At 42.3% G+C, this 144,179-nt stretch overlaps 2 protein-coding genes, 1 non-coding gene and 1 pseudogene across 3 annotated transcripts; 1 reads left to right on the forward strand and 3 right to left on the reverse strand.

Moving 5' to 3' along the window:
* Nucleotides 1-5,515: 5,515 nt before the first annotated feature.
* Nucleotides 5,516-8,625, reverse strand: Tmco2 (transmembrane and coiled-coil domains 2). Its single transcript, XM_036177590.1, has 2 exons — nt 8,322-8,625; nt 5,516-5,911 (listed from the first exon to the last, which is right to left on the reverse strand). Exons 1-2 carry the CDS (start codon nt 8,562-8,564, stop codon nt 5,597-5,599), a joined length of 558 nt encoding a protein of 185 aa, XP_036033483.1. The 5' UTR covers nt 8,565-8,625; the 3' UTR covers nt 5,516-5,596.
* A 7,567-nt stretch (nt 8,626-16,192) lies between these two features.
* Nucleotides 16,193-19,361, forward strand: LOC118577991 (annotated as a pseudogene).
* A 7,004-nt stretch (nt 19,362-26,365) lies between these two features.
* On the reverse strand, nt 26,366-95,242 carry Rlf (RLF zinc finger). The gene is made up of 8 exons (XM_036179114.1): nt 94,963-95,242; nt 70,322-70,476; nt 67,994-68,075; nt 62,365-62,497; nt 56,034-56,236; nt 44,329-44,465; nt 35,838-35,979; nt 26,366-31,516 (listed from the first exon to the last, which is right to left on the reverse strand). Exons 1-8 carry the CDS (start codon nt 95,203-95,205, stop codon nt 26,834-26,836), a joined length of 5,778 nt encoding a protein of 1,925 aa, XP_036035007.1. The 5' UTR covers nt 95,206-95,242; the 3' UTR covers nt 26,366-26,833.
* Nucleotides 95,243-132,536: 37,294 nt separating this feature from the next.
* Nucleotides 132,537-132,603, reverse strand: Trnaa-agc. The gene has a single exon. It is a non-coding gene; the product is annotated as a tRNA-Ala (tRNA).
* Nucleotides 132,604-144,179: the final 11,576 nt, after the last annotated feature.

Raw genomic sequence — 144,179 nt, forward strand, 5'->3', positions numbered from 1 at the left:
ATGTCTGTATCCTCTTAGGCTGGAGCTATAAGAGGTTTGTCAGCTGCCATATGGATGTTAGGAATTGAATCCTGGTGGTGCTCTTAACCCCAGAACTATTGCTCCAGCACCCCATTCTTATCTATTATTTATTTATTTATTTTTGATTTTTCGAGACAGCGTTTCTCTGTGTAGCTTTGCGCCCTTCCTGGAACTCACTCTGTAGCCCAGGCTGGCCTCAGATTCTTGGTGATCCGCCTGCCTCTGCCTCCTGAGTGCTGGGATTAAAGGCGTGCGCCACCACCGCCTGGCTGCTTCTTTTTTTCTCTCTCTTTCTTATTTATTTATTTATTTTTAATTATTAGCTTGATACAGTATATGGCTTCTTATCTACTTATTATAGTTCTTCAGGCTGGAGAGATGGCTCAGCGGCTAAGAACACTGGCTGCACTTCCAGAGGATCCAGGATCAATTCCCAGCACCCACATGGCAGTCCACAACTGTCTGTAATCCAGGAAATCTAACACTTTCACACAGATCTACATACAGGCAAAACACCAATGCCCATAAAATAATAAAACCGTTCTTAGCACTTACAAAACAAGCATTGAAAGTGAACTGACCCTGTCGGTTTAGCAGTACGAAATGCAAGAATATGAATTGATGGGAAAATCCCTGCTACCTGACACACAAGTGAAAACCAGGAACTGAGTCTTTGTGTTCTGTGGTGGAAGCTAGCAATCTGAAGAGTGGTACAACACCTAAAGCTCTCACACCCTCTCCCCCAACCCCTTATTTTCAGCCAGCAGATTACATCTGGGAGGAAAACAAGCAGTCAGTCACTTCAGTCAGTCTTGGCCCTCCGGTCAGGTGGTCCATTTTGTCTCTGAGATTCATCACGTTGGAGCCTTCCTCCTCATTTCCATTCTCTGTGTAGCAGGTAAGGTTCACATACACCAGTGCCACTGAATGTGTGTTGCCCTTGAACTCTCTAGACTGCCAGCTAACTTAGAATAAGCCAGTAGCAGCATGTAATACAGAGTTCCTCCATTATAATGAAACACAGGTACACGTGTCCAGTTCCCAATAGAGTTCTTGTTCCCCTCTGAAACCTCAGGAGCTTGGCCTCCACTGATTGCATTTGCACTGACGACCTGGTCTTCCAAACTCCTGTCAGAATATAGGTTCTGCTATAGCACTCCAGAAGCTCTCTAGCACACAGCTTGAAACTCGTCCACATTCCTCTCATGAACCAGTTAGGAAGGCTTATGATCCAATGGTCGGTTTATCACAACAAAGATTATACACTTCCTGGCTGATTTTCTGTATAAGTTACTTTGACAAAATACCAGAAGCAGCAACTGGTGATCTCTTCTGGTTTTGAGAAGGTACAGTCCACTGTGGTGGGGAAGACATGGCATCTGAAGTAGCTGGTTCTGTGGTAGCAGGAGCATTAGGCTGCATGCTCACACCTCAGTGGACCAGGAAATAAAGGACTCAGGCCAGAACAGGAGCTGACATAAGATAAGGCTCTAGCAACCTATTTCCTCCAGTAAAGGCCCACATACATCCTTAAGATCCCACATTCTCCCAAAACAGTGTCTGGGGATGAAACACATGAACCTATGGGAAATATTTCCTATCTAAGCCATACCAAATAACCACCCTTGTCCATTAGAAAATACTCTGAGATTTTTTAAGATTGTTTCTCTCTCTCTCTCTCTCTCTCTCTCTCTCTCTCGCTTTTCGAGACAGGGTTTCTCTGTGTAGCTTTGTGCCTTTCCTGGAACTCGCTTTGGAGACCAGGCTGGCCTCGAACTCACAAAGATCTGCCTGCCTCTGCCTCCCAAGTGCTGGGATTAAAGGTGTGTGTAACCAACGCCCGGCAGATTGTTCTCTTTTTAAACAGGGAGGAAATGATTTGTTCCCATCTCCAAGTCTGTTTTTAGCCCCTCATCTCTAGCTTTCTGGGGGGAGGGTTTTGAGACAGGGTTTCTTTGAAACAGCCTTGGCTGTCCTGGAACTCAATTTGTAGACCAGGCTGGCCTTGATCTCACAGAGATCTGCTTGCTTCTGCCTCCTGAGTACTGGGATTAAAGGCATGTGCCACTACACCTGGCTCATTGATAGTTTAAAAAAAGTGTGTATACAGGTCCTGGCATGGTAACACACACTTTAATCTCAGCACTTGGGAGGCAGAGGCAGGAGCATCTCTTGGAGTTGGAGGACAGCCTGGTTTACATAGTGAGCTCCAGGACAACCAGGGCTACAGGGCAGCCAGAGCTACATAGAGAGACCATGTCTCAAAAATAAAATAAAATAATAAATAAAATAAAATAATATGTATACAATTATATCAGGGTATTGTAGTTGGTTAATTTTTACTCTTAGGGGACCTGTCAACCAGCTCCCAAATAAATACTTAAGAATGCCTGGCCTTAGATTGGCTTGTTTCTAGCCAGCTTTTCTAACTTAAATTATGTTATCCTGTTTCTTCTTTTACTTTTTTAGATTTATTTATCATGTATACAGTGTTCTGCCTGCATGCCAGAAAAGGGCACCAGATCTCATTACAGATGGTTGTGAGCTACCATGTGGTTGCTGGGAATTGAACTCAGGACCTTTGGAAGAGCAGCCAGTGCTCTTAACTGCTAAGCCATCTCTCCAGCCCTATCTTGTTTCTTTTTAACTATGTTTTGCCTCTGGGCTTTTTTTTTTTTTTTTTTTTTTTTTTTTTAATATACAGCTTTCTTTCCTTCTTACTCCATGGCTGGCTGTGTGACTGTGTGGCTAGCCCCTGGTGTCCTCCTCTCCTTCTCCTTTTCTGGCCTGTCCCTTTCTCCTGCCTTGCTATTGGGCGTTCAGCTCTTTATTAGACCATCAGGCATTTTAGACAGACAAAGTAACACAGCTTTACAGAGTTAAAAAAAAAATGCAACATAAAAGAATGCAACACATCTTTGCATCATTAAACAAATATTCCACAGCATAAACAACTAAAACACATCTTAAACTAATATTCCACAACAGGGTAAGTGGCACAGGCCTTTAATCCCAGCACTCAGGAGGCAGAAGCAGGCAGATCTCTGTGTTTGAGGTCAGCCTACAGTTGTAATATTATGTACACCTCTACATAATGAGTTCCAGGACAGCCAGAGCTACATAGTGAGATACTGGTAGTCTTTGCTGGCCTTAAACTCAGAGATCCATGGACCCCTGACTCTAGACTGCTGGAATTAAAGGCCCATGTCACTAGGGTCTGATTCCTCTTCCTTTTGAAACTCACTGAGTCCAATTGCCTGTATGTGGGTGAGTGTGGGGCCATGTACCCAGGCACCCTACCGGTGGCCACACTTCCAAAGGAAAATGATTCTCTGTTCCATGGCAGCCATTAAGTGCCAATAACTCCTCAGCGAAGAGGGAGGCCTGGTGACTCACCTTCATTCCTATTAGAATGTTGACAGTATTAGTCTTGTATAGGTGATTGCAGCGGCTGTGAGTTCGAGTTCACGAGTGCAATGGGCATGCCAGGTCTGCAGAAAGCATTCTGTAACACTCTGCTACCTCTGGCTCTCTTCTTCAATGCTCCCTGAATCTCAAGGGCAGGGTGGTGACAGATGTGTCCTATTTAGAGCTGAGCACTCATAGGAACTTACTTTCAGTACTTTGACCAATCAGAAGTCTCTGTATTAATGGATGCCAACTGAAAGAAACAGAAGTTTCTCTGGGGCTGGAGAGAGGGCTCAGAGGTTAAGAGCACTGACTGCTCTACCAAAGGTCCTGAGTTCAATTCCCAGCACCCACATGGTGGCTCACAGCCATCTCTAATGGGATCCGATGCCCTCTTCTAGCATGTAGATGTACATGTAGACAGAGCACTCATAGACATGAAATATATAAATCTGAAAAAGGAAGAAAAGGAGGAGGAGGAAGAGGGAAAAGGAGGAGGAAGCCGCAGCAGCTTCAATGACCAAGGTTAAGAGCAACATAGATGGGGCCTCAACATTGTTCTTATTGCCATACATATTAACAGATTCTACTTTCCTAGAGCGTTCAAATGTGATATTTTTCTATTTTTAAAACCTCTCAGCTGGGCAGTGGTGGCACATGCTTTTAATCCCAGCGCTTGAGAGGCAGAAGCAGATGGATATCTGAATTCAAGGCCAGCCTGGTCTACAGAGCAAGTTCCAGGACAGGCTCCAGAGCTACACAGAGAACCCCTGTCTTGGAGGAAAAAAAACAAACAAAAGAAATGCCTCTCTGTGCAGAAAAAAAAATGTTTATTGTAAAGTGTACATTACGTTTACATGAAAACATACATTGTAAAAAAAAAAATATAAACTTTTTTTGAGACTGAGTCTCACTTTATAGCCCCAACTGACCTGGAACTTGCTGTGTAGACCAGGTTGGCCTCGCATCTGTAACTGTAGCACTTGAGAAGCAAAGACAGGAGATAGCAAACTTGAGGCCAGTCTAGACTGCATAGCAAAGACCTTAAACTTTTTCTTTTTTAATTATGTCCTTTTTTTTTTTCTCAGAGCTGAGGACCGAACCCAGCACCTTGCACTAGCTAGGCAAGCGCTCTACCACTGAGCTAAATCCCCAACGGCAAAGACCTTATCTTAAAAAAAAAAAATCCCTGTAAACTAGAAACTCTGTTAGAATTCTTCTGAACCACCATTAAAATTATTTTTTTTCTATAGCTAATCAAAATGAGACCTTTAGTCTCAGCACTCAGGGAGGCAGAGGCAGATGGATCTCTGTGAATTCAAGGCCAGCCTGGTCTGCAAAGCAAGTTCCAGAACAGCCAGGACTGTACAGAGAAACTTTATCTTGAAAACAAACAAACTAACAAATTAGAATTCTTTTGATTGTCATTACAATTTTTATAAATAGCTGATCAAAATAAAACAATTATACATTTTTATAATGTGTAAACATAAATGGTAAAATTCTATCATCGACCTGCTAATGAAATAGATGGGCTGAGGCAAATCATAGCTTTTTTTTTTTTTTTAAAGATTTATTTATTTATTATGTATACAGAAGAGGGCACCAGATCTCATTACAGATGGTTGTGAGCCACCATGTGGGTGCTGGGAATTGAACTCGGGACCTCTGGAAGAGCAGTTAGTGCTCTTAACCTCTGAGCCATCTCTCCAGCCCCGCAAATCATAGTTTATAAAATGAAGAGCACACTTGGGGATGGAGGGGCTCAGCAGTTAAGAGCACTTGTTGCTCTTGCAGAGGACCCGGGTTTGATTTCTAGTGCCCACTCGCACCCCCCCCCCCCCCCCCCCCCCCACCCCCCCCTGACTCTAGCTCTGGGCTATCTCATGGCTATCTTTCCTCACTAGAAGCTCCCCAGCCTGCTGGGTCAGCACCACACCTGTCCGTGCCAGGCAAATGACTTACCAGCAAGCCACAGTCCCCAGGCTCAGAGACATTTTCAACTATAATCACCCCACACTATCCACCACACACCAAGAAGATGCTGGGCCCTCCTGAAGAGGGAGTCAGATCTCTGCAGGGTAAATTCAATATAGTTCTCTATTTTATTGATACACCACTGCACACACGAGGGAAGCAGTGCTTTTCTGGAAAAGACTGGAGCCCATCACATTTCAGACGTGGAAGTAAACCCTGAGGTGGGTAAGGGGCTCTGGCAGTCAGAGCAGCTGCAGTAGGGCTCCGAGGAGCAGTCTCGCTTAACGGCAGGCTTCTGGGCGACAATCATGCCCTCCAGGTCTCTCACTTTGTTTTCCACCAGCTGAAGCTTTTTCAAAATTTTCTCTTGCAGACCCAACGACAGGAAGATATTATTGTCTTGAATCTGGCGACCACTTCCTTCTGGGTTAGCTAGCAAAGCCTGAAAAAAATCTGAGCCTTTCTTGTAAAGTTGGTAGAGTGTGATCACAAACACCACTATTTTCTAAAATGAAACAAGACAAGTGTTACTTGGTTGTGTGAATAAAAAGTCACAGGCAGCTAAACATCCAAAATAGAACTAAAATCTTCTAGTAACAATTCCTCACTCCTAAGCTAAGCTTTCCCTTTAACAAAACATTTCACACCTACTTTTTTTAAGATTCATTTTTTTTTATTATGTATACAGTGTTCTGTCTGCATATATGTCTGCAGGCCAGAAGAGGGCACCAGATCTTACTACAGATGGTTGTGAGCCACCATGTGGTTACTGGGAATTGAACTCAGGTCCTCTGGATCAGCAGCCAGTGCTCTTAACCTCTGAGCCATCTCCCCAGCCCCTTCATACCTACTTTTAATCTTTGAAAAGACATTTTAAAGTCATATTTTATTTTATGTGTATGAGTGCTTTGCTTGCATGTATATAGATATACCACTTACATGCAGGTTTCCACCATGGCCTCTGCATCAGCTCCTGCCTGCAGGTTCCTGTCCTGCATGAGTTCCTGTCCTGACTTCCTTCCATGATGAACAGTGATGTGGAAGCATAAGTCAAATAAACCCTTTCCTCCCAGGTTGCTTTGGTCATGGTGTTTCATCACAGCTAACAGTCCCCCAAACTAAGACATTGGTCATGGAAAAATTGCTTTAACATGTTAGAATAGATTCCTGGTAGGATAAAAACAAACCCATAAATTTCTTTCCTTATAACAATTGACACTGCTTATTGAATACACATGGATTAAGCTTGGTACACACTCTCTCTCCTTCAAAACTCAGGACCTGTGGAAGAACAGCCAGTACTCTTAACCTTTGAGCCTTCTCTCCAGCCCACTATTAAATTTCTACTCACCCTACCTCAGCTTCCAAACGATAGAATTACAGTCATGCATCGCCACATCTGGTTTCTGTTTTGTGGTTTTTGCCTCAAGTGCCCAAGAGTCTGAAAGCTCATCTCTCTGATTGCACTAAACTGTGTATGATCTTATCTTACACTCTAGTATGACATAACTGAAATGTGTTTGTGTGCACATACACACACAATCTTGTACTGATGACTTATGTTATTTGTTGGATTCTATTATATGATTTTTTGAACAAGAACTAAATTTGAAATCCTGAAAATTGTGTTCTAACACCAGCTTTCCCAGCTCTAACAAAACCATATGACCTTGGGCAGGAACTAAGTTACTCCACTTCCAAAGTGGCCATGATAATCCCTGGCCTGCCTATTATGCAGTGCTTTCTGAAGTTAAACTTGAATGTGTATTCAACCATGATTCCTAAATGGAAAAGCTATACAATTATCCAGTCATAGCTTCTCTGTACACTTATCAAAAAGCCCTCTAAGAAAGCCCTCTTGCTCATGACTGTAACTCAAACATTGGAGAGGTCCAATGAGAAAGATAAGGTCCAGTGTTAGCTTTCACTATCTAGTGAATCTGAGGTTAGCTAAGCTCCAGGGCTGCTTCTTAACCAAACCAAACAAAAGCTATCTCCTTAAATTTATCTCCTTAAATTTCCATTTAGTCTTTGTGCACCTCACTTTCCTCACTTCTCATGTGAAAATAAACTCCATTTCATGGAGTTATTAAGATTTCCCCAAACACAGAGAATCATGCTATAAATGAGTTATTTTTATATTATTAATTATTGTGGTTTTTCAAGACAGGGTTTCTCTGTGTAGCCTGGCTGTCCTGGAACTCACTCTGTAGACCAAGCAGGCCTAGAACTCAGAGATCGACCTGCTGGAATTAAAGGCATGTGCCTCTACTGCCTGGTGAGCTATTATTATTACTGAAGGTTAGACAAAATTACACAAATTCCCAATGTTCCTTATAATCCCATCCTGTTAAATTTCTATTCCACCAAAAAGGCCCTGTATGTGTCTGGGGCTTAGCCTGGTTGTCCCACACTGCTTATTCTTTGAACATGGTAGGCTCTCAGACAACTGATAATTAAGTTTGGACTTGGATGACTTTCTCAAGTGATGAACTTGTCTAAATCTATTTTATAATAAAGACAAGTCAAATACCATTATGAGAAAGTGTTTTTATGCTCACAACCTAATCAGTAGAGGTTTTCAAGGATAGCATACTTTCAACCAACTCAAGAGGCAGAGAGAATGACTAACCTCCCTCCTTCCCTGATCCTTTACATGGACTTACAAAACCGAGTAACTGCAATATGAAAGAGAAGTAACCAATATTGACTTTTAGTCGGAAATGGTGGTGTGTGTCAGACTTCAGGGTGAGAGCTTGGGGTGAGGATTAATGAAGCAGGAGGACCACAGATTTGAAGCTAACCTTCTTCTACAGTGAGTTTAAGGCCAGCCTAAACTACCACCTGTCTTAGAACTACAAAAAACCAACAACTCACCCCCCACCAAGACTTAAATTTCTCTATACGAATACAACCTGAATTGATCGAACGCTTCGTTTCCATAAGGCAAATAATCCAATTGCCAACAAAACCAAAAAGGAAATCCCTAGGATGACTTGCACAGCTGGCGCGAGATTATCTAGTATCCCCAAATTTGTTGGTGGAGGGACACTAGTCTCTCCCACAAAAGTTGCTTGTAACCAATTCCATATTGAGCTGCGAGCAAGAGCATTTAAGAGGTTGTCCCAGGAAGAAGTTGCCGTTGGAGATGTTGGCATTTTTAAAACGGCAGCTGTAGGAACTACATGTGCAGAGGCTTCAAGAATCTAGACATGAATTAGGGAAAGCACTCAGGGAGTGCAGGTGTTCTGGACCCATTGTGAGCAGTGCTTTGTGATGTCACCACTCCGAAGGCTCAGCTTCCTTCCACTCACCAATGACACTTCTTACTCAAGAGCAAGCAGGCACTGGCCTGTGTCTTCAGTTCATTCATACGCTTTGCTCCGGTCTTTAGCTAGTGTTGGTTCTGACTGCAGAAACAGGCCATGGTAGCTGTCCTCATTTGGTTTCTATTGCTGTGATAAAGGACATGAGCAAGGGGTTGGGGATTTAGCTCAGTGGTCGAGTGCTTGCCTAGCAAGCGCAAGGCCCTGGGTTCGATCTTCAGCTCCAAAAAAAAAAAAGAGAACATGAGCAAAAGCAAGTGGAGGTGGGAAGGGTTATTTCACCCAGCAGATTATAGTCATGGAGTGAAGTCAGGGCAGGAACTTAAAGAACTGAAGTGGTGGCCATGAAGGAATGCTGCTTTTGAGCTTGCTTGCTCAGCCTATTTGTTTGTTTGTTTGTTTTTAAAGTGTATGGGTGTTTTACCTGCATGTATGTCTGTGCACCATGTGCCTGCATAGGCCAAAAGAAGGCACTGGATCCCCTGGGGCTGGAGTTACAGACATGTAAGCCACTGTGTAGGTACTGGGAATCCAATCCAAGTCCTTTAAACAAGGAGTGTTCTTAATGGCCACATCAGTACTTCTTAGCCCATAGAGAACATTTTCAGTACTCCCACACAGGTAGCAGTGTAGTTAGAGTTTTCCTGCCTGGCCCAGTCAGTACAAATCTCTCTTACCCACCAGTCCCACAGTCGCTCAGACCCAAACAAGTAAGCACACAGAGACTTATATTGCTTACAAGCTGTATTGCTGTGGCAGGCTTCTTGTTATCTACTTCTTCTATCTTAAATTAACCCATTTCTGTTAGTCTATACTTTGCCACATGGCTTGTAGCTTACCAGTGTCTTTACATGTTGCTTCTCATGGCAGCGGCTGGCAGTGTCTGTCCCCAGCCTTCCTGTTCCCAGCCTCCTCTTCTTCCTTGTCCCGCCTACCCTATCCTTCCTGCCTGGCTGCTGGCCAATTAGCACTTTATTTATACAGAGTGATATCCACAGCATAGCAGTTACTTTTCTTCTGAACAAGTACATTAAGGCTGAGAGAAACTTGAAAGCAATAACATTTAGAAAGGGCTTTTTTGTTTGCTTGTTTGTTTTTTGAGACAGACAGTGTTTCTCTGTGTAACAGGTCTGTCTGTCTTGGAACTCACTTTGTAGACTGTAGGCCAACCTGGTCTACAGGGTAAGCTCCAGGATAGCCAAGACTACACAGAAAAACCTTGTCTTGAAAAACAAAACAAAACAAAAAAATCTTCCTCCATGGAACTGTTACACTTTGATATTGTTCACAATTTTTTTCATTTACAATATCATTTGAATAGGTGCTTTCATGCTTGCATAGAAAAATAAAATTGTTTTGCAGGGCAGGGTTTTCTATGATTATTTCTCAGGTACTTCTAAATATTCTGTTACCTAGTAAAAAGGTATTCTTTAGCTCATAACCAAAATTGTCCTAAAATTTAAAGATACTGAATCTTAAAAGCCTTAAGTTTAAATCTTTAGAAGTTAAAGACCACTGTCAACTGCATGAATTTTGTTTGTTTCCTAGTTTTATGCTTTCCCTTGGTCTGGTAAAAGATCAGACTGTGGCAAGAGAGGAAGTTAAGGAGCCTCACGAGAGCCTGTCCTGTATCAAAGACAAGTTTTACACAGAATTCTAAACTCCCAATGCATCATTACTAAGTAATGATGGACAGCTGAAAATACGGCTGTCGTGTCTTGGAATTCTCTGCTGTCAGATACGCCAAGATCTACACTTAAAGTGCACTACAGGCCTGCACCGAGTCCATCTCTAACTAGTCAGCTACACAGCACAGCCCCAGGATGGCATGGGGCCCTGGAAACACCAGTGAAATACCATTGTCTCATATCAGAAACTTAACTTTGTCGAATAGCTCTTTATCCATTTCCTTTCTAGGACCTAGTACAACTAAAAAAATGATAATGGTCCTGTGGTGGCTTGGATGTAATTGGCCCCCATAATCTCATAGGGGGTGGCACCAGTGGGGGTGTGGCCTTGTTGGAGGAGGTGTGTCAGTGTGGAGGTAGGCTTTGAGGTGTCATATATACTCAAGATACCACCAAGTGGCTCAGTTCACTTCCTGTTGCCTGCAAGGTGTAGGACTCTGAGCTACTTCTCCAGCACCATATCTGCCTGCATGCCACCATGTCCCACCATGATGACAATAGACTGAACCTCTGAACTATAAGTGAGCCACCCCAATTAAATATTTTCCTTTATAAGCGTTGCCATGGTCATGGTGTCTCTTCACAGAAACAGAAACCCTAAGACAGGTCTTTCTCATACTAACAAATGATTTGAGAAATTTTAATATTAATCATGTTACTAAAATCCCTTACTACCCACAGGGTCAAGCTATTATGGAATGACATCATCAGATACTTAATCGGCAAACTAAAAATAAATAAATAAATAAATAAATAAATAAATAAATAAATAAATAAAAGGGGGTATTTACAATCACCTAAATCCTCACATACTATTTAGCTATGCTAACTTTATTATTTTTTTTTCATTTTTAAAGGATAATGATTTTTCTGTTCCTCCAAAGCATTTGCCCTAAAGGAGACACACCTAAAGTCTATGCTAAATAAAAAAGAAAGAGATGGGCATTCTAACACTGGGGTGAGCTTATGCTTATGTCTTTTCAGAAAATAAACAAAGTCCCAGATGGCTCCTGATTTGATGCATCTGCCCAGGACATCCAGAGAGCACAGAACAATGGAACATCTGAAGGCTGATGACAAATCCATCAAGAGGTGATGTCCCGAGAGGGAGAGTAAACCGAGAAGTTGGGGAGACATCAGAACTTTAACTCAACAAGCTGAGACTTTGGGGAAATAACAAGGACTGGCCCCCAAATGATGCTGCTATGGTAATGATCGTAGTGCAGGTTAACTCTTGTCAATGCGGAATCCAAGTGCCTTTTGTCAGGGGCAGTAAAAGACGCACCTATGACAGAAGACAGTGTGACATTGTTTTGCCATGCTAAGGACCGTTCATAAACCTTTATGTGGAATAGGCCATATGACACCCATTTGGTTTACAGCAAAAATATTAGCAGGAATTAATCGAGATGTTGAACTGATGATGTTCCCTTTCCCCAGTGGTCTGTTAGCTTTTATTATAATTTGCTTATGCTTGCCTGTGTTAATTAGAATAGCTATAGAGGCGATGCATTTAACTCTGTCCTCTATTACAGACACTATTTTTTCTTTAAAAATATTAGAAGAGAGGAGATGTTAGGAGCATGGAGGTCCTTGTACTCACAGAGAAACATTAAGAAAAACCAGGAATGTTAAACACATAGGGACCTCTTCTTTTTGGTTTTCTGAGACAGGGTTTCTCTGTGTAGTTTTGGTGCCTTTCCTAGATCTCGCTCTGTAGACTAGACTGGCCTCAAACTCACAGAGATCCACCTGGCTCTGCCTCCCAAGTGCTGGGATTAAAGGCGTGCGCCACTGCCCAGCTTTTTTTTTTTCCCCCCTGGGGGGGGGACTCTTCTTAATGGAGGATATAAGATACCCATTTTCCTTCCCAGAAGGCTGGGAGTGGGTTTTGTTAACAACCTGGTGACTTTTTTGATATCTATAGAGGCAGACCTCACCCACCTTTTACTGTAGAGACAGATCTTACCCTATTTTTCCCAGAATGAGTTTTTCCAGACTCTCCCCTCCCCAGAACATTACCCATCCTTAGGGAAGATGTCCCAGGTACTTCATGGCCTGCTGACCTCTATACTGTGGGTCACAGACTACAGTAGATTCTAAGCCCTTTTAGATATAGAACCCACACTCATGGGGTAGCCATTCCTTAAGCGTTGTTGTGCACCTAGAATTGGACTGATGGTTGCCTGGAGACCTTTCCCCAAACTGCACTGTCTTTCAAATCTGCTGACAGGGAATTGCCTGACAGTGGTTGACGAAGTCAGTCTGCACAGGGCTTTCATGCTTCTCTCTTTTTGAGGCTCCTCTCCCTGCCTGACACCTGCAGGGGCCCCTTCAGGCTTTCTTGATAAGTACAGAAAATAGTTACTTTTAAGTCATTTTGTAAAATCCCTTTCTTTTTCGGGTTTCCTTTAGAAAGTTTTTTATTAGCATATATTAATTATTCATGATAATGGGCTTTACTTCCTGTCACTGTTTCAATGTTTGATCATACATTTGTGCCTCATTTGCTCATGTGTCTACAGAAAGGGACTCCACCTCCTTCACAAGATTTGTATTAAGAACAAGTAAAAGTTCTCTACAGCATTCACACACACACACACACACACACACACACACACACACACACACACACACAATTAAAATTAAAATAAAATATTTACTATTTTCACCCAAATAAAGTTAACATATTAAAAAAGAAAGGTTATGACAAGTATTATTGGTAAAAGATATTGTCTGACATACAAGTAGAGGCACAGACATGGTAGGCTCTCTGATTTATCCATTCTAGTTGACAGAGACAGAGAGCAGGAATAGAGAGGCCTGGTGGCTGAGGAAGAAAGGATATACAGCCTCTGCTGCAGGGTGAGAAGGGATGGTAAGGTTCTTGAATTGCCAAGGGCACATGAGGGTCAGTGCTGCTGCTGCTGCTGCAGATGGAGTCTATTTCAGAGTAAAATGACTGAAGGATTTGTAACAGGCCCTCAGACCTCAACACAACTGACTCCATGATGGAAGTACCACCAGTCAGTCTGTAAACCTCAGCATGTAGACAGCATCACCACCTGCCAAAACTAAAACGAAGGCTTGATCCATCAAAGTCCACAGTTCTGGGAAAGTCTCTAAGTGTACTAACCTTCGTTTTTAACTTCTGTAGTTCTGCTTCGGGCTAACTGTTCTTGTTTACTGAAATAGGTCAACTCAGGACATGGTTTTTGTGCTTAAAAACTCCCCCTGAGGGGGCTCGAGAAATAGCTCAGTGGTTAAGAATCCTGGCTGCTCTTCCAGAGGACCTGGGTTCATTTCTCAGCACCCATGTGGCAGCTCACAACTGTCTGTAACTCCAGTTCCAGGAGACCTGGTACCTTCACACAGACATACATGTAAGCAAAATACCAGTGCACACAAAAAGAAATAAATCTTAAAAAAAAAAAAAAAACAAAGCTCACCTTGAGAAAGGCTTGGGGCTACACCAGGATCCCAAACACCCCGTGTAGTCACTGGCTGACCAATAACAACTTTCTATTGGCTTAAACCCCCATCAGAGCAGTTTCCTCTGGTGAACACCCCACAACAGGAGGTAAAGAGACGGATGTGTTAACTCTCTGTCTACAAGTGACTGACCACAGAATCCATTCTAGCAAGGAGTAACCCAGATAAGACCTTCGATGTGACTATAACGGTCAAGCACAGGCCTGAAAGCGTTAAAGAATGGCAGCTGGGGGCTGGGGAGATGATGGCTCAGCAGGTGAGGGCACTGGCTGTGCAGGTCTGGCGACCTGAGTTTGTTCCCCATAACCACATAAATGTAGAAAAGAAGCTGGGCATGGTGGCACACGCCTTTAACCCCAACACTCAGGAGGCAGAGGCAGGCATATCTCTAGTTGAAGGCCAGTCTGGTCTACAGAGTGACTTCTAGGACAGTCAGCACTACACAGAGAAAACCTTTCTTGAAAAACCAAAAAACAAACAAACAAACTAAAAACAAAAAAACAGGCGAGCAGGGATGAGCTGCTGGCAATTCCAGCTGAACAGAAGGAGAGAAACTGACTCCACAAAGTTGTCTTTTGGCCTCCTCATATGCTGTGGCTCATGTGTTCCCCCACAATCATTGTAATTGTCGTCGTCGTCATCATCATCATCATCATCATCATCTTTTTCCTTTTTTTTGTAAAATAATCATGCCAGCACACCTGTAACTTCAGCACTTGGGAGGGTGAGACAGGGAGAGCACAGCCTACACTATACATCAAGGCTATTTCTTTCTTTTTCTTTCTTTCCTTCCTTTCTTTTTTTTTTTTTTTTTTTTTAGCTGAGGACCGAACCCAGGGCCTTGCGCTTGCTAGGCAAACGCTCTACCACTGAGCTAAATCCCCAACCCCATCAAGGCTATTTCAAGGCAAAGGATTTCCAGATCCCTTGCTGCCTCAGTTTCTCATTGTGGTTCCTAGCAATAGACTAGTGGAGAACTAAGTGTGGTGGTATTGTGTTCCCCCAAATATTGTGTACCCTAATAAACTTATCTGGGGTTAGAGAATGGAACAGCCACTAGATACAGAGGCTAGAAAATGGTGGCACTCACGCCTTTAATCCTAGCATTCCAGAGGCAGAAATCCCTCTGGATCTCTGTGAGTTCAAGGTCACATTGGAAACAGCCAGGCGTGGTGACTCACGCCTTTAATCCCAGGGAGTGATGGCAGAAAGCAGAAAGATTTATAAGGCATGAAGACTAGAAACTAGAAGCTTTTGGCTGGTTAAGCTTTTAGGCTTTTAGCAATAGTTCAGCTGAGATTCATTCTGGATAAGGACTCAGAGGCTTCCAGTCTGAGGAAATAGGATCAGCTGAGGAATTGGCAAGGTGTGGCTGTTCTGTCTCTCTGATCTTCCAGTATTTACCCCAATACCTGGCTTCCAGGTTTGATTTTACTAATAAGAACTTTTAAGATTCCTGCTACAACTAAGCAAGAATGTCTGAACATATTCAGGTAGCAGAAGATGGGAATGATGAGCCCATTAAATACCATAAGATGATGAGACAGGTTTGGGTTTTTGTTTGTGTTTTGGTTTTTCGAGACAGGTTTCCTCTGTGTAACAGCTCTGGGATGTCCTGGAACTCACATTGTAGACCAGGCTGGCCTCAAACTCACAGAAATCCACCTGCCTCTGCCTCCTGAGTACTGGGATTAAAGGTGTGTGCCACCACAGCCCGACTTTTTGTTATTTAAACAAGGTATCACTACGTAGCTCTTGCTGCCCTGAAACTTGCTAAACTAGACTGGCTTAAACTTAGAGGTCCTTGGACTTCTGCCTTTCAAGTGATGGGATTAAAGGCATGTGCCACCACACCTAGCTATTACAGGACAGGTCTTCTGTCTATGGTTACAGCCAGTTTCCAGGGGAATGTGGCCTTTGCTACTGAAATCAAGTGCCTCAGTGTCAGAGGCTGTCCAGCTGGCAGTTCTGCATGCCCCTGATGCTCACTGGGGAACTCAGTCTATGTTGTCATCTGCCTCGAAGACACCAAGGAAAATGGAGAGAGAGATGCCTTTTTTTTTTTTTTTTTTTTTTTTGGCTTTTCGAGACAGGGTTTCTCTGTAGCTTTGGAGCCTGTCCTGGACTCGCTCTGTAGACCAGGCTGGCCCCAAACTTACAGAGATCCACCTGCCTCTGCCTCCTGAATGCTGCGCCACCACTGCCCGGCAGAGATGCCTCTCTGAAGTTAAAGTGGATAGAGCAGGCCAGAAACATCTGACTTCAGGGTGTTGAGATGCCATGGACACAACAACTGAACAGGATCTTGTTTTTGGTACTTTTGGAGTTCTCATGGTACAGATCAAGAAAGATCTTAAAACAAATCAATCAAAGGGGTTTGACATTATTTAGCTTATGGATTATGAACCCATGTGGAAGTAATGTTCTAGTGATGTGTGATGGATGTACAGTGGTGTGACTGCAAACTTCCAATCTCCAAGCAAAGCCCAGCCAGACAAGCCTTTGTAGGACACATATTTGTCAGGTGTTATTTAGCGGACACCACTGTGGAAGGGCTCAGTACCGTCAGCACAGAGAAGTGGTGGATGTCTTCATTCCCAAATCATCCAGGGCCTTTGTCACATCTGCAGGTGATACGGCCATGAAGTCCTTGTGGAGAGGACTTGATAAAGGAAGGAATCCATGGGCATACATGCAACCTGAGCCTAAACCCAACAACAGTAAACAGAAGGAAGTGGACGATCTGGTGGTAACTCAGGTGGCTTTGGGGGTCAGGGTGGGCTTGGTAGGAGTTGAGGGGCTGGAGTTGGCTTGGGAAATAACTGGGGTGGTGATACAGGGTGAAGGGGTGAACCTTGGAGCCTTCAGCATCAAGACAGCAGTGATGGGCTATGTTGGGTGTAGGATGGGCATGTTGGCCAGTTGAGAAGCAGTCTGGCTCGTTAGGTAGTAACCAAAACCAGGGCAGCATGCAGAGGGAGCCAAATCAACCTTTGGTTCTGTAAATAGTTCTTACAGTGGTGCTAAATCTGGTGCCTGTCTTGGTTAGGGGCTGGCATCAAATGCAGAGTCAGGCAGTGGCTTTGTCTCTGAGGAGGCTTTGGCTCAAATGCAGAGTCTATCTTCTGGCTTCAGAATGTCACCAGAGACTGCTGTGGGATGTCTTTTTCTATACTGTGAATATGTGTTGCTCCCATTGGCTAATAAATAAAGCTACACTGGCCCATGGCAGGGCAGAACAGAGCCCTGTGGGAAAATCCAAGAGACAGTGAGAGGAGAAAGGCAGTGAGGAGGACGCCAGCCTGCCATCCAAGGAGTAACATGTAATGGGACACAGGTAAAGCCATGAAACACATGGCAATACATAGATTAACAGAAATGGGTTGGATTAAGCTATAAAAAGCTAGTTAATAATGAACCTGAGCCATAGGCCATACAGTTTGTAATTAAAATAAGCCTCTGTGTGTTTACTTGGGACCAAGCAGCTGCAGGGGTTAGTATAGAATGGTGGAAATTCAAAATTTTCTAAATTCACAGAAAGCTCTTTGTAAAAACATATGTAGTAATTAAAAAAATTTGTTTGCTTAGTGTGGAGTATACTCAGCAGTACTTTTGACAAGTTTTCTTTGGAAAAAGAGGAAGAGATCAAGGAATCCTGTGTTGTTACATAAAGGGTCAAGATACTTAGTGGCTGAAAGTAAGGTGCTGTGTGTCTGGTTGGTAAACCAACACACTACCATCTGCCTTAGAGTGTGGCAGAAACTTGATGTCACTTGATCCTACAGCTTTTGTGAGAGTGTGTAGACAGCAATGACAGGGAAGAACTTAAAATCAAACCAAAGGACAACCACCTCTGTTGGAACCCTGTTCTTGGAAAACCCACGTCACTTGAATGTGTTAAGTGAAACGGTACTTGTACCCCACCACTCCACCTGGGGCAAATGCTGTGGATGCTGTATGCTGTGTGTCCTGTGACTGATCTGAAAGTGTAAACTGAAGCTGGTGGGTTAAGAACATGGGTGGGTCTTGTGGTGTGACACTTTGATGAGAATTGGAAGCAGGGTTCACCAGCATGCTCAGGTGTCTCCAAGTTGTCAGGTGTCTCACAAGCTTTAGCTACTCACAAGAATGCTGCTTGCTGGTGTGTGTGTGTGTGTGTGTGTGTGTGTGTGTGTGTGTGTGTGTGTGTGTGTGCGCGCGCCCTTCCTGTGCTTGGATGCTTTGTGTAAGAGTTATCACTGTTAGAAATTCTTAAATAAAACCGATTTAAGTAAAAAGTAAAGAACTTCTCCCACACAGGTAGGTGAGGGTGATTATTAATAGTGACATCCAATGGTGAAGGTGTAATTGCTATGAGGCATTTCAGCTCCTCAGTGCCAGCCTCCTAGTTACCAACCAGACAGACTTGTCATCTTCCACCTTCCATTGTAGTACTTTTGCAAGCAACGTATGCTTTTCGAGCCTTCAAAGAAAACCCTCACGCAGACATGGAACATAGCCAGTCATAGTACTTGCCCCTATTACTTACCCAACCTTCCCCTCTTCCCCATTTATCTTTTCCAAACTCTGTCCACATCACTGATAAAGCTCCTGCATCACTGAATATCACATGTACTCGGATTGTCCTCTCTCTGCCTGGCTAACCTCTGACTCAGGTTTGTCTCAATATCACCTGCACATTGTAACACTTTTTGGATCCCACATCATGTTTTAAAAATAATTTATTTTGTGGTGGTGGCGGATCCCTTTAATTGCAGCACTCAGGAGCAGAGGCAGGCAGATCTCTGTGAGGCCAGTCTGAGCTACAGAGTGAGTTCCAGGAAAGGAGCCAAAGCTACACAGAGAAACCCTGTCTCAAAAACCAAAAAATTTTATGTGCATGGGTGTTTTTCTTGTATGTATGTCTGTGTGAGGATGCCAGATCCCCTAGAACTGGAGTTATAGACAGTTGTGAGCTGCCATGTAGGTACTAGGGATTGAACCTGGGTCCTCTGGAAGAGCAGCCGGTGCTCTTAACCACTGGGTCATCTCTCCAGCCCTCCCATGTCATTTCTTGTGCAACTTTCCCTTCCATCCATGTTGTTCTGTCTCATGTGAGTCTATCAGGCTCACTAGCAGGATGCTAGAAAATAAAAACATCTCATTCAACGCCACCTTACCCAGAGGTCGACTGAGCATATATACAGACACACACATAGTAAATACTTGGCATTTTAAATTTTAGAAAACTTTCTCAGATCTATGATTTTTTTCTTCTAGACTGAATCTGATTTTGGTTTGCTTGTTTGAGACAAGGTCATTACATAGCCCTGGCCTAGACTGAAAATGGCTACGTAGACCAGGCTGGCCTCTGGCTCTCAAGTGCTGGGGTTGATGGAGTGTGCTACCGTGACTGGCTCAGACTAAATCTGACAAATATGTTTTGCTTTTAGACTGTGCTGAGGATTGAGCTTACTTGGCAAGTACACTACCACTGAGCTATACCCTCAGCTCCATTTACAGGTTTTTAAACTCTTCTTATTCTGCTTAGTTAATTTGAAGGGGTTTCAGACATCCAAATACAATCTACCATTCTTGAGGTTTAGTCTAGGCAGGCCGAGTAGAGTAGGCTAGACTTCCTAGGACAGCTATACAGGGCATAGAGCAGTAGTGTGCCAAGAAGCACCATAGTCCGTGGAGAGGTGTGAACTAAAGAGGAGCAACTGCTGTGACTCTTGAGTGCAGGAAGGAGAGCTGTGGGCCATCCTGAGCTATATAGTAAGAGCCTGTCCCCAAATACCAAACAGAAAGAGAAAAATAGCAGGAAATCAACAAATGGAATTGTATCAGAGTGAAGCAACAGAATGGGGAAGAAAACTTCACCAGCTATTCATCCAATAGGGGAATAAATAACCGGCATACACAAAGAACTTAAAAAACTGACCCTGCGGGCTGGAGAGATGGCTTAGTGGCTAAGATCACTGGCTGCTCTTCCAAAGGACCCAAGTTCAATTCCCAGCACCCACATGGCAGTTCACAACTGTCTGCAACTCCAGTTCCAGGAGACCTGACATCCATGGCAAAACACCAATGCACATTAAATAAAAATAATAAAATTAAAAAATAAAAACCAAGAGTATAAATCCATAATTAAAAAAAAATTACCTGGCAGTGGTGTCACATACTATTTCTCAAATATTAAGGATCAGTCTTAAAAATTTCTTGCCAGGGGCCCAGAAGAGAAACTACAAGTGATGAGAATTATTTTCAGGAAAAGAACCTAAGTACACCAAGCTCTTTTGTCTATCTGCTTTATTCCTTTGGGATAAAATCCACTCTACACAGCTTCAGTCCTGCTCTCATGCCCAGCTCCTTTCTTGCTGATTTTTTCTTTACCTTTATCTGCTGTCTCCTCAAAGTTCTATCTTGATTCTCTCATCTTAGTTCTGCCCCATCCTTGTCTTTCTCCTCTCGTTCTTCCCCACCTGGCTCTTCCTCATCTTCCATCTCATTCTTCTAGTTCTCCAGTCAAAATCCTCTCTAGTCAAAAATCCTTTAAATCCTCCTTAAGTCTCTGAGGTTTACAGTTATACACCCATGCAATAGCAGTGCTCTAGCTAAGGCAAGGTTGCCAGGTTTGAGTTCTTACAGGGTCATAAAGGCAGATAAGAGTTTTCCTCTGGCAGTGACCATCAGGCTTTCTTTTACAACCCAATAGGGGAGAGGTAAAGGAGGAGGTCAACTAAGAGCTAAAATCAGTTAATATATCAGAAAAAGGGAATTTATGTGGTCAAACTAACATTCCTAGAGGTGGTGAGGTAAATGGGAGTCTATAATGTTAATATAAATACCATTAAGACTGTATAAGAAAGGAGAGTCTGAGCTTAATTTACCTTAATTCAGGAGATCATTTGGCCTTGGCTGCTTGATAGATATTTCAGATAAAATATACTGTTATGAGTCCTTAGAAGTGCACATAGCATACAAGGAAATCATCACAGGAATCGGCTAATATATATACAAAAGCTAAAATATCACCAAGACTTCTTAAGCCATGGCTTGACCTTTGGAGAAGTCCTTGACTTTTCCAAGTAGTAGCTTTTGTGACAGTAGCTGAATTCCATTACATTTTCCTGCAGCTTGCAGCAGTCTTTAACCCCAGCACTCGGGAGGTAGAGACAGGTGGATCCCTGTGAGTTCCAGGCTACACAAAGAAACCGTCTTGAACATCCCTCCCCAAAGAACTCAAAATACTAAACATTAAAGGATGATTCAACCAATAAATGGCAACCGAACTTAACAATTCTCAAAAGTACAAGACCAGTAATTAAAAAAAAAAAAAATTCCAGTGTCTTTAGCCACTGGGAAAATGCAAATCAAAACTACATGGAGATTCCATCTCACCTCAGTCAGAAAGGCAATGATCAAAAATAAAAAGCAGTAACAACAACAACAAAGCAAGTGCTGGTGAAGAGGCTGGCTAAGATGAACCCTTATATATTGCTGGTGGGCATGTAAGTTAGTTCAGCCACTGTGGAGATCCATGTTCTGATTTCTCAAAATTAAACAAATAAAACTAAGAATAGCCACAAGGAGTGGCACATGTTTTCTTGTTAGCTTTCACCTTTAATCCCAGCAACCAAGAGGCAGAGGCATGAAATCTCTCTGAGTTCCAGGCCAGCCTGGTCTAGGAATTTCAGACCAGCTAGAGCTAGTCTCAAAAGAAACCAAGAGCTAGGCATGTCAGTATGTTATGTAATTTCAGATTTGGGGTTTTAAATTTTGAGGACAGCTGGGCTACATAGTTAAAATCCATCTCAAAACCCTAAAGCCATGAAGGGTGAGGTGCTATTGGCAGTTGATGGCTACAAGGGGAGGCTCTTTTTCCTTTGGGGATATAGTTACTAGTAGGGTGCCTATGCTCCAGTAGATTGCCCCATACCCACCTGCATAAAAGTAGTACTAACTGGACTTAAAAGGATATAGGGGAAAAAAAGAGGACATGAAAACAGAAAGAGGATGTGTTGGATGATTTGAGGGAAGCTAGAGAAGGGAGTAGGCGGTGGTTATAAAATACATAGTATACCTGTACTAAATTATATACATAAGTTGTGGGATGACTCAGTCCTAACAGACCTGAGGGCCAACTGGCCCAAAACAGTAAAGAGAGCCAACCTAGGTCTGCCTAAGGGCCTTAGCTACAGCAAAGATATTGAGATGACCTGGACCAATGAGAGGCAGCCACATCACACCAGCAGATGTATTCACTAGACCTTCCCCTGAGGTAGAGTGATGGTTATATATAAGGCTTGCTTCTTTCTGAATAAACTTAGCTTGTTTCAACATCCTCCAAGAGTCTGTGTCCTTGACTCTGTGCCTACTTGCCCCCTTGGGGACAGCACAGGACCCTGCCACAATAAACAAAACAGGCAAAAACAAACAACTGATTACCAAAGGCTCCAGTTTAGCACACATGGCTGTGAATCAAACTCAATATATACTAGGGATCTCTGTTCACCCTTGTTATTGTAACACTATTCACAACAGCCAAACTATGGAATCAATCTAAAGACCCACCCATGGACAAATGGATAATGGACACGTGGCATATACACCCATTGGTGTAGTTTAAAATCACCCATTTGGGACAGTAGTATCAGGACATAATATCATGAATGTAATAAATCAATACAACTAATGTAATTAATGAATATCATAAATAGTTAAGTGAATACTGCGAATGTAATCAATACCACAAATGTAATTAGTGTAATTAATGAACATCATGAATGTAATTAATATCTTGAATGTAATTCATGCCACTGAATTGTGAACTTACAATTGCAAATACTATGTTCATTTAAAAAAATAAGGTGGAATGTAATTACCATACATTAAAAAAAAATTAGAAACATACATAGATGCTTGTTCCACAGCAGGCAGTGCTGTTTGGGGAGGTTGTAGAACCTTTAGGAAGTGGGACCTAGCTAGTAAAAGTAGGTCCCTAGTAGTGGTCTTTAAAGGTTGTATCCCCACCCCTGGTTCCAGCCCTATGCTTTTCCAGCCATGACATCCTGCTAAAATGCTGGAGGTCAAGTAACCATGAACTCAACTCTCTGAAATTTCGAATCAAAAGAAATAATATTGCTCTTAATTTGTTTTCATCAGAAATTACAGTAACTTTTAAGGTAAAAAAGTACCTTGGCCTAAGTACTGCCATTTTGCCTTCAGACTTCATTTTACCTGTAGGGTGAAATAAAGTTCAGATTCCTGAACACTTGAGGGAGCTGAGAACTTTCCAATGGCTGATCAACCTCCTCCTCCTTAAACCATAGAAATAGTCATTACACATCTTTAGTTCTCTAGAAACATTATGGCTGTTCCTTGTAGATGTAACCAGCTTGTTAAATAAGAAACACAGAACCGATTGCAGAGTTAAAAACCACGAGGTCAGAGCAAAAGCGGAAAACCTTACCCTTCACTGCTTCTGCGGTTCCTCCTCTCCACCAGAGACCTACTTCTGTGCGTCCTGTCTATTTAAAGACTTTCTGTTGTTTTCTCATTGGTTGTAAACCCAGCCACATGACCTACTTGTCACTGCCTGTTTGTACAGACCTCCAGGTCGGCTATGGTTGGTATTAAAGGCGTGTGTCTGCCATGCTGGCTGTGTCTTTGAACACACAGAGATCCGACTAGCTCTGCCTCCCAAGTGCTGGGATTAAAGGCGTGCCCCACTACTGCTCAGCTTCTGCTCTGGCTTGCTCTGACCTCAAGGCAACTTTATTGACATACAAATAAAATCACATTTCAATACAAATAAAATATCACTATAGTTCCTAACAACAGAAAAAAAAAAAAAACAGATGAATCTGATTGGTTGGATTGAAAGACTTGCATTGTCTGTCACTTGACAATGATGGAACACACAAGGAAAGTCCCTAATCTTTGATTACCGATTGGAACTGTAATTTAGCAAAAATGTTTGTGGTTTTGTGCTTATAAGCCCTGCTTCTGCCCATGTTCGGGGTTACCAGGAGAAATAAGGGTCCCAAGTCCTTGTTCTTCAGCCCTTGATGGATCAGTGAGTGTGGTAGCACATGCCTTTAATCTTAGCACTTAGAAGGCAGAGGTAAATGATTCTGAGTTCCAGGGCAGCAGTGAGACCTTGTAAAAAAGGAAGGGGTTAAAAAAAAAAAAAAGGCACCGGTTGTAATCTAGATGTCTGTAATTCTAGTGTACTTAGGATGTGGGAGAGGATAGGGATTCAAAGTCATTCCCAACTAAAGGAGTTAGGGAGTTAGAGGCCAGGGTACATGAAACCATTAAAAAAAATCAGAACAAACATTAGCTAGGCATGGTGGCACATGACTGTAATCCTGGTGCTTGGGAGGATAAGGATGGAAGAAGTCAAATCCAAGGCCAACCTGGACTTCACAGTAAGGTCATTTCAAAATAAAAACACGCCCCTTTATCTTCTAATACACACAAAAGCTAGAATTACAGGCACGTCAAGGTTGAGATCCACGGAAGTTCTTATCCTCAGACCACAGGCCTCCCATGATGAATACCTCATTGAGGAAGCTGATGCCCAGTTAGACTGCAAGGTACCAGCAGGGGCCTCCCCTTTTAAATTGTCTCACTGACAGAGAAAGTGACACTACTGCATTTGTAAAGCACCCAACACAAAGTTGGGCATAACAGGGTCTACCTATACTTACAGCTTCAGGAAGGCTGAGGCTAGCTTGGGTTACAATAGAACTAGTCTTAGAACTAAAAGCCCGTATGAACAGCCTCTGGAATCTGTACCAAGAAAGGACTTGGGCTTGTGGGGAGTGCTTTTGGAGTGCATAATGAGTTGTCCAAAATGGCTGGTTTCAGAACAGGAAGGTGTTTAGAAGTAACCCCAAGGAAGAAAAGAGGATATACCTACGCTTTTCATTGCTTGCTAATGAAAGTGGCTGAAAATGTCCCGAGGACAGAGTAACAAGAAGAATTTCATACTAAGCTGGGCATCATGGGATGCACTTGTTATTAGTTTTAGGAAGGGCTAAGGCAGGAGGATTTGAGGACAGCTTGGGCTACAGAGCCTGTCTAAAACTAAAACCTAAACAGCTGGAAATGTAGTCTGTTGGTACAGTGTTTGCCAAGGATGTAGGGAACAGGACTGCATAAACTTGCTCTAGAACAAGTCTGTAATCAGCACTCAGGAGGTGGAGGCAGGGGGATCACAGCTCAAGGCTATTCAATTTAAACAGTGAGTTGACCTGGAGGCCAGGCTGGGAGATACCGGTTCAAAAACCCAAAAGCTGTGTTGTGAATTTAATTCTCACTCAGGTCCAGGCAGGAAAGTCTAGTTTGAAGCTGCAGAATAGATACTAGAACAAAATACCCCACAAACCCAACCCAACCCCATATTGCCTTGTCGCCAGACCTAGATGTCCTATTCACTGCAAACACATACAAAACCAGACTTACCTTGAATCGAGCTTCTTCCCAAATACCCACTCCCTTTTGTATTTCCACCTAAGTTGGCTGTATCTATTTTTCTCGAACATTTTTCTTGTTCTAAGTCCCAAAAGTCCAGTGTTGTTACATACCTTAATGAGGATTAAAAATTATTTACGTGCGTATTCCATGATGAATGCACTGTCGTCAGGACAACCTGCAGGAGTCGGTCCTGTTTTACCAGGTAGGTCACAGGGATCAAATCCAGTTTGTCTCTTTACCCACTGAGCCATCTCTCTGGTTCCTCTTTATGAATCCTGACTTTGTCTATTTTCTATACTGCAATTGCGAGCACAGACCATCACCAAGTTTGCCTCAACTATTTAAAGACTTATTTTTTTTGCCAGCATACACATATATGTGCACCACATTTATGTCTCGTGGCAGCAGAAGCCAGAAAAGGGTGCCAGATACTGAGAACTGAACCCAGGACCTCTGCAAGATTAGCAAGTGTTATTGACTGCCGAGTCCCCATTATTTATCTCCTAATGAGTCTCAGATATTCAGATCTCACTCCATAATACATCTGTCAGTAAATCTGAATATGCTGCATTGTTCACTGTCCTGAGGTTCTCAGTGATGTATAAAGTATAGCTCCTTAGTTCTCAGCTTCCTAAGATTCTTGTTTCTTACTGCCAACATGATATATTTACTGTAGTTTGCTGAGAATCTGCCTCTGAATCTGCCACATTCTTTATGTTCAGCCTGGAATACCCACTCCTGTATATACAGCCAACTTCTGTCCTTCCTTGTCTGGGAGCTATCTTGAATATTAAGGCAAGTAACTTAAACCTCAGGATTTTCTTTCCACAAAAACTTTAAGACAAGGATCATCCAAAAAGGAATCATGATCTGAATGGTTTAGTTAGCAGAAAATCACTGGAGTAAAATATGAGACACACTCCAGAAAATACAAGTGCAACTGCAGTTTGCACATGGCATGAAAACTCATTATGAGTAAACAAGAAGTGGGTGAAAAATTGTAATTTATTGAAACTCAACTCAAAAAATATAAGATGCTGTAGTGTACAATATATTACACAAAGCACCCTTGGGTGCACATTCAAGTCAAGTAAGAACTTCCTACCGTTTCCCTAGCCCTCCCACCCTGGGACCTTAATATATGTTCCATATACAATCATGCACACTTAATTGGAAAAAGGAAGCCCCAGTATATTTTGATGTATTAAATAGCACCAAACAAGAGTACAGTTCCATTTTTTTTAATAAACAAACAAACAAAAATCCCAATCAAAAAACCAACTGGAGAGCTACTGGACGCCGCCAATACTGCTGACATAGATATTGTACATTCATGTAAATACACAGCCTATTCTACCCTAAGCCAGTGTGGCTGGTCCCCAGCCTTTGTTCACGTTGGCAAGTGTCCCCTCGCTGCAGTGCTGGAGCTAGGTGCTTCAAAAATAAAACAGTGATTTAGGAACTTCCCACACACAGCTCATCTGTCTTCTTAGTTGGAAACAGGTCTAATATTGGTGTGGAGAACTTAGATCTTTCAAGAACAACCACGGGCCGGAGATAATGAAGCTGCTTTAAGGCAAGCTCTCCACAGTCTGTTAATGCTTTGTCCAGTACGACCCTCAGGTTTTCCAAGGAAGGGACTGCCGCTGCTTCAGCGACTACTAATGGTGTGATTGCAGTCAGGTCCTCCGCAACTGGAGGGTCACTGGAAGAATGAGGTATGTCAACGGGAGGGTCGTTGTCATTCACTACGGTATTTGCCGCATTCCCTGTCAAGTCATTAGCAGGCTGAGAGGAGTTATTCAATGGTAAGTGCTCTGAAGGCTCCCAGTCATCAAAATCATCATCTTTCTCTTCACTTTCCTGAATAAATTTCAGAAAGGAAGATTCAAATCCCATAGGTTTGTAAGTCTTCAGATCAAATGACCTGGGCTGAGAATGCTTCCTAATGTTCTCTTTTGGGACCTGGGCTGCATTCTTGACAGTGTTCTCTTGCCCTGAACTATGATGCCCAGGTTCTTCTTTGATCCTTGATAAAGGCAGCTGAAAGTCTGTGAAGTATGTACCACTTTCTGTCCCACTGGGATTGGGTATGGGGCTTTCTATTTTACAGGGAGGAGACTTAACTATATCACACTGCTCCAAAGAAGTGGTTTCTGAAGTATGGTTGCATTTCAAAGTTCCCCTGTAGAGCAGAGTGTCTGCATCAAGAAGCGGGTTTCTTTCTGTACACTCTTTCTGACCATCCTGTTCAGGTAGGCAATTGGAATCAGTGTTCTGGAGGGGCATGCTGCTGTCCCCTGGGGAATGGCGCTCTGTGTGTACCAACTCACCACTACTATTTTCCTCTTTCTTTACACAGGGCTCTACTTCAGAAGGGGGCTCCTCCTTAATTTTGGTACCATACTTAACACAAACCACAAGGTTCTCCAGCTGCTGCTCTAAATAGGCACTATTCATCTGATGGGTGCGTTTGTAATGCCTCACAATGCTGCTCTCCAGCTTCACCACAGACAAGCATCCCTGAACCATGCATGGGTATTGGGTGTGCTCAGAATGCTCAACACACATATGGATAGCTTCTGCTCTAGTTTTAAAGCTAATTGGAGCTTTCTTATCTTTGAGTAAGCCACATTTTTTAGCTTTAGTATTAAATGGCCTTTTGGCAGTCTGCTGCTCCTGCCCCTGTGTCTGTTCCTGTGTCTGTTCCTGTGTCTGTCCCTGCGTCTGTACCTGCGCCTGCGCCTCAGGAGTCTGACACACTTTTTCACCTCTTAGGAGCCGCTCATTCGCTACTTTCTGGCTGCTGAATAGGCTGTCATAACTGTCCTTATGTCGGTAGTAGACATGCTGGAAGTAGTTACTTCGGTGGCTGAAAATCTGGCCACAGCCATTCAGAGTACAATGGATTTCATAATCCGAATGGATTTCTCCTTCAATATTATGCTGTTCTAACAGGTGGTGTTTCAACTTACTGAATGAATAAAAAACAGCAGGGCACTGAGGCTGGTTACAGGAAAACCTGGCTGCAGACTCAGTCTCCGAAAGCACTTTAGACTCTTCAATGTGGTCTAGGTTATGAGAGTCACTGCAGTGCTTAGCCAGGGCCTTGGAGCACAGGAAGCGCTTGTTACAGTCCTTATATTTGCAAGCAAAGAGCTTTTTACATTTTACAAGTTCCCTTTTGGTTCTTGCTTTGTCCTTCTCTAAGCACAACTGCTCTTTGTTGTACTGGTGCACAGTTCTGTAGTGGCGAATCAGACCTTTTAGATTGGTAAATGAAGAGTTGCAAGTTTTGTGGATACAATGGAATGGTTTGTGGTACTTATTCAAAATATAGCACAGATTTCCTTTAGCAACGGTCCGCCTGCTTCCTCTCCCCTCTCTCCCTTCCCCCTCTTCTCTGTGGCTGCCTATCGGTGATGAAATACCAGATACCTTACTTTCTGTTTCCTCACAAGAGGACTCCAAGTCTGTTTCTGAGCTGCATTCATCCTTTTTAGAACGACACTGGGACGTCTCTGAGTTACTGTTGGGACCAAGTTCTGCAGAGCAGTCACCTTTCAGTCTGTCTACTGAGCACGGCCCTTCATGATCACATTTCTCACTGTCTAACAGTCTGTGGGTTGCCCTGTCACTGCCAATCTGATGTTTGTTTTTATAATGAATCCTAAGGTGTGTTTTTCTTGTAAATGACCTTTGGCAGATGTGACACCGGAATGGAGAATACCGGTGCTGAAACATGGATAATTGAAGGACCTTCTCTTTAGAATAATTATGCTTCTTAAGATAATGCATTAGTAAAGCCTCTCTGGTCACAAATTCGTATTTGCATCCTTGAAGCTCACAGAAGAAAGGCTTAGCTGCCAACTGTGCAAGGTATTGACTTGGCATATTTTCATCCTGATTCTGAAGGTTAAGGTCTGAAATGGAAGATGGGACTGACTGAAGAGACTTAGCACTACTAGATGGGCACCCCTGCAATGACCCTGAGAAAGAGCCATGTGCTATGGAGTTCTTCAAGCTTAGATGTTTCAAACGTAACAGGAGTTCCAACATGGTGTCCTCTGTACACGGCCTTTTAGAAGAACAAATGGAAGGTTCGGGGGAATAGCCTCGATGGTCCCGCTTGCATTTGCCGTGAACACTGTGCTCTGGACCTTCATCTGGGGAGTCACTATTTGTATCAGAGCTGGGTTTAGGCTCTGCATCAAACTTGTCAGCCTGATTATGTTTATCACTCAAGCAGGTAAAGAGGTCTTTTGTCTTCACCCTTCTTGACTTGCAGTGATAGGGATGCACCTTCCGCAGATGTTTCTGCATCCCTCTTGCGTTTTTGTAGGTGGATCCACAGCCGTCAAAACCACAGGTGAATTTAGTTCCGTCAAAACAAATGGCTACATTGGAGCACTTCTCTTTTAAACTGGAGGGTACAAAGACTTTCTCATGAGATAGTAATAGGTCCTGCATGGTTTCAGAGTGATCTAGTGTGTCAATTAATTCCTCATTTATTGAAGTAGAAGAGCTGTGACTTAACAGATCACTAGAATTGCTGTCACTGTTGTCTTTCAGGTTTTCTGCAGTGTCTATGTGAGCACTAGCTGATCCTGCACAGAAAAGAAGATCTTCAGGAGAATGGGACTTATCAGTTTGGTCAAGTAGATGAGGCTGGTCCATACAATCTTGCTTCCCACCTGCTGCAGGTTCCTCGAGTTTCACTGATTTCTTTAATTCTTCATCTGGGCTTTCAACATTATGCATTGAGAGGTGGTTTTGATATTCAATTTTGGAATAATAGAACTTTTTACAGCCAAGGACATTACATGTGTAGGATGCATCCCTAAAGTGTTGTGCTTCATGGTGGTAAAGCTGACCCAAGTCACTGAACACAATATTACAGCCATTCAATTCACATTTATAACGAAGGTCATCATGCTTTTGTTTGTGGTTAAGGAGTTCATTCACTGATCCAAACCTTGCATAGCAATCTATAGAAACACACATATAAGGTTGCGGACCACAATGCACCTGCTCATGCTCTCGTAGGTGAAAAGCAGACATGAAATGCCTTCGGCAATAAGTACACTTCTCTCTTCTATTTTTCATATCCAAGTAGTGCTTGGCATTTTCATCATTATTTTGGTGTTCAGCTTTAAGATGCACACTTAGGTACTTAAACTGTTTGAACACACGGGAACAGTCTGTACCAGGGCATGGGTACAAGTCTCTGTCTTGCAGGCGGCAGTCTTCTAACTTACTAAATGTGACATATTCATGAGACTCTCCTTTGGCTTGTTCACTCAATGACTGATTTGGTTCTAGACTTCCAGTAGGACTCTTGGGATAAATACCCCTTTGAGAGCCTTTCAACAGTAATTTCTTTCTAGAGCGGTCTCTTCGGCTTGGTGGCATTTTAACATGTTCCATTACATGAGGAACAAATAGTTCTTTTCTCTTAAATTTTTTAATACAAACTGGACAGGTGTATATACCATCTTCCATGTGCATCTTGGAATGATGAAGAATCCTAGCCTCTATGCATTCCCGTTTACACAACAAACAGAAGAACTTGTACTGCAGCCACCTCTGGTACCTCTCAGAGGAACCGATGGGCTTTTTATCTCTTTTCTCCTTATTCTGATCGGCCAGATTTCTTCTATATTGTTTATCTTCTTTACCTTCATCATAGTCACTGAGAAATGACTCTAGGACATCTGTATCATTAATAGACATTTCATAGCCACTTAAGTCATCATCAGAATCTGAGGCTTCTTGTCCCAAGAGTTGGTGGCAGTGTCGTTTCAAAGTTTTCCAGTCCCAAAATTCAGGATCGAAGGGCCAGTGGGCTTTTAAAGCTAGTAAGAGCTCACATCGGAGAGAATTTGGAACTGGTGCATTTTCTTCATCAAATTTTTGATCTGGCTGCAAATACAGTTCTTCCAGCATATTGAATCCATCCAAACTTGGTTCAATTAAAAATTCTGTAAGCTGACAGGCTCGTCTAACTTCCAAATCTTCTGGTAAAAGACAGGAGATTGTTTTACAGACTGAAGCTTTCATCTCTTCATCTTCACTTGATCTAAGCTGAAGAGCTCTAACACACAGTAAAACTGAGACCCCAATACCAGCATCTTGTGCCTGTAAGTAAAAGAAGAAGTCAAGGTCAGTCTTGTCACACACAAAAAATTACATTCACTTCTGCGGCTAAGATATTTTAACTTCTCAAAACCTTCAGAGTTCATGGCATGTGTCTATAATACCAGTATTTGGGAGGTTGAGACAGGAGGATTATTAGTGACCAGTTAGGGTGAAGCAGAGTTGGAGGTTGGCCTGAACTATCTTAGTAAAAACATGTTTTGCCAGGTGGTGGTGACGCATGCCTTTAATCCCAGCACACAGGAGGCAGAGACAGGCGGATCACTGTGAGTTCGAGGACAGTCTGGGCTACAGAGCGAGCTCCAGGAAAGGCTTCAAAGCTACAGAGAAACCCTGTCTCGAAAAACCAACCAACCAACCAAACAAACAAACAAAAAACATGTTTCAAAAATAAACAGGGCCAGTGAGATAGCCCAGCAGATAAAGGCATTTTATCTATAAAGACAATAGTATAAGTTATATTATTATATTATATTCTTCAGTATGTTTTTCTGTTTATTGTATAGTGGGAATGCAGAGTCCAGGATTCTTCATTCTAAGATGCACATGGAAGATAGAATATATGCCTTTATACATATAAAATTTAAGAAAAAAGAACTTTTTGCTCTGTAAGTAATGGAACATGTTAAAACGCCACCAAACAAAAAAGTCCACCCTAAAAAAAAATTTTTTTTTAACCACTTAACCAACAACTAAAAACATAGTACCATCAACAAAAGATTTTAATTCTTGATTTTTTTATTTTTTTTATTTTTTGAGACAGGGTTTCTCTGTGTTGATGTTGCTGTCCTGGAACTCTGTAGGCTGGCCTCAAACTCAGAGATCTGCCTGCTTCTGCCTCCCAAGTGCTGGGGTTAAAGTCACATTTATATCCTTTTTGTCATAATATGCAAAGGACTGAATTAGATGCTGTAATTATGCAACAAAGTATATTTACAGTTACACAGCATGGTATACTGGCTTACCACCAGGCACTGCTGCTGATGGTACTGTATACTGAAGCAGTCCTTACCCTTTGATGAAATTCCCCACGAGCCAAATATAAAAACAATAAATGCACATGAGTTCAAAGGATTTTGGGGTAAATGAGCTCAACGAAAGATTAAAAAAAAAAAAAAAAGAATGGTGTTATGCTGGCCAAAATGGACAGTTTAGACCTAGGTATTTAGCAGATACCTGTAACTCTAGCACTGAAATAACTGATCAAACAAAAACAGAGGGCGTAAGTAATAGGTAAGGAGGAAACACGGTATACAAGTAATTATAAAGTTGAATTTAAGGAACTCTTTGTATGAAAAACACCTGGTTTTTCAGAGCCCTAATACTAAATCCTTCTCCAATTTCTCCTTAAAGAATTTTTGGGGGTTGGGGATTTAGCTCAGTGGTAGCAAGCGCAAGGCCCTGGGTTTGGTCCTCAGCTCAGGAAAAAAAAAAAAAAAAGAAGAATTTTTTTGTACATTTCAGTCAAAGATGTAATCAAATCTCAGTCTTCTATGGAGTAGGAGATAGAGTAACAACTCCTCAGAAAGTAGTTCAAACTCACAAAAAAGATATGGTCACAAAAATAAAAAATTACTGTATATTTGTCTTTATCAGACTGAAATGGAAGACACAGAGTGAGTGAGGAGAGGGACGTGTGGCAGGGGGTTTAATATGCAGTGGCTGACAGCAAAGACTAGCGTCAACTCCAAGCCTCAGCTTCTTTATTGGTAAAATGGTAATAGTACTAGGCAGTATTCCATTTTCCTTATGGTTATTATATCAATGAAATAAGAGAACATAAGATGACTGCCACAATATATAGTGAGCATTCAAGAGTTTGAGAAACAATATGATAGGTAATTTTTCTGTGTTGGGCATCATTCATAATTATAGAACATAGGACTGGAGAAATGACTCAGTGGTTGAGAGCAGTGGACCTGGGTTTGGTTCCCAGCACCCACACAACATCTCATAACCATCTGTAACACCATTCTAAGGGATCTGACAACCCCATCTAATCTCCATGGGTACCAGGCATGGCAACAGTACATCGACATGAAAGCAAAATACTCATACACATAAAAATTTTAAAATCTGAAAAAAAAACCCCTGTAAATAAAAGGAAATAATTGTATGAATTTGCAGAGTTTTAACATAGCCTAGTTATTCTGGATAAAATTTCCTGAATTTATTAAAAAACAATTTAAAAAAGGCTCAGGAGATTCAACTGTTCAAACTTCAAGCAATCTATCTCCAGAGTCTAGGGTATTAACAGTTTCACACTTTACAATCTCTTCTCACTCTTTGTTTTGTTTTGAGCTGGGGAAGAGAGCATGCTTGCCACAGCAATCATGTGCTAGTCAGAGGACAACCTTGGGCCATGTCATTAATACAAGCACTATAATGACAGAGCCTTGCAAATTCTAGGCCAGTCCACCACAAAGCTATAATCCCAGTCCTTAGTCAGTTGAGCAGAATTTGCTATAGTATAGCTCACTTTGGACTTGAACTTGTGATTCTTCTATTTTGCTTTGCAAGTACTGGGATTGTAAACGGTTATGCACCACTTGATTTTTTAAGTAGTTACAAAGTCACCAGTAACAATGAAATATATCCTAGCCTCTCCTGCAGCTGGATGGTGCACATGCATGTGCAAAATATCTTGGTTAGGATGGTGTGTCACGGTATAATCTGCCCTTCTACCTTTTCCTTCCTGCTCTATAAAATATCATGTCAGGATTGGAATAGTTAGGTCATATAGCCTAAGGCTTAAAACTAGTATGGAAGATATGTGTGCTTTCTATATGCATAGTCTATAAAGCAACCTAGATTACATTTCTATATGAAAAAGAAAGATTTCTGTGTAGCCCCCATTAATGGACTTGAGTTAAGAATCTCATAAAGAGAGCCCATACCTAGTTCCTCCTTCCCTTCATTTCTCTTTTCTCCTTCCAATGAACATCATGTGAAGATGAGGCAAGGATAGCCCACACCCATACCCAGAGTTCTGGTGCTACAGGTGCACTGAAATTCCCTACCCAAAAACTACTTTCTCTACTATCTAGCAGCTTCCTTGTTATTCTGCACAGAATTAAAAAATAACCCCTAGTAGCTGTCATTGGTGGCTCATGCATATAGTGTCTGTATTATGAAAGCCCAAACAGCAAGACTGCTTTGAGTTTGAGGATAGCCTGGGCTACATAGCAAGATCTTGTTTAAAAACAAACAAATAAACAAAAGAAAAACCTAAATAGGGCTGGAGAGATGACTCAATGGTTAAGAGCACTGGCTGCTCTTCCAGAAGACCTGCATTTGATTTCCAGCATCCACACAGTGGCTTATAACCATCTGTAAATGCCAGTTCCAGGGATCCAACACCCAGCCTGGGCCTTTGCAGGCACCAGACATACACATGGTACACATAATAGAGCAAAACACCCATAATCATACACTAAATATTTTTTAAGCCCATAAAAAAATGAAATAAAATAATCCCTCTTGGTTGGCATTCAACTTTACATCATCTCTCCCTCTCGAGGGTGACTGAGTATGTAAGTATGTTATCGTGTTCATGTGATAACAAAAGGGACTTTGCAGATAATAAAGTTTCAAATCAGTTGACCTTAAGTAAGTATACTATCCAGATTGGCTCTTTAAATCCAGGTCTAGACAGGACCTACAGTAAGATGGCCAGTAGACAAGAGTATGTGCTGTTAAAACTGGTAACCTGAGGTTGAGAGAACCAATTCCTCTACTCTCTCATGTACACGTACACACAGAGAAAAAAAAAAATTTTTTTTTTGAGCTGAGGATCGAACCCAGGCCACTGAGCTAAATCCCAACCACCACCGCCGCCGCCCCCTCCCCCTTTTTTTTAAGAGACATAAATCTAGGTTAAGAAGTTCAGGCCAGGAGCTGGAGAGATGACTCAGTGGTTAAGAGCACACACTGCTCATTGTTCCAGAGGACCTAGGCTTATTTTCCAGCACCACATGGCAGCTTCCATGATCCCAGTTTCTCATCCCAGCACTCAGGACCACAATGAGACACGCAGGGCATTGGTTCAAGGTTGGTCTCCAAATCAGGCATGGTAGTATACATAATGAAACCAAAACTTGAGGGGAGGCAGAGGACCAAGCATTTAATGGCATCCTGCATTACTTGACACCTTGTCTCAAAAAACCAAACCAAACCTGTGGCTCCTTAGAGTCAGTCTGCAAATCAGAGGCAGGGTCAACTCCACCATTTTAGATTCTCTTTATCCAACAAAGAATTCCCTAAGAAGCTGCCACAACCAGCAAGGACAGCAGAAACTACTCACTTCAGTCTGTATGACTCTAATCAGGCAAAACAAATGCTGCTGTGTTTTAGCTATGACACCGAACTGCCGGCAGCGCTCCAAAAATGTCTCCAGAGACGGGTCGGTTCTTCTCTGCAGTTTACTCCAGAAGAGAGTCAGCTCCCTGGGAAAGAAGATGGTTGTATGAAATATGGAAACTGGTGTTTGCTGCCCAACTCTTGAGGCCCCTTTTTTTTTGAGCCAATGAAATTAGGCTGACAATACAGACACAGAAACTAAATGAAAAGCTAGCTGTCTACGTCTCCCACTACTTCCCCCCAATAAGGTAACACCGTGAAGAATCCGTCCTCAAAGTTCTGATTCCTTACTTGTCTGTCCAAAGACAAAACACAACTCTTTCCTTTATTATGACACTAACTTTCCCCCCTTTACTTAGATCCCTGCTTCCTGTAAAAGGTTTAATTTTTACATTGGTCATTAGTTATACTGAGTGAATTAAACCCTGTTCTATCTAAGTGGGCAAGTACTAAGGAAATCTATGTAGCCTGTCAACATCCTAATAGACACTTAATTTCTGGCTCTAAAATGTGATGGTGCTGTTAGGCCTAATGCTTAATGCTTAAAGCTTAAATAAAATGGCATTCTGGGAAATAGTTCAAACACAGAAATTCTACAAATATTCATTATGAAGGCAATGAAAAGCTTGAAGGAATTAAATTTTTAATCTGAAACCAGGGTTTCAGGTGTCATTACCTAGACCATGCTGGTCTTGAACTCAGAGGTCTTACTGCCTCTACCTCCCTAGTGCTAGAACTAAAGGCCTGTAGTATCACACCAAGCCAACTGTTCACTTTCACTCAGAAAACCACTTTATTCAGGTTTAAGCATTTCAACAGAAACTTAACAGAAAACTAAACAGAATTTAGTACAAAACTCTAAATGAGACTCTGATAAATTACATATGCTAGGAAATAAAGGGGAGAGAGTTGGAGAGACAGTTCATCAATTAAGAGCACTTGCAGAGAATGCAGGTTCAGTTCCCAGCATGCATATGGAGGCTTACAACCATGACTCCAACTCTAGGGAATCCCACTTTCTCCTGGCATCTGAGGGCACAAGGCATGCATGTGGTTCACGTATTTACATGCAGGTGAAATATTCATGCATATAAAATAAAAATAAATCTTAAATAAAAGGAATGCCTGAAGGCAGGAGTGGTGGTATATGCCTGTAATCCTAGCACTTGGGAGGCAGAGGCAGGTAGATCTCTGTGAACTCAAAGAAGCATGGTCTACTCAGTGAGTTCCAGGCCAGCCAGGACTATGTAGACAGATACTGCCCCAAAAATAAACAAACATTTACTTATTTGCTTGTGTGCTCATTCATTCATTCATTCATTCATTCAATTTATACTGCCCCAAAAATAAACAAACATTTACTTATTTGCTCCTGTGCTTGCTTATTTATTTATTTATTTATTTATTTATTTATTTATTTATTTATTTATTTATTATTTATTTGGTGTGTAGTGTTCTACTTGCATGTATGCCTGCCAGTCAGGAGAGGGCACCAGAGCTCCAGGACCATGTTTCAAAAATAAACATTTACTCTTTCTTCATTCATTCATTCACTGTATATACAGTGTTCTGTCTGCAAGCCAGAAGAGGGTACCAGATCTCATTACAGATGGTTGGGAGCCACTATGTGGTTGCTGGGAATTGAACTCAGGACCTTTGAAAGAGCAGCCAGTGATCTTAACCTTTGCGCTATCTCTCCAGCTCAACAAACAATTTTTAAAAATATATGTATGTGAAGGCTGGGGAGATAGTTCAGTGGTATAACACTTGCTTAGTATGGGCAAAACCCCTAAATCCCATCTTAAAGGCTCTCTGTGTGCAAAATCTATTGAACAAAAGCCAGTTACAGATCATGAAGATTGAAGGATACACAATGTAAACTACCTAAAATTTACTATTTAAAGCCAGGTAATGGTAGCACATGTGTAGTCTTGCCACTTCAGGGGCTGTTAGGAGCACTGTTATCAGTTCAATAGCCTGGGCTACATAGTGACAATGAGGTCAGCTGGGATGCACAGTAAGAGCCAGTCTCAATAAAACAAATAAAGACAAAACACAAAAACCTTAGAAACTTCATTTAGGGCAAGAGAGATGGTTCAGTAATTAAGAGCACTCTTGATTTGCTGGGGAAGAGAATTCTGTTTCTAGCATCCGTGTTTAGAAGCTAACAGTTTGTAAATCCAGCTTCAGGGGACCTTATACCCTCCATTGGTCACTGCATGTATGTGCACATACCTGAGCTTACAGGAATACAGACACAGGCACACATGAACACAAGCATGCTTGCTCACCAGTTTGAAAATTAAAATACTCTCTGATCTTGCAGAGGACCCAAATTTGGATCCCAGCACCTAAGTTAGGAGGTACCCAAGTGCCTGTAACTCTTGCTCCAAAGAATCTGATGCCCTCTTGTGGACTTTGAGGGCACTCCAACATATGTGGCATACTCACGTAGATAAATATACACATAAATCTTTTTTAAAAATCAGCTGTGCCTTGGGAAGCAAAGGCAGGCTGATCTCTCAAGACTTTGGGCCAGCCACAGCTCTGATAGTGAGATCTTATCTCAAAGACAAACAAAACTAGGAACAACCAAAACAGTAGATCTGGTGTGGGTGGTGCACACCTTTAATCCTACCACGCAGAAGGCCAAAGTAGGTGGATCGCTACGAGCTGGAGGACAGCCTGGTGTACAACAGCAAGATCTTGTCTCAAAACAGCAGCAATGCGGCACCACGCCCCCACATATACAAAGGGGCAGGAGAAATGGCTCAACATTTGTTGTTCCTGCAGAAGACTTGGGTGTGATTCCCAGTACCCCCATGGCAGCTGACAACTGCCTGTAATTCCCGTTTTAGGGGATCTGCTACCTCCTTCAGACCTCTGAGGGCACTGAATTCACAGGTGTGCACACACATGTACTTGCAGATAAAACATCCATATGCATAAAAATAAATAAATATATATTTTGAAAGTGAATCGAGCTGGTGATCAAGCCTAGTTGATAACACTTGCCTACTCTATGTGAGGCAGTGAGTTCTACTCCTTGTTCTAAAAATAATGAAATATTATACAGCTGTAACCTGAACACTTAGGCTGAAGGAAGGTCATCTGAAGTCTGAGGCTAGCCTGGGTTACAAAGTGAATTTAAAGCTAGCCTAGGCTACAGTGTAAGTTCCTTCATAAAACACAAGTGATTCCTGTGTGTATTTCCAATGAGTAATCTTCGTATTATCTAATAAATTACATAAAAATTTATTTTAAAAATTAGGGAATTTATGGGGTTGGAGGGATAGCTCAGTGGTTAAGAGGACCAGGTTCAATTCCCAGTACCCACATGGCACTCACAGCTGTCTGTAACTCCAGTTCTAGGGGACCCAACACCCTCACATAGATACACATGCAGGCAAAACACCAATGCACATAAAATAAAAATAAACTTTAAAATATAAGGAAATTTTAGTTTATGGACAGTAGGAAACACAATTTGGGACAGATTTGGGTATTAAACAAGAATTTTAAACAGTGTTCAGTTTGATGACTAATTAAGGAAAAATATCCTAATGATGGCTACTGCAACAGCAACTGGTCTCTGTGGCCTCTTATTTTCCCACAAAACTGAGCAAAATAAAGTATGTCAGTCTTTTTCTGTGTGCTGGGACACAATTGTGTAATAAATGACATACAGGACTTTGGTATGTCACAGTCTGGTTGGGATAGAATAGCCACGTAAATACTCCACCAGAAGCAAAATGTTCAGCATACAAAGTTTAAATTCAGAAATGCTGGAGCAGACAAAGGATAGCCTATCAAACACAGAAAATGTGGCAAACAGAAAGTTCAACTGTCTGCCTTTGTTTCTAAAGCTGGAGAGTATCAACACACTGTAGTGCAGTGTTCAAAATGGTCCCTTCTCACTTACCAGCTGTTACTAGCACCGCTGCGCACCCCAGCATGCACACTCCTCCTCCTATTCTCTGACACACCCCGGCCCCAAATTGTATGCAGCTGGATTAATGGAAAAACTAAGTGATACAGCTTCTAAGAATGAAGACATGGTGAATGCTGCATTTTTGGTTTTGTTCTAAATTATTAAGATTTTTAAATGTCTTTGAAGACAACTTCCTCAGAATAAAAAAATATTCAAGGTGATAGATAGAGTTATATAGTTCATATTTCAAATACTATCTTTCTTGATAAAAATTCAAGACTGATGTTTTCTAGACATAAATTTACGGTATGTGCTGAAAAAGCTGTGTGACTTCGAGGCAGGGTTTCTCTGCGAAGCCCTGGATGTCCTGGAACTTACTCTGCCTCTGCCTCCCAAGTGCTAGGATTAAAGGTGCGTGCAACATCACTGCCCAGCTGCTGTGCGACTTTTTATTATGGTTATTTCAACTCTTCGTGTATTTTTTAATCTTGCCATTCCTCTTATCAAAACATGTCACGTAAGACTTTGTCTTTTGAAGTGAGTCCTTACTATGTAGCAGGCTAGCCTCAATCTCATGGCACACCCTTTCCCTCAGACTCCCAAATTCTGATATGATAGGTGTGAGCTATGACTCCAGCCTTAAAATACTTTTCTAAACAAGAACCATAGGTCCCTCCATCTTATATATACACAAAAGCTCCCAGCATAACAAAATAATCTTTCTTGAACAGAAATTCTGAGTTAAATTTTTCTTAGTTAAATTTCCTGTTTTGTGTGGTGATTATTTCTAACTCCACTATCTAGTTCCACTCCACAAAAAGGAGGAAACAGTTTTGTTTTTGTCTGTACTTAAATTCTATTTCTGTTTGAATTGCTTAGAAGAAGCTTTTTTAAAAAAAAAATCAGGTGTGGTGTGCTCACCTTTTTTTTTTTTTTAAAATATTTATTCATTATTATGTATACAGTATTCTATCTGCACATATTCCTGCAGGCCAGAAGAGGGCACCAGATCTCATTACACATGGTTGTGAGCCACCATGTGGTTGCTGGGAATTGAACTCAGGACTTTTGGAAGAGCAAGCAGTGCTCCTAACCTCTGAGCCATCTCTCCAGCCTGAAGAAGCTTTTTTAATGAAGTGTTAAGTAACTAAGATTTTCTTTCCTTTTTTGCATAGACAAAAAGGAAATCCCTATTGATCCCTTCCTGCTTCCAGAGAATGGCAGTAATCCTAGAGCCAGCTACAGGCTCACGTGAATAGTGGCTGAGTGAAGAAGGGGGTGGTGGACCCACTGTAAAAGACATGTCAAGAACACTAAACCATTGTGGGAAGAGGTTGGGAAGATGGTTCAGTGTGTGAAGTGCTTGCGTACAAGAGGGAAGACCTGAATTTGGGTCCCCGGTACCCATAAAATGCAGGGTGGGTGTGGAACACCTAGCTCCCTACTGGGAAGCTGGAGACAGGAGGGGCCCTGAGGCCTGCTGGCCAGCCAACTGGCCCAATCCGAAAGTGGGTTTACTGAGAGAAAGCCCTCCAAGCACATGCACACACGAACGTGTACACACACACAAACGGGGGAAAAGGTCTGAAGCTGGGTGTGGGTGTAATGCCTCAAATCATTAGTCCTAGCACTTGGGAGGCAGAGGTGAGAGAAGTGCCTTATATTTGGGACTAGCCTGGGCTACAGAATAAGATCCTATCACAAATAACCAAAGGGAGAGGAAAAAAAAAAGAAAAGAAAAGAAAAGAAAAACAAACCTCCACAATAAATGTGTGGGTTTATTTTCGAAAATACTTAGAATCTTGGTCATACAAACATGAGTAGCTGAGTCAGAATTCCCAAAACTCATGTAAGAGAGACACAGTGAGTATGAGTCTGTAGTCCTAGTGCTTCTGTTCCAAGATGCCAGGAGAGACAGGAGAATTTCTACTCATTCCCAGGCCAGCTAGCCTGGCCTATGCAACAGCAAACAACCCAGAGGCCCTGTCTCAGACCAAGTGGCAGAAGAAAACTTACCCCCAAGATTGCCTTCTCATCTCCACAGGCCTGACACAGCCAGTGGCTGGCTACACATACAGAAAGAAACCCCTCTCCTCACCCCCCAACAGAATCTATAATATTCTATATATGATCTTGTTAACTTTTGAAGTCAAAGTCTAGCTATAACCAGGCATGATGACAAAGGCCTTTAATCCTAGCACTTGGAAGATAGGGGCAGTAGGCTCTCTGAGTTCGAGGCCAGCCTGGACTACACAATGAGTTCCAGAACAGCCAGGGCTATCAAGAGAAAAGTCTAGATGCAACTAGTAGATGTTTTTTCACTATTGAAAATGAAATAATTTAATGATACCAAAAAAAAAAAAATTTAGGTTTGTTCCTAAGTATAATTATCTATTTGCTGAAGCTAAAACTTCTAATCTCTAGATTCCTGGTGAGGGGAAAAATCGATTTTACTAGGCTTAATGGTAAAACATCTTCACTGCTATTTAACAATTTGTTTTATTTATACAGTCTATTATTCTGTTCCCTGGCAAAACGCCTACAATGATTAAGACATTATCCCACTAGCTCCTTGTTTCTGACTTAATGACAGAAAACTATAATTTGCATCTTAGTCTGTGTTCAATGGCTGGGATAGAGCTCAGCTAGGAGACTGCTTGTCTCCCATGTATGAGGCCCTAGGTTTAACACTTGGGAAGTGGAAGCGGAAGAACCAAGAATTCAAGGTCAGCTTGGGCTATAGGAGACCCTGGCTTAAAACAAAAACAAAATTTGTTCTTTTCTTTGTTTTTCCTCTTGGAAGAAAAGCACTAGATGAGGGAGTGAAACCTTTGGGCTTGTGCCACAGCACCTCGAGACCAGTCAATCCTATCGGTTCTTAATCACTGTTTCTACTGTCTTAGACTATAATGAATGACAGGGTGAGATACTCTATAGTATACAACCACTCCTATATAAATGGCATTATATATATTATATAAATAAATAAATAAAGTGAAAACCCACACCCAAGACTGTCTTCTCGTCTCCACAGACCTGACCCGGTCAGTGGCTCCACCCACGCACACACTGGTCACCATGCCTCCTGCCCAAAGACAACTTTACAAATAGACAGAACAGCTCCCGAGGGAGATCAATCAAGGCCCAAGTCATCGGAAGGCTCTTCCTTGGTTTCCTTATTTAAGAAACAAGACAAGTTCAGCCATCCTTAGGTTCAGAAATGCCCATCCAATTCATCCACACTACTTCCTCCTTGGCACCACTCTTAGCTGTTCCTGAGTGGCATTTTATTTATATATTTGTTTATTTATTGAGATGTGATGTGTGTGGAGAATTGAAGTAATTATTTGGATAATTAAAATGCAAGAAGGTAAACCTTTCTACTCCATTATTTATGTACTTCAGGCTAAAACTTAGAATTTTCACTGTGTGTAACTGCATTGCCATATTTTATAAACACTAGCATTTCTCCACAGAAAATATGTATGGTTATGCCATACTCCCTGTTTTTGTTTTTTGTTTGGTTTTTTGTTTTGTTTTGTTTTTAAAAATACATCCCTCCCTTAAAAAAAAAAAGATTTATTTATTTATGTTCTGCTGCCAGCATATATGCCTACATGCAAAAGAGGGCACCAGATCTCATTACAGGTGATTGTGAGCCACCATGTGGTTGCTGGAAATTGAACTCAGGACCTCTGGAAGAGCAGCCAGGGCTCTTAACCTCTTAGCCATCTTTCCAGCCCGGTTATACCATATTCTTATCACTAATTAGATGTTCACTGACAAGAACCATGTAATTTTGTGGTTTCCTGCCTATCAAGTTTATTCCTCTGGTCTAAATGATCTAATACAATTCAAATTAAGGGTTTATGGATACATTTGTTTCTATTTTTTAATAGCTAAGCAATCACAGGCAAACAAGATATAAACAGAATTAAATAAAAATAATGAAATGTCAGCAACATGGTACCAAGGTTGTAAATCAAATCGGCACTCCCTCTCTCCTTCCTTCCTTCCTCCCCCACTTTCATGTTTGTTTTTTGACATAGGGCCTCATTATGTAGCTCTAGCTAGCTTGGAATTATGTAGATCAGACCAGGCTAGCAAATTTTAGCTAGACTCCAAGCTAATGGGTTTCCAAATAAGAGCAAGTTACCACCAGAAGACATTAATAAGTGTTAAGGGAAAATAATCTAATTCCTATTTGTTCTATATTGACACAATGTTAAAAGTTAAGGAAAAATAATCTAATACCTATCTGTTCTATATTGATACAATGTCTTCAAGGAAGAAGACATGTATGGCAGTCACAAGGACATTTACAGAACAAGCAAGATGAGCTTCTTACCTTTCCTTGACTACATTAAACCAAGGCATTTTCATTTCAATAACTTCATTAATAATTGAGACTTTACTTCCATGCTAAGACTTAAATCTGACACAAACCCCTAATGCTAATGCTATGCATTAACAAACAAAGTATATACAAACTCAGTGTACTTACCAAGAACAATATACACTGGCCGTTTGGAGCTGCTGGGTAAGGTAAGTCGTACAAAGAACAAATGCTGTGTTATCCTGACCCTCAGATTCCAGATTACATATGATGTCTAGTACTTCCTTGCAGTCCACCTTTGCAATCTATCAAAAACGAGATAACTAAGTTAAAAAGAAAATGGTGACTTTTTCTGTAAAATTTGTTAGGTGAAAGGGAAACTTTTCTGTAATATCTCCTATATTCGGTAATTTGATAACTGGCAAGGCAAGAGTTAGAAGCATGGTAACTATTTCACTGACTGATGTCTGAGTAGTATAGAATGAATGCTTCGTTTGTCAAATGACTAAGACGAGAAAGAAGGCATTTGTAAGGAAGCTCCACTCTGTTCTTTATCAATATGGACACACTATGGACACAAACATTACACAGTCTTAAAGTATTCATGATCACTGCTACCATATAGATGAGCCAAATTATGCACAACAGCTGGTTATCTTCACCTTCTCCCCGAAATCCCCCAGAGCTGGGCAGTGAACCCAGGGCCTTCAGTATGCTCAAGCATCACTCTACTACTTCTGAGCTACATCCCCCTCCCTCAATTTCTAGTAGGAATAATATGTTCACTGAGGACACTCCAAGGGGCAAAAGACTGGAGTAATAAGAGCACTGGCCACCATTCTGTCTTTTGCAATAGGGTCTCATTATGCTGTCCCAGGCAGACCTCAAACTCATAATCCTCCTGACTAAAGCATGCCACTGCATCCTGTCTCCTCTCTTCCTCACAAACTCCTTATCCTAACTATTTAGGCTTCACAATGGGTAAGACACTCATGGCGTGGGTGACCTATTCAGTGTCCCTCCTTCTTTCTGTATGTGAGTAAATCTCTCCAAATATTGCAAACGTTTACTCCCTAGAGTTCTGAAGCCAGATCATCTTTCCCCCTTTTAAATTTTACTTATTTACTCTGTGTACACGCATATGCACCTACCCAAATATATATATATATCTCAACACTCAAATGGAAGTTAGGGGACAACTCCTGGCAGTAGGTTCCCTCCACCAGGATCAAACTCAGATGGTCAGGGCTGCATCCATGTGCCTCCACTGGCTGAGCTAGCTCGCTGGTCCTGCCTTCAACTTCTCTCTCCCCTCCTCTCCTCTGCCCCTCCCCTCTCCCTCCTTCCTCTGCCCCCAGCCTAAGCCACTCCCCCACTTTCATGTTTGTTTTCTGAGATAGGGGCTCATTATGTAGCTCTAGCTGGCTTGTTACTATGTAGACCAGACCAGGCTGGCCTTGAATTCACAGAGAACCACCTGCCTCTGCATCATAAAGTGCTGGGTTTAAAGGCGAGCTCCAAGAACTCTTCAGGCTCAGACTTTGCCCCTAAATCTCACATGGCCAACAAGCTGAGATCACAAGAGTATGCCACTATGCTTGTTTTGTTTATTTTTTAAATGGGTTCTGGGTATCAAGTGGTCTTCATTCTTATATGGCAAGTACTTTACTGATTCAGTTGCTTCTACAATCCTTTTTAAAACTTATTTATTTTTGATGCAGGGTCTGTTCTGTAGACCAGGCTAATTGGAATTCACAGCAATTCTAATCCTTCAACTTCCCAAATGCTGGGATTACCTACATGAGCCACCTGGGTGGATTTTAAAAATTATGTTTGACTCTGGAGTGAACCCTCCAATCCGATGAGATATCAACCAAAATAAACACTTAACCCACAGAAGTGAACCTAGTAGTGAAGTCCAGACTCATACCAAGCCCTAGGAAAATGACTCTTCAGAACTGTTTAGGGCTGGGGATACAGCCCTGAGATAGCTCAATCCCCTAGCATTGCATGAGGCCCTGGGTTAAAAACTATTTAGAACTCTATTTTACAAGTAAAAGTAAGTCTTCAATTCTTCACAGCCTTTCTATCTTAGTATATTTCTTGAGTTATACGTCTCATTTCCCCATGGAAAATAATGTAAACATTAAGATTGTAATTTTAAAGCCAAGCCATTAATCTCATCAGGTGGCTCTCTGTGAATTCAAGGCCAACCTGATCTATACAGCTTTTAAAGCCAGCCACGGTAACATAGCTAAGACCCTGTCACAAAAAAATTAAATAAAATTTTATAGACACGCATACACATTAACAACTCCTTGTTCTGCTTTTATTTTAATTCATATTTAATCTAAAGCTATACCTAGAATTTCTATGCTCCTGTTTACTTTCCTAGTCCCAAACTGAATTCCCACTGAGTCCTGTTTAAAGTATTTGCTGTTTATCATTTATACTAGTGACTGTGTCAATTCCCAACAGAGTTAGTTAGACTGGTGAGTAAATTAGATCCTGTTTATATTTTCTTGCCTCCATCAAGAGAAGAAATAAGTATCTGCTACTGTGCTTACCAACCACAATAGTCAGGAGATATGCAGTTCATTCACAGATCGACACTGAACTGGACTACTACTTTGCCCAGGACCTCTGTTGATAGGGATTCTGTTTCTTTAAAATACTATAAGTATTTAATGTTTAAAACATTGTCCTTGTAAAGATTTACCCTTTTAATGATTTAAAAAAAAAAAAAAAAAAAAAAGGCTGGAGAGATGGCTCAGAGGCTAAGATCACCGACTGCTCTTCCAGAGGTCCTGAGTTCAATTCCCAGCAACCACATGGTGGCTCACAACCATCTGTAATTAGATCTGGCACCCTCTTCTGTATACATAAGAAAAACAAAACAAAACAAAACAAAAAAAAAACATAGACACATAGACTTAACCTTTGTTACTTTCATTAAAATCCATTCATACACATACGGTGGAATGAGAAATGGGCTCCCCAAGTTGTCCTTTGAACTCTACATTTTGTACCATGGAATAACTTGCCGGGCATATGAGTGCATGCGTACGTGTGTGTGTGTGTGTGTGTGTGTGTGTGTGTGTGTGTGTGTGCGCGCGCGCGCGCGCCTAATAAACATGTGCCTAATGTAACCTACTGCATTTTAATTAGGGGCTAGACAGATATACCAGCAGTTGAGAGCATGAGCTGCTCTTTCAAAAGACCCAAATTCAATACCCAGCACCCACATGGCAGCTCCCAATCATCAGTAACTCCAATTCCAGAGTATCATACTCGCTTCTGACCTCCACAGGCATTGTCATGTATACATGCATGCATGCAGGCACAGCACTCATATACACTTAAACAAAAAAATCTGAGAAACATTTAATTAGTACCAAAGACAACTCATTTCATTTTATACAAATGGTTTCAACCTCAAACTCCAGATTCCAAGGGATTCTGATTTTTAGATCTCCCAGTTCCTAATTTGTCTAACTATGTTCTGGCAATGAATTCTAGCTTTCATTTGACCCATGCAATTAATCTTAATTGTATGTTTGGCAAAATGGCCCCAGCAGAGGTTTCTCATTACACGCACCCATTACTAGGATACCCACAGGTGCCAACATACAGAGGACTTTTATTCCCAGCTGTTGCTCTGGTTAATTTAACTCTTCTCCTGAAAGCTGTAATAGACTAAAAACTATGCTATATTAGAACATATGCTGATTAAAAACAACAATTAATGAACATGGAACAAGTCAGCAGTTTCCAAATGAAAGGCTCTTCATAATTCTACAGCTGACTGCAAAAGAAAGCATCACTAGATAGAAATTAGTGCTTCTTTTAAAATTTTGTGTGCCAAATGTCTTTGTTCTAATAAATTTAACAAATTAATCCACATTGCAAGAAACACTTAAAACTACTTATTTGCATATTTGCCTATGAAACCCTTGGGTTCAATTCTCAACATTGAAGAGGGGCAGGGAGATACACTGCTCATCACTTTCTACCTAACAGACATAAATTACACAGTAGAAAGATAGCCAACGAGCCAGCTGAACTGCCTTTTAGTCTGACTTCAGACTATCATTAGCATAATACATGTAGGGCTTTGGGGACATTACCATATTGGCTTCAATTTCGTCACTGGTGTACAGAGGACTAATTGTAGTCATGGAGACTGTCATCTGATAGTGGTAACAGATTGAGAAATATTGGTATTTTAAGAGTCAATAAACATTTTTTGGCAAAAGGGACAGAAAATAAGGCTGGGCGGTGGTGGCATTTAATCCCAGCACTCGTATCTCTGTGAGTTCAAGGACAGGCTCCAAAGCTACACAGAGAAACCCTGTGTGTGTGTTTGGGGGGGGGGAAATCAAACCAACAACAATAAAAATACTTTCGGCCTTTACCAAATAGTTTCTGCTGTAACTGTCCAAACACTGTAGCACAAAAGCAGCTAGAGTCAGGAAAGAGCTAAGAATGATTGTGTGTCAAAAAGACTCAAAACCAGATAGAGATACAAGTGTTGGTGCATGCCTGTAGTAACTCCACTACTTGGGAGGCTGAGAAGCAGGAGAGTTTGAAGCCAGTCTAGATTACATAGAGTGTTCCATGTTACCTGAGGTAACAAAACAGGTACAGTCACATGCCATATAATGTTTTTAATTAGACGGCATATATGATAGCATCTGTTAAATAGCCTATGTGGGTAGCAGGTTAATGTTGTCCAGATTGTATAACTACACTACAATGCTGGCACAAAGATGAAAATGCCTGGTGACATATTTTTCGGACATATACCTTCATCAAGCAGTCTGCTAATCCAGCTATATCATAGAGCAGCAGCAAACCCATTTCCCACAGTAGTTCCCTGCAAACTCAGCAACTAGCAAAAGGAACCAATTAAGTAATTCCAGGAAAAATCCTGTTCTCTTTCTTGGTTGTTTGAGTGACAGTGCTAGGCAAATAATCTTATCAGAGTTATAACTTAGCTTCTTAATTTGTTATTAATAAACCAGGAAAAATCACAGATAAAAGCTGACAGCCAAGTATAAAATCTTGAACACGTGTACAGTCCAAGGCTCAACTGCAGCACCATTAAAACCACCACCCACAGCCCCGATTGTCTTCCCGGACTTCCTTGCTCCTCCACTCCTCTGGCATCTTAATGAGAAGCAGCACATGGTCACCATCCTCAAGTCTCAAAGCTTTATGTGCCTCTTTTGGATATATGCAGGCACATGGAAGGTCAGAGAACAATCTCTCAGTGTAATTCCTCAAGCATCACCTTTTTTCTGAGACTGGTTCTATCCTGGCCTGAACTTGCCAACTAGGCTACCCTGGCTGGCCAGAAAACCCCAGGAACCTACCTGTCTCCACTTCCCCTGTGCAAGGATTATAAATGTGCACTAGTATCTAGGTGGTAGACTGAATTAAAATGGCTCCCATGGGGAGTGGCACTTGGTGGACAAAGTGTCACAGGGGGTGGGCTTTGAGGCTTCAGATGTTCAATCCAGGCCTAGTGTCTCATTCCTGTGGATCCAGATGTAGAACTCTTAACTCCTTCTCCAGCACCATGTCTGCCTGTGTGCCACCATACTTCCTGCCATGATGGTAATTGATTAAACCTCCAAAACTATAAGCCAGCCCAATTAAATGTTTCCTTATTAAGAGTCATGATGTTTCTCTTCACAGCAATAGAAACCTTAAGACAATCCAGCATTTAAAAAAAAAAAAGAAAAAAGAAAGAAAGAAGGAAAGAAAGAAAGGAAAAAAAAAAAAACAACCCTGGGTTCTGGGGATTGAACTCATATCCTCATCACTTTACCAAATGAACTATCTCCCCCTTGCTATCCCTAGCCTAAAAAGGGTATCTCTTTATAAAGGCCACACTGGCCTCAAACTCCAAAGTGCTAGGATTATAGGTGTGCACTACCACATACTATTGTTCTGTGCTGAAGTCATATCTGTATATTATTCCCATTTCTGAACACAGCAGTAGCCTAATATTATTTAGCATTTTTCTTTGTAACTGTTTCTGGCAAACAATACTGTATAAACTTCTGTATTTGCCAATGCCCAATACAAAGTTAGAATCAAAGTAGCATTAAATTATGATCAAGGTTAAAGAAAAGTTGTTACAAGATGAGGAGGAATCAAATCCAAAATAGACTTTTTACTGTTGCTTCTAAATTCTTTTGCAAGTCTCAAATTGTTTCTTTTCTTGTTTTGTTTTGTTTTTTTCTTTTTTTTTTCTTTTTTTCCCCAAGACAGGGTTTCTGTGTAGTTTTGGTGCCTGTCCTGGCTCTCACTCTGTAGACCATGCTGGCCTTGAACTCACAGAGATCCACCTGGCTCTGCCTCCCAAGTGCTGGGATTAAAGGCGTACGCCACCACCGTCCAGCAATTTTATGTTTCCCGAACATAAATATTGCAGTTGATATTAGGTCAGTACCTGAACTTACCAAATACTGTAAACAAACCAATACACAAATGCATGTTTTTTAAAACATAGATGAGCCGGGTGGTGGTGGTGCATGCCATAAATCCAGCACTTGGAGGGATTGGGGATTTAGCTCAGTGGCACAAGGCCCTGGGTTCAGTCCTCAGCTCCAAAAAAACAAAAACAAAAACAAAAAAAAACCATAGTCAGAATTCCAGCACTTGGAAGGCAGTGGCAGGCGGATCTTTGTGAGTTCAGCAGGTGGATCTTTGTGAGTTTGAGGCCAGCCTGGTCTACAGAGTGAGATCCAGAAAAGGCGCAAAACTACACCTGTCTTGAAAAACAAACAAAAAAACAAAAAAACAAAAAAATGTAGACAAACTCAGATGAGGCAAAACATCTCTATGTATACAATGCTCCCCTTTCCTCTACCTGAAGACAATTTCGTGCAATGTAGACCAAGCAGGCCTTGAACTGGAAATCTTTTGGCCAATTACTGGAATGCACAGTACCTTGTCTTCTCAATAGTACTGCATATTAGATTCAAAGAATTCTTATTATAGAGTCTGTATTTGTAGTGTCTATGGTGTGTCAAGAATTGATTCTCTTTGAAATGTGCACATGTGCATGCATGTATAGGCTGGAGAACAACTTTGGGTGTTCTCCTCATGAGCATGAAACCTCTTTTAAGTCTGGGTCTCTCATGGCTTGGGAAGTCACCAATTAGGCTAGATTGCCTGGCCATGCTCAAACGTACACATATACACATACACACACGCATGGACACACATTCTCTCTCTCTTTCTCTCTCTCTCTCTCTCTCACACAAATAAATAAAAATAAATCTTTTAAAACATTTTAAAGATTATGTGGGGAAAAAAAAGGCATACAACACAGCACTTAGGATGGTCAAATGTTCAGCAAATGCTTCCTGTAATTATTTTTAAAGTTGCAGTGGGAAGTATGAAAAGACAGATGGTTGAAATAGGCCTTTGATTTCTTTATGCCCAATCAATTAAAACATGTAAAGAGTCATTGAGTCAATCTCCATTTTAGAAAACCACATTCAGGTGTCCACAACACCAAATGCCTGTTTCATCTTTGCAGGATATCTGGGACATTGTCTAGAACCATACATCAAAACAAAGATGACCAACACTGTTACTATTCACATACTACACACCAGACAATCTTCCCAAATACAACTGACTATGAAATTTTAAAGTTACAGGTTATACCATTCCCACTGGGATACTGCTAAGAAACATCCCAGGATAAAGAGCATGTAAATGCTTAAAACAAAACAAAACCAACTAGGAAGTCAGTAGGAAGGTTAATGGGAGTCAGGATAGAAGGACAGGTTCTGATAGTCAATATGGTAGGAAGTACCTTAAATTTCAACAATGAGGCTGACAAGCTTCTCCCAACAGGGGGATAAAGATCTGAGCCACAGGATGGTTTAGTCACTTCAGATAGCTACTGACCCAGACCCTGGTCCAGGATTCAAACAAAGAGAAGCTGGTTTAGAGCACTGCATTATAGCAGTCATTTACTGGAAATAGAGCAGAAGAAGGAATGTGGGACATTGCTTTCTTTAAAATTTCTTTGTAATTTATTTGTATGTGTGTTCCGCACGTGCAGCCTGGAACACATGTGGAGGTCAGAAGACAACTTTTAGGGGTTGGTTCTCTCCTTCCACCACATGAGATCCAAAGATGAAATGTCAGTGGAGAGGCAAATGTCTCTCTGCTCACCAGTCAGCCATCTAAGCAGTCGCTAGGGTATTAACTTTACCTGGGACTGTGATGAAGGCCTCTTTGATATGGTAATATGAGACAAGAAGGTAAACCATGCAGGGTGACTTGCAAGCACAAAGCTCTCTGGCAAGAAGACACTTAGCTTGCTCTGAAACTGCAGAGACAAGGTAGCTAAAGAGGAGTGAAAATTAAGTTGTGCAAGACAGAAAAAGACATTGGCCATCAAATAGAATGAAGGCTTCTGGATTTATTATGAAACGGAAAATTACTAGATGGTTTTGAACAGAAAATTGCCTTACCCAAATACTAAAGGAATTTTTCTGGCTACTTCTGAAGAGACTAAAATGGAGAGGCATTAGTGAGACTACACATGACACGACAGTTCAGAGGTTGCTGGTGTTCCTCCTTGCGTCTCCAATCCCACATATTATCTGAAATGAACTATTAGATACACATCAACAAGGATACGATACTACTATTATCTTTCCGCCTCAGCCTCACCCTAGGATAGGATTACAGGTATGTACCTCCATGGCTGGTTATGTGGTACTGAGTCCTGAACCAAGCACTTCATGCTAGATGAACACGCTTTGAGCTAAACTACAATCTCATTCCCATTGCCTTACATTTTTAATAAATATATGTGATAAAGTATATAGTATGCCTTGCCTACAAAGAGCCATGTATTCACTAAGTCTTTCTACCTCCAATAAGGATAACATAGTTGAAAGGAACTGACTTCACTACTTGATTTATTTCTAGCTGTACTGAGGATCAGTCCTGAGGCCTTGCACAATACTAGGCAAATGTTTTAACTCTGAGCTATATGCTCTCCCTTTTCTGAATTCATTTAAAGGCAAGTTCAAGACAAGTTATGGTAGCATGCCCTGCAATCCCATCCATCACTAGGTTGTGGAGGCCAGAGTGTTGTGAATTGGTGGCCAGGACAGGTAACAATGAACTCTAAGACCAGCCTGGGCAACAGTAATGCCCTGTCTCAAAACTCAAACCAAAGTAAAGGTCACAAAGTCATACAGGCAATAAAGGTACTCACAGTAATATCAGAAACTTAAGTCATCAGCACGTTAGGTCTGAGATACTAGTTACACAAGCTGAAACAGTAATGAGGCATTAGGTTTAGAGAAGACTGTCCTAGAGAAAAGACATTTGGGATTTGGATCACAGTTGGGGTACTGCAGCGTTTACCCAAGGGAAAGCACAGTTAAACTGAGTGGGAACAACCACTCAAAAGTGTTTGGGAACTTAAGAAGACAAGTGAAAACTTGAGGGTAAAAGTAAGGAGACAGACTGGTAAGAAAAAACTCAAAAGCCAACACCGACTCATTCGGTGATGAGACTGATGGGGAGTCAAATGTCACATTAGACTGTCAAAGTTGCAGCTGGGAGTGGTAGCCCATGTCTTTACTCCGAGTACTGGGGAGGCAGAGGCAGGTTGATCTTTTTTGAATTCCAGGTCAGCAGGGGCTACACAGAGAGATCCTGTTTCAAAAAAGGAAACGAAAAAGTCATAGCCAGATGTGGTAGCAGGAGAGTCCCAAGTCCAATGTGAAGGGGGAAGTGGTATTGGGGATAGGGCTCCCTCAGTTGGGAGAGCATCTGCCCAGCACATATGAAAGCCCTGTGTTCAATCGCCATCAGGACTGAATAAAAGTGGGTTTGGTGGAGCACAACTGCAATCCTAGTACTCCAGTGGTGGAGGCAGGAGGACCAGGAGTTCAAGAACAATCTAGGCTACATGAGACTCAGTCAGGGGGTTTGGGGGTGGAGAGAAAAGAATACGAATGAATATGAATATCCTAAGAGGAGAAAGACATTCCACAGTGAATTCACACTGATGACTGATTAGGCCAGGTAAGAAATTAGATTGTCACTATAAGAAGAAGCAGGCGCTAAGGATTTCTAATAGAATAGAGAAGGACTATCAGGTTATCCACCAGGATGGCAAAGAGTGGATGAGATCCAGTACACAGGTGAAGATGTTAGCCTGAAGAAGAGGTACTGTCTGTCTCTATCAACAAGAGAGGTCCGTATTCACAGTCAGGGAGGTGAACAGACATTCAGGAAGGAGCTTACAGAAAATCCTTTCCAAGTATCTCAGTGTCTACAGAACAACAGAAGCAGCTCCTCAACAGCAGGTTTCAGAGGGAGATTTCCTAAGATGGCAGCGTGTTAGTGGGCTGTCTGGCCCCGTAGATGCAGGTGAGTATAACAGAGTAGGTAAAGACTGAAGGTGGTCAAACAGGCACAATTAAGAGCAACAAAGGACATGACAAGTATACACCATAAAACAGTAACTGACTACCAAAAAGCAGAGCATGGAGAGGAGTATATGATGGGGATGAGGCAGGACGGAAAAGTCACAGGAACAAAGCACCCTGCTTGGTACTATTAAAGTCCATATAGTAAAGAGAATGAAGCAAAAAGAATAGGACAGAGGTAAAATTTTAAAGTCTAGGAACTACTAGAGAACTGGATCTTTGAGATGCCTCCTCTTTTTTTTAAAGTTAAGTTTTACTTACTTTATTTTTATGTATGAGTATGCTATCTGCATGGACAACTTTATGCCAGCAGAGGACATCAAATTCCACTATAGATGGTTGTGAGTCACCATGTGGTTGCTGGGAACTGAACTCAGGACCTCCTGAAGAGAGCAGCCAATGCTCTTAACCTCTGAGCCATCTCTCCAGCCCTATGAGTGGCCTATATTTATTAAGAACTTTAGGGAAGGGCTGGCAGCTGGCTCAGCAGGGGAAAGGCACTTGCCACACAACTCTGGTGATCTGAGCTCCCTGGAACCCAGGTGAAAGAGAGAATTAATGCCAAAACTTGTCCTCTGGCATCCACATGAGTGACATGGCATGCATGCTCACAAAAACACATCACACATGTACACTGGTGGGTATGTACATATACACAATTATAAACAAGGAAAGATGTTTCAGTGTAGAAATAAAACAAGAATTCATGGATCAGATTTTAAATGACAGCAGAGATTAGAGGCAGATGATGGAGCAAAGCCTAAGCATTCCTAATTTTTTCTGCGTGATTTATTAAAAATTTGGAGAGAAGTAATCACAAATTTTCTCATGAAAATGATTCAGATTTCGTTTAAAAATGATGCAATGGGTCAAACAGTTTTTAACGGCTCAACCATTTTATTAACATTATGCTCCACAGTATCCAGTTTGACCAATTAATTATCACTAAAGCATATTCATGGAGTTTAGAACCCTGCATTTGTGTGTTATGGAGGTAAACACACAAAGTATTAATTATGTTAAAGTTAAGTCCTACTCTCCTTGGATTATTTCTTGATCTATTATTTATTTAATTTCCCAAGCTCAGTAAAGTTAGTACTGTAAAAAGAACGGCTCCTTTGACATCTGAGATTTCAGTAGACCATTACTCAAACATGTGTAAATATCATTTGTACACTTCTAATCACCTGCTTTAGAAAAGCACCAAACCTGTAACTAACTTCATAGTTAATCTGACGACCAGGTAAACATACAGTTAAAGAACGATTTTCCATAGCCTAAAAGATGAACCCTGACTTTCACTCTGATCAGAGGAGACAAATGATGCAGCCTCTCTGTACTAACACATCACATCTGTAGCAAGACTGAATAGTTACCTAATGTACTCACCTCCTGAATAGCCTCTTCGCTGGGAAGCATGGAACATAAACATGTGACATAGGCTTGCTGAAAACATGACACCTGTGAAAGTTCTTTAGATTCTGCACACAGTTTTGATAAAGCAGTAGCTTGGGGGATGCAGTTAGATTTCAACAAATGTTTGATTCGCATTTGTAGAAAGGAAGGTCCTTCTTGTGCAATCAATTTGTTAACTAGAAAAAAGGAGAAATGCAATAGGATGATAATATACCACAGGCCAGAGTGGTGAGGACACTGTCAGCTCTCTTTTGCTGCTTTCGCCTTTTTTCTTATCCTTATCCAGATAGTCTGATGGAGCTCAGGCTGGCCTCAAGCTCACTATACAGCTGAGGATGACCTTTGATTCCTGATTCTCCTGCCTGCCTCCACACCTCCAGTTTGCTTGTTAATAAACCCGAAGTTGCTATAAATGAGTGCTTATTCTAGTCTCTAGACTCTTCTAACAGAGGCAAGAGGAAAATAAAGCTAACAATTTCCATATTAGTTAGTTGTATTCTAACAAACTTTTTAATGAAATTGTCAATATTTCAAAATTATTTAATCATCTCCCCCCTCACCTTCTGATAAGTCCAGTAAAGAAGAGTGAAATCAACCATAAATGTAAATAAATTCAAGAAAATGCAACAAGTGACCTACACAATATTAACAGCTACCAGCTGAATGAGTATGAGGTACCAGATTTTAAGCTAAATGGTCTCATATACCTCTCATTTATTCTTCACACCACCACCAAGGCAAGTAATGTCCACAGGTTAAGGTTAGAAAAATTAACATTCAGAGAAATTAGGTAACTTGCCAAGGATTCCAAAGCCAGTGGTGCTGTTTCCTCTAAACCAGGCATTTCTCAAAGTGTGTTCCACCGACCAAAAGACCTGAGAGATAGTCCTAGAAAAAAAAAGGATTCCTTGGTCAAATCTCTGAACAGTCCTGCAATGAATAAAACTGTTCATGTGTCCAATGTTTCCCAAACTGATTTGACCAGAGAACCCTTTTACGAATATTAGTCCCTTGTAAAATATATATTCCTGGTTTAGTACACACTTTGGAAAATGCTGCTCAGAGCACTAACTTACATTTCTCAGCCAAGACATCAACTTTGCAAAGCTGCTCAACAAGTCTATGACATTACCCAGCGTTCCCTAAAGAACAGGTTGAAATGCAGCACTCAAGTAAGTTAAAAGACTGCTTTAGGTGTTTAGCTTATTTAAATGTAGATTGTGATTCAACAGGTCTAGAGATGGGATTCTTTAACAAAACCTTTTTATTACCTTTTTAAAAATAAGGTAACTCACTATCTACATGTGTATGCACAATGTGTATATATACACACAGCTAAAATGATTGTCCAAGACAGGCATGGTGGTGCACGCCTATAATCTTAGCATGGGAGCCAAATACAGACTAACACTTCCAGGATAACCTGCATGCACTACAGGGCAAAGCCTTTTGTTTCTTTTTTGAAACAGGGCTTCACTATGCAGCTCTGGCTGGCTCAAGAGCTTGCTATGTGTAGTCCTAGCTGGCCTTGCACTCAGAGATGCATCTGTCTCTGTCTCAGGGGTGCTGGGATTAAAGGCGTGCACTACCATGCCTGCTACAAGATTCTTTTATATTTATATTTTTTCAAATTTATGTATTTCAATGTGTACCATGTTGTGTATCTGGAAGTTGCAGAGAATTGTGAGCCACCATGTATGTATGTATGTGCTGGGAAGCAAACCTAAATCCTCTTTCAGAGCAACAAGTGCTCTTAACCACTGAGCCATCTCTCCAGACTGCAAGATGTATTTTTTAAAAAAAGAAACAAATGAAGCTTTTTTCTTTTTTTTTTTTTTTGGTTTTTCGAGACAGGGTTTCTCTGTGTAGCTTTGGAGGCTGTCCTGGAACTTGCTCTGTAGACCAGGCTGGCTTCAGAACTCACAAAGATCTGCCTGGCTCTGCCTCCCGAGTGCTGGGATTACAGGTGTGCGCCCCGCCGCCGCCGCCGCCGCCACCACCTGGCTCGCAAATGAAGCTCTTATTTTGACATCAGTGCTCTAGTTTCCCTCCCAGAGAAACAATTCTTTTCCACTTTTTCTGTTCCCTTCCAGAAACGATCCCTTTCTTGACCAACTAATTACATGATCTGGCTCATCATACCACCATCCCTTAGAGTTGCCTTATTATTTATTGTCAACCAAATAGAACCTCACTATGTGGATGCACTATAACTCACCTCAGAGATTCCCTAACTGATCATTTACAATTGGTTTCTGACCTTTTGCAGTCATCAATAATGATGCAATTCACAAGGATATGCATGGGTCATTCCACCAATGAGAATATTAAGAAGACAAAAACAAAACAAAACAGAAAACAAACCAAAGTCCTAGAAGTAGAATTACCAGGTGAGAGGCTTTGTCCAATAGCTCTGGCCCATACTGCCAAAGATTCTCAGAAGTTGTACCCACATTAAACTACTTCAGAGTTTGACTCTAGAGACTAGATTTAGCAGGCTTTAGAGCCTGGATTTTAGTCTATGTTTTTGGTTTGAAATTCTATAAAATGGAGCCAAAGTCAAAATATCACATTTACCTTTTCCATTTTAGAGTCACAATCATTAAAATCCACAATATATAATCACAGCTCCCCTTATCAACAGATCTTTATTGTTTTCAGTAACAATTAATTACTCAAAACACAAAACAAAACTATGTAATGTTCGTGCATGCTACTCCTTCCCTCAGGGAAACAGAGTTCCTGTCCTGATCGTGTGGTTCTTTAAACCCTTCTCATTATTACCCTGTCTCCCTCTCATCCTCATCTGCCTAAATCAGACCCTGTGCCTTCCAAGGCCATGAGCAGCTTATGAATCCTGCAGAAGGCAACACACTGAAAACAGGAATGTTACCTTTAAGGCCACAGCACTGCTAGGTTTGCACAGTACTTTCTTCCTCTTACCACACTAAGAGTTCCCTATAAACGTAGACTAAAGGATTATAATGTAAAGGTAGCTAGACTATAGATTTCAAAATCGACATCTGAGGTTCAGCTTGACTCTGACACAAATTCAGTGACTACTCTGAAGCCCAAACTTTTCATTTATAAAATGTTAGTAAAAATTCATTCGCCCTGAGGGGATCCCAGAATCATACATGAAATAGGAGTGGTACAAATAAAACACAGCCCAAAAGCAAGCATGAAATAAATGCTCACTATTACTTATCTCTGATATTGTTTGTGATCTTCTGCTACTAATCTGTGATCAAACACAATGCTCTGTTAACTTCTGTATTCTCTATAGAACTAAGCACCATGGACACAGCAACGTAAGCATTATCAACCCTCAGTCAGATACTTTTCAAGTCACAGATATTTGAACCTATCTCTACAATTTTAACTACATGGTCATGGGCATGTGTGAGCTCTCATCTGCTTACAGATGAGACATGAACACACTAATACAATACTCAAGACAGAGCAGGCCTTCTAAGTACCATTGCTGTTATTTACAGGAGAAAAAAATGAATCTACTCAATACATTACAATTACTGTAACTTTTTCTTGGGTGGGTGGGGGGCTGAACCCATGGCTTCAAGTTTGCTAGGTAAGCAGTTCTATCACTGAGCTCTATCTACAGATCTTCCCTCTTATCAATTTTAACACAACTCAGTCTTGCATTTAAAAATCATTTCAGGAGTCTGGAGAGCTGGCTCCCCAGTTAAGAGAACTACATGCTCTTCCAGAGGTCCCAGGTTCAATTCCCAGGACACACATGGACGTTCACAACTGTCTATAACTCCAGTTCCAGGTGATCTGATGCCCTCATACAGACATACATGCAGACAAAACAATACACAGGGAAAAAAAGTCATAAAAGATATAATTTCAAGGGCTGGGGAGATGCTTACTGGATAAAAGCACTTGCTCTGAAGGCATGAGGACTTGAGTTTGATACCAGAATTCACATAAAAGGTGGGCATATGCTACTAACCCAACCACTGAGGTTTGGAGGCAGGCAGATCTCCAGAGCTCTACTGGCTAGCCAGCACTGCTGTCCTTCCTGCCTGTCTCAAGGCTAAAGGTTAATCCACCCACCTCCGCCTTTTAATGCTAGGATCAGTTTGCCCCACCATGCCTGGCTTCTTTCCCTTTCTTAAAAAGTATCTGTATTTCTTAGTAAATTTTCTTGTCAATACATGTTATCTGTTGAAAGGAAATCCAGGGGCTGGGAAGGCAGCTCAACAGCAAAGCATTTACCTTGTATGTCTAAGGTACTTGGTTCATGCCTAGCAATGACAAATAAAATGAGGACCGTGTAAATCCATGTGTTTCAATACTTAATAAAAAAGTTATCCTCTGGACTCTCATATGCTGTGGTGCACAATATACACAAATAAATTAATATGTGAAAAAACTAGAAAAGGTGTGGCTGGGCATGTAGCTTAAATGTTAGAGCACTTGCTGATTTTGGGCAAGGCTTTGGGTTACTCCCTAGCCACTGGTGCTGGGGAGCAAAACTTAAGTTACCGACACATGACACTTTACCTCCCTATACTTTATCATCTGAAAAGAATCACATTGAAGGTTTTATTTAAAAGGAGTTCTTAAGGTTGAAGAGGCGGCTCAATGGTTCAGAGCATATACTGGTCTTCCGAAGGACTCAGGTCCAGTTCCCAAAACTCACTTCAGTGAGCTCACAACTGTCTGGCACTCCATCTCCAAGTGAGTCCAATGACTCGGGTTTCCTCGGGCACTGTACTTACATGCACACAGCCACATAGCCACAGCCATATATAGTAATTTAAAGGAACAAACCCAACCTTTAAAGAACAAAATAAAAGGAGCTTTCAGCTAGGCAATGTGCTACAGGCTTGTAATTGCAACACTTGGGAGGTTGATGTAAAACCCAAGGCCTTGGGCTGGAGAGATGATTCAATGGCTAAAAACAGTTGCTGCTCTTGGACAAACTGAACCAGAGAGCCTGACGCAAAAAAACCAAAACAGACAGAACCCCCAAACCAACTAAACCAACAATGACAATAGAAACAGAGTAGGGGATGACAGACAGGGAAGACAGGAGACCTTTGCAGGATGTCTTTATTAGTCAACCTAATCACAAGACTGACTGGCACTCACAAGCTTTGGTTATTTACCATTCTACACATTTTACAGATTTACTAGCACGTGAATGCTGGGTGTAGATGTGGATGTGTGGGTGTTTGTGAAGAAGTTAGAGGACAACTTTGTCAAGTTGGTTCTCTCCTTCCAACTTTATATGGGTTCCAAGATTTGAAATATGGTCATTACACTTGGGCAGCAAGCAAAGTGCTTATAGGCCTTTTGAATTCAAAACAAAGCTTAATTCCAGAACTCTGTGAGTATAAGGCTAGGTTGGTTCACTAGAAATTCTAGGCCAGCCAGGACTACATAGTGAGACTCTCTAAGTTTTATAAGATTATTATGAAGGGGCTGGAGAGGTGACTCAGCACTTAAAAGCACTTGTTGCTCTTTCAGACAGAGGACCTGGGTCAGATTCCTAGCACCCACATGGTGGTTCACAATCACTCATGACTCTAGTTCCAGGAGTATCCAAAGCTCTCCTCTCATTTCAGCAGGCACCAGGCACACATGTGGTGTATATATATGCAGGTAAAACAATCATACATTTTGTAAAAAATCCAAGGTTGGGGGGGAGAGATAGATATTATAATGGAGTCTAAGATTCTTACAGCTAGGCTGGAAAAAGGACTCAGTAGTGAAGAACATGCCAGCTCTTCCTGAGGACCCAGGTTCAATTCCTAGTACCCACACAGTGGCTCACAACCATCAGTAACTCCAGTTCCAGGAGGAATCCCACACTCCTTCCTTGAGGCCTCTGTGGGGCAGGCACCAGACATGGATGTGGCAAAATGTTCATACACATAAAATAAAAAATAAATCTTAAAACAAAAACAAAACACCAATGTCTTTCCATTTAGTGACAATGTAGCATAGAAATAAATACTGTGATGGAATGCATTACTCTATGGCGATGCTGATATAAACAGACTTACCACACTGACAGTTTCATAAAAAGTACACTAAATAAAATTAGGGAGTACATGAAACTTGATAATGATACATCATGTTTCTAGTTTATATATTTACTATGCTATAATTAAAATGTACTCCTACTTATTAAAAAAAAGTTAGGTGGGTGGTGGTGGTGCACCCCTTTAATCCCAGCACTCAGGAAGAGTAGAGACAGGCCAATTTCTGTGAGATCAAGCCAGTCTGGTCTATAGAGTGAGTTCCAGGTCAATGAAATTTTAACACTTACCTTCCTCTGTTTCTACTGGCTGTTGAGAGAGAATTTTAAGAAGAATGGGGTTTTTCCATACTCCTTCTTTTGTAACATGAACCAGTATTTGTAGATTATTATTCCCAAATTCCAACAATGCATCATGTGACTCCTAAAACCAAAGAAACATATTTAAAAGAGAAGTTAAGAACAAAGCTTTGCCTTCTCAATCTAGTTAAGTATCAATAACTAAAAAGGACTTGAGGGGGGGCAGTTTGTGTTTTTATATAGTAATCTTTTTTTCTTTTTTCTTTTTTCTTTTGGTTTTTCAAGACAGGGTTTCTTTATGTAGTTTTGGTGCTTGTCCTGGATCTCACTCTGTAGACCAGGCTGGCCTCGAACTCACAGTCTGCCTCCCAAGTTTGAGATTAAAGGTTGGGCACCCAACCCGACAGTGACATTTTTAAGCAAAAAATATCTTTAAAATGTCTTCATGAATTCCCCTCATGTAAATTATCACAATTTATGCTTGAATCTGAAATGTCCTAGTAATTAAGATGGCAAGACCTAACAATCTTGGCAGTAGCAGATTTAATTTTTTTAAGACTACTGATACAGCTTTCATTTTAAAGGCCTGTTCATTACTGATACAGGCAGCATGCTCTTACAAACATGAAGAATTACTGCATGGCAATAAATGACATGGGGGAATCATGCATGCTACACAAGCATTCTACTGCTGAACTTTAATCTCAGGCCTCATTTCCAACTATTTAAAGTCTTGTTAATAATCTATTATTAAAAAAAGAGATAGCTCTCTATAAAATATTATAAGGTCTTGATTATTAGTTTGGTTTTCAAAAAAATTTATTGCTACTAGGTATGGTAGCACATACCTTTAATCTCAAACTTGAGAGGCAGAGGCAGGCACATCTGGAGTTCTAGGCCAGCCAGGGCTACATAGTGAAATCCTGTCTCAAAAAAAGAAAAAAAAATGATGTCCAAACTAGGTAAGGAGAAAGTGGTACATATCCAGGAATCAGTAAGAGGCAGGAAGATCAAGAGTTCAAGGCCGGCCTGGGCTACATAAAACTTTATCTCTGGCCAGGCGGTGGTGGCGCATACCTTTAATCCCAAACTCATAGAGGCAGGTGTACTCTGTGAGTTCAAGGCCAGCCTGGTCTATAGAGCAAGATCCAGGACAGGCATTAAAACTACTCAGAGAAACCGTTTCTAAAAACCAAAACCCAAAACAAACAAAAAAACCTTATCTCAGAAAACAACAACAACAAACAAACGGGGGTGGGGGGGTGACAACACCTTCCAATAATCATTTACTAATACCAATATTTAATTTGTATTTATTTAATATCATTTTAGCATTATTTAACACAGCAATTTTCTTTTAACAGCCTGACAGATCTTCAGGCTTCTTTCTCCTGAACATAGGACAGATACTTTGTAGTGAAGACAAGGAATCTAAGTGAAAATTTCAGAATGTCCTGTTAGGTCACAGGACCTACAATGTCTACAACACACTGGCAGAAAATATTATCACCACTGTGATAAACAGCAACTGAAATGTAAATGATCTGAATACTTTCTCCTCCCCTTCCATGTCTCTAAAGCTGATAGGTTGTCATTGTTCACCAGGACTTGTGGATTTAAATGATCCTCAGTCTCCAAAAGAACTAGAGCCAAGGCACATTGACTAGTTTACTTTTTCATCTGTTAAACTTAGAATATACTTCACTCAGAGCAACTTTTATTGCCATTAGGTATTTGATTAATTAACTATAGTAAATGTATTTTAAAAACGGAAACTTATGCTTCTTCTAATTTAATTTTTTTTTTTTTTTATTGAGGGGAAGACTATGCAGGTCACCAGACAGTATGGCAGCTCATTATCTCCTTACAACAAGTGCATTCTTTTTATTATTTTTTTTAAAAGATTTATTTATTTATTATGTATACAGAAGAGGGTGCCAGATATCATTAAAGATGGTTGTGAGCCACCAAGTGGTTGCTGGGAATTGAACTCAGGACCTCTGGAAGAGCAGTCAGTGCTCTTAACCTCTGAGCCATCTCTCCAGCCTAATAAGTGTGCTTGACCTCACACTGCCAGGCCTGGTAGAAACAAGCACCCTTACCCACTGAGCCATTCTGCCAGCAGATTTTTTAAAAGGACAAATGTCATACCTTGAAAATTTGCAGATCTAAAATGTCATAAGTAATTAAGTTTCATACCATTAAAACAAATGTCAAATAGTGCAGGGTCACATGCAGGGAAGATTCCCATGTGGTTATTAAAGGGGAAGATCAACATGTAGATAGAATAAGCCTCATTTCATAATAAAAACAAACCCAAGAACAAGCTCATGGCCAACAAAGGAGCATTGTGTACTGTGTGTTCAAGGCCAGCCTGGGCTATAAAGTGAGTTCCAGTCCCTTCTAGATGATATACAGATGCTATCTCAAAAAAAAACAACTCAACATCACGAAAAAACAAAAAACAAAAAAACCAAAAATCCTTTTCAGGCTAGAAATATAGCTCAGTATACAAGTGCTTACACAGCATGAGCAAGGCCATATAAACTCGAACAAGAACAAAAACAAAACATTGCTTAGAGTGTGTTTTCTAAAGTACATAGAAAAGGCACCAAGAGACTGTATAGCTAAAGCATGTCTATAGTAGCCGGTGCTGTCTGAGGCCTCACTGATATAAATTCTTATCCTGGGTAGGGATGGAGCACAAAACCAACCAAAAAACCAAAAAGCCAGGCACAGTGACATGTCTACAAATCAGAGCACTTAGGAGGTGAAAAAGGAAGATCATAAATTCAAGGCTGAGGCTGGAGATGGCTCAGCAGTTAAGAGCACTGGCTGCTCTTCCGAAGGGCCCAGGTTCAATTCCCAGCACCCAACATGGCAGCTCACAACTGTCTGTAATTCCAGTTCCAGGAGATCCAGCATCCTCACAGAGACATATGTGTAGGCAAAACATCACTGCACATAAATAAATAAATAAATAAATAAATAAATAAATGAATGAATGAATGAATAAATAAATGAAATTATTTTTTAAGTTCAAAAGGTTTATTTTTGTCAAAATTATCCAGAATGCCTTGTCCACTTGTCACATAAAATGGAAAAAAAAAAAAAGCTTTTTTTTTTTTTTAAATTCCACATTCAACAGGGAACAAGCCTCTTATTTATCTGCAATGTTATTTCATTAATTTTACTGAACACAGATTCAAAAACCTATCCTGTGCATCTGACAACTACTAAACATTTACGCTCGGGAAGGGGCACTTACTCAGCAAACAATCTAAGAAAACAAAGAAGCATATTAAAATGTTCTGTCTAGGGAGGATATAATAAAATACTGATAGCACTAGAGAATCAAGCTTATTTGCTCTTCTAGAATGTGACATGTCAGGACCAAACTACTAAGGTCTCAAAGCATCAAGACAAAAATACATATGCTCAGCTGGGCACAGTGCTGCATGCCTGTAATTCCAACATTCAGGAGCCTGGGGCAGGATTGTCACAAGGTTGAGGTCTGTCTAGGCTACATACAGACTTAGTTCAGGGACAGTCCGGGTCTTAGCTTTCAGTTAAGGCAGGGCCACAGTGTGATCATCTTACAAATAAACCCCAAACAAAAGTAGAAATCAACATCCCATACACAAAAGATGACTTTAAAGGCTGTTTTAAACAGGAAAGTAACACAGCTTCACAGAGTTAAACAAATGCAACATAAAGGAATGCAACACATCTTTGCATCATTAAACAAATGTTCCACAGCACAAACAAATGTAACACATCTTAAAATAATATTCTATAATATTAAATAATTTGAATATGTGAGACGTCAAGATGACATTACGGGGTTTTAAATAGGCCAGGAATATGACAAAGAATTCTCTTCTCCCCAAGGAGAAAAATATTACAATCATTTCATTTTGTATTATGTACCCCAGAGGAAACAAATTCCTATACTCTGAAATGTGTTTTTAATATATGAATCTTTATCTATGCCCACATAAAAATGTGTGTCCTAGATGAGGCAGTTAGAGAAGATTCCAAATCTGCTGGTGAGTGTTACTCTTGGCAAGCTAAGTTTCCTATGTGTGCCTCCTTGTTTGTAAACGAGGACTCAAATAATCTTCACATTATAAAGTTTACTTAAGGGACATAAAATATTTAAAATAAAGCACAAAGAGGCAGGGTGTGGTGGTGCACACCTTTAGTCCCAACACTCAGGAGGTAGAGGCAGGCAGATCTCTGTGAGTTCGAAGACAGCATGATCTACAAAATGAGTTTCAGGATAGGCTCCAAAGCTACATAGAGAATGTCTCGAAAAACCAAAAAGTACAAAGCAGTGAGCTTTAATTAGTGGCCAGTAATTAAATGACTTAAATTATTTAATGTTATAGAATATTATTTTAAGATGTATTAATTTGTTTATGCTGTGGAACATTTGTTTAATGATGCAAAGATGTGTGCATCTGACAAGTACTAAACATTTACACTCGGGAAGGGGCACTTACTTACTCAGCAAACAATCTAAGAAAACAAAGAAGCATATTAAATGTTGCATTTGTTCAACTCTGTGAAGCTGTGTTACTTTCCTGTCTAAAACACCTGATTGGTCTAATAAAGAGCTAAATGGCTACAGCAAGGCAGAGAAAGGATAGGCAGGGCTGGCAGAGAGAATAAATAGGGGAAAAGGAGGAGCAAGGAGCAAGAGAACAAGGAGAGGAGGACGCTAGGGGGCCAACCACCCAGCCAGCCACAGAGTAAGAGTAAAAAAAAGTAAGACATACAGAAGAAAAGCCCAGAAGCAAAAGTAGACCAGACAATCTAAAATAAGAAAAGCTGGCTAGAAACAAGCAATGCTAAGGTGGGCATTTGTAAGAAATAATAAATCTCTGTGTGTAATTATTTGGGAGCTGGATGGTGGGCCTCTCAAAAGAGCAAAGAGAAAAAAAGACCAACAACAATTTAATGTCTATTTGTATGTGTAACATATCTACACAAGTGTGTACACATTGAGGTCAACACCTTGATGTTGTTTCTCAGGCATTTTACCAAGTTCCTTTGTTCAAGAGGCCTGGAGCTTTGTCAAGTAGGCAATGTAGACATGAGATCTGGGAATCTTCCTTTCTCTGTTTCCCATCTTGCCATCTGGAATTATAGGCCCATGGTACCACACCTGGCTTTTTACATGTGTTCTGGGGATCCAAACAGGTCCTCATGCTTGCAAGGCAGGAACTTAACTGGTTAAAGCATCTCCCTAGTTCCTGAGTGTATTTTTAAAATACGTCTCAGTTTCTACCCTAATGGATCATTTGACACCTGCTGCTGCGTGGGCCACTTGCCATTTTCTAACCTGCTCACCTACTTGGAAAGGTGAGAGCCAAGCAGTCTCCTGTGAGTATAATGCATGAGTAAAACCTACAACTACCAGTTTGACTGATTTAGATACACATATTGATTGGCAAGACACAAGAGTGTTATTAACAATCTAAATACTTTACTTAATAATTATAAATACATGAATATGTAATTGTTTTTGTTCTGTTTTCAAAGTTTACTTTGCCAAGAATAAATGTATGTCTTGGGCAATTAAGCAGAGAATTTCTCTTGATTGAAATGGACTCACCTGTAGAGACTGAAGGAATGGTACCCAGACTTCACAGGGCAGTTCACTTTCAGGCACTGAAAGCAGTAATTCAAAACAACTCCTACAATACAAATAACTATGTAAGTATATAGGGATATTACAGTAATAATTAAGTACAGCATGAAAGCAATATGCAAGACTTTTATACTTGTTCAAACTATTCTAAATACTTAATACTCTTTACATTTTTTTCTTGAAACTGTTCTACTGGCTTTTCAAGTATTAAAAAAACAAAAGGGCTAGAGAGATGGCTCAGATGGTTAAGAGCACTGACTGCTCTTCCAGAGGACCTGGGTTCAATTCCCAGTACCCATATGGCAGCTCACAATTGTCTGTAACTCCAGTTCCAGGGGACCCGACACTCATGCCAAAACACCAATGCATATCAAATAAAAATATTTTGGAGAGATGGCTCAGTGGTTAAGAGCACTGGCTGCTCTTCCAGAGGATCTAGGTTCATTTTCCAGCACCCACTTCACAGCTCACAATTGTCTGTAACTTCAGTTCCAGGGGAATCTGGTGTCCTCATACAAATGTACATGCAGGCAAAATGCCAATGCACGTGAAAATGAAAATTAAAAAAAAAAAAAAGAAAAGCTATAATGCTTTATGTTTACATTATTGTTTTAATAAAGTTTAAAAATATATGAGCCTTCCAAAAAAGTCATATTCCAAATTGTTAGTTTGTATGAGAAGATCACCCATACCAATAGACCAAAAAAATTGGATCTGGGGATATTGTGAATTCAGTTGACATAGTGATAAAGAGAAGTAGACTGTCACCCACATAAGTTTCTATCACTTGCAGAGGAAGCAGAATGATCAGCAAAGTGATTTCTTCACTTCTAAAAAGGAAGCAAGAGTTTCTTCTTTCTACCCCAACCACTACCCAGACACAGAGAAGAGGGAAAAGAAAGGGAATATAAAGAGATTCAGAAAAAAAGTCAATAAAGAACTCAAAATATCAATCCAGCATAACTCTCCTAAATCTTACAGCATAATCACTTTGCCTGTACAGATTGGTATCACATGGCAGGAAGTGGGACTTGGTAGGGAGAACAATGGGATTAAAAGGGGAATGCTAATCCTCCACCAAAGAACGATGTCAGAGATTCAGCTGTGGTGAACTGAATACAAACAGGTAGGGCTAGTACAGAAGTAACAGATTACCCTGACAAGCACACATTTCATTCAACAATGCAGGATCTAACTGAGGCAACACCAGCCTACACTTGAACAGCTGTTGATGAAACGAGTATGTTAATGGTGCAATTCTGTCTGTTACTAGGCAACCTAATATTAAAACAGCTAAACGACTATGGATTTTACTATACTGGTATTTTGTGCAGATACAATTATTTTTAGTTCAAATGATGTAACAGAGCTGCAAGATTTCACAATATCTTCTCCAACATATATGGTGTTTCTCAAAGATAACCAGTTTGTAGATCCTGAATCTGTGATAATTCTGATTGCCAACTTGATTAGACTGAGATTCCTAGAAGATAGGCAGAGCACAGCTGTGAGTGTATCTGTGAGAGCATTTCCACAGATGACTAGCTAAGGGGAGACTTCCATGAGCTGAGCAGTACTATCTAAATACTGAGGTCTGGGTGAATTAAAGGAGGGTAATGGAGTCAGCCCAGCCTGTGGTCATTCTCTCTTTGCTTCTTACTTCAGGGTGAGAACAGCTATACTTGGCCAGGCCTCCTTCTCATAAATGGACTAAAACCCCCCGAAACCGAGCCTGAAACTGAGCCGAAACAACCCTCCTCTTTTTTACTTTTTATTTATTTATTTATTACCTAATTTATTATGTATACAGTATTCTGCCTGCATGTGTCCCTGCAGGCCAGAAGAGGGCACCAGATCTCATTACAGATGGTTGTGAGCCACCATGTGGTTGCTGGGAATTGAACTCTGGAAGAGCAGTCAGAGCTCTTAACCACTGAGCCATCTCTCCAGCCCCAAACCCTCCTCTTTTAAGTTGGTTTTCTCTGGCATTTAATTGGTCCTGGTCACAGTAACTGTTCAGCACACAATCTATAGCTAAGGGAAAGAGAAGGGAAGTGGATTGGACTTGCAGTACAAGCCTGAGTAAGAAAAGAGACCCAAAAGACAGCTACAGATTGTTTAGCTGGAGCTTCACTGGGACATTCTCTCTTGGCAATATAGGAGTGAAGGCTCAGAGCAAAGGGAACTGGTGCTTCTGCAGAGTAAACAGTACCACTGTAAAGAGAAGTCAGGCAAACATCACAACCAACAGTACTTAATTAATTCTTAAGTAACTGAAGTGCTTAAACTTACAGGACTAATCTGCCAAGCACTAAGAGGACGTCTTCACATTCAGTAGTTAAAAATGGACGTGCGCTGGCAAAGCTTTGGATAGCAAGGCGGTAAACCTCCAGAAGATACACAATGTGTTCCGATGCATTCTTGTTGCTTGCATATTGCAATAAGGTCTAAAAAAAAGAATTAATTGTTTTATAAATAAAAATGAAGCAAACTGGTTCTTTGCACTCAAAAGTACTATTTCTTCCTTCTTTCCTAACACGTGCTTACACACTGTCTTTTTAGGCCCTGGTTTGTTTAGAGGATTCTATATTCACCAAATAATGAATCATCCCTCTGGAGTTAGTGGAATACAGAACGAAATCTGAGGAGAAAAGCCATTATATGTTTGGGCTAAGTATCCCTATACATGTAGAATTACAGGTAGCAAGTTTGGTTAATATAACATTCAACTGAAGACGGAAAAGGAAAGGAGGGTTGCTACATGTACATCCTACCCCTCATAACAGAGTAAGTTTCTCCTCCCCTTTTGTAGATATTTATTATTCAAATACACTCCCAGATATATTCACAATAGAGAGACACGTGGCTGATCTGGCCAAGATCTGTTTTGGGTGTATGAACAACTAGGCAGATTGTCCTGAGATGAACTTTTAGAGAGAATTCCCTATTTAACTGTAGCACCAATCTTAACAGGTCTTATAATAAATATATGATAAAAACAAACCTGGAGCCAGGTTGTGGAGTGAATGCTGGAAGATCAGAGAAGCAGAACAAGCCACAGCTTCCTCACCTCGCAAATTCCTCAGCTGATCCTGTTTCCTCAGACTGGATGCCTCTCAGCTGAACTGTGCTGTTCAAAAGCCTAAAAGCTTAACCAGCTTAGTTCCTGGTTTTCATGCCTTATACACCTTTCTGCTTTCTGCCCCCACTTCCTGGGATTAAAGATGTATGTCACCATGCCTGGCTGTTTCCAAAGTGGCCTTGAACAGACGGATTTCTACCTCTGGAATGCCAAGATTAAAGGTGTGAGTGCCACCATTTTCTAGCGTCTGTATCTAGTGGCTGTTCTGTTCTCTGACCCCAGGTAAGTTTATTAGGGTGCACAATATTTTGGGGGACACAATACCACCACAATTTACCTTCTTATGCCTCAGCATAAATATACTAAATATAAAAATATAATTAAAATCAGAGACATCACAAGGTACAACTCAAGTTTGTCAACCAAAATAGAGAACCCAAATTACGACCCTTAACAATCAGTCCCTCCTTCCCCTTACACCCTATAAGCAAAGGCCCACTCACTAACTCACATGGTCCACTGTCACTCTAGACAGCCAAATCCTGAGCTATACTCTCTTGTTTTTGAAAGAAGTATTTTTGCTTACTCTTGCAATCTACATGAGCCTTTATTTTAATTCCTTGAAAAAAAGACACCAAGAACCTGATGTGAAGTTGGACAGTGGTGGCACATGCCTTCAATCCCAGCACTCAGGAGGCAGAGGCAAGGGATCTTTGTGAAGTCGAAGCCAGCTGGGTCTACAACGCCAGTTCCAGGGACAGCCAGAGCTGTTACACAGAGAAACCCCGTCTGAAAAAACCAAGACCAAAAACCCTGCTGTGACTTTGTGTCATAGCCCCACATAGGCAGGACATTATTTTCCCTCTAGAGAACACATTCTAACTGGTCTGCAGGGCTCCTAATAAAACTAGGCTTTTAGCTAGGCCTACTCCTATAAGACAGAAGGCAGCTTGATTATGAGTGAATTTTATGTGACCTGAAGTTTTTACCCCCAGAATAATTTCTGTAAAGATTTCTAACTTACTGTCTTGGAATTTTCTGTCTAAAGAACTACAAATAGGATTAGTAAGATGGTTAACAGTTAATGACACTGACTACCAAACCTGATGACCTGAGTTCAACCTCTGGGACCTCTAGGTGAAAGGAATAAACCAGCTCCTAGAAGATGTCCTCTATCTCCACATGAGTGTCAGTTACACATGCACTCCCCTCCAAACGCACACACGCATGCACGCACAAACACACGCATGCACGCACATATTTTTTTTAAAAAAGAACTACAAAGAAATAAGGTAACAATGCAGGATTCCAAACTTTCTACATTTTAGTGTTCATATTAAGATCCCTTTCTGAGCTGGGTGGGCTGCACACCTGTAATGCCAAGAGTTTTTGCAGGGGAGTCAAGAGTTAAAGGTGATTTTTTAGACTTCACAGACTGAGGGTGACCTGGGTTACATGGCAGCCTATCTCAAACAACAACAACAAAAGATCTTTACTATCAGCTCTGATTAAAAAACAAAACAAAGCCCTCTAATGACATGTGATAAACCATTGTATTACATATAGTAAAATGCTCTTGACACACTGAATGATGTGGGCTGTATGCACTCGAATGCCCACCAACCTACAACTAAATGGCCTTCTGTATTTTCAGAAAGGTAATGTATCATTTAATCAAATCACTCCTCCCCCCCTTTTTCCCCACAAAGTCAGGGTCTCATGGAGCTCAAGCTGACTCATCTACCTTGAGTGCTGGGATTACAGTGTGCCTACCATGCTCAATTGTTGCTGTGCTGGAGATTAAGCAAATCAGACAGGTACTTTAACTACTAAGTAAGCTACAGTCACAGTCCAAGTTACTCACTTTCAAATATCCCAGACTCGGGATATTTCATTGTGTTGACTTTCTTCTTCTTCTTCGTCTTCTTCTTCTTCTTCTTCTCCCTCCTCCTCCTCCTCCTCTTTTTCTTCTTCTTTTTAAGATTTTGTTTTACTTTAGTTTGACACAAGGTTTTGATATATAGCTTTGGTTGGCCTCAATTTCGCAGAGACCCATGTGCTGCCTATGAGCACTGGGATTAAAGGCATGTGCTATTATGCTTGGCATTTTATTTTATTCTTAGATATGTGCACTTGGGTACACATGAGTGTTGGTGGCTGAGGAGGCCACCTCTGGATCTGGATCCCTTGTGAGCCAACCAATGTAGATGCCATGAACCAACTCAGGTCCTCTACAATAGTATATATGCTCTTAAGTGCTAAGCCATCTCCACAGCCTCTTGATTTCTATTTTTATATTCCTAAAGTATATTTGTTCCTTGTTAGTTCACATTAAATAATGGGGTCTCCTTAATATACCCACTAGGATAATGCTGAGCATTTCAAAAATCCCTGAAACAATCTTCACTGGATTTGGCTATTTATTCATTTATTTATTTGGGTTCTGCTGGAGACTGAACGAAAGGCCTTGTACGTGGTAAGTAAATTCTTCACCACTAAGTTATACTTCCAAAGTTTTATCATTGTTTTTAATGTAAGATTAGAATAAATGAATTATATTTATCCAAATACCATAAATAATTCATATAAACAAAATCCCAACAGAAGCATTAAATTTTTTTTTTCTTGCTGGAGGTGATGGCTCACGCTTTTATTCCCATCATTTGGGAGGGACAGGCAGATCTGAGTTCAAGGCCAACATGGTCTACAAAGCAAGTTCCAAGATAGCCAGGACTATAGAGAGAAACCTTGTATCAAAAACTCAAAAACAAACAAAAAACAAAAAAGAATGAAAGTTTTCTTGTTCTTTTCTTAATAAAGCTGGAAATGAGGTAAATAATGATAAATATGACTCAAGTTCAGTAGCATTCTACAGAGATCAAATTAATGAAATTTCCTCTTTTCAGTAAACTCATTTATTTGAAAAATAAGGAAACCAGATATGCATGTTTGAAAGTACTATACCTATTTAGGCACTGTGTTTAACTATTTAAATACTCTTTTTTTAAAAGATAGGGTTTCTCTGCGTTGTTTTGGTGCCTGTCCTGCCTCTCAGGCTGGCTTCGAACTCACAGAGATCCGCCTGGCTCTGCCTCCCAAGTGCTGGGATCAAAGAAAGGCATGTGCCACCACCTCCTGACCTATTTAAATGCTCTTAAAGGGTGCTCTCATTCAAGCTCCAGACAAATTGCCATCAGAACACTACTTTAAGCCCTTGTTATATATTTCAAATCTCTATTAAATATTTTCATCCGGATGGCCTATTCAAGTCTCAAACCCCAACATATACAAAACCAAACACTTTCCCTAGAAAACATACCCTCTTTCACTTCCTCTATTTCTTTTCAGAAGCCAAAACTAAAAATAATGTTGAAACAATCACAAAGTTTGTTGATTCTAGCTCAAAAACTAACTCAGCCCACCCACCATGTGAGTAGCCAGTGACTTATTCCAAGTCCCCAATACTTTCATCAGAATTGCTCTGACAGTTCCTTTCTGCAGATCTAGATACTCTCCAGCTCTTAGAGTGTACTATAAATGCAACATATTTGTACATTAAAGAATCAATGCATAGGGTGTAAAGGGCACAAACAGCTGGACTAAAAAATGCTAACACAGCTAGACTGCAATGGTTATAGGATTGTGGGCTAATTTTCTGTCATCTTTATATTTTATTCTATGGAACTATCCAAGAGGGAATAATTTCAGGATGGTCACATTTTAAGCAAGGGATGAATTCCAATTTTAGTACTAATTTTTAAAACCCCAGCACCCCCTTCTGGCCTCCACATACAATGGCATATTCACATACCCATGCATAGGCCTACAAACTCACATAATTAAAAAATAATCAAAATAAATGTATTTTTTAATGGATGATGTTAAGAAAAGCAAAAAGGGGTTGGAGAGGAGGCTCATTGTTTAAGAGCACTGTCTGCTTTTCTGGAGGACCCAGGTTCAATTCTCAGTACCCACATGACATCTGTAACTCCAGTCCTAAGGGATCTGATACCCTTTTCTGACCTCTAGGTACCAGCCAGACTTACATGCAGACCAAATACCCATAAACATAAAATAAATACAAGCAATGAACCTGGATGGGAAGAGAAGAGCTGGCTGCTCCAAGTCAGGAAGTAGCTAGCTACAGTGACCCAACTCCTACTCTGCACACTAGTTACAGCTGCTATTTAGAAATCTGGCTTACTTCTTACCCATCAGTCTACACTTCTTCATCCACACCCTGATAACATTTCACTGGATTCAGTCCATCATCCCCATCTTCCCAGAATGTTTTAGATAGTGATCCCGTCATGGGTCAAAAATATGCTTTCTAGCTTCATCTAATTTTCAGTTTTAAAATGCCTCTTGCTGTTGCTGTAACAGTAGTATATCTTTAAATACACAAAATTTTCCATAATGCATAAAATACTACCCAGGAACAAATCACTGTTAACAGGCAAGTTTGAGTTTCTTCAATGTACAAACTGAAGCATTTTATGTTGATGCTATGTCTTATGCTTCCTTTTACTTCATTTTTTTTTTCCTGAATGACCAGAACTCAGTTTGGCAAGCCCTCTTCCATTGATTATCTCTCACCATGCTGTAGATTTTCATTGTGTTCTCAATGTTGCACAACCTTGTACAGAAACCATTTATGGACATCACAGTTTCTAACTTTTATTTTGACTTTTTGAGGCAGGGTCTCACTATGTAACCAAGGCTGGTCCTAAAACTCAGTGTGTACCCCAGGTTGGCCTCAAACTCACAATCCTCCTGCTTCAGTCTAAATGCTGGGATTACAGGTGTCTATTATCACCATCCTGCCCTGGTCTCTTAGCTTGGCAATATTATATATAAAATTAAGATAATTCCCTTTAATCTAAAGCTTTACTGCATGACTATCTTACTGCCCACTGTTCTTTGACAATTTAATAAATCATATGTAAGGCACTCTACTCTCTTACCTCCCACGTCTACCATTGTACCTCTTTCCCCACATCCATATCTTTTTGTTTTGTTTAGTGACCACAGGGTTGAAACTATCCATTGGAACTTGGTGGCCCCAAGACTATTTTCTTAGAAAGGACTATAAATAGAATTTCTGGCTCCATAACTTCTAAGGCTTTACAACAATATTGGATTCTGCTCCAGAAAATGAATTCTAATTTACATTCCTATTATCAATATAAGACAGTGGCACACTGAAGAGCATAAGATAGTATATTTTAAATACAATTTTAAAGTGTGATGTGAAGTTGGGGTTTTTTGACACAGGGTAGTCACACCTGTGTCAAAGATTCTACATGGCCAAATGCCTTGGGTTATTTTTAGCTATTCATTGCTGGCTGGAGAGATGGCTCAGAGGTTAAAAGTACTGGCTGTTCTTCCAGAGGTCCTGAGTTCAATTCCCAGCAACTACATGATGGCTTACAACCATCCATAATGAGATCTGGTGCCCTCTTCTGTCATGCAGGCATACATACAGGCAGAACACTGTATACATAATAAATAAATAAATCTTTTTTAAAAAGCTATTCACTGCCCACCCCAATGTCTGTCTGACCTAAACAGACACACTTTTCTCAAATCTTAATAGTATGGGGAAAAAAAAAAAACCCAATCTTTTAAAATGCCAAAGACCTGAACAGACACTGGACCAGATATAGACTGTAAAAATAAGCACAAGAATACTAAACATAACTCATAAGGGAAATGCAAGTTGGAGCTTCACCAAGCTATCACTAATTTTAGTGGCAGAGACAGTTTAAAAAGTAGAGGTGCTGGTGTCTATTAGGAAGTAAGAGACAGACTTTGTACTTTGTTGATTGATACAACCTGCCAAGGGATCCAGCTCCTAAGAAGAAAGGAAAAAATCATTTGTCTACACCAACAATGAAGAATGCTCATAGCAGCTCAATTTATAGTATCCACAAACTAGAAAACACTCAATATTTATCAACAGCTGAATGAATATTAGAATTATAGTATATCTATACCAAGAAACCAACTACTTATCTCTATGACATGAATTTCAAAATAATTACACCAAGTGAAAGAGGCCAAAGAGATTCTATGATTGTACTTGCATAAAATCCTTTTTAAAAAATGCAGAACCAGGTGGCGGTGGCGCACGCCTTTGACCCCACATTTGGGAGGCAGAGGCAGGCAGATCTCTGTGAGTTCGAGGCCAGCCTGGTCTACACAGCAAGATCCAGGAAAGGCGCAAAGCTACACAGAGAAACCCTGTCTCAAAAAACAAAACAAACAAAAACACAACCTCAGCTCAAAAACAAACAACAACAACAACAACAACAAAAAAGCAACCTAGGGGCTGGCGTGATGGCTCAGTGGTTAAGAGCACTGGATTCTCTTCCAAGACGCAGATTCAATTCCCAGCACCCACAAAGTAGCTCACAAACTCCAGTTGCAGGAGGAGATCTGACACTGTCTTCCGGCTTATTTGGGCACTACATACATATGTGAACAGACATGCAGGCAGAAAACCTATACAAATATTAAATAAGATTTAATGTGGGGGTGGGGGGAGAACAATTATATAGCTGGGAGTGGTAACTCTGGTAATCCTAGGAATTTGAAGGCATGGGCAAGATTACTGCAAATTCAGTCAGCCTAGTCTACACAGCAATTCCAGACCAAGAAACAAGAGTAATACTAAAAGGTCATGATAAAAAATCACAAAACCAGGGGCTAGAGAAATAGCTCAGAGGTTAAGAGCACTGACTGCTCTTCCAGAGGTCCTGAGTTCAATTCCCAGCAACCACATGGGGGCTCATAACCATCTGTAATGAGATCTGGCACCCTCTTCTGTATCTATAATAAATAAATAAATCTTGCACAAAACCAGAATTCCTGTGGTTCAGGAAGTCTAGCATGCTTTGGCGAGTGTTTTATAGCTGAGCTATATCCATAACCCCAATAGGAATTACTTTACTCATGTTCTTGTCCCATAAGGACAAGCCGATTGGAAGGCAGATAAAAACACTTGGCCATCAAACAATAATGCTCTACTGCAAATGAAATGTGAACATTTGTTTAACATTTCTCTTCTCTACTAGGCAATCAACTTAACAGAGGCTCTATGTACTGCACTTTTCTTAAAGGATGTGCTAAATTATTTTCAAAGTATAATAAGGCAGTTTTTCAGGCATGTATGTTTGATCGATCAGTTGGAAATGCCATCTACTACAAAAATAGAAGAGGTATGGTGGAGTGGTACATGCCTTTAATCCCACTACTGAGAACATAGAGGCAGGCTTATCTCTAGTTCCACAACAGTCAGGATACATACTGACTGACACCCTGTCTAAAAGAAAAGAAAAACCTATAGTGAGTTCAATGTCAGCCTGAACCACACAAAACCATCATGGGCTCAAAGCAAAGCAAAACAAAACATGGGTTTTAGGGCCAGCAAGATGGCTCAGTAGGTAAAAGTGCTTGTCATCAGTGCTGATAGCCTGAATTTGATCAATGAGACCTACAATATGGAAGAACACTTACTCAGGAAAGCTGTCCTCTGACTTCCACATGGGCACTGTGGCACACACGCACAGCACTCTCTCTCTCCTCCCTCTCCCCCTCTCTCTCTCAATAAAAATATAATTAAAAATTTTAAATAAGTTTTAGTTGACAAGTAGATGTGCTAAATGACTTCCAAAGTTCTTTCTTACTTCAAACACAAAATTCTACAATTATAGAAATATGGCTTTATTTTTCCCAGGGACATGAATTTCACAGGTTATAAATTCAAATAATTTTATATATGCATCCTTCAATGTAATGAAACATATAGTTGGGCATCGTAATACAAGCCTGTATTCCCAGCACTTGGGAAAGCGGGAGGATCAGGAGTCGACTTGAACTAAATAAGATCCTGTCTCAAAAAAAATGAAAGGAAGAAAAGGAGAAAAAAGCATATAATTAGGAAGCTGGAGAGATGGCTCAGTGGTTAAGAGCACTGACTGCTCTTCCAGAAGACCCGGTTCAGTTCCCAGCACCCACAAAGCAGCTCACAACTGTCTAACTCCAGTTCCAGGGACCCAACACCCATGCACATGGGGGACGATGAGTTCAGGACAGGCTCCAAAGCTACACAGAGAAACTGTCTCAGAAAAAAACCAGAGAGGGAGAAAGAAGGAGAGAGAGAGACAGACAGACACACCAATCTATTGGTTACAAAAGTCAGAATCTATTATATCCACTACAAGTATTAATGAGTATCTATCGCTTCAATACAAATGAAGTTCACTGTAATTGATAATATACAAAACATTCCAGGGTCTCTAAATTTAAAAGTATGCTTAAAAAATATTCTGTGACATTCTGTTGTTTTAAAACAAAATCTCAATCGTTTGATTTTATCAATAGACTACGGAGCCAGATGCTGGGGTGAAAACCTGCTAGCTCAGAGAGGAAGCGAAAGCACCCAGATGATTTTCCTCCTCCACCCATGTCCCAGAAGCCAAGCAAAGTAGCATATACCTATCATAACCTCTAAATGTGGAGGTAGAAGAGAGTAGCAAGTTACAGGACAGTCTGAGCTACACAGCAGAATCCTGTCTTAAAATGTTTTTGCTCTGAAAGAAATGAACATACTTATCTTTTACCCAAGTAATGGTAAGGGCAATAGCATCTGGCCCCACTTGATGTGTCCACCCTCCAACCCTAGAGAATACAGATCATCTGTAAGAAGGTTGAAGGTGGACAGGTATTAGAATGGAAGATTAAGTGCAAACTCCTAACATCAAAGGCACACACATACACAGGCTCTCTAGTTCATGACAATGAAACACCAAGCCAATCCAAGCACGTGTGATATTTTCTCGTGTGATATTTTCTCCACACTTAGTGCTAGGTTGTTATGAAAAAATGTGCTCTAAGTTAACATTTGCATTTACAAGTCCTTTAAAGTAGAAATCAAGACTTTGATACAAAGAAAAAAGCCAAATTAGAAGAGTGAGCATAACAACTCATGTAAACAAGTACTCTTAGTTAAATTAGTAGTGAGGCTTCCATTGGGATAGGCATTTACTCTAGAGGGGTAAATGATAACCCATCAGGGGCACAAATACAATCTTAATACTTACAGTTAAATAACACCTTAAAAAACTCATCCCTAGGAGCTGGGGATTGGCAGAGGGCTTGTCTAGCCTGCAAAAGGCTCTGGGTTTGATCCCAGCACCATACAAACTAGGAATAGATCTAGACTCAGGTTAAGAGAACTCAGTTTGAGGCCAGCCTGGGCTACAAAATGAGTTTCAGGTTAGCCTGGACTAGAGTAAGAGGGATCATCATCCCTTTTGCACATTTCTGGTTTGGCACTATAATTATGGTAAAACTAAGATTTATATCTGGCCGGGCAGTGGTGGTGCACGCCTGTAATCCCAGCACTCGGGAGGCAGAAGCAGGCGAATCTCTGTGAGTTTGAGGCCAGCCTGGACTACAGAGTGAATTCCAGGAAAGGCGCAAAGCTACACAGAGAAACCCTGTCTGGGGGAGGGGGGATTTATATTTGAACCCAGTGACCCAAGCCTGTAATCCTAGGTAGTTTGGAAGAATGCAGTTTTAAGAACAGGTAATTGAATAAATTCAAGGCCACACTGGGCAATGTAGTGAGATCCAGTTTTAAAATAAAAAGTGTTAAGGCTAGGGATACATTGTTCAGAGTTCGTGGCAAACTGTTTGGCTACCATGTAGGAAGGCCCAGGTTCAATTCCTACTACCACACTCACACAAAAAAGATACACTCAATTACTTTGATAATGATATAATAGACAAACAACTGGAGCTAACTGAAATCTAAAGTCTTTTATACATCCCTTCAGTGACACTCTATGTCCCTGTTTACAAACCTGACAAGTACCAAGTGTAAGAAAGTTAGCTAGAGGAAAGCATGGATCTTTTCTAGGTATTCACCATGGTTTAGTGTTCCCAGAGTCTGGTAGCATTGATGTATAAAAGACACATCTCTCCAGACCAGGGTGAGAGGACACATACCTTTAATCCCAGCACGAAGGAGGCTTGAATGAAAATGGCCCCCAAAGGGGGAACTATTTGAGAAGGACTAGGGTGTGTGGCCTTGAGGTTTCAATCTGCCCTAATAGATCCAGTCTCCCTCACTCTCTGCCTGCTGCTTGTGGTTCAGAAGAAAGCTCTCGGCTACTGCTCCAGTGACATGTCTACTTGGTGCCACTCTCCCTACCATGGAGATCATGGACTCACCTTCCAAAACTGTAAGCAAGCTCCCAATTAAATGCTTTGTTCTGTAAGTTGTCTTGGTCATGGTGTCTCTTCACAGCTATAGAAGAACAGTAACTAAGAGACCAAGCATTTCTAAAAAACACGAAAAACACATCTCTCACAGTCATAATCCATCACCACACTGTATCACATCACTTCAGCAGACTCTGTGCCTTAACTCTTTAGGACATAGTCGTCGTCGTCGTCTTCTTCTTCTTCTTCTTCTTCTTCTTCTTCTTCTTCTTCTTCTTCTTCTTCTTCTTCCTTTTGGTTTTTCGAGACAGGGTTTCTCTGTGTAGCTTTGTGCCTTTCCTGGAACTCCCTTTAGAGACCAGGCTGGCCTCGAACTCACAGAGATCCGCCTGCCTCTGCCTCCCGAGTGCTGGGATTAAAGGCGTGTGCCACCACCGCCCGGATGGACATATTCTTCTTTGCCTTTGCTGTTATTGTTTGCTTTGTTTTGTTTCAGAGACAGTATCACATGTGACCTGGGCTAGACTCCTTATCTAGCTAAGGCTGGCCTTGAATTCCCGAGTCTCCTGCTTCCACTTTACAGTAAAGTAGTAAGCCACCATACAATGCTATGTCTGTTTTTTGAAAACATAAGAAAGCACAGGATTTTAAGATTAGAGCAGGATGTAGTGGTATTCACCTATAATCTGAACATTAGAAATCCAAGTTATAAAATAATACCCTCTCACAACAAACACCCTCAAGATTGCAGGATAAATTTAATTAGATAAAATCCAGTTTTAAGGACTTAACATTTTAACAAGATAGGTAAAATAAAAGCAAAAGTCTCACTAAAGTGACACACACACACACACACACACACACACACACACACGGACAGATAGACGGACAGACAGACAACTGGCCCTCAAAACTAAAGACAGCCATGGCCAGCCTCTGCAAGAGGTGGCAGGCATTTGGATCCTAATGAAAACAAAGAACCTAAGCTTTGGCAGTCTTCATGATCTTATGATTTTGTGTTTTCTATTTACTTTTATTAACAATGTTCAAAGAGTGAGATGCAGAGAAGAAACATACATGTTCACAAAGAATCTTCAAGTCAGACATGGTGGCTCACACTTTAATTCCAGCTCTTAGGAGGCAGAGGCAGCAGGATATCTGTGAGTCTGAGGCCAGCCAGGGCTCCATGTTGAGAGGCCCTTCTATACTGACCCTGGTAGATATACACCCAAAACACTGTATCCTACTGCAGACACTTCTTCACCTATGCTCACCGCTGCTTCATTCAAACTAGCCATTCACCAATGGGAAAACAGACAGAGAAATGGGATAAATTCTCACAATGGAATATTATTCAGCTGTTGAGAAAAATCAAATTTGTGGTAAGTAAATGGAGCTAGAAACAATCATCCTGAGGTAACCAATACTCAAAAAGACAAATATTACATGTTTTCTCTCATATGTGGGTGCTAGCTTTGAATCTTTGGATGTGTTTCATTTGGAATACCCAGAAGTATATAGTCATATAAAGGAGCTAAAGGAAATAATGAAAATAATAAGTAAATAAATAAAGAAAATAATGTAAAATAAAAGTTGAGTGGAGTAGGGAGTAAGGAGTAGGTGGTCAGGGTCAAGGAAGGATTGTGGAGATCCATAACACTAAAAGGCCTATTGAAAAAGTCACATGGAAACCTACTGTAGAAGCTTAATGAAATATATACACATACATAGTTTAAATGGAGCTACCCTAAATCAGGGGAACAGTACCTCTACTAGATACTATAGGCAGGGATTGGTTACCTCTTTTGGGGTTGTTGACTTGTGGGGTCCTATAGAACCTCAAATATTATAGGCTACTGTTCTTGATTACCCTCCAGAATTTGACAGTAAGACCCTACTCTGAGAAATCAAGCTAGTACTCAATTGGACATTTCATTGAAGACTGAAGTTTCTCTATCCTGCCTGGTCCCTCACAGGCAGCAGCCATTTTTATAAAATAAACACACAAAGGCTTATATTAATTAAACTGTTTGGTTTATGGCTCAGGCTTCTTGCTAGCTAGCTCTTTCATCTTAAATTAACCCATTTCTAATCATCTATGTTTGCCACGTGGTTTTATGGCATTACCTGTGTTCATTACACCTTCCTTCTCCCTGTATCTCTGCTTGGATTTCCCACCTGGCTCTATTCTGCCTGCTTCTTTATTAACTAGTGGTAGCAACACATATTCACAATGCACAGAAAGACCATCCCACAGCACTTCGTCCTGATGGTTTTGCTTTCACAGTGCTAGAATGCGCTAGATGTACACTACCAGTGGAGACTAGTAAGCATTAAGCTCATCCAGCTGGGCCTCAAAAGCTACAATAACGATCAGCCTAGTTCAACATACTTACTGGTGAAATAGTGGCACAAACTTTATCAGAGTAGCCAAACACTTTCTGAATGGATTTAAGGACCAATTCACAAGATGAAACCAGTACCTGTCACTGTTACTGGGTAACAGTAACACCTGTGGCTAGATAGATCGTAGGCCCTGGGAGAGACCTATTACTATTATACTGATACATGGACGTAGTAATAAATTAATAACTCATTGCTATACTCAACTCTCATTGGAGAAGCTTGTTTTCTTTTTCTTTTTCTTTTTTAAGTTTTTTGAGAGAGGGTTTCTTTATGCAGCCCTGGTTGTCCAGGAATGGTACACCAGGCTATTCTGTAGACCAGGCTATCCTCCAACTCACAAGAGATAAGCCTGCCTCTGCCTCCTAAGAGCTGGGATTAAAGGTGTACACCACCACCGACCTGCCAGAGAAGCTTCTTGAGTAAACAGTAAATAAAAAACTAACACAAGAAGCCCACAAGTGGTCAACATTCAAAGAGTAAGAGACTTTGGCATGCTCAGCCCTAAATGAGACATCTAGATCACATCCCTCCCCACAAAGACTCCAGGATCATTGAGGACACAGGAGCACCAAGACTCTAAGAGCCAGAGATGGTGGGTGATAACAATGAAATGGCATTTTCCAGACAAAACAGGACAGTTGCACATAAGAACTCATAGCGGCTGCGAAAGCACACAAGACCCAGACAAGCTCAAATCAGACAAAACCCCAGCATCGAGGAGGTTAGTAAATACCAAGCACCGTTTCTAAATGAAAGTCTATTGGCAACTGATAAACACTGGAAGAGAGCAGGTTTTCTATGACACTGACCCCTGGAAGTAGAGTGCAACCCTTGGTAGACTGGTTATGCCCCATGGAATGGTCCCACACCCAAGAGTATCTATCTGGGCAGAGCAAACTGGAGTGTATTTAAGGTGGTGTACACAAAGCTAGGTGGGTGGAAATGTGGGGGATAGGTTTTGGAGGAATTTGGGGTGATGAATGCGATCAAAATATATTGCATGAAATTCTCAAAGAACAAATAAAAGTATCCTTAAAGAAAATTTAAATATCTAATTTATGTCGGGCGGTGGTGGCACACGTGCCTTTAATCCCAGCACTCGGGAGGCAGAGGCAGGTGGATTTCTGTGAGTTCGAGGCCAGCCTGGGCTACAGAGTGAGTTCCAGGATGGGCTCCAAAGCTACAGAGAAACCCTGTCTCAGGGGGAAAAAAATCTAATTTACATGGAAAACATTCAAGTTACTTCAATGCAATTTTACAAGATGAGAACATGCTTTTAACATTAGAAGTATTAAGTTTAATAATACCAAATTAAAGCCGGGCAGTAGTGGCACACGTGCCTTTAATCCCAGCACTCAGGAGGCAGAGGCAGGCAGATTTCTGTGAGTTCGAGGCCAGCCTGGGGTACCAAGTGAGTTCTAGGAAAGGCGCAAAGCTACACGGAGAAACCCTGTCTCAAAAAACCAAGAAAAACAAAAAACAAAACAACAACAACAAAAACAAATTAGCAAGGATATATAGGGAATAGGGACTCACAAAATGGTGGACATATATGTCCAATTTATTGGTAGACAAGTACCCACCAACACTTTTAAAAAAGATTTATTTTTTTTATGTATGTAGGTGTTTGGCCTGCAAATATATCTGTGCACAGTGTGTGTACAGTGCCCATGAAAATCAGAAGATGTCAAATCCTTGGGAGCTACAGACAGTGGGAGCAGCCGGCCAGGTAGGTGCTGGGAATTGAACTCAGATCTTCTGGAAGAGCAGCAGTCAATGCTTTTAATCACTGAGCCATCTGTCCAGCCCCATCAACATTCTCTTTAATCTAGGAATCTGTTGCAGATATAAATAACCAAGCAATATTTAAAGAGGTTCTCTGAAACATCTGTGATAACAACCAAAAAGCAACACAGATGGTTAAATTATGGTGCTACCACATGTGGTAACCCATACCTATAGGCCCAGCACTCAGGAGGCAGAAACAGGAGGAACAGACCAAGGCCAGCACCAACTACCTGAAGAGCTCCAGGCCAATGTAGCTTATAATAAGACCCTGTCTCAAAACAAAGACATATGACAAGATAATGGCTTGTGAAATAGCTCTGTGGATGGGGACACCTACCACCAAGTCTGATAACCTGAATTCAATCGGAGGCACCCACAAAATTGTCCTCTGATCTCTACATGCCTACATTCATTCACCTTGTGTACAGACACCATACAAGAATACATAAGTAAATTTTAAGAAAAAAAATTAACCAGCAGCTATCATATTTATTGCATTCCCATAAAGTGCTAAGAACTACTCTGAAGTCAAGCCTTTGATGACACAGTCCAGCTGGGGAGTCAGACTAGTGACCTAAAGATAACTAGGAGTGCTAGTTTGGATGTTATAGCCAGGGTTGGAGGTGGTGGCCCACACCCGTACTTCTAGCACTGAGACAGCTGAGGATTTAAGGTGGATCTTAGCCTGGGCTACATAGTGAGACCTGCCTCTCAAAACCAAAGTCAGGGTTGGGGATTTAGCTCAGTGGTAGAGCACTTGCCTAGCAAGCGCAAGGCCCTGGGTTGGGTCCCCAGCTCAAAAAAAAAAAAAAAAAAGAAAGAAAGAGAAAAAAAAAAACAAAAACCAAAGACAGCTAAGGAAGGCCTCTGGAAGAGGTGACAAATATTTGATCTGAATGAAACAAAGCGCCTATGTTTTATTAGTCTTCATGGTCTTACAAATAAATGGTGCTTCCTATTTATTTACTATCAACAATGTTCAAAGAGTGGATGGACAGAATGAAACAGAGCAGCACAGAAAACAGCAGTCGATAACAGCGGTCCCACAGCAGACACAACAACCAAAGTTCCCACTGCTTCGAGGGTCAGTATTCAATGTTTGGGTTACACAAGCTACAAAGCTAGCTTCTGCTTAGAGAACTACTTGCCATATAATTTTTATCCAGACATCTCCCAAGAGAAGGCAGAAGCAGAAGAAATGCCAATGAGTTTGAAATTACTTGTTTGCAAGCCAAGGAGATGCTTCAGCAAGCAAAAGCACCTGCCGCTCAACTTGACAACCTGAGTTCAATTCCCAGAGTTCACTGTGGGAAGAGAGCTGGCTCTCTGAAAGGTGTCCTGAACCCCCACCCCCTCCACAGGAGGGCAATGACATGCACAGCTTACACTCAGATAGGTACATACACATCACATGAAAATGCATACACACAATAATTAAAGTTTTAAAATATATCTATGGTGCTGTGGATAGAACCCAAGACCCTGTGGCATGTTAGACAAATTTTGTTCTTCTAGTTACACCTTCAGCCAGATTTTAAACTTTTTAAAAAATATACTAAAAATATTAAACTCAAGGATCTTCATGGTCACCAAGCTCTCTTCTATCTCATCATCTCTACACTGTTGCCCTGTTCATTTGTTAATTCAACTCTTCCACAACACTAAAATGCTTTTCATATTATCTGTCCACCCTCCCTAACCCCACAATGTGCACAATGCAATGTGTGCATCATATAATACAGGCTAGAGCTGACAATGTTCTCTCCAGGAAGTGGTCAATCTCCTACCTGGTCCTTTTAAAGTTCTTGTCTCTTGTAAGTACCATGTAGTTCCTACACTATAGCTCATTCAACTAATTATCTGAGGGGAACAGTGGGGTCAGAAGACAGCTTAGAAAGTTTGCTGCTCTTTCAGAGAACTGAGGCACAGTTCCCAGCAGTGATATCTGGTAGCTGTTAACTCTAGCTTCAATAGCTTCAGAGGATCTGACACCCTCTTCTGGCCTCTTTGAGCACTGATATGCATTCAAGAACATGAACACGTGCGCGCGCGCACACATGTGCACACACACAGTAGGACAAATCTTTTAAAAATATCATTTATGGCCAAACACCCTAACAGTCGTCTTGGAACTCTCATCCAATAACTGATGGAAGTGGACACAGAGATCCTCAGCCAGGCCCCAGGTGGAGCTCCAGGTGCCCAACTGTCGAGAAAGAGGAGGGTCTGCAAGAGCGTGAAATTATTGAATCCAAGATTGCAAAAAGCACAGGGACAAACAGCCAAACGAATGGAAGCACATGAATTATGAACCAAAGGCTGTGGAGCCCCCAGCTGGATCAGGCCCTCTGGATAAGTGAGACAATTGAATAGTTTGATCTGTTTGGGAGGCATGCAGTCTGTGGGACCAGGATCTGTCCTTAGTGCATGAGCTGGCTGTTTGAAACCTTGGCCTTACACAGGGACACTTTGCTCAGTCTGGAAGGTGACAGGACCCGCCTGTACTGAATCTATCAGGTTTAAATGAATCCCCAGGGGTGCCTTGATCCTGGAGGACACGGGAATGGAGGGGAGGGGCTGGGGGAAGGCGGGGGTGGGGTCGGGAGGGGGAGGACAGGGGGAACCCATGGCTGATGTATAAAATTTAAAACACATAATAATAAAGAAAAAATTATTTATTAAAAAAATACATCATTTGTAACTGGATGATGGTGGTGCACGCCTTTAATCCCAGCACTTGGGAAGCAGAACTGTGAGTTCGAGGTCAGCCTAGTCTACAGAGCGAAATCCAGGACAGGTACCAAAACTACACAGAGAAACTCTGTCTCGAGGAAAAAAAAAAAAAGTATCATTTATATGTTGGCATTGTACTAATTATTAAATATAAAGCACACAAAGAGAGCTGGATGCAGTGTCTCATGCCAGTAACGTGGCACTCCAGAGGGTGAAGCCATAGGACTGCTGGGGCAGCTGTGCAGCACACTCAGGAAGCAAAGGCAAGGTGGCTAGCCTGGTCTACATAGTGTTCCTGGCCAGCTAAGGATAGTTAGATCCTGTCTTAAAGGGTGAGTGTGTGTGTGTGTGGGGGGGTGATGGTGGTGGTGGTGGTGATGACAAAGTAAGACACTCTTTACAGAAACTTTAAAGAACACAAACCAGAGATAAGGCAAACCAGAAAGCAAAAAATTTGTGAAAATAATATTACAAATAGAAAAAAGCTAACTAAAACATTGATGGCCAGAAAAAGAATCGTTGAGACTAAGTGTCAAACAAAACAGGAAGGGCTTAGTGGTAAACACCTGTCAAGCATTGAGGCTACTGGGTAGAAAATGACTTCCTGTGTTAGCCCACACCTGCAATCCTAGCATTTGTAAAGCAGAGGCAGAAGGATCACAAATTAAAGGCCAGTCTGGTATACACAGAGTCCCACACCTGGTATATACAGGTGCATATATAGTGACCCAGCCTTTAAAAAGCCAGTCAGGCAGGGTGATTCACAACACATTCCTATAATCCCAATACTCTAACACCAGCTTTGGATATAGACGTGCTTTGTTTTTTTGAGAAAGGTTCTCATATAGCCTAGGCTGGCCTCAAACTAGCTTTGTAGCTGAGGTTGACCTTGAACTTCTGATCCTGAGTACACCACACCCATTTTAGTGGGTTCTGAGTACTGAACCCTGGGCTTCAGGCAAGCTAAGAAGCATTCTACCAAAGACCACATCCTAAACCCAACCTTAAAATTATTATTTGTTTTGTTTTGTTTTGTTTTGTTTTGTTTTGTTTTTGAGACAGGGTTTCTCTGTGCAGCTTTGTGCCTTTCCTGGATTTCACTCTGTAGACCAGGCTGGCCTCGAACTCACAAAGATCCGCCTGCCTCTGCCTCGAGTGCTGGGATTAAAGGCGTGCACCACCAATGCCCAGCTAACCTTAAAATTCTTAGCCTCCGGCCTCTACTTCCTGAGTATTAATTTAATTCGTGCAGGTGGGCACCACCATGCCCAGGGCTTCTTGCATAGTAGGCAAGCACTCTACCAACTGACTTACATACCTAGACCATTTTCAGTTTGTATGTTTTGTTCTGTTTTTTGAGAAGGTCTAATATAGCCCAGGCTGACTTCAAATTCTTGATTCCCCTTCCTCTCTCTGCCAAGTGCGCCACCAAAACTAGCAGACTATTTCAAAAACCCAACTAAGCTGGACAGTGGTGGCACACACCTTTGATCCCAGTGCTTGGGAGACAGAGGCAGAGGCAGGCAGATCTCTGAGTTGAGGCCAGCCTCGTCTACAAATGAGTTTCAGGAGAGCCAGGGCTACAAAGCCCTGTCTCGGGAAAAGCAAACAAACAAATAACACTAACAACAAAAAACACACCTGAAAAGAGGGACTAGTATGATGTGACTGGCCAGATGAGAGCTAAAATCCAAGCTGGAGCTGAAACTGGAGCTGTGAAGATGTTTTCTTCTAAAGCTAAGAAATCTAGGTAACTCACACAACCCAAGAAGGCATTTTTTAAAAAGACTGTCTTAGTCTTCACAATGTATTTACTCAAAACACAATAAATATACTATTACTGTTCACATTGCGAATAAGCAAATCGAGTAGAGAAAATACCATATCTAAGTCCACAGAGCTAACTTTAATGAAGACAGATTGGCAGCCCCCTCTATTTTTTTGGCTAGTCAAAAGTATCAAATGGAAAAGTCCCCAAATAGTAATGTATTAACTTTTAAAAGACATGGCACACTGATTTAAGAAGCGTGATGAAATCCTGGCCCACCCATCTCTATTCCACTAGGGACATTAATATCCCTCTGTCCAAGATATCCATGCTACAGTATTTCTGAGTAACCAGCTCAGTTATTACAGAGCTTGTGCTCAAGTGATCCTTATATAGTAGCTTAAAGTTAATGAGTCAGCCATAAGTCCATCTTTCAATTCATTCCCTCTCTTAGAAACTTTGTCATCTCACATCATCATAGGAAAGATACATGCTAGGATACCTTGAGAAAGAAACAACATTCATACAACCTTCACTACAGCATACTATTGTTACAGTTCTATGATAAGGTGTTACTATGTCTGATTTATAAAGTAAGCCTAATTATATATTTGTGTTAGTGAGAGCACATGCCAAGGTGAATTTGTTGGAGGTCAGAGAACTGCTTTGGAGAGTTGATCTCTCTTACTGTGAGTTCTAGGGACTGAACTCAGGTTATCAGGCTTTGCAGCAACTGGTTTTACTCACTGAACCATCTCATCTGACCCATGGGTAAAAATTGGGGTGGGGAGTGGGGGGAGAACAGTATGTAAAGAGCTTCATAGTAGCTGCAGTTTCAGACATCAACAGTCTTGGAATGCACACCCTGCCCACAGAGAGCTAATTATTGTGAGGCCTATTTGACTTAGAACCCTTCTACTTGGTAATGAATCCAGAAAGATATATGCAGTACTTATTTTAACCATTAAAAAAAAATCTATGAAGTTGAGCTGGACATGGTGATAGAGCCTTTTATTTTGAGCACTCGTGAGGCAGAGGCAGGCATTATCTCTCTGAGTTGTAGGACAGCCTTGTCTAATAATCCAAGGCTACACAGTCAGACCCTGTCTCAAATAAACAAGCAAACAAAAACTATCGGCAACATTACTATAAATTTAGAATCTAAAAGTGTGAAACATGTTTACTCATAAAATTACTTTGTCTAGTATTCTTACAGTATAATCAATCACCTGAATGCTAATTTCATGTATGCTAAATGAAGTTTAATTAAAAAGCCTTCAAAACTTGGGTTACAAATAGTGCCACCAGTTCTAAGACTTCCAAAATGTTTTAAAATTTTTATTCATTCCTTCATTCATTCATTGAGGGGCATGCTAGAGTGTGCATGTGGAGGTCAGAGGAAAGCCTGAGGGATTAGGACCTCTCCTTTTACAAAGTGGGTAGCCAGGGTCAATCTCAGGTCATCAGGCTTGGCAACAAGCACTTTTATCCACTGAATCACCTTGCTGACCCAGACTGTGAGAATTTTGGTTTCCCAAATAAAGCAAAAAAAATCTAAAGACATCAAATTTTCAACAGTAACAAAAAGTGTACCGTTAGCCAGGCGGCGGTGGTGGTGGTGGTGGTGGTGGTGGTGGTGGTGGTGGTGGTGGTGGTGGTGCACGCCTTTAATCCCAGCACTGGGGAGGCAGAGGCACTCTGTGAGTTCAAGGTCAGCCCGACCTACCAAGTGAGTTCCAGGAAAGGCACAAAGCTACACTGAGAAACCCTGTCTTGAAAAACCAAGTGTAGTGTTAATCTTTTTCTTAAAGTTACTTTTTAAAAACATTTATGCTGGGTGGTGGTGGCACACGCCTTTAATCCCAGCACTCGGAGGCAGAGGCAGGCGGATCTTTGTGAGTTCGAGGCCAGCCTAGTCTACAGAGCGAGATCCAGGAAAGGAACAAAGCTACACAGAGAAACCCTGTCTTGAAACCACTCCACCCCCCCAAAAAATAAATTTATGTGCAGATGTGTGGTACCATGGACGTCAAAGGACAACTTTTGGGAATGTTCTCTTCCTCCAAATGGAAGTTGAAGGCCGGGTTATCTTCTTTGCTTGTTCTTCACCTTATACCCAGGCAGGGTTTCTGATGAGCCTCCCTGGACCCAGAGTTCCTGGGCTGAAGAGATAGATGGCTCAGTAGTTAAGAGCACTGGCTTCCTCCACCTTTCTCTGCCTGTCTCAGCCTCCCAAGTGCTAGGATTACACACCTGGCTGGAGATACACATATTTCTTATATGTTAACAGCATGTTACCACTGTTGGTACAATTTAAGTTTTTAGAACATTTCTTTCCTTTCTTTTCTTCTTCTCTCCCCCACGCCCCCAGACAGGTTTTCTTTGGGTAGCTCGGCTGTCCTGGAGCTTGCTCTGTAGATCAGGCTGGCCTCAAACTCAGACACTTGCCTCTGCCTCCCTAGTGCTGAGATTAAGTGTGCGCCACAACCGCCTGGCTGAACATTTTTCTTTTTGAGACAGGGTCTCACTGTATAGACCTGAATGGCCTAGAACTCCCCATGTAGACCAAGCCAGCACTTATTCTCACAGAGACCTGCTTGCCCCCTTCCTCTGCCTCTGGAGTGCTAGGATTAAAAAGGTATATACCACCACACCTAGGCTAGGATGACATTTCTAAACGCCTGATGAAAACAATTTGTAGTTGTAAACACTGAAAGAGCACAGGTCAGCCCTTTATGATAACATACTACTAATCATCAATCTTTATGTATTATGTGCTCCCAGCTCCTCATCCTCACTATTCAGTTATACAATGAAGTGTTTCTTTTTCTGCCTGTCAAATGTAGAACCAAAACCAGTCAGTGGTGGTGCATGCCTTTAATCTCAGTGCTCTGGAGGCAGAGGCAGATGGAGTTCAAGGCCAGCCTAGTCTACTGAGTGAGTTTCAGGACAGCCAGGGCTACAAAGAGGAGAGAAAGAAAAGAAAAAAAAAAAAAAAAGGAACCAAGAAAGCTATTCAGACAACTTAATTCATGGTCACATTTTTCCAGAATACTTATGTACATTCACTTGTTACCCTTGCTGGTAGGTAACTCAAGCTCAAAAGCTGTACTGAAGAAAACCCAATTGTTTTCCTGCCCCCATGCTCCCTGCAATTAACTCCCTCCTGTCCACAGCATTCTGTGTTCCTTCTCAGCTCTACCCCCACACTGGAAGGCCGCTGCCACCCGCGCTCCAGGCCTTCCTATGACTCCTTTAGATCCTTTAAGTTGGAGGGTCTATCCTATTCAAAGTGGCCTCTCCCGTTACAGTCATTTCCTTTCTCCTGTCACTCTCACTAGGATGCCCCCTCACATACTCTCTGTATGACACTTTTCCTCATCACTACCAAATTGCACTGGAAATGCTGTTACTCCTTTTTCAGGGGTACTGAAATGTGTATTTGAGAAAGGAGTATCATACTGTGGCCTAGCTTGGAAGCCTATTTTGAAGTCCAGGATGTCCTTGAACTTGCATAGATCTTCCTGCCTCAGTGCTGGGATTACACAGGTATTCACCACCAAACTTTGCAAATACTGATTTCTCATCAAGGGTAAGTCTTATTTACATTTCCTCAACACTTGGTTAAATGTCTGGCGCCATTCTAAGAGTTGGCAAAAGTTTGTGGAATAAATGACTATTCTAAAAAGAATGATTACTAGTAAAATACACAATAATGGAAACGCTGAAAATTATACACACACAAGAACTGGAATGATCTAATGTACAGAAAGGATTAGCTTAGCAGAGCCAAATTCCAAATAGTCAAGGTTCTGGGTCAGAGTAGATATGAACAGCAATCAACCGAGATAACTTTAAATCTGTCCAGGACTAACAGAGCAAATTGCTCCCTACCCCAACTACAACTTTGTTAACGCCACAATTTTTTCAGCACTCAACTGCTCATTAAGAGTCCACGAACCGACATACTTCGATTATTTTGTATTCTCTAAGGTATGCCAAATGAGGAGCAAAGGGATGACTGAAACCTGATAGTGCAAGTACCAGAGGTAAAAACAATAACGGCCAGCATTTACACTTGTGAGGCACTTGCAAACATGGAAAGAAATGCAATATGATCATGGAGACCAAACTTAACACATCGGTCAACATGTAGCCCCACGGGCTGGGACCCGCACAGAAATGACCAAATCACCCGACTGCCAGATGTATATATGCCATTCTATCCATTTCTCGCCTGACCTCTTCAACTCACAGTCTAATCTCCACTACAGGGCTCATCGGCCCTATTTCCAGTAGCACAATCCGCAAATGAATACAAAACAGGCCCAAGAATGGCATAAACATAGCTTCATACCCGCCCAAAATAGCAACAAAACAAAACACAACACAACCAACCGAACGGCTCAGTAATCCCTAATCCCTAGAAGCCATCCAAAACCAACCGTCGTATCTTTGGGAAGTCAAAAGATGCTGACTCCAAAGAGAAGTCTCTGGCTCTAGCCCACCTCTCCTGGTTATTCAGAAAAACCAGGGCTTTCCAGTTTAGAGATCAGCACACTACTAAAAAAACAGAAAGGAAAGAAGAAAAAAAAACAAAAACCGCGTCTCCCTGCACGAACTGGCAATCGAACCCTCAGGGGGGCAGTGGCGCTCCAACCACCCGGCCAGGACCCAGCCAGGCAACAGCGACAGGGCACAGCCCTTCCAGGGAGCTCTCTGGGCTCTCAGTACCGCCCAGCGCAACCCGCCCCGGCAGTGACTGAAGTCAGGGTTGTGGCAGAGCTGGGCCTGCCCGGCCCGGGGGCGCGGCGAGACACGGGGGTGGCGGTTTCTCCACTAGCCCCCTGCTGTTGAGGCGGGCCCGGGGGCTCTTCCCCAGGCCTCCACGCCCCTCCACCCTCGGCCAGCTAGTCGGCCCCTTACCTGGCAGAAGCTCCGGCAGTAGTTCAAAGATGAGACCTCGGACACCTCCTGCTCCCTCAGCTCGGTCTCCAGCTGCCAGAGACACGGTCGCAGGCCCGGGGCTCCCGGCGCGGGAGATGCAGGGCGATGACCCCGAGCCATGGACTCAGTCTCGGTCCCGGCGCCGGCTCCTGCGACCGCCGGAGCCTCAGTCCCGGCCCCGGCCCCGGCGGCGGCGGTGGCGTCTCCCTTTCCGTCCGCCATCTTCCCACGGCCCAGCAGCGCGTAGGCAACCAGACCACGTGACTCTGCCTGGCCCCGCCCCCGATCGCCCGTGAATAGTGACGCGCTCCCTGGCGACGCTGGCGCCAACTTTATTCCGTCACTAGGACGCTGAACGTTGGTCCTCTCAGAAGTCTCCACCGCAGCCGCCCTAGCAACAGCCTAGCAACGACGTTCTAGCGGCCCTGGGTTCCACAGGCCCTTCAGAGTCCAGGAGCGCAAAGGGCCCAGAGACAATCGAGATATGAGAGAGATGTCAGCCGAGCTGCGAACTGAAGAGCGAGGGAAAGGTATCCCAGAATGAAGCCTGGAGAGAAGCATCCCCGGTTGGAGGATAAATAAACAAAGATTGTCAGGCCCGAATTGAAAACAAGCTCAAGGGAACTTGTTTTATAATAGTACTGACATGACTAGTCGCTGGAGAAAGGATCGACCAAAATATGGCGTTTAGACGATTCTACTAGAAGAAGGAGAAAAAAAAAAATCACCCTAGGGCGGGGGGAGGGGGGCTTTCGAGACAGGGTTTCTCCCTAGCTATCCTGGAACTCACTTTATAGACCAGAGATCCACCTGAGTGCTGGAAATAAAGGGTATGCGCCACCACTGCCCTGAAAACAAACAAACAAACAAACAAAAAACCCTATCAATATCTAAAGTTTAGGGGTTAAGACCTAAAAAACGGCCAGGTGAGCCCAGCGGTGGTGGCACACGCCTTTATTCCCAGCACTCAGGAGGCAGAGGCAGGCGGATCTCCGTGAGTTTGAGGTCAGCATGGTCTACAGAGCTAGTTCTAGGACATCCAGGGCTACACAGAGAAACCCTGTCTCGGGAAAAAAAAATACGCAGAACATGGTAGCACATCTCAATATTAGAACCCATTAGAGTGAGGCTAGAAGATGCTGAACTGAAGAAGAAAAAGCTGTAATATCAGCATTCCTGAGGCAGTTCTGAAGTCCCTAACCAGCCTGAGCTGCTTTGCTGCACAGCAGGGTCCTCATCAAAAGAAAGAACAAACAACAACAAAAACAAGTTGGGCATGGTGGTGCACGCCTTTAATCACAAACAAACAAACTAAATTTTAAAAAATACAGATTTATTTACTTGGGAGAACTGAGGTGTGTGTGAGTGTCTGGTGTCACAGTGGCCAGTGTAGTGATCAGAAGACAACTGTGCAGGAGTTGCTTCCCTTCTTTCACCTTGTGGGTTCTGAAGATCCAACTCAGGTCATCAGCCTCGGTGGCAGGTGCCTTTACTTGCTGAGCCATCTCATCAGCCCTTAGTTTGATTTTTTAAAAATAAATGTAAAGGAAAACAAACACACACAAAAGTCAAGAGTTCCCCAGGCAAGGAAATGGTAAATACAAAAGTCATGAGGTTTGTTTTTCTTTTTTAATAATGACAAAGCCCCTGTAATCACTGCACTTGAGGAAGAGACTGAGACAGGAGGAGCTGAGTGCCAGGTCTTGGGTGGAGGGGACAAGAAAAATGCAAGGAAGAACAGAGAGGAAAGAGAGAATGACAAAGCCCATGTGGCTGGAGTCCAGGGTGTAGAATGATGTGAAAATGAGAGAGCGTGTTCGTATAAGCACGAAAATGATACAGAGAGAAATTATGATGCAGAAGGAACACAGGAGAAAAGTCCTTGAGAAGGCCAGAGAAGATAGCATCCAGAACACAAGAGGTTTGGTCTAATTGAGGGATACACTCTTTCTTCTTTCACCTGGAGGAAGTCTATAAATTATGGGTCCAGATGAAGGTAAATGTATAATTTGGTAATGGGAGATTTGACAGTCATGGCCTAAATGCTACCCTCCTTCCATGAAATATAAGTCATTGTGCCAATTAGTTGTTTGTGAACCTAAGACAAAAACAGTCACCTGGGAGGAGGGAACCTCCTAAGGGGAAATGCCTCCGTCACACTGACCTGTAGGCATATCTGTGTGACATTTTGTATGTTGATTGATGTGGGATGGCTTAGCCCATTGTGGGTCATGCCACCCCTGGCAGATGGTACAGAGAGGTATAAGCAAGGTAGCTGAATATGAGCACGGAAGCACACCAGAAAGTTTCCTCCATAGTTCTGCCTCTGCTCCTGTTTGAGTTACAGCCATGATATTCCTCAGTGATTAACTGGGACTGGGACCTGTACGCCAGATAAACTCTTTCTTCTCCAAGTTGCTTTTGGTCACCGTTTTGATCACAGCAATAAAAGTATGACAGTCATCAAGGCCAAATTGAATTTCTGAGAAAAAAACAAAACTTTGTTGAAGTTGTTTCTGTGAGACAGGAAAGAACACATTACATAGATACCGAAAGACTCCAGGGCAATGTTGAATGGCATTCATTTGTTCAACAAACACTCATTGACAGTGTATTATGTTTCTGGCTTTGTCCTATAAAACAAGTCCTGAGTTCTCTGTCCTTTTTGTTCTCTAGACGTTACAATACAGTTAATCCATACACACCTTCTGTAGTCATACCCTGCCACATCCCGAGAGACTTGGGTCCTGGAACCCTTGGCCTAGGGTCAGCCAGGAGAAGAAGAAAATGATTTCCTACACTGAATCTGGGATCAGGTGGGAGTCTCTAAGGCTAGCACCATCACTACCACCTGGAATCTGAACAAGTTTATTAGATACAGCTCAGAGGGAGAAGTTAGCTTGTCTCTGTAGGAGGTCTCTCTGTAGACAGCAGTCTCAGGCTGTAAACTTCCTGGAGGAGGAAACTGCAGTTGCTAGTCTTTACATAGAGTGATAATTGTTCTTCAACACTCATATCCCTTGGGGTGGGATCTTTAATCCCAACACTTTAGAGGCAGAGGCAGGCAGATCTGTGAGTCCCAGGCCAGCCTGGTCTACAGAGCTAGTTCCAGGACTGCTAGGGCTGTTAGACAGAGAAACCCGGTCTGGAAAAAACAGTAACAGCAACAACAACAACAACAAAAAACAGGCTCCCAAGAAAAACTTGAGACATTTCTCTTGAGCCTGGCCCATGTGGGTAACAGCTTTGCCAATTTTCTGTGGACTAATTGGTCTTGGAGTCATTGACAGGCTTTCTTCATATCTAAAGATACATCTGCTCAGGACTTCTGCTCACTCAGAACATCCTCTGCACCCTACAGTAGCCTATGTTATAAAAGGCAGTCCTCTGAGCAAAACAGCCACCATCTGACACATCAGATAAGCTGTGCCCACTTTCAAGAGCCCATCAGAATACAACTTCTTGACTGCCGACACCTTTTCCTAGAAAGAGAAAGTAGGGGGAGGGTCATTAGACCTACACCTGTGATTCTAGCTGCTCCTTCCAGCCATTTGTATGCAATTCTGCCCTAGTTGCAGTTGGCTTCAGGGGTGTTAGAGTATATAGGCTGGGGGGAGGTTCATTGAAGAGAAGCTCCATCTGTGCAGCTATGGGGAAGCCATCATCTATGCTTGGTGAAAAAACTATCCAGTGTGGCAGCTTTGGAGTACCCATGCTCTTACAAGTAGCCTCTCACTCATGCTTTGTAAGTAAGCCCCATAAAACCATTGGTTCCCCAGGATGAACTTTGGTGGAACTGTACTTTGGTTTGTCATTGGGATCTTATGAAGAGGGGGGATAGATGGTGTTTAATGTCTCCCTAGGGAAAGAATTGTTCCAACATCCTAGTTCTGTTACCGTGAGCAGAAGCATGGAAGGTGTCCATCTCGTTTGCAGTTAGAGACGAGCTGATTGGGTAAGCAGAGACTTAGACCTGTGCTAACCCAGGAAACTACAACTGTTTCTTGGTAGCTGGGTTTTGTGTGGGTTGAAATAGCCCTTTGTAGCTTGACATCTTTGACGCTGTAAGTAGGTTCTTTCTATCCTATGAGAAATAAAGGCACCATGACATTTTCCCAATGACTATACATGATCACTAAAGAACATCTTTTTAAAAAAAAAGATTTATTTATTATGTATACAGAAGAGGGTGCCAGATCTCATTACAGATGTTTGGTTGTGAGCCACCATGTGGGTGCTGGGAATTGAACTCAGGACCTCTGGAAGAGCAGTCGGTGTTCTTAACCACTAAGCCATCTCTCCAGCCCCCTAAAGAACATCTTGATAAGGAGAAAATTTAAAAGGAACACAAGGGGTTGGGATTTAGCTCAATGGTAGAGCGCTTGCCTAGCAAGCCTAAGGCTCTGGGTTCGATCCTCAGCTCCACAAAAAAAAAAAAAAAAAAAAGGAACACAAGGATACCTTGACCTCTGGAGCATACTCGGTAGAGTAGGATGACATGAAGGTGGTACTCAAGAAAGGAACTGAGCAATGATACCACAAGAGGAGAGGACTATAAGGAACTTCTTAAAAATCCACAATGCCGGGCAGTGGTAGTGCACACCTTTAATCCCAGCACTCGGGAGGCAGAGGTGCTGTGGATATCGCTCTGTGTAAATAAAGTTCTGATTGGCCAGTGGCCAGGCAGGAAGTATAGGTGGGACAAGAGAGAAGAGAATTCTGGAAAGTAGAAGGCTGGAGGGAGACACCGCCAGCCGCCGCCATGAGAAGCAACATGTAAAGACACTGGTAAGCCACAAGCCATGTGGCAAAGTATAGACTAACAAAAATGGGTTAATTTAAGATAGAAAAGGTAAGTAACAAGCAGCCTGCCATGGCCATACAGTTTGTAAACAATGTAAGTTTCTGTATGCTTTCTTGGTTGGGTCTGAGCGACTATGGGACTGGCGGGTAAGAGAGATTTGTCCTGACTGGGCCAGGCAGGAAAATCTAACTACACAGAGGCAGGTGGATCTCTGTGAGTTGGAGGCCAGCCTGGTCTACTGAGTGAGAGCCAGGACAGGTACTAAAACTACACAGAGAAACCCTGTCTCGAAACAACAACAACAAATCCACAATGCAGAATCCAATGGGCCACTGCTCTCCCTTCTGGTCAGCCTGCTTCACATTTGCCTGGAGTGTATTTTGCTTTTAAATAAACTTATTTTAATTTATGTGTCTTGATTGAATTATTTCCTTCAGAGAGAAGACAGGAAGAGAGGAGAACATCCTACATATATCCCATGCTCCTCTTGACTGAAGCTGGGTATTGCTCAGTACACTAGTATTAACAGAAGACAAGAGCAGGGCTGGAGAGGTGGCTCAGAGGTTAAGAGCACTTGCTGCTTTTCCAGAGGTCCTGAGTTCAATTTCCAGCAACCACATGGTGGCTCACAACCATCTATAATGAGATCTGGTGCCCTCTTCTGATGTGCAGGCATACATGCAGACAGAGCACTGTACACATAATCAAGTTTTTTGTTTTGTTTTTTTTAAAGAGAGACAAGAGCATAGCCCAGGTGTGATCATTTTTAATCAAAGCACTCCCAGGGCAGAGGCAACTTCTCCGTGAGTTAGAGGTCAAACTGGTCTACATATCAAGTTTCAGGCCAGCCAAGACTTCATGGTAAGACCCTGTCTTTTTTTTAAAAAGGTGTGTATGGGGTGGGGTGGGGTGTCAGTGAGATGGTGCATTGTTCTACATTAATCTGAAAAATAGTCACTAGATTCACCCATCCTTTGAATGGCCTGGCAGATGAAACCAACACCAGTTCTAAACTGACCATTCAACCTACCCGTATCTGTTAGTCAATTTTATGTCATGATCACAAATGCTTAAGCTAACTTATGAAGAGAAAGGCTCATTCACCTCTATTTGAGAAATTTCAGTCCATAATAGATTGGTGCCATTGCTAGCATATCAAGGTAGGAAACTTATAGTTTAATAAAACCTCTCATTTTATAGCCTAGAAACAAAAAGGGAGAAGATGGTCTAGGTCCCCAAATTCCACTTTAGGGTACATTCTTAATGACCTGAATGCCTCCCAATACCTTTCTATTACATCTGAAATTTCTGAACTGAGGATCAGGCCATGGGGCTCATGGAGGTTACTCAAGATCCATACTGTAAACTGACTGTGCTCATCGGCATGGAGCTGTGCTTTGAAACATTTGTGTTGGCAAGAACAAGGCTATTAAGTCTTTGTTATCATTCTGCATTGAAAAGAAGCATTGTATTTCTAATTAGCAGCACTGAGACTGGGTTTCTTTCTCATGTTAAGGTAGACATAGCAACATGCAGAGCAGAGGAATGCTGTGACATCTAATGAGATATATCCACATTGGAAGTGCCCACTCCAGGGTCAGATGCATAATAAACAATCAGTAAATGCTATCTAATCTATCACTACCCTTCTCAGAGGTTTGATCTCAGAGGGAGACTTTAGTTCCCCCTTATTGTAGGCTGTCTACACATAATGTCCATCATTGTCTGTTTTCATGACTTTGTCCTGTATATGGAAAAAAAAGTGTTTCAGGGAAATATCCATATTGGGGATCATTAAAGGAGCTGGTCAGGCTTTAATTTTGGATTTTGCAAGTTCAAGAACTTGAGTCTACATTTTCATCTGGCTGCTGATCAAGTCACAAGAGTCCAATTTACTAATTGATCCTAAGAAAGCTATTGGCATCCCTATAGGAAAATCATCTTGGGAACAGAATTAGTAACAGAAGTTTCCTTAGGGAAGGTAGGGTAGGTGTAGAGGGCACAACAAAATCTCTCCAATTACTCCCATACCCAGTCTAATTTGAGTTAGAGTTGCTCCTCTCCTCCTCCTCTTTTCTTTTTTAAAGATTTATTTATTGTTATTATATGTGAATTTGTCTGCATATATGTCTGTGAACCACATGTGTTCATGGTGCCAGAAGAGGTTGCCAAGTCCCTAAAATTGGAGTCGCAATTACTAGCCACCATGTGGGTGCTGGCAATTGAATCATGGTCTATAAGAACAGCTAGTGAGCTTAACCACTGAGCCATCTCTCCAGCCCCAAAGATTTATTTTTTTATTTTTATGTATGTATGTGTGTATGTGAGGGTATGCCATGTATGTGAGGGTAGTCATGGATGCCTGGAGAGGCCGACAAATCCCCTGGAGTTAGAGTTACAAGCAGATGTTAACCTCTGAGTCATCTCTGCAGCCCTTTCTTTCTCCTTCCTTCCTTCCTTCCTTCCTTCCTTCCTTCCTTCCTCCCTCCCTCCCTCCCTCCCTCCCTCCCTCCCTTCCTTTCTTTCTATCTTGTTTGTTTATGTTTATAGGCAAAGTCTCACTATGTAGCCTTGGCTGGCCTGGAACTCTGCTGCAGGCCGCAGGAATATATCATAAGAACTCAGCTGGTTATGGCAAAGTCACTACCTGGAGGGATCAGGGATTCCTCCAGAGGAAGCCAAATTCCAAGGAGCTTTTGGTGTTGTCTTGTTATATATCAGCTGTATTCTGTTACGAAAATCATGTGTGCCTTCATAGTTTTCCCAGTTGATTTTTCCCTAAGAAGGGCTAACAGGGTGGACTGATCCCTCTCTGGACATACACATTCCAGGTATTTGGAGAATAGCTTCAGGAAAGGCTTTCTCTGGAATCAGATATCTCCCTTAGCCACTTTCAAGGACTAACAGTGATATGCTAACTGGTCTTCAGAACTCAATTGACCTTCTCTTTTACACTCCCATTTTGGATTATTAAAGAAAGCCTGGTGGTCACTGCTGGAGGAAAAATTCTTACCTGCCTTTATGACCCTGTAGAATTCAAGCCTGGTGACCTTGCTCAACCAGGGGCTTGCTATAACTGGATTCTGGGGAGACTTAGGTAGAATGTGGAGAATGGGGGACAGAGAAGAGAAAAGAGAATGGAAGAACTAGATGGGTAAGAAATTGAGAGGAACAAACTGAGATGGGGAAGAACTAGATTGAAGGACTAGAAGAGAGTACTAGAGGAATGAGATGGAAGATGAGGAAGAGCCAGATGGGGAAGAACAAGATGAGAGAGAAGGAGATGGGAGAGGAGCTGATATGGGAAAGAACTAGATGGATGAGAACCTAGAAGGGACAGAACTAGATGAAGGAATTAAGATAGAACCTGGAGGAGACAACAGATAAATGTAAAGAGAAGTTGGGTAAGAAAGGAGCTAAAAATGAGAGCAGAGTATAAGCTTGTAGAGAGAAAACTGACAGAATAATAAAGTGTATGGACTAAGGAGTTTTGTGTACATAGATTCATTTCTTTTCATCAAAGATTAATTATCAGCTGGTTGTAGATTCTTCCTGGACCCTGGGAGAGGACTATCAGGGGGCTGGATCCCCATAGTCCCCGGTAGAACTCTTTGCATAGCTAAGTGGCCTTGAATTCCAGATACTGGGTGCTTTCCAAGTATGCAAGCATGCCTAGCATTTTCTGAGGACCTTGATGTTATTAACCAAGTGCCCATCTGTTTTGATAATTAAGTCTCCAAGAATTACCTGATTAGGTTAGCCAAGGAGTTTATCCACACTGCCCCCTAGAGGAATTTGTTTCTGAGACAATAGACTCTGGGCCCAGGATGCTTAAGAATCTTTGTAACCTACTCAAACACACTGCAGATAGACAGAGCTACAAATCATCCCTGAAATTGGCCCCATTGTAGTAGTGGACCACATATAAAATGCCCAGGGGTCCAGGAAGAAGCCAGACATCAAACAAACTGATTCCCAATCAGCAGAGTTTGTGGGAGTTTCAATTATTTCAGGGAACTACAGAGAGGACCTGATTGAAAGCTTACCTCTATGCCACATAAGCATGAAGGGGATTATTCAGAGCTTGGTAGGGGTGGGTGTTTGTTTTGTTGCTTAGCATTTGCTTTTTGAGACAGAGTTTTATGTAGCCCAGGATGGGCTCAAACTTACTATGTAGCGAGGGCGGGCTTGAACTCTTCATCCTCCTGCCTCATCTTCCCAAGTGCAGGATTATAGGCATAAGTCACCAAATCCAAATTATGTAGTGCTGAGGATCAAACCCAGGGCTTCATATACATAAGGTAAGTGTTCTACTAACTAAGCTACGATTCCAGCCCAGAATGTGGTATGTTTCCAAGCATTACTAAGGGTACACTATGCTTGTATTAGCTGTAGATGAGGTCATGGATGCTTCACAGGGTTGTAAGAATAATATCAGATAATAGGTTCATGTGAAATGCTAATATGATGCCTGATCATCACAATTGCTCAAGAAGTCACAACTGTTACTGCTAACAATACAATGCCCTCTGTTTTTCTTTTTTATGTCCTGTGACAAATGTATCCTCTAATAATAGAATCATAAAAATGAGATAGGACCAGAGTATGTTTGAACTCTATTCTTTTTACTAGACAATCCTTGTGCTTTGCTCAATGGTTTGTGAAATTTTTCCCATTTCTGCCCACTGAAGTCAACTCAAAGGACCTCCTCTCCATCTCCCCAAAGGCCGTCACATTCAAAAAGAGAGTTCATCTCTCACTTGTTTCACATATCTTTTCAGTCATGAAGAGGTCAGTGTCTCTTGATAGGACTGCTTTAAAACAAAGTTGAACAGATATTACAATCACATCTTTTATAACCAAGTATCACTCCACAGTATAAGGTGACCTTTGAATCATATGCTCAAACATTATATTTGAAATGAAGCCATTTAAGATGACTCTTCCTCTCTCTGTTATCATCATCATCATCATCATCATCATCATCATCATCTGTCTTTTGAGACAGTCCTGCTAAGCATCCTGGCTGGCCTGGAACTTGCTACATAAAACAGGCTGGCCTTGAACTTGGGGCAGTCCTTCTATTTCTGACTCCTGAGTATTTGTATTGCAAACATGATCCACTCACTGTTTTCCTTCCTTCCCCTGCCCACTGAGGATTGAAAAAAACAGTGTCAAGATCTGCAGTGGTGGCACATGTCTTTAATCCCAGTACCTGAGGGAGGTGGGGGCTGAGGCAGGTAGACCTCAAGGCCAGTCTGATCTACAGAGTGAGTTCTAGAACAGCCAGGGATACACAGAAACATTCTGCCCATAAATAAATAAATAAATAAATAAATAAATAAATAAATAAACAAACAAACAACAAAAAAAGGGTTGGGGATTTTGCTTAGTGGTAAAGTGCTTGCCTAGCAAGCACAAATGCCCTGGGTTTGGTCCTCAGCTTAAAAAAAAAAAAAAAGAAGCAAAACCCAAAACAGAATCTCATTAAATTACCAGGTTTGTTGTGCTTGAACTCATCATTAGCTACCTTAAACCTTGAACTTTCAGTAAAACTGCTTCAGTTCCCAAAACAGTTGGGATTACAGGCTTCTGCCGCCAGGACCAGCCCCTTATTTATTTTGAGACAGGAGTCTCATAGAGCTTGGCTGACTTCCAATTTGCTATGTAGCCCATGAGTGGCCTTGAACCTTCTCATCCCACCTCCTGTGCCCCCACACCTTGGTGATGCTGGGCATTTCACCAAGGGCTCTGTGCCTTCTAGGGAAGCACTCTGCCAACTGGGTCACATGTCCAGCCTGGTCTCCAATCATTAAAATGGGAAAAAGTACTATACATGCATGAAAATGTCATTATGAAACCCATTATTTTATATGCTAACTAAAATATTCATTAAAAAAATTAACGTCGCCATTGTGATCCATATCTGTAATCATAGCACTTGGGAAATCGAAGCACGAAAACCAGAAGTTCAAGGTCATTCTTCAGCTATATTCATTCCAGGCCAGCATGGGCTATGGGAGCCCCTACCTCATAAGTAAATAGTAAATAACTAACTCAGTGTTTAGCCTCCTGACCTCAGATTTCCAATCCCAAAGGCTAGGATACAGGTATGAGCCACCACACTGTTAATTCCCTTCTTTCCTTCCCCCTCCCTCCTTTCTTCTACCTGGTTTTTGGAGACAGGGTTTCATTCGGTCCTGATTGGCCTCAAATCCCCTATGTAGCTGAGAATGGCCTTGAACTTCCCATCCTTCTGCCTCTGTCTTCCTAGTGATGTGGTTACAGGCCTGCACCCAAATCCCCCATTTATACAGTGCTGGAGATTAAACCTCAAGCTTCCTTCATGCCGTGCAAGTAAACTATCCATTCCCAACACACTTCCTTTCTCTTTTTTTCTTTTTGAAACAAGGTCCCATATAGCATCACACAATCTTAAACTTGCTATTTGACAAAAGATCACCGTGATCTCCTGATCCTTACTGCACCTTTCTCCAGAGTACTGAGACTGCAAGCATTTTCCACCATACCCAGCCCCTTTTCTTCCATTTATTTATTTATTGTGTGATTTATTCTGTGTGTGTGTGTGTGTTTGTGTGTTTGTGTGCAAGCATGTACACACACACAGGAATACATGCTGTGGAAGATGTATGGAGGGTCAGAAGACAACTTGGAGAAGTTGCTTTTCTTTTTCATCATGTGGGTTCTAGGAATCTTTGGGTCATGAGGCTTGGTGGCAAGTGCTCTTACCAGCTGAGCCACTGGCTTCTTTTCTATTTTTAATACATGATACATTCATACCGAGAGAGAGAGAGAGAGAGAGAGAGAGAGAGAGAGAGAGAGAGAAGTGGGGAGAAAGATCTAGTCAGTTTAGTTAGGTTTATTTTCAGAGCATAGGTAAGGGATTGTTCACATGAGCGTGGGCAACTTACAAGTGGCTATATCACTGAAAAAAAAATGTACTTCCCTCCCCAGCAACCATTAACTGCTTATATGTTCCCAGAGACCAGTGGGGCCTTGTGACTCCCTCTTTGCTGCATGGTAGAATGGTGATGGGCTCATTGTGTGCAGCTCACCAAAGAACTACATATGTTCTTTTTTATACAATTTTTATGAGATTTATTCATTTTATTTTATGTATGAGTTTTTGCCTGCATCTATGAATGTATATCACTTTTGTGTTTAGTGCCTGTGGAGGTCAGAAGAAGGTGTCCCCTGGAACTAGAGTTAGAAATGGTTGTGAACCACCATGTGGGTTCTGGGAGTTGAACTCAGGTCCTCAAGAAGAGAAGTGAATGCTCTTAACCACTGAGCCATCTCTCCAGCCCTACCATGTATATCCTTAATGTTACACAGAAAGAGAAAGCAGCCCCTGGCAATCTAGAGCTGTCCTTGGTATTTACTCCTCGTTAGTAGCAGAGCTAAGTACTAGCCTGGCATGCACAACTCAGTCATGGTATTTGAGTGTTAAATAAAAACAAAATTAAAAAAGCACAAATGTCAGGTAAACCCACTCTGTGATGATGACCAGGCCACCTCATAACCACGTCCAAAGACAAAACAACAGTATGATCTAGCCAGTTGAGATGGCTCACAGCTATAATCAGAGCACTTAGGATGCCACTGTAAGAGGGTCACCAAGAATTCAAGGCCAGTCTGGATACATAGTGGTTCCAGGCCAAACTAAGCTGCATGACAAGATCCTGTCTCAAAAATAAAATAAAATAAAAATAAAAATAAAAAATCAGGAAGTAGAAATATTGTGTGATGAACTTGCTGTCTTGGAATGCTGGTATCTCTCCCCTGCTGAACAAATCCTAGTGACCTTGACTCTAAACTAACTGGTGATATCCAACAGTGGGAAGGTTTTGTTCTATGTTTGATGTGCTCCTATCTAAATGAAAACATATTAACACTTTGAAATGCAGAAGTGAGAACAAGATACTAGCAGTAACATCAAATTTACAGTTTAAAAAGATGTCTTTGTTCTCCTTTTTTCTTTTTGAGACAGTCTTACCGTGTGGCTCAGATAGGCTTTGAGCAAGCAGCAACTCTCCCATCTAAACCTCTCTTAGTCAGTCTTGCTGTGGCAACTCTTATAAAGGAAAGCACTTAACTGGAGGCATGCTTACAGTTTCAGAGCCTTAGTCCCTTATCATCATGGCAGGGAACATGGCAGCAGGCATTGCGGGCATGGTAATGGAGAAGTAGTTGAAAGCTACATCATGATCTGAAGGCAGAGAGAGATTTTGAAACCTCAAAACCAACAAGGCTACAGCTCATAATCCTCTCAAACACCCATTCCCTGGTGACTAAACATTCCAACATAGGAGCCTATGGAGGCCACTCCCATTCAAACCACCACATTCCACTCCCTGGCCCCATACTCTTGTAGCTGTATCTCATGCATAAATGCATTCAGTCCAACTTCAAAAGTTTCCATAGTCTATCACAGTCTCAACAATGTTTAAAAGTCCAAGGTCTGTTCTGAGACTCACGGCAATCTCTTAACTGTAACCCCCTGTAAAAGCAAAATCAAAAAACAAGATCACACACTTCTAACATACAATGGCACAGGATATACATTACCATTCCAAAAGGGAGGAAAGGGAGCATAGTGAGGAAATACTAGACCAAAGCAAGACCAAAAACCAGCAGGGCAAACTCCAAACTCTGCATCTCTGTGTCTGATGTCAAAAGAGGCAATCACATGCTCTAAACCACAGATCTCAGTGAGTTGGGATCCAGCCTAGTCTACAAAGTGAGTGCCAGGCCATCAAGGGCTATGTAATAAAACCCACTTGGCTCCCTGCACCCATATGGCAGCTAACACCTGTCTGTAACTCCAGTTCCTGGCATCTGTGGGCATGCATGAAGTGCACATACAAACATGCAGAAAAACACTCATGCACATAAGATAAAAATAAATAAATCAGCCGGGCGGTGGTGGCACACGCCTTTCATCCCAGCACTCAGGAGGCAGAGGCAGGTGGATCTCTGTGAGTTCGAGGCCAGCCTGGTCTATAAAATGAGTTCCAGGAAAGGTGCAAAGCTACACAGAGAAACTCTGTCTCAATCCCCCCACCCCCATAATAATAAAAAATAAATAATTTTCTCTTTTAATACTTTTTAGGTGTATTTATTTTACTTTATATATATATGTGTTTTGCTTGCAAATGAGTGCCCACTGCCCACAGAGGCTAGAAGAAGGCTTTGGAGCCCCTTGATCTAGAGTTATGGATGGTTGTGAACTACCTGTTGGTGCTGAGAACTGAACCCACATCCTGAGTCCTCTGTAGGAGGAATAAGTGCTCCTAACCACTGAACTGTCTCTACAGCGCTGTATGTTTTTTATACATAATTTATTTTTATTTTATGTTCATTGGTATTTTGCCTGTATATGTCTGTGTCTGGGTGTCAAAAGCCCTGGAATTGCAGTTCAGACAGTTGTGAGCTGCCATGAAGGTGCTTGGAATTGAACCTGGGTCCTCTGGAAGAGAATCCAGTGTTCTTACCTTCTGAGCCATCTCTCCAGCCCCTGTAAAAAAATTTTTAGGGTTCTAGTCCTTAGGCAGAATTTAGTGATTGGCGTGTTAGGAAGAAAGGGTTCAGTGGTAGGGAAAGGACATGAGGCAGTAAGAGGAATGGGGTCATTATGCATGTAGACAACTGTGGAAGAATGGATGGGTTACAGTTTCAGGCCTCGCTGGGTGCAGTGGCTCATGCCTATGTCCTAGCACTCCAAACTTTGTGGTGGAGAATTCCCAACCTGGACCACACAGTGAGTTCCAGGCTAGCTTGGGTTACAGAGGGAGAGCTTGTCTCATTAGGTAAAAACACTTGCTACTGAAGCCCAGTGACCTGGGTTTGATGCTCAGAACCCATAAGGTGACTGTATTGTGGGGTAGCCACCAGAGGAGACTGCTCAGACATGGATTTAAGCCAATAGAAAGTATCACTGGACTGACAACTACACTGGGTGTTCGGGATCCCAGTGCAGCCCCAAGCCTTCCTCAGGGGGAGCTTTTGAGCACAAAAACCATGTTCTGGGTTGTCATACTTCCGTTAGCAAGAACAGTTAGCCAGAAGCAGAACTACAGAAGCCAAAAATCAAGGTTAGTGTATTTAGAGACTTTCCCAGGACTACGGACTTTGATGGATTAGGTCTATGTTTTTGTTTTGGTTGGTAGTGCGGTCTCTGTGCAGACTTATATGTCCTGAATGGTACTATCATTTTGGGAATCAGTTGTGTTAAGGTCTGGGGGCTGTTACAGAAAAGAGAGATCCAACTCCCAAATGTTGTTCTCTGACTTCCACATAAGCACCCATCACAAACGAATAACAAACAAATAAAACAAGCTTTTAGAAAAGGCTTGGAGGGCTGGAGAGATGGCTCAAAGGTTAAGAGCACTGACTGCCCTTCCAGAGGTCCTGAGTTCAATTCCCACAACCATCTGTAATGAGACCTGGCGCCCTCTTCTGGTCTGCAGTCATACATGCTGTATACATAATATATAAATAGTCTTTAAAAAAAAAAAAGGCTTGAAGATCTTCCTTGACTATATAGCAAGACTGTATATTCAGCCTTTTTGGCTGAAAGAGGATTTCTGTTATTGTTTTGTTTTGCATTGAATTTTGGAACAGAGTCTCATATAGTCCAGGCTGCTGTCTAGCTTTCTATATAGCCAAGGATGACCTTGAACTTCTGAACCCTCTATGGCTACCTCCCCAGTGGTTGAATAGCAGTTGTGCACCACCATAGCCAATTTATAAGATACTGGAGGCCGGGCAGTGGTGGCGCATGCCTTTGATCCCAGCTCTTGGGAGGCAGAGGCAGGCAGATCTTTGTGAGTTCCAGGCCAGCCTGGTCTACAGAGGGAGATCCAGGAAAGGTGCAAAGCTACACAGAGAAACCCTGTCTCGAAAACAACAACAACAACAACAACAACAACAACAAGATACTGGAGACTGAACCCAGGGCCATGTGCCTGCTAGGCAGCCACACTACCAAGTGTGCTACACCCTCAGACTGGTTTCTGGGTTTTTTTTGAGACAACATGTTATATAGACCAGGCTGGCCTCAAACTCACTTTGTAGATGATGCTATCATTAAACTCCAATCCTTCTACCTCAGTCTCTATGTGCTGAGATTATAGACTCCTCCATTTTGCCAGATGAAGAATTGGTCTTAAAGAAAGAAAATATATACAGTCAGGTTTCACCTTTTTTTTTCTTTTCTCAAGACAGAGTCTCTCTGTGTAGCCCTGGCTAGCCTGGAATTTTCTCTGTAGACCAGGCTGGCCTTGAGCTCTTAGAGATCCATCTGCTGCTGCCTCCCCAGTGCCACTATGCCCCATTTGAGTTAAGCTTAAAAGTAGAGATGTGGGATTGGGGATTTAATTCAGTGGTAGAGCGTTTGCCTAGCAAGTGCAAGGCCCTGGGTTCGATCCTCAGCTGAAGAAGAAGAAGAAGGAGGAGGAGGAGGAGGAAGAAGAAGAAGAAAGAAGAAGGAAGAAGAAGGAAGAAGGAGGAAGAACAGCACTCAGGAGGCAGAGGCAGACAGATCTCTGTGAGTTCGAGGCCAGCCTACACCAGTGAGTATTGGCGGGGTACATTTTTACACATGTGAACTAATGGAGGACCATTTCGCAAACAATATACATCCAGTTCACAAGTGATACTGTGTGGAGTATGAAAAATTAAACAATACATTAAAACTTCTGTCATGGACAGGGTGTGGTTGTACATACTTTTAATCTTAGCTCTCAGGAGGCAGGGGTAGGCAAATCTCTATGAGTTTGAGGCCTGCCTGGTCTACATAGCAAGTTCCAGGCCAAGCAAAGCTACATAGTGAGCCTTTGTCTTAAAAAACTAAAACTAAAACTAGAACTAAAAATCTCTTGTAGTATTGTGTTCCCAAAAATATTATGCAGGCTAATAAACTTATCTGGGGTCAGAGAACAGGATGGCCACAATATTAAACATGAGGATAGGCAGTGGTAGCACACGCCTTTAATCCTAGCATTCCAGAGACAGAAATACCTGTGGATCTCTGAGTTCAAGGCCATATTATAAACAGCCAGAAATCCAGCCTTTAATCCCAGGGAGTGACAGCAGAAAGAGAAATATATATAAGGCGTGAAGACCAGAAATTAGAAGCATTTGGCTGGGTAAGTTTTAAGGCTTTGGAGCAGCACAGTTCAGCTGAGAGCCATTGGGATGAGGACACAGAAGCTTGCAGTCTGAGAAAACAGGATCAGCTGAGGAACTGGCAAGGTGAGGAAGCTGTGGCTTGTTCTGCTTCCCTGATCTTCCAGCGTTCACCCCAATAACTGGCCTTGGGTTTGATCTTATTAATAAGACTCTCTAAGATTCATGCTACAATCTCTGTTATATCAAATAGCTGAGTAGAGAGTAAACCAGCTCACTCGTTTTGTTTTGTTGTTTTGTTTTGTGGGGGTGGGCCCACACATGTGGAAGACAGAAGAGGCCATTAGATATCCTGGAATTGGAGTTCTAGACAACTGTGAGCCACCTGTCATTGGTGCTGTGGTGGTTTAAATAATAATGACCCACTCTGGCCCATAGAGAGTGGCACTACTAGGAGCTGTGGCTTTGTTGGAGGAAGTGTGTCATAGAGTGGGGGATGGGGATGGGGAAGTAGAGGGTGAGGGTGGGCTCTGAGGTCTCAGATGCTCAAGCCTGGCCCAGTGTGGTGCACTCTTCCTGCTATTTGCCAATCCAGATGCAGAACTCTCAGGTACTACTTCAGCACCACATCTGCCTGTGTGCTGACATGCTTTCCATCATGATGACAATGGACTAAACCTCTGAACTGTAAGCCAGCCCCATTTAAATGCTTTCCTTTGAAAGAGTTACCATGGTCATGTTGTTTCTTCACAGCAATAGAAACCCTAACTAAGACAGGTGCTTTTGAGATAGCACCCAGCCTTTGTGGCATGAACAGCAGCGAGGAAGCAGTATGGAGCTGGTGCCAAGCCGTGGTGAGGCAGGACACCCTAGGTGAGTGTGGGTGGGGAGTTGGAGGCCCAGTGCCCACTGGCCACTCCCACTTCCCTTGGCCCCTGGCCTTTGGCACAGCCCCCAGCTCTGTACTTCCAGTTTCTACTTTGCCATTCACCATTCACGGTTGAGGCCAGGGACCACTGCCTCCTCCTCACCCGATTCCAAGCCCCACAGCCTGCCCAGGATAGAGCTGGCTAGTTAGAAAAGGCAGATCTTACACCCCCCCCCTCTCCTTTTCGATACATTTCTGGACATGCTCTGACACATCCAAAGATGCCACAGCCCATTAAGTTTAAACTGATGTAACCATTGCTTGCTTAGCCAATCATGTTTGCTGGATATGACCTAACTGTCCCTGGAATTCCCCTAGCTGGGCTTAAAAGGTGCCTTCGAGCTTCTCTTGGGGTCATCTCCATTTTGTTTTGGGGCTGACCCCTGCATGCAGGAATTTTCTCTGGAGGAATAAACGCTCTAGTTTTTGCATATGTGAGTGGTGGTCTTTTGTCGGGTGATTCTGGACCTTAACACTTTGAAATGAGCTCAGATCTTTTGCAGGAGCAGCAAGCCCTCTTAACTGCTAAACCATCTTTTTGGTGTCTCACTAGTAGTTTGTGTTGTTTTGAAAAAAAGGTTAACAATTTTAGAGCTGAGGCTGTAGGCCAGTGTCAGAGTACTTATCTAAGCAAGGGTGAGGCTCTATGTGTGTAGCCCAATACTGCCGAGGAAGAAGAGGAGGAGAGGGAAAAGAAAAAGATGGAACAAGAAGCCAGACTTAGTGGTGCACACCTTTAATCCTGGCACTTGGGAGGCAGAGGCAGGTGGATTTCTATGAGTCTAAGGCGAGTCTGATCTACAAATAGAGTTCTAGTACTGCCAGGGTTACAGAGAGACCTTGTCTTAAACCAAACCAAACCAAACCACACCAAAACAAAGCAAAACAAAACAAAGCAGCAAACAAATTCAACGAGTTCGTTGGTCATTGTTGTCAAGGTGAAGGGCTGAAACCCATTCATGTAAACTTTTTGATTTATATTAATGCTTTACATTCCCAATTAATATTAAAAAAATTCACGGGGTTGGGGATTTAGCTCAATGGTAGAGTGCTTGCCTAGCAAGCGCAAGGCCCTGGGTTCGATTCTCAACTCAAAAAAAAAAATTCACACACATATGAAAAGGGAAGAGCTGCCAATACCTGCTCTCTGTCTTGTGGTTTTCGACTTCAATTATATACTTAGGCACTGTTAGATCCCATGAGGAGGCAGGGAGAATCTAACATTCAAAACCACCAATAACAGGAAGAAGGGAAAAGTTTTTTTTGAGAATGAATTAAGGCTTCCTGAGTGTGTTCTCCATGGTGTCGTGCTAGCTGGATGTCTTTTGTCACAACTGTTACATGTTTGGCGTGGATCTCACAGAGACTGGTATCTTCAAAAAGGCCAACCAGATGGGCCTCATTTGCCTCCAGGGAAGTGCTAACAGCTGCACTCTGGGAGCACAGATCTATTTTGAAGTCCTGAGCAATTTCTCTCACTGGGCGCCAAAAGGGAGTTTGCCAAACACAAGTGACCTGACGGTATCTAATTTCCAAGTGCCAGGGGCACCAGGCCGGTAAGCAGGAGGTTTCCTCATCTCTCCAGGAGAGGGTGCACTCTGAAGAGCCTTTAGCAATCACTCCCTGGGGGCTTCCGGTGTGTTTTCAGGCCTGGTTCTTTGTTCCAGCCATGGTAGAGCATTCTAGTCCAGGTATAGAGACATACTCATCCCTCTTCTCTTTCTCTTTCAGTTAGTGCTTGACAAACTAGAGGCAGCACCACTAACAATCTGAAAACTTTTTTTTTTTTTCCGAGACAAGGTTTCACTCTGTAGCCCAGGCTGGACTCACAGAGATCCTCCTGCCTCTGCCTCCCAAGTGCTGGGATTGAAGGTGGGTGCCACCAACGCTAGGCCAATTTATGTAATTTTTTTTTTGAGACAGGGTTTCTCTGTGTAGCTTTGTGCCTTTCCTAGAATTCACTTGGTAGCCCAGGCTGGCCTGGAACTCACAGAGATCCGCCTGGCTCTGCCTCCCGAGTGCTGGGATTAAAGGCGAGCGCCATCACTGCGGGGCTCGTTTTGTCCCCCCCACCCCCAACTGAGGACCAAATCCAGGGCCTTGTGCTTGCTAGGCAAGAGCTCTACCATACCACTGAGCTAAATCCCCAACCCTCCCTTTCTTTTTTTTTTTTTTTTCTCAAGACAGGTTTTCTCTATGTAGTTTTGGAGCCTGTCCTGGAACTCATTCTGTAGACCAGGCTGGCCTCGAACTCACAGATCTCCACGTGCCTCTGCTTCCCGAGTGCTGGGATTAAAGGTGTGTGCTACCACTGCCTAGCTCTTTATTAGACCAATCTGGTGCCTTAGGCAGGCAAGGTGAAAGAGCAACACATCTTTACATAATTAAACAAATGCAGCATAAACAAAAGTAACACACATTTGCACAGTTAAAATAATATTCCCAGCATAAGCAAATGGAACACATCATTGCCTTCCACAACATTTCTTCTTTTTGTCTAAATAAAAAGGACGAGTTTTAACTTTAACACACAAAATCTACATACAACAAGAACAATTATCAAGTAAGGATTGCATTTACAATATCCAGTCCATTTGTATTTGGCAAATTCAGAGAAAATACTCCATTATCTATTCCATCTTGATGAGTCCAAAATTTTGTACCTAATTTACCTTCTATCATAACTAAGGAAAACTGTAACCAAATTATCTAGTCTTCAACTCCACCAAAGATCCCAGAAGGATATAATATTACCTAAGTAAACAGAAAGTACAGTGTAAGCCATTTCCAAGATTATAGAAACAACAGAGACATTTGGCTGCCTCTGTATTCACCCAAGCTTCCTCTACAATACTGGGGCATCATTTTCAGCCTACAGGCCTAGAATATCTGGCAGACTCTCCTATGAAGCAGGAATTTTGAAGGACTCTCCTGCCTTATCTTAGTGGGAATGTACCACCACTACCTGGCTCTCTTTTCTTTTTTCATGTTTCTGGATTTTTTGTGTTTTTCTAAATGGAGTATCATGTAGCTCACTAGAACTTGCTATGTTGCTGGGGCTGAAACTCCTGATCCTCTTGTCTTTACCTCTCAAATGCTGGGATTACAGTTATGCACCCAGTGTGCCGAGATGTTGGTCATTTTTTCCCCCTTTTTTCGACAAGACACCAAAGTAAGAAAAAATAGTGTAGTTGGGTTTTCTTTCTCTTTGCTCTTTTAGGGGGCCTACCACCCATCTACCAATAAATACACACACAGAGGTTTATTCTTACTTATGGATGCCTGGCCTTAGTTTGGCTTATTTCTAGTAAGCTTTTCTTAAATTATCCTGTCTACCTTTTGCTTCTGGGCTTTTACCTTTCTCCATTTCTGTATTTCTTTTCTTTCCTTCTTATTCTATGTCTGGCTGTGTGGCTGGGTGGCTGACCCCTTCTTTTCTCACTCCTTGACCTTTTTTCTCTCTTTTTCTCCTATTTATTTTTTTCTGCCTGCCAGCCCCACTTATCTTTTCTCCTGCCTTGCTATTGGCCATTCAGCTCTTTATTAGACCAACCAGACAGGCACAGTAACACAGCTTTACAGAGTTAAACAAATGCAACATAAAAGTATGCAACACATCTTTGCATCATTAAACAAATGTTCTGCACATAAATAAATGTAACATATCTTGGAATAATATTCCACAACAGAATAGCCTTTTTGAATCTGGAATTGCAGGTGTGCCTCACCTGGGATCTGAGCACTGGGGAGGTGGAGGCAGGAAAATTGCTGTAAATCTGAGGCCAGCTGTGTTTATATGAGACCCTGTCAAAAATATTAATAAAACAAGACAAAAGAGAGATTATGTGGGGAGGGAGCAAAGAGGGAACAAGGAGAATGGAGAGGGGGAGAGTGAATATGAGAATATATATGTCTTGGGACTAAAGGTAGGAGAAGCTAGTGAGATCAGGCATGTGAGCTGCCTCCAGAATCCCCAAGCATCTGTAAACTCTCACAAGTCAAATAACGCTGGTGCTTCCTTCCTCATCTGACGAAGGACGGAGCTCTCAACGTGTGGGAAAAACTAAGGAGACTCTCTTTGTCCCTGCAGTTGTTGCTTGTGGAGCACACAAACTGAAGAACAAGGGAAAGATGCTTAGTATAGGCAATTTCGTGTGCCAGGAATTCTGGGAGAAACATAGACCTCAGAAGAGAGTCTGTCTTGGTCTTGTTGGAAATACCTGTGTTACATAGATCATCTCATATCAAGGTTATATGTGTGTCAAAAATAAATAATGAGTAGATTTAGACAGTGACAGTTTTTTTTTTTTTTTTAAATATGGCTACTTGCCAGCTTGATTTGCCTGGTGACCTACTTATCAGCAACTTGTTCACTAACTAGCTCACCCAAGAGTTAAATTAACATGAAAGAAATGTGGCAGATTTTGCAGGGCTCTCTAGGTTCTTGGTTTCTTTTTTTTATTTTTTTATTGTTTTCTTGGCTTCTTTCTTAATAAATTCTTTTTCAGCTGGATATGGTGGCATATGCTTTTAATCCTTGAAATGAATTAGAAGGGGCAAGAGGAGCTCTGTGAGTTTGAGGCCATTCTGGTCCACATAGTGAAACCCTAAAACCATCAAAGCTAGTTTTCAAATTCTCCTCTTCCCCCTCCTCCTCCTCCTCTTCCTCCTGTGTCTCAATGGTGGGAGCAGGGAGCAGAGGACCGCCTTTGAGAACCAGCTCTTCCTTTCTTCCTTGTTCTTGAGGCAGGTTTCCCTTGCTTCTACCATGGCGGCATAGTCTAAGCTAATTGGGACTCCAGGTGTTTCTCCTTGTCTCCATCTCCTATCTCATCACAGGGGTGCTGAAATCATAGCCATATGCCTCTGTGTCTTTTGTTTTTGTTTTTGTTTTTGTTTTTGGAGACAGGGTTTCTCTGTGTATCTTTACGCCTTTCCTAGAACTCACTCTGTAGCCCAGGCTGGCCTTGAACTCAGAGATCCGCCTGCCTCTGCCTCCCAAGTGCTGGGATTAAAGGCGTGAGCCAATGACCACCCAGCAGTGTCACACTTTTTACATGGGTTCCAGGGACAGAGGTAGGCTGTTAGACTTCCCGGCCTTCTTGCCAGCCCTAGGTTCTTATCTTCTTGAGGGAATAAATTCAGTCAAGAGACAGAGACAGTTTTCACAGAAGTTTACATAGCAAACTTGCAGAAGCAAAGCTAAATAAATCAAGAACTCCAAAAACAGACTGGAATGGATTGCCCCAAAGTGGGGAGCTGCAAAGGGTTCTGCATTGTGGGGTCTAAGGAAGCTGGTATGAATATTTATGAGGTAAGTGGCATAGTCACAGAATAACATGACCCCCTCTTCTGTCAAAATATAGTGGGCCAGATCTTTGAGGTGCTTCCCCCTACTATCGCCACACAAGGTGAGGGGTGCAAATGATACAATGAAGTCAGGCCTTTTGAGGGCGCAGACCCCATGTGACTGCACATGTGTGGGAGGATGCCTTCCTGTGCTGGTTTCTGCTCTGGTGGGACCAGCCTCACTGCAGCTTCAAGGATGTTGTTCAACCACAAAGGAGCCGACTGACTGGCAGGAGATATAGTTACCAAGATGCGGCGGCAGTTTCCTAGGTTACCTCAGATCCAGTTCCTTGCCTATGCGAGGCTGCAGGTGCCTTTGAGAGCCAGCCAAGACCAGCTTTGCTTTTTCCCAAGCCCTGCCTTTCCTCTTATCAGTGGGCTTCTCTCTCTCTTCACCAGTGGCAAACTCTTTGTTTTCTCATCCCAAGTTCCTATCACTGTTTTAAACCTAACATTCATTTTAACTCACATGTTTTATTCTATCAAAACAGAAAAATGTCCCTTGATAGTTTTAATGTGTTTTTTAAACTCTGCTGATGAAACCCATTTGAAAGAAGACAGCAGGTCAGGCCTGAATCACCCCTGTTTCGTGCAACTTTTCCATGCTTTGAAAGTTCTGCAGACTCTATTTGCCCCATTAATTTAGCTAATTTAGTTTTTTTTGCAAGTGGACTGGTTTAAGGATTTTAGGGTTTTTGTTTGTTTGTTTGTTTTGGTTTGTTTTTGTTTTTTCGAGACAGGGTTTCTCTGTGTCACCTTAGCTGTCCTGAAACTTGCTCTGTAGACCAGGGTGGAGGCTGGCCTTGAACTCACAGAGATTCACTTGCTTCTGCCTACTGAGCACTGAGATTAAAGGCATGTGCCACTATGCCCAGCTAAGAATTTCAGTTTTTAAGGTTTGTTGGCTACTGAGGAGCTTAAAAAAATACACGAAATACAACTAAGTTATAAAGCTTCCATAACTGAAAGTGTGTGTGTGTGTGTGTGTGTTTAAACCTGGAAAGCTTGTAGCAGAACTGCACAGAATTAAGACTCTTTTATTTTATTGTATTATTATTATTATTATTATTTATTATTATTATTATTATTATTATTATTATTATTATTATTATTATTTGAGACAGGGTTTCTCTGTGTAGTTTTGGTGCCTGTCCTGGATCTTGCTCTGTAGACCAGGCTGGCCTCGAACTCAGAGATCCTCCTGCCTCTGCCTCCCGAATGCTGGGATTAAAGGTGTGTTCGCCACCACCGCCCAGCTAAGAGTCTATTTTAAAATCAAACAACGGGCCAGTGAGATGTTCAGTCAGATAATTGCCACAAAGACTGAAGAGTGGAGTTCCATCCTGGGACCCACATGGTATCGGGAGAGAATAGACTCCTACAAGTTGTCCTCTGGCTTTCACACTGGTACTGTGGCACACACATGGACACACACACACACACACACACACACACACACACACACACATCCAAATTAATAAATGGATAAATATGAGTATTACTCTTTTTATTTCCCCAGGATAGGATTTCTCTGTGTAGCCCTGGCTGTCCTACCAGGCTGACCTCGAACTCAGAGATCCACCTGCCTCTGCCTCCCGAGTCCTGGGATTAAAGGCATGCTGGGGTAAGAATCTTGTCTTGTCCTCTCTCTCTCTCTCTCTCTCTCTCTCTCTCTCTCTCTCTCTCTCTCTCTCTCGTATTCTCTTTAATAATTGCAGAATAACATTCTTTTATTTCTTCTTCTACTTTTTCTCCTTTGATAGGGTCTTACTTGTAACTTTGGCTGGCTTAGAACTTGCTGTGTAGATCAGGTTGCCCTTGAATCCACAGAGATCCTCGGCCTCTGCTCCTCAAGTGCTAGGATTAGTGTCATGTGCCACCATGCCCTGAGAATTATATTCTTTTTTTTTTTTTGAGCTGAGGATCAAACCCAGGGCTTTGTGTTTGCTAGGCAAGGGCTCTACCACTGAGCTAAATCCCCAACTCAGGAGAATTATATTCATGCTGCTATTGTATAAGAACCATTCTGACTGCCTTGAAATGGAGCTAGCTTTGTTTTGTTTTGTTTTGTTTTGTTTTTAAACAGTCCTGGGCTTGCCCAGGACTGCATATGTGATAGGCAAGTGTTCTACCATTGAGCTGTGTTCTTAAGCTTCAGGGGTGTCTGCAACTTTCACGGGCAGCAGAGAGATGAGCTGAGAGTGGCAAGAGGGCAGTTCAGCACAACACCACCCAGTAGCTAAATGTTGGTTCAAACTTTGGGAATCTGACCCCAAGCAGTTTTATTTTAGACATATTTAAGCATGTACAATCTGGTGAAAACCTTCTTGGGATGATTAACTCAATCCTGAGTGTACAGCGTACCTAAATCTCTTTGAGGAACAAAGTAAGCTAAATACAGAGAAGACACAACTACACTGGAACTCTCTGAAAGTACATATGGAAGTACAACCTTCCATAAAGATGGGCTCTATAGACTGGCCAAGAGAAGCAAATTTACAAGAAGGGTCTGGAGAAGGGACCATTGCCAGAAGTCTTTGGTCACATGTGGGCAAAGGTCACCAGTTTAGAAAACATATCCACTCCAGCCTTCTGGATGGAAAACAGGCTTTGCACTTCTACCCTTGAAGGAACAATCCTGTGTACTTAACAGTCCAGGTTCCCCTAGCACACATCTGTGACCACAAAGACCTCTGTGCTCCCCCTACCCCCACACCTAGCCCAGAACTAAGGAAGCACTTATTGCTAATACAAAACCAAATGAAGTATGATTTTTTTTTTGTTATATGTGAGTTTCTTTTCTTTTTTTAAAAAGATTTATTTATTTATTATGTATATAGCATGTTTGACTGCAGGCCAGAGGAGGGCACCAAATTTCATTACAGATGGTTGTGAGCCACCATGTGGTTGCTGGGGATTGAACTCAGGACCTCTGGAAGAGCAGTCAGTGCTCTTAACCACTGAGCCATTTCTCTAGCCCTGAAGAATGACTTTTAGCTGGGCAGTGGTGGCCCACGCCTTTAATCCTAGCACTGGGGGGTGGGTGGGTGGTAGGGCAGAGGCAGGCGGATCTCTGTGAGTTCGAGGCCAGCCTGGGCTACCAAGTGAGTTCCAGGAAAGGTGCAAAGCTACAGGGTTTCTGTCTCAAAAAACCAAAAAAAAAAAAAAAAAAAAAGAATGATTTTTTTTTTTTAAAAATATTTATCTTTTATTTGTGTGTGTGAGTGTGTATCTGTGCACATGCACATGAGTATGTCAGATCCCCAGAACCTGGAGTTATCAGCAGTTGTGAGCTGCCCAATAGGAGAGCTAGAAACTGAACTCTGGACCTCTGCAAAACCAGTAAGTGCTCTTAACCAGAGTCATCTCTTCAGCCTCAAGAATAAATGTTAAAATGTGCTCAGGACACGTATTTTCTTTGAAAGAATCACACATTTAATGGGCGGTGGTGGTACATGCCTTTGATCCCAGCACTGGGGAGGCAGAGGCAGGTGGATCTCTGTGAGTTTGAAGCCAGCCTGGTCTACAGAGCAAGATCCAAGACAGACGCCAAAACTACACGGAGAAACCCCCGGGGCGGGGGAGGGCAGGGGATAGAAGAATCATACATTTTAAAGCATTGGGGCTGGAGAGATGCTCAGGGGTTAAGAGCCCTGGCTGCTCTTCCAGAGGTTCTGAGTTCAATTTCCAGCAACCACATGGCTGCTCACGGTGATCTATAATGAGATCTGGTGCCCTCTTCTGGCCTGCAGGGACACATGCAAGCAGAACACTATATATAATAAGTAAATAAATCTTTAAAAAATTGTTTTTAAAGCATCAAAAATGAAAGCGATTGACCAGGCATGGTGGTGAATGCCTTTAATCCTAGCATTCAGGAGACAGAGGCAGTGAAGCTCTGTGAGTTTGAAACCTGACTAGTCTGCAGAGAGAATTTCAAGCCAGCCAGGGTTACAGTGAGACCCTATCTCAACAGAACAAAGCAAAGCTCCTCCCACCCAGAGTATTTAATAATATGCTTGTTTATTTAGTTATTTTTGGGACAAGGTCTTGTGTAGCCCAGGCTAACCTCCAACTGGCTGTATAGCTGAAGATGGACTTGAGCTCTGGATCCTGCTGCCCCTTTCTCCTAAGAGTTATAGGATTATAGGCTTGTGCCATCATGCCCAGCTCAATTAATGGTTTATGAGCAAGCTTGTTTTATGAGATATTCTGTACAAACTTTGATGTACTACATAATTCTTTGGTGTACTTGTAAAGCTCTCTTGTCTGTCCCACCTGCACTTACTTACATACCACAATGATAACATGGTATATATCATTTAAAATAATACAAACATTTTCCCCAGAGGGAAATGGGTGAGAGCTCCAACCTCACCCCACTAAGAAACTACTAGAGTTCATATGGGATCAAAGTAAAATTTTATAAGAATATAATGCAGAGGAGATAACCTATGGTGGCCTTAGAGGTCCATATAGGTCAAACTAATATCTTCTGGTTGAGGTGGTGGTGGTGCACTCTTTTAATCCCAGCACTCTGAGGCAGATATAGGTGGATCTCTGTGAGTTCGAGGCCAGCTTGCTCTACATTGTGAGTTCCAGGACAACTAGGACTACATAGTGTTAAGTCCAAAGTGACCCCCTTTCCCAGATGGCAGTGCTAAATGTCCTAACAGAAGGACTTGGCCAGATAAATAGAAGGATTGCTATTGGATTAAACAGAGGCCTAAAGGCAGTCTCTATTTACCAGGGAACTCCCTTAATCCTATCAACTACCTCCAGGCTAGGGTTCCAAATTAAGTCTGCTTGCTTTTCCACCATTTTGCTCGCCCCTCCCCACCCCATCCCACCCCCATGCCCTAGAAAAAGAGAGAGGGAGAGCCTTGGTAGTTTGATCCCCAATAAACCTACCTTTCTTTCTTTCCTTTTTTTTTTTTTTTTAAGAGATTTATTTATTTATTCTGTATACAGCATGTATGACCAGAAGAGGGCACCAGATCTCATTGCAGATGGTTGTGAGTCACCAGGTGGTTGCTGGGAATTGAACTCAGGACCTCTGGAAGAGCAGTCAGTGCTCTTAACCTCTGAGCCATCTCTCCAGCCATGGAGTGGTCCAATTCAGTGGTTTCATTGTGCCCTAGCTTATACATAGAAGGACCCTGACTCAAAAACAGATCAAAACAAAGAATTCAATATCTTCTGGTGCTCATGAATGTAAAAAAAGAACATACAGCTGGGTGGTGGTGGTGGTGGTGGTGGTGCACACTTTTGATCCCAACACTCAGAGGCAGAGGCAGAGGCAGAGGCAGAGGCAGGCAGATCTCTGTGAGTTCGAGGCCAGCCTGGTCTACAGAGTGAGTTCCAGGACAGCCAGGCTACACAGAGAAACCCTGCCTCAAAAAACCAACCCCCGCAATGTGTGTGTGTGTGTGTGTGTGTGTGTGTGTGTGTGTGTGTGAGAGAGAGAGAGAGAGAGAGAGAGAGAGAGAGAGAGAGAGAGAGAGAGAGAGAAGACATACACTAACATTAGGAGCAGTAAAAGTCATGCTGAGGGGCCAGGCTAGTTTGGTGAAAATGAAACCAATGGTGTCATTTTTGGAGAGATCCCTTGGCACGGGCTAGAGAAAGTGTTTATTTTTACCTATAAGGTCAGCTACCCCAACTGCTTCAACAACTGTCCACAACTGATGGCTATGAACTTCCTAGACTGTTAAGAAAAATAGAAGATAGCAAGCTTTCACTGTTGTTTTTTTTTTTCAGTCTCTAACCCCAGTTATTCACTTAGTCATTTTCCCATACGTGGCATGTTGCCTGCATGCCAGTGAACTAAGATGGAGATGGCCAAGCAGATAGTCTCCCTTCTGTTCTTTTGCACAGGGAGCAGAGTTGAAATGTGTTTGCTCCATCAGTCAAGTAAGGATATTTTTACAAGCTGAGAAATAAATAAACATGGTAATTTGTAGATAAAGCATTAAACACACAAATACACACAGAAACAAAGAGTGGGGAGGTTTGGCATGAGGGTACTTTTAATCCCAGCACTCAGGAGGCAGAGAAACCCTGTACCCTGTCTCAGAAAAGAAAGACAGTGTGTGTGTGTGTGTGTGTGTGTGTGTGTGTGTGTGTGTGTGTGTGTGTGACAGAGAGAGAGAGAGAGAGAGAGAGAGAGAGAGAGAGAGAGAGAGAGAAAGGGAGAGGAGAGGTCCTTTCAATAAAAGCCTCCATCAGATTGGCCCATAGGCAAGCCTGTGGGACATTTTCTTGATTAATGACTGATGTAGAAGGACCCAGTTCACTGTGGGTGGTACCAACTGTTGGTTAAGGCGGCGGTGCTGGTGGCTGGCTGGCGCTCATGGCTAGCCGCTGGTGGAGAGTGCTGGACAGAAGAGTCAGTGCAACATGTTACCTTTTAGAGCTTTATTGGGAGGGAGGGAGGGAGGGAGGAAAGGAGAGAGGGAGGGAGGGAGAGAGAGGAATGGTGTGGGATTTTGAAACCTTACACCCCACCCCATGATACACCTTCTCCAACAAGGCCACACCTTCTTGTTGTTGGTTGTTTGGCTCTTTTGGGGGCCCACCATCCAAGTCCCAAATAAACCACACACGGAGGCTTGTTCCTAATTATAAATGCTTGGCCTTAGCTTGACTTGTTGCTAGCCAGCTTTTCTTAACTTTAAATTATCCCATTTATCTTTGACCTTGGGGCTTTTATCTTTCTCTATTCCTGTATACCTTTTTTCCCCCTTCTTACTTCATGTCTGGCTGTGCAGCTGGGTGGCTGGCCCCTGAAGCCCTCCTCCTTCTTCTCTTTCTCCCAGATTTCTCCTTCTATATCTTCTCTCTGCCTGCCAGCCCCACCTATCCTTTCTCCTGCCTTGACATTGGCCATTCAGTAATTTATTAGACCATCAGGTGTTTTAGACAGGCACAGTAACACAACCTCACAAAATTAAACCTTAAAATAATATTCCCAACACCTTCTAATCTTTCTCAGACAGTTCCTCTAACTGGCTAATTCACACACAGGACCCTCTGCTGCCATTCTAATTCAGACCATCACACCATCTCACGTGTTCTCTACCCTCTCTTCAAAGTTCCCTGAGCCTTCCGATGATAGGGTTTGATGCAGATGTTCCATCGATGAATACTCAGGTGCTTATTCTCAGTTATAAGGGCACTAACTACTACCCTTTGCAATAAAAATCCACCTGTCCCATGGACAAGTGTGCTCTCTGTTGCATTTCTCCCTCAAGACTAACAAGGAAGTTTAGTGGGTCATGTACCCTTTACAATTGAGTTCTGTTCCAAACCTGTGTCTGCTTAGCTACAGTAGCTGAAACTCTTGTTGAATAAATGATTCCGGTGATGTCTAATTCAGTTGACTTGTTCCCAATGAGGCCAACTGTATGCTCTGGGAAGGGGTCTTCACCTGTCTCACCTTTCTCTTCCTTAGCTCACGGTCTTCCCAGTACTAGAGCGGGATCTCCCAGCATAGTCCTTCTATCCTAATGTACCTATATTGGGCTAAGGACAAATTTAGGATTTTAGAAAGGTCTTGCAAGCCCAGAATGGCAGGAGGAGGTTAAGGTACAGACAGAAGGATCCCAAGGGCTTGCTTCTCTGACCTGGTAGCACACATCTGTAATCCTAGCTCTCCAGAATTAGAGGCATGAAGATCTGAAATTCAGGATTATCCTTGGTTACTACACAGAGAATTCAAGGACAGGCTGGGGTAGAGACCTTGTCTATATGAGACATAAATATAAACATATACAGAAACTGGGGAGATGGTTCAGCAACAGATGTGAGGACTGGAGTTCAAGTGCCAGCATTCATGTAAAAGCCAGCTGGGCTCGGAGGGCATACCTGCAATCCAGGGGCTTGACAGCCAGCTGTCCTAGCCAAATTAGTATGCCACATGGTCAGTGAGAGATCTTGTTTCAAAAAAGCAAAATATATAGAGCTGGAAAGATGGCACCGTGGTCAAGAGCAAGCACTGGCTGCTGTTGCAGAGGGCCTGGGTTCCGATCCCAGCATCCATGTGACTGTTCACAACTGTCTGTAGCTCCAGTTCCAGGGGTTCCTATGCCCACTTCTGGTCTCTGGTGGCACTAGGTATATGTGACACACACACACACACACACACACATACACACACACACACACACACACACATTTGAGGAAGAGACACACACACACAACAAAAATGGATAAATATGTAAGTACAGAAATATACAAAGTAAAAATTTAAAATTATTTTTTATTTATGTGTGGTGTTTCTGTGTCTGTATGTGTGCATGCCACACATGTGCAGGTGCCTGCAAAAACCAAAAGAGGGTGTCAGAGCCTCTGAAAGCCAGTGTTATAGGTGGCTATGAGCCACTTGCCTTGAGTGCTTAGCACTGAACTCAGGTTCTAGAAGCAGCATGAGTTCTTAAATTTAAAATATATTTAAAGAGGACCAGCATAGTTCAGTGGGTCAAGGTGCTTTCCCTCAAGCCTGGTAATCTCAGTTCAGTCCCTGGAGTCCTTGGAGTGGAAGGAGAGGTCCAACTTCCACATGTGGTCCTGTGACCACCACACACACATACTCCATGGCATATGTGCCACACAATCTATTTTAAAAATAGCAATGACATGTGTATAGGACAGAGATGTTAATTAGCCTTCTCATTTTGTTCCTACAGATGAAAGTGAATAATCAAGTGCTTTCAGCAAAAGTTTCTTTTAAGTCTCTAAGACGTTTCCTAGGCAACCATTATCCTCATAACCCACATTATAAAGACATGGTCTACAAAGCTAATGGAAGACTAACAATATGTTACCCAACTGTGTAGCCTCCAAAATTAGTAATTTTTAGGTTAACTAAGAGTAGGTGAAGCTATAGGAATTATTTAGGTTTTCCCTTTTAATAACAATACTGTAAGAAAAGAATATGACAAAAATAAAAATTTCCACACAGGAAGAGCTAATTGTTGGATTCTAATAATTCCAATAATGGTCAGGCGGTGGTGGTGGTGCACACCTTTAATCCCAGCACTCCAGAGGCAGAGGCAGGCGGATCTCTGTGAGTTCAAGGCCAGCCTGGTCTACAGATCGAGTACCAGGACATCCAAGGCTACACAGAGAAACTGTCTCAAAAAACAAAACAACAAGAACACAACAACAACAAGATCCAATAATGGTTTTGACCTTGTGGCTAAAATTCCTTCCCAAGAGGAGATAACGTCTACCCCCTCTTTCTATGGTCCCCAGGACAAATTGAGGTAAGTGAATGAAAAAAAGAAACAAAAAGGAGGGGACAGATGTGACTGTATGGGGAAGGTTTATTGTGGATAAAAGGGAGAAGCATAGTCAGAGGCAGGAACATCTGGGAGAGTCTAGAGTGGAAATGACCCTGAGCCGTGTAAGGAGAGAGGGGACTGGAAGAGAGAAGGAAGAAAGAGGAACCAGGTGCAGCAACCAGGAAGCCCAAAATAGATGGTTGGGGTGTGTGTGTGTGTGTGTGTGTGTGTGTGTGTGTGTGTGTGTGTGTGTGTTACCAAAGTGTTTGGATTATATAGGGAAGAGCATCCCAGCCCTTTGGGATCGAGAGTTCAGTGTAGGGGGCAGGGTATGCAAGCCAGGTGGACCCTGTAACAAGTAGGCAAGTAGGGGCTGTGGGATGCAGGAAGAACCTGGCGGTCAGCATCCCGATTTGATGATTTGTTCCGGGTTTGAAACCCAATAGCAAGGCTCCACCAAAGGTCAGCCTGGGAACCAAAGAGCTTGTTTGAAAGGCTTACGTAGACAACAGCTCCGCCCCACACCACAAGGCGGGGGGCAGGCAGAACTCAACCAAATGCAGCATGGGCTTTCTAGCCCTGGCCACCATGAGGACTTCAGCAACATCTCTGCACCGACCAGGAGCCTGCTCAGCTCCTCTCTCTTTGTGATGAGGAAGCATGGTCCTTTCCAGGGCCATGACAGACTGAGTGGGACAGGGAGACCCACACACAGGCCAGGGCTCCGAGGAGAAAACACGGACCCAGGAGAGAGAGGAAGAGAGAGAGAGAGAGAGAGAGAGAGAGAGAGAGAGAGAGAGAGAGAGAGAGAGAGAGAGAGAAGCAGCCATGGTCTCTGTCGATGTTCCTGGCTCCCCGATACCACCAAAGGCCCAGAGGATAGGGCGGTACAGAAATGGCCCCACCCCTCACTGGCTGTAACACTAGGGAGAACTGGCCCTGCCCTTCACCGGCTGAAGCACTCAGGAGAGAGGGTACCATACCACATCTGGGCAGCACAATAGAGCTGACCCTTTTTGCAGGGGTATGGGCAAGCTGGCCCTGAGGATGTGAGAATGGGAGAGCAGATGGTACCCCTCTTGTATGCCATGTGGTGGCATGGGTGAGGGAAAGAGATGCTCTCCTCCCTTCACCCCTCGCCATCTGCACCAGGTGGGGAACTGACTCAACCTTTTAGCTGCAGCACCCGAGAGAAAGGCCTCACCTGGTCAGCACAGTAGCGTTGACCCTACAGACAGGGGCACCAGTGAGCCAGCCCGGAGAGCGTGAGAGGGGCATACTGCCTCCCTCGTCTGCAGAGTGGTGGTAAGAGCAAGGGAAAGATGCCCACCTCCCTCCCCCTACCACTTTCAGGTGGTGAGGGAGCTGAGCACCCCCTTTAGCAGCTGCAACATTCAGGAAAGTGGCCCCTGCACCTCATCTGGAAAGCACAGCAGCGGCGCTGACTTTATTGACAGGGGTACTGGTAAACCATCCTAGAACGTGAGCATGGGAGATCTGGCCCCGCCCCTCATCTGCTATGTGGTAGTGTGGGTGGGGGAGAGATGCCTTCCCCTCCCCCACAGCCACCCCTCTTCTGCCCCTCACCAGCTGAAGCCCTGGGAGAGTGGCCCTTGCACCTTGTCTGGACAACACAGTAGAGATGGCCCTGATGGTCCAGGAGTGGGAGAGCCAACTTTGAGGGCACGAAAACAGGAGAGCTGACCCTGCCTCTTTCTCATTGCTGCAAGGGGTGAACTAGCCAGGGTAATGCTGGAGAGCTCACCCTGGTGGTGAAGTCAGGTGAGCTGACCGATCCTGCCAGAAACAGGATTATGAGTTGGTCTAACCCAACACCCACACCATCTATGATCTGTGGGAACATGTGAAGGGGCCGGTCCTGAAGACCCAAAGCTGCAGGGTCTCCACAACACAGAGCAACAACAGGATGGCCCAGCATCTACAGCGAAGCAGAAACCAGGGGCTTTGAACCAGACCAATAACTCTTTGCAATGAACACTTGCAAGTAAAGATATATGGACAAAAGGGCTTACTGCATGACTCACCGTGTCACACTACAGCTTCCATGATGAGATTGTTCTTTGATTTTTCTTTTCTTTTTTTCTCTTAATTTTATTCTATGTGGGGGGGGGAGGTTTGCAAGGGGGGAGGTTTGTAAGGGCAGAGGGTGATACGAAGGGACAGGGAAATGAATGGGATCAAGATGCATGATGTAAAAGACACAAAGAAAAACAAAAAGAAAGTTAACAAAAGACGCAAAAGAAATAAAGGCTTATTGGGGATTTAGCTCAGTGGTAGAGCACTTGCCTAGCAATCGTAAGGCCCTGGGTTCGGTCCTCACCTCAAAAAAAAAAAAAAAAAGGCTTACTGGCTTACTTAGAGAGCCTGGGCGACATTAAAGCAGTCACATGGATTGTCTGCAGCTAGAATGGCTGGTAACTCCCCCAGGGCTGTGCAGATGGAGCCCCTCCCCTAGTCCTTCCTTGCCTAAAATACTATAGCCCCTGCCTGACACCCCAAGACCACATGAGTAACTCAGACAGATTTGCATACAACTGATTGGGAGGGGCGACTAGATACTCAGGTGAGGGTTCTGTGACCTTCTGCAGCCCTTCCTTTTATGAGGAAATGTCAACAGCCAATAAAGCCCAGCTGTGATGATCTTTCGGGAGCAGGTTCTCCCAAACCCCTGAAGATGGCAGCAGAGTAGCGCAGAGGACAGTCAAGTATAACAGACGCGTGCCTCACTAACCTGGTGTCGGATAGGTTTAACAACTTATGCTGTGCCTGCTAGCTAGCCACACTAAGGAATATAGTAGAACCTCTAAACACAAGGAAGACATTGGTGAGATGCCTTAGAAGAGTTTGATGGCTGTTGGGTAAATGGGTAAAACAGCAAGACCTTGGCATTTGGCAGTCAGTCCTCCCACAGTGGTTATTAGGTGCTTAGAGTCAGGGCTGAGCCCAGTGTCTCTGTGTCTGGACTCTGCAGGTGGCTGTAGACAGGACTGAGCCCAGTGTCTCTGTGTCTGGACTATGCAGACAGTTATAGACAGGACTGAGCCCAGTATCTCTGTGTCTGGACCCTGCAGATGGCTGTAGACAGGACTGAGCCCAGTATCTCTGTGTCTGGACTCTGCAGATGGCTGTAGACAGGACTGAGCCTGGTGTCTCTGTGTCTGGACCCTGCAGATGGCTGTAGACAGGACTGAGCCCAGTGTCTCTGTGTCTGGACCCTGCAGTTGGCTGTAAACAGGACTGACCCAGTGTCTCTGTGTCTAGACTCTGAAGATGGCTGTAGACAGGACTGAGCCCAGTGTCTCTGTGTCTGGACCCTGCAGATGGCTGTAGACAGGACTGAGCCCAGTGTCTCTGTGTCTGGACCCTGCAGATGGCTGTAGACAGGACTGAGCCCAGTGTCTCTGTGTCTGGACCCTGCAGTTGGCTGTAGACAGGACTGAGCCCAGTGTCTGTGTCTGGACTCTGCTGATAGCTATGGGTAGTGACACTTCTTCACTGAAGAAACCACAGAAAAATGTCAGGCTCCATCTGGGCTGAGACCTGAACCTTGGGGATGTTCTTAAAATGAAAGTCTTTGTATTTGCAAAATAACAAAAAGACCCCTCTATGTGGATAAAATTTGGAAGGAAGTGTATAAAAGGTAGTTGCTTTGTTTGCCAAGAGGAAATTTAAAGACTTCCTTCCTTCCTTCTTCCCTTCCTTCCTTCCTTCCTTCCTTTCTTCCTTCCTTCTTCCCTTCCTTCCTTCCTTCCTTCCTTCCTTCCTTCCTTCCTTCTTCCCTTCCTTCCTTCCTTCCTTCCTTCCTTCCTTCCTTCCTTCCTTCCTTCCTTCCTTCCTTCCTTCCAGTGCTTTATCTGCATGTACACCTTTATGCCAGAAGAGGGCATCAGAGCCCACTATAGATGGTTATGAGCCACCATATGGTTGCTAGGAATTGAACTCAGGACCTCTGGAAGAGCAGCCAGCGCTTTTAACCACTGAGCCATCTCTCCAGCCCAAGATTGTCTTTTTCTGTGATGTTAGGACATTTTTTTTTTGTCTGTACTGGGGAATGAACTCCAGGTCTTGCATATGCTAAGCAAACACTCTGCCTCTGTTACTGTGCTATACCTATAGCCCTCCACCACTTTGAGGCAAGGTCCTTCCTTTCCTTCCCTTCCCTTCCTTCCCTCCCCTTCCCTTTCCTTCCCTCCCTTTCTTTTTCTCAATTCAGGGTTTCTCTGTGTAGCCCTGGCTGTCCTGGAACTTGCTTTGTAGACCAAGCTGGCTTTGAACTCAGAAAATCACCTGCTTCTGCCCTGAGTGCTAGGATTAAAGACTTGTGCCACCACAGCTGAGACAAGGTCTTTTTTTTTTTCCAGCCCTGGCTGGCCTGGGAATTACTGTGTTGATTGGATGGCTTCAAACTCACAGAGAGCTATCTGCCTCTTCCTTCTAAGTGATATGACTAAAGGCAAGTGTCACGACACCTAGCCTCTTAGCTCCCTTTGGAATATTTTAAATTTTGAGACAAGGTCTTGGTAAATTACTCAGGCTGGCCTTAACTTGTGATCCTTCTGCCTCAGGGTCCCAAGTTGGAGGAGATTACAGGTGTGTACTTCCATGCCTTAGTTTCAGACTTTCGGACAAAATGTTTTGAAGAAAACAGGCCTCAAGTCGTGGCTCATGCTAGTAAACTCAGCTATCAGGAGACTAAAGCTGGAAGATTACCATGAGTTCAAGATCAGCAAGGGCCACATAGTAAGACCCTCTCTTAGAGCCAAAAGGAACAGCAGAACAGATTTCTCCTTAGCCTTCAACTCAGTTCCTTCTGGAACCTTCTCAACAAGTCACCCTCTCACCTTGATGCTTTCTTTTTGGGTGCAGCCCCCTGATTCCAGTTTATTGTCTTTGCAGGGTGGGAGGTTATTCACTGGGGCAGACCAACTTAACAGTGACTGCACCACACAAAAAATGACAGTCCCTTCCCAAACAGCCATTAGTTGCCAGTTAAGGAGGTCCAGTGTGGCTATTTTTTTTTTTAAGCTGGGGATCGAACCCAGGGCCTTGTGCTTGCTAGGCAAGCGCTCTACCACTGAGCTAAATCCCCAACCCCAGTGTGGCTACTTAAATGTAAATAAATTAAAATTAAATAAAATTAAGCTGGGCATGGTAGCATATGCTTTTAATTGTAGCAAGTGGGAAATGGAGACGGGAAGATCAGGAGTTTGAGGCTAGCCTTGGCTATAAGAGACCCCGTCTCAATGCAACTCAAGCAAACAAAACACCCAAACACCAACCAACCAACAAACACACAGAGAGACAAACAAACAGAAAAAGCAAGTCATGGTGTCTTTAATCCCAGCACTTGGGAGGCGGAGGCAGAAGCAGGTAGATTTCTGTGAGTTGGTTCTGCCAACCGTGTCTATATGAGTTCCAGGACAGTCAGGGCTATGTAGAGAGACCCTGTCTCAAAGACGAACAAAACCACCAAAATACCTAAATAGATCTCTCCCTCCCTCTTTCCCTTCCTCTCTCCCTCCCTCCCTCCCTTCCTTTCTTTCTTTTGCTTTTGAGACAGGATCTCATTTAGCCCAGGCTGGCCTCTACCTCCCAAGTCCTGGGGATTACAGATGTTATATCACCAGGTCCAGCTCTCATCTATTCAGCTCACTGACCACGTATCAAATGTTTAGGAGTCACATGAAACTAATGGCTACCGTGTTGAACAGCTGAGATGCTAAACCATTTCCACCACTATAAAAGAGTCGGGTCAGTGTAGCTTCAGAGAGAGCAGTCTGACTCCAGAATTCCCCCCAAGTGCCTGCCTTGAGGAGATTTCTATCAGGGTCCAGAACAGATGCCACAAACGGCTAAGGATACTAATCTGAGGGATATCAGCTGAATCTGAGCACACTGAGTTCTTTAGTCCATTCACTTTATTCTTGTCAGGCAAATCTATCTACACAGTTTCTTTTCTGTTCTCATACTTAGGTCCTGTCAGTCCCTCCTGCTCCCTGTCCCTCCTGCTCTCGGTCCCTCCTGCTCTCGGTCCCTCCTGCTCTCGGTCCCTCCTGCTCCCTGTCCCTCCTGCTCTCGGTCCCTCCTGCTCCCTGTCCCTCCTGCTCCTGGTCCCTCCTACTGTTCTCTCATTATTCTACCTAGTTCTTTCTGTCTCCCTCCTCATCTTTGTTCTTCTAAATCCATTTTCCCCATGCTGTGAGGGGACCAGTATATATATATACCCAAACAGTAATTCTTTGTCAAAGCAGTTCGAGGCTTGAAGTTTTCAGGGTCATGGAGAGAGGTGATAAGGACCCACACCTAAAGCAGTAATTGTCAGCTTCCAATTACAACCCAAAAGGGGAGTGACTAAAGGGGAGTTCTCTGGTAGGGTCAACTAAAGGCTAAGATCAATTAGGGAATCTAATAACAGCTCCTGGCTGAGGAGGAATTCAAACTTAATTGGCACCTATCACCTGCCTGGCCTTGACAGCAATCTCCTTGGGTCAGTTAACTCAGTAACTAGCAAGTGGCTAGAATCATCATCCCAGGAATATGAGTAGTAAATCTCTTAAGTTAGGGTCTTGTGTAAAATAACCCCAGTGAAGGTAAGGAGTTGAGGATTTAATTGTTCGTGGTTCTTTTCTCTGTCTGTGAGTGAGATAAGCTAATGTTGATCTATGCTCAGGTTTGTCCTTGGAAAAAGGTATCTTTGCTGAAATACTTTTGTCTGGAGAATGGCCCTGGTGAGATGTATATTAATGAAAAATAAACACAGCTGGGGACAGTTATCTAATTACCCTAAATGTATAGGGAAAGTTGTGCCCAAGATTGAGATGCAGTCGTGAGATTACATCTACACATAACATGGAGATGCACGGTAAAGGGGGAGAATCATAGCTGTTATTGCATAAGAAGTTTACAACAAGAGACAGCAATTCACTCAAAAGGCAGTAATTCCATAATGCCTTGCATGATGGTTTCCTCTAACAGAACCCTCAGTTCTGATAGGTTGACCTTCTGAACTCTAGTTGTCACTGCTGTATACTCCCATGGACTTTTGATACCAGCGGCTCTCAATATCTGACAATAATATTTTTAGAAATGGACAAGGGGTTGGGAGTGTAGGTCAGTTGATAGAGTACTTGCCTAGCATCCAGCCAGCTCTGTGTTCAGTTCCATCACTGTATACACAACCTGCATACTCCTGTTATCTCAGCACTTGGGAGGTAGAGGCAGGAGATCAGAAGTTTAAGGTCATCCTCAACTATAATGAGAGTTTAAGGTCAGACTTATGTTAGAGAGACACTGTATTTTTGTTGTTGTTGTTTAAAAAAAAGGGAAGAAGGAAGAGTAGGTATTGCTCTAAGGAAAGAGTGATGTTACATAGACTATGGTCTTTAGGAAAACATGTGTAAGGAGCTGTCATTTGAGCTGAGAAACTCACCAGCTGGTCCTCCAACAGCACCTCCAGCTCTAGGTATGTAGATATAAGGCTATTGTGCAAGTGTCTTCTGGCAAACAACCCAGAGCAGGCATCTGACTATTTCTGTGACCTTTTCAAGAAAGAATTGATTGTTCGGCCACTGTCATCACCAGTAACAGCATGTGGAAATGTACACAGACAGTTTTTTGACTTTGGTGAACTACTCAGAACTGGAGGTAAATGCCTGGTGTGGTAGTAGACACCTGTCACCCCAGCACTGGGAGGCAGAGGCAGAAGGATTGCTTCCTGTTTAAGGCTAGCATGGTCTACATAGCAAGTTCAAGACCAGCTAAGGCCGCATAGAAAGATCCCATTTCCAGTAACTGAGGTGGGCATTGAGCTCCTGATCCTCCTTCCCTTGCTTCCAAGGACTGGGATTACAGGTGTTTACCACCATGACAGGTCCTAGCTGATTTTTTTTTAAAACAATTTATTTGTTTCTATTTTATGTGCATTGGTGTTCTGCCTGCATGTATGTCCGCGAGGGTGTCAGATCTTGGAGTTACAGATAGTTGTGAGCTGCCATGTGGGTACCGGGAATTGAACCTGGGTCCTCTGGAAGAGCAGACAGTGCTCTTAATTGCTCAGCCATCACTCCAGCCCCTCTAGCTGCTTTTAAATAAGTTCTACAGTAAAAATGGGGGCAGAATCATTTTTAAAAGTTAGGACTGAGCTGGTTTTGGTGGGACATGCCAGTAGGATTTGCTGAAGGAGGCAGAGGCAGGAGAATCATGAGTTCTAGGCCAGCCTAGGCTACACATTTTTACTGGGTGGTGGTGGTGCATATGGGCAGTGAAGGTACACAACTTAAATCCCAGTACTTGGGAGGCAGAGGCAGACAGATTTCTGGGTTCAAGACCAGCCTGGTCTAAAGAGCAAGTTCTGGGAGAGTCAGTAAACAGTGAAACCTTGTCTTGGAAAAAAAAGAGGAGAGAAAGAAAGAAAGAAAGAAAGAAAGAAAGAAAGAAAGAAAGAAAAAAGAAAGGAAGGAAGGAAGGAAGGAAGGAAGGAAAAAACAAATAAAAGTAAAGGATGAGGGCATAGCTCAGTGGTTGTCTAGCATGTGTGAAGCCCTGGGTTCAATCCCCAGGACTAAAAATAAATGAATATTTGAGAAAAGTTAGAACAACTTCCATTTTATCCAGAAAAGCCGGACACTTAAGCTTGGGGTAGAGAGATGGCTCAATGGTTCAGAGCACCTGCTGCTCTTGCAGAAGACCCAGGTTCGGTTCCCAGTGCACACATGGTGTTTAGAGACATCCATAACTCCAGTTCCAGGGACCCAATACCATATTCTGGCCTTTGTTGGCACAAGGAACATATGCAGTGCACTTACATATTTTGCAGGCAAAACTCTCAAACACATTAAAATAAACAAATCTTTTAAAACAAACTAACAACAAAACCTTTGGGCTGAGGAAGGCTGGGCATGGTGGCATAGACCCATAATTCCAAGCCAGTTTTCACCTAACAGATAAGCCACAGCTTCTTAAACCTTGGCTCATTAGTAATTCTTTCTTTTTTTCTTCTCTACTTGTAATACACAAACTTTGCATTCAATACTTGAATTTTATCACTGAATTCCCATGGAAGATATTTATCTTATCTTTATCCAGAACAATCTCCCCCTCTTCACACTGCCAAAAATTGTCCCAATCAGAGACACAAAATTCCAGCTTGATGTGAATTTATGGTGGCATGTATCTACATAGGTATGGCCCTACTTTTTTTTTTTTTTCCCTGTGCTTTCTCTGCTTATAACACAGGGATCATGTGACATGGAACCTTCCCCAATACCTGGAAACCTGAGAGTCTCTCTGTGTTTCTAAACTGAAGGCTCTTTCCTTTCAGGTCCCCCATGGCTGTCTGTGACCACAATGCTCTAGCTCTCCTACTAAAGCACTGGTGAAGGTTGATGTGTCCTTCCTCTCTACTGAACCTGTTGTGTCTTAGAAGCAGGAGAGATGGACCAGCCATGCAGATTCCGGAGACAAGGGGTCTGGGATGAAAAGTTGAGGGAACCTTGTGGGATTCTGTATGGTGGACTCATACTCATGAGACAGAATGGTGATTCCCTCCCTCCCTCCCTTCCTCCTTCCTTCCTTATACAACATATTGCCATGTAAGGGCCATCAACTCTTACATTTCTTGCTTCTCTCTTCTGAGTGCTTCTATTATAGGTGTGACCACAATTCCTGGCCAAAATGACTTTTTTTCCAAGTCAGGGTTTCTCTGTGAAACAGTCCTGGCTGTCCTGGAACTCACTCTATAGACCACGCTGGCCTTGAACTCACAGAGATCCACCTACCTCTGCCTCTCAAGTGCTGAGATTAAAGGTGTGCACCACCACTGCCCAGCAACAGTATGGGATCTGATATGTGCTATATACAAGGGGTGATTTCTGTTTCTGATTATTTCTTGTTGGATAAATAACAAAGTTAATTATGAATCACCTGGAATAAGTTCAGTGGTTTCAATATGTAAGACACCTCTTTCTGCATAGTGAGAGTCAATAACTATATTAAGAATTTCTGGAAAATCTAATAATACCATGAGAATAGCATATAATGCTGACTTTTGAATGAAATAATAAGGGCTTTGAGCTACTTTACTTAAATTTCCTGACTTAAAATTTGCCTTTTTTTTCCAAGACAGGGTTTCTCTGTGTAGCTTTGCACCTTTCCTGGATCTCGCTCTGTAGACCAGGCTGGCCTCGAACTCACAGAGATCCTCCTGGCTCTGCCTCCTGAGTGCTGGGATTAAAGGCACGTGCCACCACTGCCCAGCATAATTTGCCTTTTTTGATTTATTTGCATCAGTATAGAATGCACAGGCTCCAGAAACTGGTGTTCCTCATACCATATGAGAAAGAACCCAATTAGTTCTTTTTATAAACTGAAGTCTCTTGCTTCTAGGATATTTGTTGGTAATCTCTCCCAAGAAATTACTGCAAGCTCTTTGCCAATGTTCATTTTCTACCCATAATAAGGAAATTTCAGCATTATTAGAAGGTACCACAATTTCTGCTGGATTTATTCCTGTTAATGAAGTTTCAGTTTTCCATTCAGAATCAATTCAGGAAACTTTTCTCTATAGGTCTTGAATTTTTTACTCTGTGTGGCAAAAATATCTATTCTAAAACATTATCTTCTCTCTGCATAATAATTCCTGCAGGCTCCACATCTGACAGAGGGGTGATATCCAGAATATATAAAGAACTCAAGAAATTAGACATCAAAATGCCCAACAGTCCAATTAGAAAAATGGGCTATAGAGCAAAACAGAGAATTATCAACAGAAGAATCTCAAATGGCTGAAATACATTTAAGGAACTGTTCAACATCCTTAATCATCAGGGAAATGTAAATCAAAATGACTCTGAGATATACATCTTACACCCGTCAGAATGGCTAAAATAAAAAACACTGAAGAAAGCTTATGCTGGAGAGGATGTGGAGCAAGGGGAACACCTTACAGTGTTGGTGGGAATGCAAACTTGCACAACCACTTTGGAAATCAATATGGCACTTTCTTAGAAAATTGGGAACTAATCTCCCTTAATACCCAGCTATACCACTCTTGGGCATATACCCAAGGAATGCTCAATCGTACCACAAGGACATATGCTCAACTATGTTCATAGCAGCATTATTTGTAATAGCCAGAACCTGGAAACATCCTAGATATCCCTCAACTGAAGAATGGATAAATAAAATGTGGTACATATACACAATGGAGTACTACTCAGCAGAGAAAAACAATGGCATCATGAGGTTTGCAGGCAAATGGAAGGATCTAGAAAAAATCATCCTGAATGAGATAACCCAGACTAAAAAAGACAAACATGGTATGTACTCACTCATAAGTGGATACTAGATGTAAAGTAAAGGATAACCAGACTGCAACTCACAACTCCAGGGAGGCTACCTAGTAAAGAGAACCCTAAGAAAGACACAGGGATCACCCAATGACAGAGAAATGGATGAGATCTACATGAGCAAACTGGACATGGGGTGGGTAATGGAGGGCAAGAGTTAGGGGAAAGAGAGCTTAGGGGAGCAGGAGGTCCCAGCTAGATCAGGAACAGAGTGGGAGAACAAGGAAAGAGATACCATGATAAATGAAGACCCCATGGGAATAGGAAGAAGCAAAGTGCTAGAGAGGTCCCCAGAAATCCACAAAGATACCTCCATAATAGACTACTGGCAATGGTCGAGAGAAAGCTTGAGCTGACCTACTCTGGTGTTCGGATGGCCAAACACCCTAATTGTCATGATAGAACTCTCATCCAGTGATTGATGGAAGTAGATGTAGAGCTCCATGGCCAAGCCCCAGGTGGAGCTCTGGGAGTCCAATCAGTGAGAGAGAGGAGGGATTATATGAGTGAGAGATATTGAGACCATGATTGGAAAAAGCACAAGGATAAATAGCCAAACTAGTGGAAACACATGAACTATGAACCAATAGCTAAGGAGCCCCCATGGAACTGGATCAGGCCCTCTGGATAAGTGAGACATTTAATTAGCTTGAACTATTTAGGAGGCCCCCAGACGGTGGAACCAGGACCTGTCCTTAGTGCATGAGCTGGCTTTTTGGAACCTAGGGTCTATGCTGAGACATTTGCTCAGCCTTGGTGTCGGAAGGAGGGGACTGGACCTGCCTCAACTGAATCTACCAGGCTGAGCTGAATCCCCAGGGGAGACCTTGTCTTGGAGGAGGTGGGAATTGGGGTTGGATTGGAGGGGAAGGCTGGGGGGTGGGAGGAGGGAGGGTGGGGGAATCTGTGGCTGATATGTAAAATTAAATTAATTATAAAAAAATAATTCCTGGGGTTGGGGATTTAGCTCAGTGGTAGAGCGCTTGCCTAGCAAGCACAAGGCCCTGGGTTCAATCCTCAGCTCTGGCAAAAAAAAAAAAAAAAAAAAAAAAAAAAGAATTAAAAAAAAATTCCTGTAGGACAATGCAGAGAAGGTAGTATGGCCAGGATACAATCAAGCTCTGGATCCAAGTGATCCACATGTGCATCCTGTAATTTCTTTTCTATCAAAGCTAATTCTCTCTCAGCCTCAGCTGATAATTTTCTTGGACTATTTAAGTCCTTATCACCTTTTAAGGTTTGAAATAAATTACTTAGTTCTTGAGTTGTTAATACAATTGTGGGCTGTAGCTAGTTAATATCTCCCAGCAATTTTTGAAAATCATTAAGAGTTCATAATTGATCTCTCCTGATTTGTACTTTCTGTGTCTTAATTTTTTGTAAACCTATCTTATATCCTAGGCAATTAATAGAATCTCCTTTTATAGATTGAGGAAACTGTTTATGAATTATTTCCAATGGCTGTTGAATAAAGTATTGACAGAAGGTGTTTTTTTTTTTTTTTTTTTTTTTTTTTGGTGGGGGTGTTTAACTTCCTTTGTGGGAGAACTTTTCACTGATACCTTTTAATGGGATGGAAGTATTGTAAGTAGGCACTGTGAAGGCAATTTTTTCTCTATGTGTTCCTGTAAAGGTATAGTAAATTTTTTTGTTTTGTTTTGTTTTTAGAGGCAGGTCTGCGTAGCTTTGTGCCTTTCCTGGAACTTGCTTTGGAGACCAGGCTGGCCTCGAACTCACAGAGATCCACCTGCCTCTGCCTCCTGAGTGCTGGGATTGAAGGCATGTGCCACCACCACCTGGCTAGTAAAAATCTTTTAAATTAATCACTACAATAGACTATCCTTTAGATAATAGAGAATGTATGGGAATTCCAGGCTTTGAAGAACTCATTGGCTGACTCACCTTATTTATGGCTCTTAAATCTGTTACCATTCTCCATTTTTTTCAGATTTCTTTTTAATGACAAATATAGGATAATTCCAAGGACTGGTCAATTCTTCAATATGTTGAGCATTTAGCTGCTCCTATACTGGATGTTCTAAAGCCTATAATTTTTCTGATGTCAAAGGCCATTTTTCTACCCAGACAGATTTGTCCATTAACCATTTTAAAGGTAAGGCTGTTGGTACCTTTGAAAGATCAATAGCTATTGTACCCTGTTTATGTACAACCTGAATGGTCAGTGTGAAAGATCCCCTACAATAGCTTTAGCTTGACTGCTGTAACGCCATTTTGCAAGGCTTAAACATAAAGAACAGGATATCTGCGGTTCAGGGGAAGAAGGCCAAACAGGAGTTCATAACTATGGTCGGCCACCCGGCCTTGGGAGAGAAACCATTGAGTCAAAACAGGATATCTATGTTGGGCCACCTGGCCTTGGGGAATAGACAGTTGGGCTAGGAAAACACACACTGTGCCCTAGACAAGGCCAAGTCAGTCACACACATCCAAATTCCGAGATGTCCCCAAGTTCACCCTGGCCTTATTTGAATCAACCAATGGGAACCCTGTAACTATGCTTCTCGCTTCTGTAACCGTGCTTCTGCCCCTGGGATCCTATAAAAAAGTCCCCCTTTCCCTAGGAAAGCGCGCAAGTTCTCCGAGAGACTTGTCGCTCCAGGTACCTGTGTATTCGAATAAACCCTCTTGCTGTTTGCATCTGATGGATGGTTTTGGCGTGTTCCTTGGGTTCGGGGTCTCTCCTGAGGGAAGATCTCCCCCGGGGGTCTTTCAAGTGGTTGTTCTTGATAATACCTTTTAATATTTTTCTCAGAGGCATACATTAGTTTATAGTTTGTTTTTGATATTGGAGGAATGTTAATCTGGGTTTTCAATTGCTGTAACAAATTATGTCCCCATAAATTCATTGCTATGTTAGTCAGACATGCTTTTAATTTCCCTATCTGTCTCTCTGGCCCTATACATATGGCTCATCTTGTATTTTGTTTTACGTGAGATAAAGTTCCAATCCCTAGAAACTGAATATTTACCTCTTAAAGAGGCCAATCCGGATGCCAAAATGTTGTTGAAAATATTGTTATATACATGCCTGTGTATAGTAAACCTTCAATCACAATGCCACCTGTTTGTATTTTTAGCTTTGTGTTGTGGAATGTCATTCTGTATGTTGTGAATCTGTGTTGCTCTGGTTGTTTGATAAATAAAACACTGATTGGCCAGTAGCCAGGCAGGAAGTATAGTCAGGGTGAGCAGACGAGGGGAATTCTGGGAAGAGGAAGGGCTGAGTCAGGAGTCACTAGCCAGACACAGAGGAAGCAAGATGACAAGGCAGAACTGAGAAAAGGTACCAAGCCATGTGGCTAAACAAAATAAGAATTATGGGTTAATTTAAGTGTAAGAGCTAGTCAGTAATAAACCTGAGCTAATGACCAAGAAGTTATAATTAATATAAGCCATTATAATTATAATATAATTAATATATACTTACTTGGGGGATGCGAGTGGGAGAAATTTGTCCCAATTGGGCTAGGCAGAACACAGGAAATCTTCCAGCTACAGCTTTGGTCTTGATCATTTGTAGAAGTTTGCCAAAATTATTGTTTTATGTTCACTCCTGAAGATTTTGTTTTATTTAATGAAGCTGTTATGTCATCCAGAGCAGTATGGCTTTTAAGAACAGGCATTAAGTCTTCTAATTGCTCTGTGGAGGGGTTTCCCAATGCTGAAAGGGAATGATTGAACCAAGTTTGACGTTGGGGCCTGAGAGAGGCCTCCTAAGGCATTTCCTGATAGTAAAGGGTTACCTTGCCTGTACCTTGTTGGTCTGCATTCATTAGTCCAATGCTGGATTTCGCCACACCATTCCAGAAGGTTGGGGCCTTCTGTTTAGATTATCTCTAGAAAAAATGTTTCTAAGAACTCCTTGCCTACAATCTCTTTTCATATGACCTAATTTATCACAATTAAAGCATCTAACCTTTTGATTTTTCTTAAATTTTTAGAAATCAGTTCTCTTATCCAGGTATCACCATAAATGTGAGATCCAATATTAGCCAATATTTTTTCTTTCTTTCTTTCTTTCTTTCTTTCTTTCTTTCTTTCTTTCTTTCTTTCTTTCTTTCTTTTTGGTTTGGTTTTTGGAGACAGGGTTTCTCTGTGTAGCTTTGCGCCTTTGCTGGAACTCGCTTTGGAGACCAGGCTGGCCTCAAACTCACAGAGATCCGCCTGCCTCTGCCTCCAGAGTGCCGGGATTAAAGGCATGCACCACTACTGCTTGGCTCAGCTGTATTTACAATCCATTTACTGATTGGATTAAATGAATCTAAAAGGCCTAATCACCCTTTTGCATTCTGAAGTAACATTTTCAAAAGCCAAAGATTCAATTAATATTTATCTAATTTCTGGATCTGATGTCATTCTTTTTACAGCTGAAGCCAATCTTTGTAAAAAACAGAACAAAACAAAACAGTGACAGCTTCTTTGGGCTTCATGGCGGCTTTAAAAGCTGCTTTGTGATCTTACACCACTTGGGACGGCAGATAAAGCAGCTTCTTTTATTGTTTTATTAGTAAAAAATGTTGGGCTGGAGAGATGGCTCAGAGGTTAAGAGTACTGTCTGCTCTTCCAAAGGTCCTGAGTTCAATTCCCAGCACCCACATGGTGGCTCACAACCATCTGTAATGAGATCTGGCACCCTCTTCTGTGTACATAATAAATAAATAAATAAATCTTTAAAAAATGTTTGGGAGTCAGATATTAGGGTAAAACCTGGTAGCTCCACAGAGCAACAGAGAAAATGATCAGCGATCTCTACTCTCCACGCTCCCCTGCTGAAAAAGGCTGAGCATCTCCTTTGGACCCTCCTTCCTTTTTTGTGTCCATCAATATATCTCCTCTGAGTCAGCCAGAAAACTGTGGCTCACTCCACCCTCCGAATCAAGGCCCAACTGCATTGGCTGTCTCAGAGCAACAACAAAAACAAATCCCTCCATACAGGTGATGCCTCTGTGCTATGAAGGAACAGGATGCAGATGTCATTTGGGGTGTGAAGGGATTGCAACAGCCAACCTCAGTGAGGAAAGTGTCGGCTTTCCCCATGCTCATCAACAGAACCAGTCTCTGGCCTTTCTTTTGAGCAGGGAGTCACTATGTAGCCTTGGCTGACCTTGACTCACAGAAATTTACCTGCCTCTGCTTCCAGCTACTGGTATTGAAGGTGTGGGCTATCATGACTGGTTGGTGCAGTGTTTTACATGAAACCATTGATGTGTATGTTATTATTCTACTCTGCTTTGGAAAGTTGTGTTTCCACAGCAGACATGCCTGTACTCCCAGCATGAGAGAGACCTATCTGG

This window comes from Onychomys torridus, chromosome 2 (genome assembly GCF_903995425.1).
Source record: "Onychomys torridus chromosome 2, mOncTor1.1, whole genome shotgun sequence".
NCBI classification, from domain to species: Eukaryota; Metazoa; Chordata; class Mammalia; order Rodentia; family Cricetidae; genus Onychomys; species Onychomys torridus.

Excerpts from the sequence above, each read along its gene's own strand:
- Tmco2 (XM_036177590.1), bottom strand. The coding sequence starts at position 8,564 with ATGCCAACATCTCCAACGGCAACTTCTTCCTGGGACAACCTCTTAAAT. Across the intron at positions 5,912-8,321 it reads GAAGCGTTCGATCAATTCAG|AAAATAGTGGTGTTTGTGAT; the intron begins GTTGTATTCGTA and ends GTTTCATTTTAG.
- Rlf (XM_036179114.1), bottom strand. The coding sequence starts at position 95,205 with ATGGCGGACGGAAAGGGAGACGCCACCGCCGCCGCCGGGGCCGGGGCC. Across the intron at positions 56,237-62,364 it reads GCCAGTAGAAACAGAGGAAG|TTAACAAATTGATTGCACAA; the intron begins GTAAGTGTTAAA and ends CCTTTTTTCTAG. Across the intron at positions 31,517-35,837 it reads TTAGAGTCATACAGACTGAA|GCACAAGATGCTGGTATTGG; the intron begins GTGAGTAGTTTC and ends TTTTACTTACAG.